The 119,361-nt window shown below is 59.9% G+C and overlaps 5 protein-coding genes across 9 annotated transcripts; 2 read left to right on the forward strand and 3 right to left on the reverse strand.

Moving 5' to 3' along the window:
* Positions 1-3,874: 3,874 nt before the first annotated feature.
* DHX16 (DEAH-box helicase 16) lies at positions 3,875-52,374 on the forward strand. The gene is made up of 20 exons (XM_054051977.1): positions 3,875-4,103; positions 6,163-6,389; positions 8,674-8,827; positions 9,860-9,916; positions 11,710-11,964; positions 17,024-17,251; positions 20,740-20,922; positions 23,806-23,916; positions 25,485-25,600; positions 28,535-28,745; positions 30,055-30,153; positions 32,827-32,979; positions 35,319-35,459; positions 37,025-37,187; positions 38,659-38,777; positions 39,822-39,889; positions 41,308-41,470; positions 46,793-46,954; positions 50,163-50,336; positions 52,120-52,374. The coding sequence occupies exons 1-20, from the start codon at positions 3,897-3,899 to the stop codon at positions 52,246-52,248; spliced, it is 3,120 nt and encodes a 1,039-aa protein (XP_053907952.1). The 5' UTR covers positions 3,875-3,896; the 3' UTR covers positions 52,249-52,374.
* C31H6orf136 (chromosome 31 C6orf136 homolog) lies at positions 52,347-60,344 on the reverse strand. Its single transcript, XM_054051972.1, has 6 exons — positions 60,084-60,344; positions 58,842-59,078; positions 57,328-57,416; positions 55,608-55,808; positions 52,666-52,735; positions 52,347-52,578 (listed from the first exon to the last, which is right to left on the reverse strand). The coding sequence occupies exons 1-6, from the start codon at positions 60,327-60,329 to the stop codon at positions 52,450-52,452; spliced, it is 972 nt and encodes a 323-aa protein (XP_053907947.1). The 5' UTR covers positions 60,330-60,344; the 3' UTR covers positions 52,347-52,449.
* Positions 60,345-63,178: 2,834 nt separating this feature from the next.
* On the reverse strand, positions 63,179-71,345 carry ATAT1 (alpha tubulin acetyltransferase 1). 2 transcript variants are annotated; one of them, XM_054051975.1, is made up of 10 exons: positions 71,068-71,340; positions 70,770-70,830; positions 69,093-69,181; positions 68,917-68,977; positions 67,358-67,471; positions 67,182-67,283; positions 65,036-65,081; positions 64,861-64,932; positions 63,474-63,636; positions 63,180-63,386 (listed from the first exon to the last, which is right to left on the reverse strand). In XM_054051975.1, the coding sequence occupies exons 1-10, from the start codon at positions 71,163-71,165 to the stop codon at positions 63,362-63,364; spliced, it is 831 nt and encodes a 276-aa protein (XP_053907950.1). In that variant the 5' UTR covers positions 71,166-71,340; the 3' UTR covers positions 63,180-63,361. The 2 variants fall into 2 exon arrangements, with proteins under 2 accessions (XP_053907949.1, XP_053907950.1); XM_054051974.1 differs by having other exon boundaries at positions 63,179-63,636; positions 71,068-71,345.
* A 344-nt stretch (positions 71,346-71,689) lies between these two features.
* MRPS18B (mitochondrial ribosomal protein S18B) lies at positions 71,690-80,838 on the reverse strand. The gene is made up of 7 exons (XM_054051976.1): positions 80,689-80,838; positions 80,358-80,457; positions 79,891-79,988; positions 79,752-79,820; positions 74,162-74,228; positions 73,989-74,048; positions 71,690-71,992 (listed from the first exon to the last, which is right to left on the reverse strand). The coding sequence occupies exons 1-7, from the start codon at positions 80,746-80,748 to the stop codon at positions 71,721-71,723; spliced, it is 726 nt and encodes a 241-aa protein (XP_053907951.1). The 5' UTR covers positions 80,749-80,838; the 3' UTR covers positions 71,690-71,720.
* A 248-nt stretch (positions 80,839-81,086) lies between these two features.
* Positions 81,087-95,726, forward strand: PPP1R10 (protein phosphatase 1 regulatory subunit 10). Of its 4 annotated transcripts, none has more exons than XM_054052046.1 (20): positions 81,087-81,188; positions 81,640-82,248; positions 86,049-86,170; positions 86,271-86,357; positions 86,455-86,590; positions 87,724-87,775; positions 87,868-87,945; positions 88,037-88,207; positions 88,335-88,437; positions 88,946-89,055; positions 89,706-89,782; positions 89,867-90,032; positions 90,117-90,272; positions 90,347-90,593; positions 91,644-91,719; positions 91,816-92,013; positions 92,777-92,891; positions 93,768-93,863; positions 94,273-94,642; positions 95,588-95,726. In XM_054052046.1, the coding sequence occupies exons 3-19, from the start codon at positions 86,064-86,066 to the stop codon at positions 94,581-94,583; spliced, it is 2,286 nt and encodes a 761-aa protein (XP_053908021.1). In that variant the 5' UTR covers positions 81,087-81,188; positions 81,640-82,248; positions 86,049-86,063; the 3' UTR covers positions 94,584-94,642; positions 95,588-95,726. The 4 variants fall into 4 exon arrangements, with proteins under 4 accessions (XP_053908021.1, XP_053908022.1, XP_053908019.1 ...); XM_054052047.1 differs by having other exon boundaries at positions 89,885-90,032; positions 95,588-95,725; XM_054052044.1 differs by having other exon boundaries at positions 89,706-89,806; positions 89,885-90,032; positions 95,588-95,724.
* Positions 95,727-119,361: the final 23,635 nt, after the last annotated feature.

Genomic DNA, 119,361 nt, shown 5'->3' on the forward strand with positions numbered 1-119,361 from the left:
AACGACGACGACGACGACGATGACGACGAAGAGCCCCCCACGACCCGCGGAGTGCCGGGGGGGCTGCGAGCACACACCCTGCTCGTGGGTGAGACTGGGGGGGACTGGGGGGGACTGGGAGGGACTGGGGGGGACTGGGGGGGACTGGGAGGGACTGGGGGGGACTGGGAATGGGGGGGACTGGGAGGGACTGGGGGGGAATGGGGGGACTGGGAATGGGGGGAATGGGGGGATGGGGGAATGGGGGGAATGGGGGGGACTGGGAGGCACTGGGAGGGACTGGGAGGGACTGGGAATGGGGGAATGGGGGGAATGGGGGGACTGGGAGGGACTGGGGGGGACTGGGAATGGGGGGGACTGGGAATGGGGGAATGGGGGGGACTGGGAGGGACTGGGAATGGGGGAGAATGGGGAGGAATGGGGGGACTGGGGAGAATGGGGGGGACTGGGAATGGGGGAATGGGGGGAATGGGGGGAATGGGGGGGACTGGGAATGGGGGAATGGGGGGGACTGGGGGGGACTGGGAGGGACTGGGAATGGGGGGAATGGGGGGAATGGGGGGGACTGGGAGGGACTGGGAATGGGGGGACTGGGAATGGGGGAATGGGGGGAATGGGGGGGAATGGGGGGAACTGGGGGGGACTGGGAATGGGGGGAATGGGGGAATGGGGGGAATGGGGGGGACTGGGAATGGGGGAATGGGGGGGAATGGGGGGACTGGGAGGGACTGGGAGGGACTGGGAATGGGGGGAATGGGAATGGGGGGACTGGGCGGAACTGGGAATGGGGGAGAATGGGGGGACTGGGGGGGACTGGGGGGGACTGGGAATGGGGGGAATGGGGGGGAAGGGGGGGACTGAGGGGCACTGGGAGGGACTGGGGGGCACTGGGGGGGACTGGGAGTCACTGGGAATGGGGGAATGGGGGGAATGGGGGGAATGGGGGGGAATGGGGGAATGGGGGGGACTGGGAGGGACTGGGAATGGGGGGAATGGGGGGAATGGGAATGGGGGAATGGGGGGGACTGGGAGGGACTGGGGGGGACTGGGAATGGGGGAGAATGGGGGGAATGGGGGGGACTGGGAGGGACTGGGAATGGGGGGAATGGGGGGAATGGGGGGGACTGGGGGGGACTGGGAATGGGGGGAATGGGGGGAATGGGAATGGGGGAATGGGGGGGACTGGGAGGGACTGGGGGGGACTGGGAATGGGGGGAATGGGGGAGAATGGGGGGACTGGGGAGGACTGGGAGGGACTGGGAATGGGGGGAATGGGGGGGACTGGGAGGGACTGGGAATGGGGGAATGGGGGGACTGGGGGGGACTGGGGGGGACTGGGAATGGGGGGAATGGGGGGGACTGGGAATGGGGGGAATGGGAATGTGGGGGACTGGGGGGACTGGGGGGGACTGGGAGGGACTGGGAATGGGGGACTGGGGGGAATGGGGGGGACTGGGAGGGACTGGGGGGGACTGGGAATGGGGGGAATGGGGGGGACTGGGAGGGACTGGGAATGGGGGGGACTGGGGGGCACTGGGAATGGGGGAATGGGGGGAATGGGAATGGGGGGACTGGGAGGGACTGGGAATGGGGGAATGGGGGGGACTGGGAGGGACTGGGAATGGGGGGAATGGGGGAGAATGGGGGGGACTGGGAGGGACTGGGAATGGGGGGAATGGGGGAGAATGGGGGGGACTGGGAATGGGGGAATGGGGGGGAATGGGGGGGACTGGGAGGGACTGGGAATGGGGGGAATGGGGGAGAATGGGGGGAATGGGAATGGGGGAATGGGGGGGACTGGGAATGGGGGGAATGGGGGAGAATGGGGGGAATGGGGGGAACTGGGGGGGACTGGGAATGGGGGGAATGGGGGGACTGCGAGGGACTGGGAATGGGGGAATGGGGGGAATGGGGGGGACTGGGAATGGGGGAATGGGGGGGACTGGGAGGGACTGGGAATGGGGGACTGGGGGGAATGGGGGGGACTGGGAGGGACTGGGGGGGACTGGGAATGGGGGAATGGGGGGGACTGGGAGGGACTGGGAATGGGGGGACTGGGGGGGACTGGGGGGAATGGGGGGAATGGGGGGGAATGGGCGGAATGGGGGGAATGGGGGGGACTGGGGGGCACTGGGAATGGGGGAATGGGGGGGACTGGGAGGGACTGGGGGGCACTGGGAATGGGGGGAATGGGGGGACTGGGGGGGACTGGGAGGGACTGGGAGGGACTGGGAATGGGGGGAACGGGGGGACTGGGGGGGACTGGGAGGGACTGGGGGGGACTGGGAATGGGGGACTGGGGGGAATGGGGGGGACTGGGAGGGAATGGGGGGAATGGGAGGGAATGGGGGGGACTGGGAATGGGGGGAATGGGGGAGAATGGGGGGGAATGGGGGGGAATGGGGGAATGGGGGGGCAAAAGGTGGGGGGTCTTGGTCTCCTTGAGGGGGGATTTGGGGGTCCTGGACTCCTTGGGTGGGGGGGGGGGGGCAAAAGGGTGTGGGGTTCCTGGAGTTCTCTGTAGTGGGGGGGGGTCCCCTCTCTATGTCTGTGCCCCCCCCTTTTCTCACCCCGTGCCCCCCCTTTCCCCCAACAGATGAATCCTGCCGCCGGTAGCCCCCCCCCCGGGGGGGGGGGGGGGCAGACCCACACCGGGACCCCCAACATCACCCCCCCCCATCCTCGGTGGACAGATAGACGGACAGACGGACAGACAGACGGACAGAGCCCCCCCCCATTCCCCCCATCCCCACCTGGAGGTGGAATTTTGGCGGGGTCCTAGTGCCCCCCCCCCCCCCCCATATCCCCACCTGGAGGTGGAATTTTGGCGGGGTCCTAGTGCCCCCCCCCCCCCCCATATCCCCACCTGGAGGTGGAATTTTGGCGGGGTCCTAGTGCCCCCCCCCCAATATCCCCACCTGGAGGTGGAATTTTGAGGGGGTCCTAGTGCCCCTCAGCCCCACCCGGAGGTGGAATTTTGGCGGGGTCCTAGTGCCCCCCCCTCCCACCCAGCCCCCCCCGGAGGTGGAGATTTTGAGGGGGTCCTAGTGCCCCCCCCCCCAATTTTGTAGCTTTTCTAGTGTGTGTGTGCGTGTGTGTGTGTAGGGTGGAGCTTAATGACCCTTAATGAGGTATTTTTAGCCTAATTAAGGGCTTTTTATAGCCACGGGAGGGGTGTGGGGGGGTCGGAATTGGGTCAAGCGGCGCTGTCCCAGTTAGGAACTGGGCGAGACCCAGTGAAACTGGGACAAGGGGGGGGCGGGGCTTGGGGAGGGGGGGGAAGGGAAGGGCGGTGCCACCGCTTGGTAGCGCTGTATCGCGATTGGGATCAATAAAAGGCGATGGCGGAGTCGTGAGAGCCAGGGGGGGCTTTGGCGGGGGGGGGGACGGGGCGGCATTTTCTACCGCGCAGCTCGACGCGACATTACGGTAATAGGGGGAGGGAGTGGGGCGGGGCTACTGAGAGCGAGAGGGTGTGGCTAGCTGGGAGGGGGCGTGGCTTAAGGCATGTGCTGGGCTATAGATGCGCAGCGCGGGTCGTGCAAGTGGGCGGGGGTGGATACGCGGGGGGGGGTGTCTAGAACGACACGCATGCGCAGGGAGCGAAGTGAATGGGCGGAGCTAAGAGGCGCGGGTGGGGCTATAGGGCACGGAAGGGGGAGGCGCATTCGCAAAGCACGCCATGGGCGGGGTTACGGTGGGTCCGCGGGCTGACGCGCATGCGCAGCGCGGGAAGTGAGTGGGCGGGGCTAAGAGGCGCGGGTGGGGCTATAGGGCCCGGAAGGGGGAGGCGCATGCGCAAAGCACGCCATGGGCGGGGTTACGGTGGGTCCGCGGGCTGACGCGCATGCGCAGAGCCTCTCGCGGGAGGCCGGGAAGGCCGCGGCGGCGGCGCAATGGCGGACCCGGTCCTGGAGCGTTGGGTGTCCGGGGAGCTGCAGGAGCTGCTGGGCATGAGCGGCCGCCACGTTCCCGCCTTCCTGGTGGCTTTGGCCCGGCGGAGCCGCAGCGCCGAGGAGCTGCTGGAGCGGCTGCGGGAGACCGAGGCGCTGCGGGTGGAGGAGCCGCGCGTCAAGGCCTTCGCCACAGAGCTCTGGGAGAAGGTGCGGGTGTCCCCCCCGGCTTCTTCGGGGCCCCTCCAGCATTGGGCCCCCCCCCCCCCCGAATCTCAGGGTCAACCCCGGGATCTTAGGGTCCTCCCCCATTATCGGGGTCCCCCTGGTTCTCGGGGTCCCCCCGTTATTGGGGTACCCACTGGTTCTCAGCCCTTCCTCCATTATTGGAGTCTCCCATCATTGGGGCCGCCCTGAAGCTCAGACTCCCCCCCCATTATTGGGGTCCCCCCGTTATTGGGGTACCCACTGGTTCTCAGCCCTTCTTCCATTATTGGAGTCTCCCATCATTGGGGCCGCCCTGAAGCTCAGGCTCCCCCCCCATTATTGGGGTCCCCCTGCTTCTTGGGGTCCCCCCGTTATTGGGGTACCCACTGGTTCTCAGCCCTTCCTCCGTTATTGGAGTCTCCCATCATTGGGGCCGCCCTGAAGCTCAGGCTCCCCCCCATTATTGGGGTCCCCCTGGTTCTCGGGGTCCCCCTGGTTCTGAGTCCTCCCTCTATTATTGGGGTCCCCCCCTGTTCCCCCGGTTGTCGGGGTCCCCCCTGGTTCTCAGTCCCCCCCTCTGTCATTGGGGTCCTGTCTGCATCTCAGGCTCCCCCCCCATTATTGGGGTCCCCCCGGTTCTTGGGGTCCCCCTGGTTCTGAGTCCTCCCTCTATTATTGGGGTGCCCCCCGGTTGTCGGGGTCCCCCCTGGTTCTCGGGGCCCCCCACTGTCCTCCTGCTGTTATTAGGTTCCCCCCGCGTTCTCGGGGTCTCCCTGGTTCTACGGATCAGCCCCCCATCATTGGGGTCCCCCCTGGATCATAGGCTCCCCCCTGGTTCTTGGGGTCCCCCCATCATCATTGAGGTTCCCCCCATTATCACTGGTTCTTGGGGTACCCACTGGTTCTCAGCCCTTCCTCCGTTATTGGAGTCTCCCATCATTGGGGCCGCCCTGAATCTCGGGCTCCCCCCCATTATTGGGGTCCCCCTGGTTCTCGGGGTCCCCCTGGTTCTCAGTCCTCCCTCTATTATTGGTGTCCCCCCCCAGGTTCTTGGGGTCCCCCCTGGTTCTCAGTCCTCCCTCTGTCATTGGGGTCCTGTCTGCATCTCAGGCTCCCCCCCCATTATTGGGGTCCCCCTGGTTCTTGGGGTCCCCCTGGTTCTGAGTCCTCCCTCTATTATTGGGGTCCCCCCAGGTTCTTGGGGTCCCCCCTGGTTCTCAGCCCTCTCCCATCAGGGTGTGGCCTGCCTCAAAGGGGTGTGGCCAATCACTGGGGGCGTGGTTTATCTCTAAGGGGGTGTGGCCAAAAGCACTGTGGGCGTGGTGTAGCTATAAAGGGGTGTGGTCTGGCTCAAAGGGGTGTGGCCAAAAAGCACTGGGGTGTGGTGTATCTCTAAGGAGGTGTGGCCTGGCTCAAAGGGGCGTGGCCAAAAAGCACCAGGGGAGTGGTGTAGCTGTAAGGGGGTGTGGCCTAGCTCAAAGGGGTGTGGCCAAAAAACACTGGGGGTGGTGTAGCTATAAGGGGGTGTGGCCTGGCTCAAAGGGGCGTGGTCAAGCACTGTGGGTGTGGTGTATATCTAAGGGGGTGTGGCCAAAAAGCACTCGGGGGTGGTGTAGCTATACGGGGGTGTGGCCAAAAAGCACTGGGGCCGTGGTTTATCTCTAAGGGGGTGTGGCCAAAAAGCACTGGGGGAGTGGTCTATCTATACGGGGGTGTGGCCAAAAAGCACTGGGGGCGTGGTGTATCTCTAAGGGGTGTGGTCTGCCTCAAAGGGGCGTGGCCAAAAAGCACTGGGGGAGTGGTGTATCTATACGGGGGTGTGGCCAAAAAGCACTGGGGGCGTGGTGTATCTCTAAGGGGGTGTGGCCTGGCTCAAAGGGGCGTGGCCAAAAAGCACTGGGGCATAGTGTAGCTATAAGGGGTGTGGCCTAGCTCAAAGGGGCGTGGCCAATCAGTGGGAGAGCTTGCTGCAGCCCTGAGGGGGCGTGTCCCTGAGGGGGCGTGTCCCTGAGGGGGCGTGTCCCTGAGGGGGCGTGTCCTGATGCTGCTCCCGCCCCCGCAGGTGCCCCGTGACGCCCCCCGGGAGCCCCCGGGCCGCGCGGCCGAGCGAGCGGCGCTGGAGCTGCAGCAGCGCAGCCGCCATTACCGCCTCGTCGACAGCGACGAGGAGGGCGCGGGGCCGGCCCCGAGCACCGAACCACCGCCACCGCCGCAACGGCGACGCCACCTGCGCCGACGCCGCTCCGAATCGCCCGAGGAGGACAGGAGCCCCTCACCCCCCGCGCCGCCGTGAGTAGCCACGGGGACCCTGGGTTTGGGGTACCCCTAACATTGGGGGTCCCCCTGGTCCTACTTTGCTTCTCAGCCATTGTTACTGTTTACTTCTATCCATTATTGGGGTGCCACGTGCTTCTTGGGGTCTCCCCACCTGGTGCTCCGTCTTCCCTACTTATTGGGGTACCCCTGGTTCTCGGGGTCCCCCTAACATTGGGGTTCCCCCTGGTTCTCAGGATCCACTCTGTTTCTCAGCCATTGTTACTATTTAGTTCTCGCCATTATTGGGGTGCCACCTGCTTCTTGGGGTGTCCCCATCATCGGGGTCCCACCTGGTTCTCCGTCTTCCCTACTTATTGGGGTACCCCTGGTTCTCGGGGTTCCTTCAGCATTGGGGTTCCCCCTGGTTCTCAGGATCCGCTTCGCTTCTCAGCCACTGTTACTATCTGATTCTCTCCATTATTGGGGTGCCACCTGCTTCTTGGGGTCTCCCCATCATCAGGATCCCACCTGGTTCTCTGTCTTCCCTACTTATTGGGGTACCCCTGGGTCCATCTAACATTGGGGTTCCCCCTTGTACTCAGGGTCCACTTTGCTTCTCAGCCATTATTACTATTTACTTCTCTCCATTATTGGGGTACCACCTGCTTTTTGGGGTGTCCCCACCTGGTTCTCCGTCTTCTCTACTTATTGGGGTACCCCTGGTTCTCGGGGTCCCTCTAGAATTGGGGTTCCCTCTTGTTCTCCAGATCCACTCTGCTCTTCAGCCATTGTTACTATTTAGTTCTCTCCATTTTTGGGGTGCCACCTGCTTCTTGGGGTCTCCCCACCTGGTGCTCCGTCTTCCCTACTTATTGGGGTACCCCTGGTTCTCGGGGTTCCTTCAGCATTGGGGTTCCCCCTGGTTCTTGGTCTTTCCTCTATTATCGGGGTCCCCACTCGTTCTTTGGGTCTCTGCCTATTATCAGAGTCGCTGTGGTTATTGGGGTCCCCCTATCATCAGGGCCCCTCTCCCCACCATTGGGGTCCCCCCCTGATTCTCAGACACCCCCATTATCGGGGTCTCCCCCATTATCGGGGTCTCCCCCATTATCAGTGTCCCCATGGTTATTGGGGTCCCCCTATCATCAGGACCCCTCTCTCCACCGTTGGGGTCCCCCCCTGCTTCTCAGACACCCCCATTATCGGGGTCTCCCCCATTATCAGTGTCCCTGTGGTTATTGGGGTCCCCCTATCATCAGGACCCCTCTCCCCACCATTGGGGTCCCCCCCTGGTTCTCAGGCTCCCCCATTATTGGGGTCTCCCCCATTATCAGCGTCCCCGTGGTTATTGGGGTCCCCCTATCATCAGGACCCCTCTTTCCACCATTGGGGTCCCCCCCTGGTTCTCAGACACCCCCATTATCGGGGTCTCCCCCATTATCGGGGTCTCCCCCATTATCAGGGTCCCCGTGGTTATTGGGGTCCCCCTATCATCAGGACCCCCTCTCCCCACCATTGGGGTCCCCCCCTGCTTCTCAGACACCCCCATTATTGGGGTTTCCCCCATTATCAGAGTCCCCATGGTTATTGGGGTCCCTCTATAATCAGGACCCCTCTCTTCACCGTTGGGGTCCCCCCCTGGTTCTCAGGCTCCCCGATTATCGGGGTCCCCGTGGTTATTGGGGTCCCCCTATCATCAGGACCCCTCTTTCCACCATTGGGGTCCCCCCCTGGTTCTCAGACACCCCCATTATCGGGGTCTCCCCCATTATCGGGGTCTCCCCCATTATCAGTGTCCCCGTGGTTATTGGGGTCCCCCTATCATCAGGGCCCCTCTCCCCACCATTGGGGTCCCCCCCTGCTTCTCAGACACCCCCATTATCGGGGTCTCCCCCCATTATCGGGGTCTCCCCTATTATCAGGCTCCCCATGATTATTGGGGTCCCCCTATCACCAGGTACCCCCCAATCACACACATCTCGGGGTTCCTTTTACTCCTCCGGAGATCCCTGACAGTATCCCCCTTCCCCCTTGGTTTTTGGGGTCCCCCCTTCACTCTGCTTTATCAGAGCTCTCCCAGACATAGAGGGGGGGTTCCCCTTTCCCTTTGGGGGTCCTCTGACTTTTGGGGTGCTTTTAGGGTCCCCCCAGGGGGGGTTCCCCTGAGCTTTCCGAGTCCCTTTGAGTGCCGAATCCACCTGGAATTTATTGGAGGGTTCCTACGTGAAACCCTTTCAGCTGTGTAAGAAGGGAGGATTTTGGGGGTGCCCCTGGGGTGGGGGTCCCCCCAATAACCTTCCCCCCCCCCCTCGGGAAGGGCTCCGACGTCGAGCGAGGAACCGGAAGCGGAATGGGAAGCGTCGGAGCGGGAACGGCTTCGGGATCTGGAGGAACGCGACGCCTTCGCCGAACGGCTGCGCCGCCGCGACCGCCAACGCACGCGCAACGTCCTCGAGCGCCCCGACGCCAAGGTGGGGGGCCCGGGGGGACCCCAAGATCGGGGGGTTTTTGGGGGGGGGACGGACACCCCCTTGCCAAGATCCGGAGGGTCCCTGCCTGGGATTTGGGATCTGTGAGGGGGAGTTGAGGGGGGATTGGGTGGGAATGGGGGTCTCTGGGTTTGATTTTGGGGTTCCCACTGGGATTTGGGGGTGCTGAGAGCAGAGCTGGGTGGGGTTGGGGGGTCTCTGAGTTTGATTTTGGGGTTTGGACTGGGATTTGGGGGTGCTGAGAGCAGAGCTGGGTTTGATTTTGGGGTTCGGACTGGGATTTGGGGGTGCTGGGATGGAACTGGGGGTCCCTGGATTTGATTTTGGGGTTCAGACAGGATTTGGGGGTGCTGAGGGCAGAGCTGGGTGGGACTGGAGGTTTCTGGGTTTGATTTTGGGGTTCAGACTGGGATTTCGGGGTGCTGAGAGCAGAGCTGGGTTTGATTTTGGGGTTCCCACTGGGATTTGGGGGTGCTGAGAGCAGAGTTGGGTTCGATTTTGGGGTTCGGACTGGGATTTGGGGGTGCTGAGGGCAGAACTGGGTGGGACTGGGGGTCCCTGGGTTCGATTTTGGGGTTCAGACTGGGATTTTGGGGGTGCTGGGACAGAAATGGGGGTCTCTGGATTTGATTTTGGGGTTCCGACTGGGATTTGGGGGTGCTGGGGGCAGAGCTGGGTGGGGTTGGGGCTCCAAGGGTTCGATTTTGGGGTTCCCACTGGGATTTGAGGGTGCTGGGATGGAACTGGGGGTCCCTGGGTTTGATTTTGGGGTTCGGACTGGGATTTGGGGGTGCTGGGATGGAACTGGGGGTCCCCGGGATTGATTTTGGGGTTCGGACTGGGATTTGGGGGTGCTGGGATGGGACTGGGGGTCCCTGGGTTTGATTTTGGGGTTCCCACTGGGATTTTGGGGTGCCGGGGGGGGTTGGATCTCGGGGGGCTTTCCCTGTCTTGACTTTTCCGGGTGGGAATGTGGGGGTCCCCCCCCTTCCCGCACCCCTTTTTCCTCCTCAGGCGTACGAAGAGGCCCAAAAGCGGCTCAGAATCGCCGAAGAAGACCAAAAATCCATGGTGAGCCCCGAGATCCGGAAAAAAAGAGATCCGGGAAAACCTGGATCCGGAGAAACCGAGATCCGGGAAAACCGGGATCCGGGAAAAAGAGATCCGGGAAAACCGGGATCCGGGAAAAAGAGATCCGGGAAAACTGAGATCCAAAATAACCGAGATCCGGAGAAACCGAGATCCAAAAAACCGAGATCCGGGGAAACTGAGATCTGGAAAACTGAGATCCGGGAAAACCGAGATCCGGAGAAACCAAGATCCGGGGAAACCGAGATCCGGGGAAACCGAGATCCGGAGAAACCGAGATCCATGAAAACCGAGATCCAGGGAAACCGAGATCCGGAAAAAAGAGATCCGGAAAACCGAGATCCAAAATAACCGAGATCCGGGAAAAAAGAGATCCGGAAAAACCGAGATCCGGAGAAACCGAGATCCGGAGAAACCGAGATCCGGAAAAAAAGAGATCCGGAAAAACCGAGATCCGGAAAAACCGAGATCTGGCAAAGCCGAGATCTGGCAAAATGGAGATCCAGTGAAACTGAGATCCGGAGAAACCGAGATCCGGAGAGACCGAGATCTGGCGAAACCGAGATCCGGTGAAGCCAAGATCCATGAAAACCGAGATCCGGCAAAGCCAAGATCCGGCAAAATTGGGATCCGGTGAAACTGAGATCCGGCAAAACCGAGATCTGGCAAAACTGAGATCCGGAAAAACTCAGATCTGGCAAAGCCGAGATCCGGCAAAACCGAGATCCGGTGAAACCGAGATCCGTGAAAATGGAGATCCATCAAAACCGAGATCCGGCAAAACTGAGATCCAGAAAAACTGAGATCTGGCAAAAACGAGATCCGGTGAGACTGAGATCCGGCAAAACTGAGATCTGTCAAAATGGAGATCCAGTGAAACCGAGATCCATGAAAACCGAGATCCGGTGAAACCGAGCTCCGGCAAAACCAAAATCTGGCAAAACCGAGATCCGGAGAAACCGATATCTGGCAAAACTGAGATCCATGAAAACTGAGATCTGGAAAAACCGAGATCCGGCAAAACTGAGATCCGGCAAAATTGAGATCCGGTGAAACCGAGATCCGTGAAAATGGAGATCCATTAAAATGGAGATCTGGCAAAACTGAGATCTGACAAAACTGAGATCCGGCGAAACCGAGATCCGGTGAGACTGAGATCCATGAAAACTGAGATCCGGGAAAACTGGGATCCAGCAAAGCCGAGATCTGGCAAAATGGAGATCCAGTGAAACTGAGATCCATGAAAACCAAGATCCGGCGAAACCGAGATCTGGCGAAACCGAGATCCGGTGAAACCAAGATCCATGAAAACCGAGATCCGGCAAAGCCAAGATCCGGCAAAATTGGGATCCGGGAAACTGAGATCCAGCAAAACCGAGATCTGGCAAAACTGAGATCCGGCAAAGCTGAGATCCGGCAAAGCCGAGATCCGGCAAAACCGAGATCCGGTGAAACCGAGATCCGTGAAAATGGAGATCCATTAAAATGGAGATCCGGCAAAACCGAGATCCAGAGAAACCAAGATCCGGTGAAGCCGAGATCCATCAAAACCGCGATCCGGCAAAACCGAGATCCGCTAAAACTGATATCCATCAAAACTGCGATCCGGCAAATCTGAGATCCGGCGAAACCGAGATCCGGAAAAACCGCGATCCGGCAAAGCTGATATCCATCAAAACCGCGATCCGGCGAAACCGCGATCCGGCGCAACCGAATTCCATCACAACGGAGCTCCTTGAAACCCTCTATCCGAGGCCGTTCCCATTTCTCCGCAGGTTCCGGAGCTGCGGAAGCGCTCGCGCCGGGAATACCTGGAAAAGCGGGAGCGGGAGAAGATGGAGGAGTTGGAGGCGGAGATCGCCGATGAGGAACTGCTCTTCGGCGAAGAGGCGCTGACGGGCGCCGAGCGCCGCGAGCTCCGCTACAAACGGCGCCTCCGGGATTTGGCGCGGGAATACAAACGCGCCGGAGAGAGGGAGAGGCTGGAAAAGAGCAACCGCTACCACATCCCCCAGGAGAGCCGGACGAAGGTGGGGGGACCCCAAAAACACCCCAAAAACGCCACAAAGAGACCCAAAAATGAACAACGGAGACCCAAAAATGCCCCAAAGAGACCCAAAAATGCCCCAAAGAGACCCAAAAATGAACAACGGAGACCCAAAAACGCCCCAAAGAGACCCAAAAACGCCCCACAGAGACACAAAAATGACCCAAAGAGACCCAAAAATGAACAACGGAGACCCAAAAATGCCCCAAAGAGACCCAAAAACGCCCCACGGAGAACCAAAAACGCCCCAAAGAGACCCAAAAATGCCCCAAAGAGACCCAAAAATGCCCCAAAGACACCCAAAAACGCCCAACAGAGACCCAAAAACACCCCAAAGAGACCCAAAAATGACCCAAAGAGACCCAAAAACGCCGCAAAGAGAACCAAAAATGAACAACGGAGACCCAAAAATGCCCCAAAGAGACCCAAAAATGCCCCAAAGAGACCCAAAAATGAACAACGGAGACCCAAAAATGCCCCAAAGAGACCCAAAAATGAACAACGGAGACCCAAAAATGCCCCAAAGAGACCCAAAAATGAACAACGGAGACCCAAAAACGCCCCAAAGAGACCCAAAAACGCCCCACGGAGACCCAAAAATGCCCCAAAGAGACCCAAAAACGCCCCAAAGAGACCCAAAAATGCCCCAAAGAGACCCAAAAATGAACAACGGAGACCCAAAAATGCCCCAAAGAGACCCAAAAACGCCCCAAAGAGACCCAAAAATGAACAACGGAGACCCAAAAATGCCCCAAAGAGACCCAAAAATGCCCCAAAGAGACCCAAAAATGCCCCAAAGAGACCCAAAAATGAACAACGGAGACCCAAAAACGCCCCAAAGAGACCCAAAAATGCCCCAAAGAGACCCAAAAATGCCCCAAAGAGACCCAAAACCGCCCAATGGAGACCCAAAAATGCCCCACGGAGAACCAAAAATGCCCCAAAGAGACCCAAAAACGCCCCAAAGAGACCCAAAAATGTCCCAAAGAGACCCAAAAATGCCCCACGGAGACCCAAAAACGCCCCAAAGAGACCCAAAAATGACCCAAAGAGACCCAAAAACGCCCAACAGAGACCCAAAAACGCCCCAAAGAGACCCAAAAATGCTCCAAAGAGACCCAAAAATGCCCCAAAGAGACCCAAAAATGCCCCACGGAGACCCAAAAATGCCCCAAAGAGACCCAAAAATGACCAACGGAGACCCAAAAATGCCCCAAAGAGACCCAAAAATGGCCCAAAGAGACCCAAAAATGGCCCACGGAGACCCAAAAATGCCCCAAAGAGACCCAAAAACGCCCCAAAGAGAACCAAAAATGCCCCAAAGAGACCCAAAAATGACCCAAAGAGACCCAAAAATGCCCCACAGAGACCCAAAAACGCCCCAAAGAGACCCAAAAACGCCCCAAAGAGACCCAAAAATGCCCCACGGAGACCCAAAAATGCCCCAAAGAGACCCAAAAATGCCCCAAAGAGAACCAAAAATGCCCCAAAGAGACCCAAAAATGCCCCAAAGAGAACCAAAAATGCGCCAAAGAGACCCAAAAATGAACAACGGAGACCCAAAAATGCCCCAAAGAGACCCAAAAATGCCCCAAAGAGACCCAAAAATGCCCCACAGAGAACCAAAAATGTCCAACTGAGAACCAAAAATGCCCCAAAGAGACCCAAAAGTGCCCCAAAGAGAACCAAAAATGCCCCAAAGAGACCCAAAAATGCCCCAAAGAGGCCCAAAAATGCCCCAAAGAGACCCAAAAATGCCCAACAGAGACCCAAAAATGCCCCAAAGAGACCCAAAAACGGCCCAAAGAGACACAAAAATGCCCCAAAGAGACCCAAAAATGCCCCAAAGAGAACCAAAAATGCCCCAAAGAGATCCAAAAATGAACAACGGAGACTCAAAAATGCCCCAAAGAGACCCAAAAATGCCCCAAAGAGACCCAAAAATGCCCCAAAGAGACCCAAAAACGCCCAATGGAGATCCAAAAATGCCCCAAAGAGACCCAAAAATGGCCCAAAGAGACCCAAAAATGCCCCAAAGAGAACCAAAAATGCCCCAAAGAGACCCAAAAACGCCCCAAAGAGACCCAAAAATGAACAACGGAGACCCAAAAACGCCCCAAAGAGACCCAAAAATGCCCCAAAGAGACCCAAAAACGCCCCAAAGAGACCCAAAAATGCCCCAAAGAGACCCAAAAATGCCCCAAAGAGACCCAAAAATGAACAACGGAGACCCAAAAATGCCCCAAAGAGACCCAAAAATGACCCAAAGAGACCCAAAAACGCCCAATGGAGACCCAAAAATGCCCCAAAGAGACCCAAAAATGCCCCAAAGAGACCCAAAAATGACCCAAAGAGACCCAAAAATGCCCCACGGAGAACCAAAAACGCCCCAAAGAGACCCAAAAACGCCCAACGGAGAACCAAAAACGCCCCAAAGAGACCCAAAAATGCCCCAAAGAGACCCAAAAATGAACAACGGAGACCCAAAAACGCCCCAAAGAGACCCAAAAATGCCCCAAAGAGACCCAAAAACGCCCCAAAGAGACCCAAAAATGCCCCAAAGAGACCCAAAAATGACCCAAAGAGACCCAAAAACGCCCCAAAGAGACCCAAAAATGCTCCAAAGAGACCCAAAAATGCCCCACGGAGACCCAAAAATGCGCCAAAGAGACCCAAAAATGAACAACGGAGACCCAAAAACGCCCCAAAGAGACCCAAAAACGCCCCACGGAGAACCAAAAATGCCCCAAAGAGACCCAAAAACGCCCCAAAGAGACCCAAAAATGCCCCAAAGAGACCCAAAAATGCCCCAAAGAGAACCAAAAACGCCCCAAAGAGACCCAAAAATGCCCCAAAGAGACCCAAAAATGCCCCAAAGAGACCCAAAAATGACCAACGGAGACCCAAAAATGCCCCAAAGAGACCCAAAAATGCCCCAAAGAGACCCAAAAATGCCCCACAGAGAACCAAAAATGTCCAACTGAGAACCAAAAATGCCCCAAAGAGACCCAAAAGTGCCCCAAAGAGAACCAAAAATGCCCCAAAGAGACCCAAAAACGCCCAACGGAGAACCAAAAATGCCCCAAAGAGACCCAAAAATGCCCCAAAGAGACCCAAAAATGAACAACGGAGACCCAAAAATGAACAACGGAGACCCAAAAATGCCCCAAAGAGACCCAAAAACGCCCCAAAGAGACCCAAAAATGCCCCAAAGAGACCCAAAAATGAACAACGGAGACCCAAAAATGCCCCACGGAGACCCAAAAATGCCCCAAAGAGAACCAAAAATGCCCCAAAGAGACCCAAAAATGTCCCAAAGAGACCCAAAAATGCCCCAAAGAGACCCAAAAATGCCCCACGGAGACCCAAAAATGCCCCAAAGAGACCCAAAAATGCCCCAAAGAGACCCAAAAACGCCACAAAGAGACCCAAAAACGCCCCAAAGAGACCCAAAAACGCCCCAAAGAGACCCAAAAATGCCCCACAGAGACCCAAAAATGCCCAACGGAGACCCAAAAATGCCCCAAAGGGACCCAAAAACGCCCAATGGAGACCCAAAAATGCCCCACGGAGACCCAAAAACGCCCCAAAGAGACCCAAAAATGAACAACGGAGACCCAAAAATGCCCCAAAGAGACCCAAAAATGCCCAAAGAGACCCAAAAATGCCCCAAAGAGACCCAAAAACGCCCCAAAGAGACCCAAAAATGCCCCAAAGAGACCCAAAAACGCCCCAAAGAGACCCAAAAACGCCCAATGGAGACCCAAAAATGCCCCACGGAGACCCAAAAACGCCCCAAAGAGACCCAAAAATGCCCCAAAGAGACCCAAAAATGCCCCAAAGAGACCCAAAACCGCCCAATGGAGACCCAAAAATGCCCCACGGAGACCCAAAAACGCCCCAAAGAGACCCAAAAATGCCCCAAAGAGACCCAAAAATGCCCCAAAGAGACCCAAAAATGCCCCACGGAGACCCAAAAATGCCCCAAAGAGAACCAAAAATGCCCCAAAGAGACCCAAAAACGCCCCAAAGAGACCCAAAAATGTCCCAAAGAGACCCAAAAATGCCCCAAAGAGACCCAAAAACGCCCCAAAGAGACCCAAAAATGCCCAACGGAGCCCCAAAAACGCCCAATGGAGCCCCAAATCTCCCCTCTATTCACCCCAAATCCCTCCCATCACCTCCAAGACCCCAACAATTCCCCCCCTTATCCCCCCAGGATCCCTCCTATCACCCTCAGGACTCCCCCAGCCTCCCCAAATCTCCCCTCTATACACCCCAAAATCCCTCTCATCACCTCCAAGACCCCCCTCTGGCCCCCCAAATCCCCCCTCTGTCCACCCCAAATCCCTCTCATCACCTCCAAGACCCCCCTCCAGCCCCCCAAATCCCCCCTCTAACCACCCCAAATCCCTCCCATCACCTCCAAGACCCCCTCCGGCCCCCCAAATCCCCCCTCTGTCCAGGCCAAATCCCTCTCATCACCTCCAAGACCCCCTCCAGCCCCCCAAATCCCCCCTCTGTCCACCCAAAATCCCTCTCATCACCTCCAAGACCCCCCTCCGGCCCCCCAAATCCCTCCCATCACCTCCAAGACCCCCCTCCAGCCCCCCCAAATCCCTCCCATCACCTCCAAGACCCCTTCCAGCCCCCCAAATCCCCCCTCTGTCCACCCCAAATCCCTCTCATCACCTCCAAGACCCCCCTCCAGCCCCCCCAAATCTCCCCTCTATCCACCCCAAATCCCTCCCATCACCTCCCAGCCCCCCCTCCGGCCCCCAAATCCCTCTCATCACCTCCAAGACCCCCCTCCGGCCCCCAAATCCCTCTCATCACCTCCAAGACCCCCCTCCAGCCCCCAAAATCCCCCCTCTGTCCACCCCAAATCCCTCTCATCACCTCCAAGACCCCCTTCCAGCCCCCCAAAACCCCCCTCTGTCCACCCAAAATCCCCAAGGTCCCCTCCCCACCACCTTTTGGGGGGGTTTCTGGGGGACCCCAGGGTGGTGTCACGGCTCTCGTCGCTCCCCTCTCTCCGTTAGAAGATCCCGGAGCGCGAGGAAGCGACGGGAGGGGAGGAAGAGCGCCTGGCGCCGCGGGACGAGCAGCGGCGATGGGAAGAGGAGCGCATCGGGGCGGCGGCGCTGCGTTTCGGGGCGCGCGACGCCGCCCGCCGGCAGCCCGCGAAGGATTACGACTTCGTGCTGGAGGAGGACGAGATGATCCAATTCGTCAGCGCCGTGCAGATGAAAGGCACCGAACCCGAGAAGGTCAGGGGGAGGGATTTTGGGGGGCTCCAGGGGGGTCCTGGGGGTGATGGGAGGGATTTTGGGGGACTGGAGAGTGTCTGAGGGGTGATGGAAGGGATCTTGGGGGGTTCCAGGGGGGTCCTGGGGGTGATGGGAGGGATTTTGGGGGGCTGGAGGGTGTCTGAGGGGTGATGGAAGGGATCTTGGGGGGCTCCAGGGGGGTCCTGGGGGTGATGGGAGGGGTCTTGGGGGGCTCAAGGGGAGTCCTGGGGGTGATGGGAGGGATACTGGGGGGCTGGAGGGTGTCTGAGGGGTGATGGAAGGGATCTTGGGGGGCTGGAGGGGGTTCCTGGGGGTGATGGGAGGGGTCTTGGGGGGCTCAAGGGGGGTCCTGGGGGTGATGGGAGGGATTTTGGGGGGGTGGAGAGTGTCTGAGGGGTGATGGAAGGGGTCTTGGGGGGCTGGAGGGGGTTCCTGGGGGTGATGGAAGGGATCTTGGGGGGTGGAGGGTGTCTGAGGGGTGATGGGAGGGATCTTGGGGGGTTCCAGGGGGGTCCTGGGGGTGATGGGAGGGATTTTGGGGGGCTGGAGGGTGTCTGAGGGGTGATGGAAGGGATCTTGGGGGGCTCAAGGGGGTCCTGGGGGTGATGGGAGGGATCTTGGGGGGCTCAAGGGGGGTCCTGGGGGTGATGGGAGGGATTTTGGGGGGGTGGAGAGTGTCTGAGGGGTGATGGAAGGGATCTTGGGGGGTTCAAGGGGAGTCCTGGGGGTGATGGAAGGGATCTTGGGGGACTGGAGAGTGTCTGAGGGGTGATGGAAGGGATCTTGGGGGGCTCCAGGGGGGTCCTGGGGGTGATGGAAGGGGTCTTGGGGGGTTCCAGGGGGGTCCTGGGGGTGATGGAAGGGATCTTGGGGGGTTGGAGGGTGTCTGAGGGGTGATGGAAGGGATCTTGGGGGGCTCCAGGGGGTTCCTGGGGGTGATAGGAGGGATCTTGGGGGGCTCCAGGGGAGTCCTGGGGGTGATAGAAGGGATCTTGGGGGGCTCCAGGGAGTCCTGGGGGTGATGGAAGGGATCTTCAGGGGCTGGAGGGTGTCTGAGGGGTGATGGAAGGGGTCTTGGGGGGCTCAAGGAGGGTCCTGGGGGTGATGGGAGGGATCTTGGGGGGCTCAAGGGGGGTCCTGGGGGTGATGGGAGGGATCTTGGGGGGTTCCAGGGTGGTCCTGGGGATGATGGGAGGGATTTTGGGGGGCTCCGGGGGGTCCTGGGGGTGATGGGAGGGATCTTGGGGGGCTCCAGGGGGGTCCTGGGGGTGATGGAAGGGATCTTGGGGGGCTCAAGGGGGTCCTGGGGGTGATGGGAGGGGTCTTGGGGGGCTCAAGGGGGTCCTGGGGGTGATGGGAGGGATCTTGGGGGGCTCCAGGGGGGTCCTGGGGGATGATGGGAGGGATCTTGGGGGGCTCAAGGGGGGACCTGGGAGGATGATGGGAGGGATTTTGGGGGGCTCCGGGGGGTCCTGGGGGTGATGGGAGGGATCTTGGGGGGCTCCAGGGGGTTCCTGAGGGTGATGGAAGGGATCTTGGGGGGCTCCAGGAGGGTCCTGGGGGTGATGGGAGGGATCTTGGGGGGCTCCAGGGGGGTCCTGGGGGTGATGGAAGGGATTTTGGGGGGCTCAAGGGGGTCCTGGGGGTGATGGGAGGGGTCTTGGGGGGCTCAAGGGGGTCCTGGGGGTGATGGGAGGGATCTTGGGGGGCTCCAGGGGGGTCCTGGGGGTGATGGAAGGGATCTTGGGGGCTCAAGGGGGGACCTGGGGGTGATGGGAGGGATCTTGGGGGGCTCAAGGGGGGACCTGGGAGGATGATGGGGGCTTTGGGGACACCAGAGGGGCTGGGGGGACACTGGGGGGATCCCAAGGGGTGATGGGGGGCTCTGGGGACACTGGGGGGGACCTGGAGGGGACACTGGGGGCTCTGGGGGGACCTGGAGGGGACACTGGGGACACTGGGGGGGGACTTGGGAGGATGGGGGGGGCTTTGGGGACACCAGAGGGGCTGTGGGGACACTGAGGTGACCTGGGAGGGGACAATGGGGACACTGGGGGGACCTGGAGGGGACATTGGGGGGGACCTGGAGGGGACAATGGGGACACTGGGGGGGACCTGGGAGGATGATGGGGACTCTGGGGACACTGGGGTGACATGGGAGGGGACACTGGGGGCTCTGGGGGGACCTGGGAGGGGACAGTGGGGACACTGGGGGGGACCTGGGAGGATGATGGGGGCTCTGGGGACACTGGGGGGACCTGGAGGGGACACTGGGGGGACCTGGAGGGGACATTGGGGGGACCTGGAGGGGACAATGGGGACACTGGGGGGACCTGGAGGGGACAGTGGGGACACTGGGGGGACCTGGAGGTGACAATGGGGGCTCTGGGGACACTGGGGGGACCTGGGAGGGGACAATGGGGGCACTGGGGGGACCTGGAGGGGACACTGGGGACACTGGGGGTACATGGAGGGGACAATGGGGACACTGGGGGTACCTGGAGGGGACTCTGGGGACACTGGGGGTACATGGAGGGGACAATGGGGGCTCTGGGGGGACCTGGGAGGATGATGAGGGCTCTGGGGGACACTGGGGGGGACGATGGGGGCTCTGGGGACACTGGGGGGATCCTGAGGGATAATGGGGGGCTCTGGGGACACTTGGGGGGACGATGGGGCCTCTGGGGACATTGGGGGACCTGGAGGGGACAGTGGGGACACTGGGGGGGAACTGGGAGGATGATGGGGTCTTTGGGGACACCAGAGGGGCTGTGGGGACACTGAGGTGACCTGGAGGGGACATTGGGGACACTGGGGTGACCTGGAGGGGACAGTGGGGACACTGGGGGGGACCTGGGAGGATTATTGGGCTCTGAGGACACTGAGGTGACCTGGGAGGGGACAATGGGGACACTGGGGGGATCCCAAGGGACACTGGGGACACTGGGGGGACCTGGAGGGGACAATGGGGACACTGGGGGGATCCCAAGGGACACTGGGGACACTGGGGTGACCTGGAGGGGACAGTGGGGACACTGGGGGGATCCCAAGGGACACTGGGGACAACGGGGGGGACCTGGAGGGGACAATGGGGACACTGGGGGGGACCTGGAGGGGACAGTGGGGACACTGGGGGGATCCCAAAGGACATTGGGGACACTGGGGGGGACCTGGGAGCATATTTGGGCTCTGGGGACACTGAGGTGACCTGGGAGGGGACAATGGGGACACTGGGGGGACCTGGGAGGGGACAATGGGGACACCGGGGGGACCTGGAGGGGACTCTGGGGACACTGGGGGGACCTGGGAGGGGACAATGGGGACACCGGGGGGACCTGGAGGGGACTCTGGGGACACTGGGGGGACCTGGAGGGGACAGTGGGGGGGACCTGGGGGGATGATGGGGACCTGGAGGTGACACTGGGGACACTGTGGGTGACAGGGGGTGTCTGTCCCCCCCCCCTCAGGAGGCGTCGTTGTCGTCGTCGGAGCGCGGCCGTCAGACGGCGCAGGAGGTGCGGCGCAGTCTCCCCATCTTCCCGTTCCGCGCCGAGCTGGTGGCCGCCATCGCCCACCACCAGGTGCTCATCATCGAGGGCGAGACCGGCTCCGGCAAAACCACCCAGATCCCCCAGTACCTGCACGAGGAGGTGCCGCCTGATAACGGGGCTGATAACGGGGCTGATAAGGGAGCCGGGGCTGATATGGGAGCCAGGGGGGCGGATAAAGGGGTCCAAGGGGCAGATAAGGGGTCCGAGGGGCGGATAAAGGGAGCTGAGGGGCACATAAAGGGGTTTGAGGGGCAAATAAAGGGGTGTGGGGGACAGATAAAGGGGCGAAGGGGGCTGATAAGGGGTCTGGGGGGCTGATAAGGGGGTCCAAGGGGCGGATAAAGGGGTCTGAGGGGCAAATAAAGGGGTGTGGGGGACAGATAAAGAGGCGAAGGGGGCTGATAAGGGGTGTGGGGGGCGGATAAAGGGGCAAAGGGGGCTGATAAGGGAGCCGAGGGGCTGATAAGGGAGCCGGGGGGCTGATAAGGGGTGTGGGGGGCAGATAAAGGGGTCTGGGGGGCAGATAAGGGGTCTGGGGGGCGGATAAAGGGGCGAAGGGGGCTGATAAGGGGTGTGGGGGGCTGATAAGGGAGCAGGAGGATGATAAGGGGTCTGGGGGGCTGATAAAGGGATCCAAGGGGCGGATAAGGGGTGTGGGGGTAGATAAAGGGGTGAAGGGGGCAGATAAGGGGCAAAGGGGGCTGATAAGGGAGCTGGGGGCTGATAAGGGAGCTGGGGGGCGGATAAGGGAGCCGGGGGGGCAGATAAGGGGTGTGGGGGGCACATAAAGGGGTCTGAGAGGCGGATAAAGGAGTCCAAGGGGTGGATAAAGGGAGCTGAGGGGCACATAAAGGGGTGTGGGGGACAGATAAAGGGGCGAAGGGGGCTGATAAGGGAGGGGGGGGCTGATAAGGGAGCCAAGGGGCTGATAAGGGAGAGGGGGACTGATAAAGGGGGTCCGGGGGGCGGATAAAGGGGTCCAAGGGGTGGATAAAGGGAGCTGAGGGGCAAATAAAGGGGTGTGGGGGGCAAATAAAGGGGTGTGGGGGACAGATAAAGAGGCGAAGGGGGCTGATAAGGGAGTCGGGGGGCTGATAAGGGAGCTGAGGGGCTGATAAGGGGTCTGGGGGGCTGATAAGGGAGCCAGGGAGGCGGATAAAGGGGTCCGAGGGGCGGATAAAGGGAGCTGAGGGGCAAATAAAGGGGTGTGAGGGGCAAATAAAGGGGTGTGGGGGACAGATAAAGGGGTGAAGGGGGCTGATAAGGGAAGGGGGGGCTGATAAGGGGTCTGGGGGGCACATAAGGGAGAGTGGGGCTGATAAAGGGGTCTGGGGGGCTGATAAGGGAGCTGGGGGGCGGATAAAGGGGCGAAGGGGGCAGATAAGGGGTCTGAGGGGCAAATAAGGGGTGTGGGGGGCGGATAAAGGGGTCTGAGGGGCAGATAAGGGGTGTGGGGGGCTGATAAGGGAGAGGGGGGCTGATAAAGGGGTCCAAGGGGCGGATAAGGGGTCTGGGGGGCTGATAAGGGAGCTGGGGGGGCTGATAAGGGAGCTGGGGGGGCTGATAAAGGGAGCGGGGGGGTGGATAAAGGGGCAAAGGGGGCAGATAAAGGGGTCTGAGGGGCAGATAAAGGGGTCTGAGGGGCAGATAAAGGGGTGTGGGGGGCAAATAAAGGAGCAGGGGGCTGATAAGGGAGCCAAGGGGCTGATAAGGGAGCTGGGGTCTGATAAGGGAGAGGGGGGCTGATAAAGGGGTCCAAGGGGGGGGATAAGGGGTCTGGGGGTCGGATAAAGGGGCGAAGGGGGCAGATAAGGGATCCAAGGGGCGGATAAGGGGTGTGGGGGGCAGATAAAGGGGTGAAGGGGGCTGATAAGGGAGAGGGGGGCAGATAAAGGGGCGAATGGGGCAGATAAGGGGTGTGGGGGACGGATAAGGGAGCTGGGGGGCGGATAAGGGGTCTGGGGGGCAGATAAGGGGTGTGGGGGGCTGATAAGGGAGCCGGGGGGCTGATAAGGGAGCCAGGGGGCTGATAAGGGAGCTGGGGGGCTGATAAGGGAGAGGGGGGCTGATAAAGGGGTCCAAGGGGCGGATAAGGGGTGTGGGGGGTGGATAAAGGGGCGAAGGGGCGGATAAGGGGTCTGGGGGGCTGATAAAGGGGGGGGGGGGGGCTGATAAGGGAGCCGAGGGGCTGATAAGGGAGCTGGGGGGCAGATAAGGGGTCTGGGGGGCTGATAAAGGGGCGAAGGGGGCAGATAAGGGGTCTGGGGGGCAGATAAAGGGGTCTGAGGGGCGGATAAGGGGTGTGGGGGGCAGATAAGGGGACTGTGGGGCTGATAAGGGGTCTGGGGGGCGGATAAGGGAGCTGGGGGGCTGATAAGGGGTGTGGGGGGCAGATAAAGGGGCGAAGGGGACAGATAAGGGGTGTGGGGGGCAGATAAAGGGGTGTGGGGGGCAGATAAGGGGTGTGGGGGGCAGATAAAGGGGTGTGGGGGGCAGATAAGGGGTGTGGGGGGCAGATAAAGGGGTGTGGGGGGCAGATAAGGGGTGTGGGGGGCAGATAAAGGGGTGTGAGGGGCACATAAAGGGGTCTGAGGGGCAGATAAGGGGTGTGGGGGGCAGATAAAGAGGCGAAGGGGGCTGATAAGGGGTCTGGGGGGCTGATAAGGGAGCTGCGGGGCTGATAAGGGGTCTGGGGGGCTGATAAGGGAGCTGCGGGGCAGATAAGGGATCCAAGGGGTGGATAAGGGGTGTGGGGGGCTGATAAGGGAGAGGGGGGCTGATAAAGGGGTCTGAGGGGCAGATAAGGGGTGTGAGGGGCAGATAAGGGGTGTGGGGGGTGGATAAGGGGTGTGGGGGGCGGATAAAGGAGTCTGAGGGGGAGATAAGGGGTCTGGGGGGCGGATAAGGGGTGTGGGGGGCAGATAAGGGGCCTGGGGGGCAGATAAGGGGGGTTCAGGTGGTCCCCCCTGATCGGCGCCGCAGGGGTACACGCGGGGAGGGCTGAAGATCGGCATCACCCAACCGCGCCGCGTGGCCGCCATGAGCGTCGCCGCCCGCGTGGCCGTGGAGATGGGAACCAAACTGGGCAACGAGGTGACACGGGGGACACCAGGGGACACGGGGGGACACGGGGGGTGTGGGGACACCGGGGGGGCATGGGGGGGACAGTGGGGGACACGGGGGGTGTGGGGACACGGGGGGGACACGGGGGGTGTGGGGACACCGGGGGGACAGGGGGACATGGGGGATGTGGGGACATGGGGAGGGGACAGTGGGGGACACGGGGGGACAGGGGGGGACGGGGGGGACACGGGGGGTGTGGGGACACGAGGGGGCGTGGGGACATGGGGAGGGGACAATGGGGGACATGGGGGGTGTGGGGACACGGGGTTGAGGGGACAGTGGGGGACACAAGGGTATGGGGACACAGGGACAGTGGGGGACACGGGGGGACAGTGGGGGACACAGGGGTATGGGGACATGGGGAGGGGACAGTGGGGGACATGGGGGTATGGGGACACGGGGACAGTGAGGGACACGGGGGTGTGGGGACACTGGGAGGGACAGTGGGGGACACGGGGGGGTGTGGGGACACAGGGACAGTGGGACATGGGGGATGTGGGGGCATGGGGAGGGACAGTGGGGGACACAGGGGGTATGGGGACACAGGGAGGGGACAATGGGGGACACGGGGGTGTGGGGACATGGGGAGGGACATGGGGGGCTGTGGGGACACAGGGACAATGGGACATGGGGGCGTGTGGGGACATGGGGAGGGGACAGTGGGACACGGGGGGTGTGAGGACACGGGGACAATGGGGGACACAGGGGGTGGGGGACACAGGGAGGGGACAGTGAGGGACACGAGGGGTGTGGGGACATGGGGGGGTGTGGGGACACAGGGACAATGGGGGAGACGGGGGGCTGTGGGGACATGAGGAGGGACATTGGGGACACGGGGGGGTGTGGGGACACGGGGAGGGGACAGTGGGGGACACGGGGGTATGGGGACACGGGGAGGGGACAGTGGGGGACACAGGGGGGTGTGGGGACACGGGGAGGGGACAGTGGGGGACACAGGGGGTGTGGGGACATGGGGAGGGACAGTGGGGGACATGGGGGGGTGTGGGGACACGGGGAGGGGGACAGTGGGGGACACAGGGGGTGTGGGGACACGGGGAGGGGACAGTGGGGGACATGGGGGGGTGTGGGGACACGGGGAGGGGACAGTGGGGGACACAGGGGGTGTGGGGACACGGGGAGGGGACAGTGGGGGACATGGGGGGGTGTGGGGACACGGGGAGGGACATTGGGGGACATGGGGGGGTGTGGGGACACGGGGAGGGACGGTGGGGGACACGGGGGGGACAGTGGGGGACATGGGGGGATGTGGGGACACAGGGACAGTGGGGGACAGTGGGGGTGTGTCTGTTCCCCCCTCTGTCCCCACCTCTGTCCCCCCCCCATCCCCCCCTCTGTCCCCCCCTCTGTCCCCCCCATGGGGGACCACATCCCCACATCCCCCCATCCCCTGGGAGGGGACACATGGGGACAATCAAAAGGGAATAATGGGGGGACGGGGATGGTTTTGGGGGGGTCGGAGGGTGACCGTGGTGCCGTGGGGTGACACAGGTGTCCCCCCCGTTGTCCCTTGTCCCCAGGTGGGGTACAGCATCCGCTTCGAGGACTGCACGTCGGAGCGGACGCTGCTCAAGTACATGACGGACGGGATGCTGCTGCGCGAGTTCCTCACCGAGCCCGACCTGGCGTCCTACAGGTGACACCGGGGACATTGGGGACATTGGGGACACCGCGGGGGGGGCATTGGGGGCATTGGGGACACAGGGGACAGCGGGGACCCGAGGGACGCCAGGGGCGGCTGAGCAGAGGCCGCGTGGTCATAGTGCCCACCTCGTCCTGAGCGTCTTTGGGGTCGTCTTGGTGGTCCTCCTGTTTGTCCCTGTGTCCCCATGTGTCCCCGTGTCCCCATGTGTCCCCCTGTCCGTCCCCATGTCCTCCTGTCTGTCCCCATGTCCCCATGTGTCCCCACGTCCCCCTGTCTGTCCCCCTGTCCTCCTGTCTGTCCCCACGTCCCCCTGTCTGTCCCCATGTCCTCCTGTCTGTCCCCATGTCCCCATGTGTCCCCATATCCCCCTGTCTATCCCCATGTCCTCCTGTCTGTCCCCACGTCCTCCTGTCTGTCCCCATGTCCTCATCTGTCCCCATGTCCCCCTGTTTGTCCCCATGTCCCTCCCTGTCCCCATGTCCCCCTGTCCGTCCCCATGTCCTCCTGTCTGTCCCCACGTCCCCCTTCCTGTCCCCATGTCCCCCTGCCTGTCCCCGTGTCCCCATCTGTCCCCATGTCCCCCATCTGTCCCCATGTCCCCCATCTGTCCCCACGTCCCCCGTCTGTCCCCGTGTCCTCCTGCCTGTCCCCGTGTCCCTCTGTCTGTCCTCATGTCCCCCATCTGTCCCCATGTCCCCCTGTCTGTCCCCGTGTCCCCCATTTGTCTCCATGTCCCCCGTCTGTCCCCATGTCCCCTTATCTGTCCCCATGTCCCTCCCTGTCCCCATGTCCCCCATCTGTCCCCGTGTCCCCCATCTGTCCCCATATCCCCCTGTCTGTCCCCATGTCCCCGTGTCCCTCTGTCTGTCCCCGTGTCCCCATGTGTCCCCACATCCTCCTGTTTGTCCCCGTGTCCCCATGTGTCCTCGTGTCCCCCTGTCTGTCCCCATGTCCCCCATCTGTCCCCGTGTCCCCCTGTCTGTCCCCATGTCCCCCTGTCCGTCCCCGTGTCCCCATCTGTCCCCATGTCCCCCTGTCTGTCCTCGTGTCCCCCTGTCTGTCCCCATGTCCCCCTGTCTGTCCCCATGTCCCTCTGTCTGTCCCCATGTCCCCAACCCATCCCTGTGTTGTCCCCCTGTCTGTCCCCACATCCCTCTGTCCCCCTTCCTGTCCCCCTTCCTGTCCCCGTGTCCCTGTGTCCCCCTCCCCATCCTTCTGTCCCCGTGTCCCCCTGACTGTCCCTGTGTCCCCCTTCCTGTCCCCCTGTCTGTCCCCATGTCCTCCTGTCTGTCCCCATGTCCCCATATCTATCCCCATGTCCCCCTCCCCATCCCCGTGTCCCCCTGTCTGTCCCCATGTCCCCCTCCCCATCCTTATGTCCCCATGTCCCCCTTCCTGTCCCCATGTCCCCGTGTCCCCCTCCCCATCCTTATGTCCCCGTGTCCTCCTGTCCGTCCCCACGTCCTCCTGTCCGTCCCCATGTCCCCCATCTGTCCCCGTGTCCCCCTTCCTGTCCCCCTCCCCATCCTTATGTCCCCCTGTCCCCCTGCTTGTCCCCATGTCCCCCTCCCCATCCTCATGTCCCCATGTCCCCCTGTCTGTCCCCGTGTCCCCCTCCCCATCCTTATGTCCCCGTCTGTCCCTGTGTCCCCTTGTCTGTTCCCATGTCCCCCTCCCTGTCCCCCTCCCTGTCCCCATGTCCCCCTCCCCATCCTTCTGTCCCCATGTCCCCATATCTATCCGCATGTCCCCCTGTCTGTCCCCATGTCCCCCTCCCCATCCCATTGTCCCCCTCCCCATCCTTATGTTCCCCTGTCCCCCTCCCTGTCCCCATGTCCCTGTGTCCCCCTTCCTGTCCCCCTCCCCCTCCTTATGTCCCCATGTCCCCGTGTCCCCCTCCCCATCCTTATGTCCCCGTGTCCCCGTCTGTCCCCCTCCCCATCCCTCTGTCCCCCTCCCCATCCTTATGTCCCCGTGTCCCCCTGTCTGTCCCTGTGTCCCCCTGTCCCCCTCCCCATCCTTATGTCCCCCTGGCTGTCCCCATGTCCCTGTGTCCCCCTCCCCATCCTTATGTCCCCGTGTCCCCCTCCCTGTCCCCCTCCCCATGCTTATGTCCCCATGTCCCTGTGTCCCCCTCCCCATCCTATGTCCCCATGTCCCCCTTCCTGTCCCCCTCCCCATGCTTATGTCCCCATGTCCCCCTGTCTGTCCCCCTGTCCCCCTCCCCATCCTTATGTCCCTGTGTCCCCGTCTGTCCCCCTCCCCATCCCTGTGTCCCCCTCCCTGTCCCCCTCCCTGTCCCCATGTCCCCCTCCCCATGCTTATGTCCCCCTGTCTGTCCCCGTGTCCCCCTCCCCATCCTTATGTCCCCATGTCCCCCTCCCCATCCTATGTCCCCATGTCCCCATGTCCCCCTCCCCATCCTTACGTCCCCCTGTCCCCCTGTCTGTCCCCGTGTCCCCCTCCCTGTCCCCCTCCCCATGCTTATGTCCCCATGTCCCCGTCTGTCCCCCTCCCCATCCCTGTGTCCCCCTCCCTGTCCCCATGTCCCTGTGTCCCCCTCCCCATCCTTATGTCCCCGTGTCCCCCTCCCCATCCTTATGTCCCCGTGTCCCCCTGTCCCCCTCCCCATCCTTATGTCCCCATGTCCCCCTGTCTGTCCCCATGTCCCCCTCCCCATCCTATGTCCCCGTGTCCCCCTCCCTGTCCCCCTCCCCATGCTTATGTCCCCATGTCCCCCTGTCCCCCTCCCCATCCTATGTCCCTGTGTCCCCCTCCCCATCCTTATGTCCCCATGTCCCCCTCCCTGTCCCCATGTCCCCCTGTCCCCCTCCCCATGCTTACGTCCCCGTGTCCCCCTGTCCCCCCGGTGTCCCCCTGTCCCCCCGTGTCCCCCCCGTGTCCCCCCGGTCCCCCCGGGCACAGCGTGGTGATGGTGGACGAGGCTCACGAGCGGACGCTGCACACGGATGTGCTCTTCGGGCTCATCAAGGACATCGCGCGCTTCCGCCCGGACCTCAAAGTGGTGGTGGCTTCGGCCACGTTGGACACTCAGCGCTTCTCCGCTTTCTTCGATAACGCTCCCGTCTTCCGCATCCCCGGGAGGCGCTTCCCCGTCGACATCTACTACACCAAAGTGGGGGCACGGGGGGGACACGGGGGACACGGGGGGACACGGGGGGACACGGGGGGACATGGGGGGACATGGGGGGACACGGGGGGACACGGGGGGTGGAGGGGACACCGGGGGGAGATGGGGACACGGGGGACATGGGGGGAGATGGGGGGAGATGGGGATGGAGGGGACACGGGGGGAGATGGGGACACGGGGGGAGATGGGGACACGGGGGGAGATGGGGACATGGGGGACACGGGGGGGACAGAGGGGACATGGGGGACATGGGGGGGACGGGGGGGAGATGGGGATGGAGGGGACACAGGGGGTGATGGGGACACGGGGGGAGATGGGGACACGGGGGGAGATGGGGATGGAGGGGACACGGGGGGACACGGGGGGAGATGGGGACACGGGGGGACACAGGGACACGGGGGGACATGGGGACACAGGGGGAGATGGGGATGGAGGGGACATGGGGGGAGATGGGGACACGGGGGGAGATGGGGACACGGGGGGTGGAGGGGACACAGGGGGAGATGGGGACATGGGGAGAGATGGGGACACGGGGGGTGATGGGGGTGGAGGGGACACGGGGGGAGATGGGGACACGGGGGGGACAGAGGGGACATGGGGGGGAGATGGGGACACGGGGGGAGGAGGGGACACGGGGGGACAGAGGGGACATGGGGGGAGATGGGGACATGGGGGGGACAGAGGGGACACGGGGGACAGAGGGGACACATGGGGACACGGGGAGAGGTGGGGACACGGGGGGACACGGGGGATGGAGGGGACACGGGGGCAGATGGGGACATGGGGGGAGATGGGGACACGGGGGGACAGAGGGGACATGGGGGGACATGGGGACACAGGGGGAGATGGGGATGGAGGGGACACGGGGGGAGGAGGGGACACGGGGGGAGATGGGGACCCTCAGGTGACCCCGAGGTGCCCCTGAGGTGCCCCCGAGGTGACCCTGAGGTGCCCCCGAGGTGACCCCGAGGTCATCCTGAGGTGCCCCTGAGGTGACCCCGAGGTGACCCCTGCGGTGACCCCGAGGTGACCCCGAGGTGCTCCTGAGGTGCCCCTGAGGTGATCCTGAGGTGCCCCTGAGATGACCCCGAGGTGACCCTGAGGTGCCCCTGAGGTGACCCCGAGGTGACCCCGAGGTGATCCTGAGGTGACCCTGAGGTGACCCCGAGGTGACCCCGAGGTGACCCTGAGGTGACCCCGAGGTGCCCCCGCGGTGCCCCCGAGGTGACCCCTGGGGTGACCCCGTGGTGACCCCGCGGTGACCCCGGTGTGACCCCGTTGCCGCTGCCCGCAGGCGCCCGAGGCCGATTACCTGGAGGCGTGTGTGGTGTCGGTGCTGCAGATCCACCTCACGCAGCCCCCGGGGGACATCCTCGTCTTCCTCACCGGACAGGTGACCGTCCCCAACGTCCCCCTGATGGCCCCAATGGCCCCCTGATGTCCCCCTGATGTCCCCAATGGCCCCAGTGTCCCCCTGATGGCCCCAATGTCCCCCTGATGGCCCCCTGGTGGCCCTGTGGCCCCCTCATGGCCCCCTGTCCCTCGATGGCCTCGTGTTCCTCATGTCCCCATGATGTCCCCATGGTGTCCCCATGTACCTTGATGTCCCCATGTCCCCATGATGTCCCCATGGTGTCCCCTGATGGCCCCAATGTCCCCCCGATGTCCCCATGTCCACCGATGTCCCCTTGATGTCCCCAATGTCCCTGTGTCCCCTTGATGCCCCGGTGTCCCCGTGATGTCCCACTGTCCCCTGATGGCCTCGTGTTCCTCATGTCCCCATGATGTCCCCATGATGTCCCCATGGTGTCCCCTGATGTCCCTGTGTCCCCTGATGTCCCCCTGATGTCCCCATGTCCCCATGATGTCCCTGTGTCCTCATGATGTCCCCATGTCCCCCAATGTCCCCATGTTCCTCATGTCCCCATGTTCCTTATGTCCCCCCAATGTCCCCATGTCCCCATGGTGTCCCCGTGTCCCTTGATGTCCCCATATCCCCCTGATGTCCCCATGTCCTCATGATGTCCCTATGTCCCCTGCTGTCCCCATGTCCCCCAATGTCCCCATGTCTCCTGATGTCCCCATGTTCCTTATGTCCCCCCAATGTCCCCATGTCCCCTGATGTCCCCATGCCCCCTTGATGTCCCTGTGTCCCCATGATGTCCCGCTGTCCCCAATGTCCCCGTGTCCCCCGATGTCCCTGTGTCCCTTGGTGTCCCCATGTCCTCGTGATGTCCCCACGTCTCCTGATGTCCCTGTGTCCTCATGATGTCCCCATGTCCCCATGATGTCCCCATGTCCCTTGATGTCCCCATATCCCCCGATGTCCCCTAATGTCCCCATATCTCCTGATATCCCCATGTTCCTCATGTCCCCCAATGTCTCCATGTCCCCTGATGTCCCCATATCTCCTGATGTCCCCATGTTCCTGATGTCCCCGTGTCCCCCTGATGTCCCCAGTGTTCCTTTGATGTCCCCATATCTCCTGATGTCCCCATGTTCCTTATGTCCCCCCAATGTCTCCATGTCCCCTGATGTCCCCATGTCCCCTGATGTCCCCGTGTCCCCTGCTGTCCCCATGTCCCCTGCTGTCCCCATGTCCTCATGATGTCCCCATGTCCCCTGATGTCCCCGTGTCCCCCTGATGTCCCCATGTCCTCATGATGTCCCCACGTCTCCTGATGTCCCTGTGTCCTCATGATGTTCCCATGTCCCCATGATGTCCCCATATCCCCCGATGTCCCCATATCTCCTGATATCCCCATGTTCCTTATGTCCCCCAATGTCCCCGTGTCCCCATGATGTCCCCCTGTCCCCAATGTCCCCATGTCCTCATGATGTCCCCCTGATGTCCCCATGTCCTCATGATGTCCCCGTGTCCCCCAATGTCCCCATATCTCCTGATGTCCCCATGTTCCTTATGTCTCCCCAATGTCCCCATGATGTCCCGATGTCCCCCTGATGTCCCCCGATGTCCCTGTGTCCCTTGATGTCCCCATGTCCCCCAATGTCCCCATGTCCCCCAATGTCCCCATGTCCCCATGATGTCCCGATGTCCCCCTGATGTCCCCATGATGTCCCTGTGTCCCTTGATGTCCCCATGTCCCCCAATGTCCCCATGTCCCCTGATGTCTCCATGTTCCTTATGTCCCCCCAATGTCCCCATGTCCCCATGATGTCCCGATGTCCCCATGTCCTCATGATGTCCCTGTGTCCCTTGATGTCCCCGTGTCCCCCTGATGTCCCCATGTCCTCATGATGTCCCCACGTCTCCTGATGTCCCTGTGTCCTCATGATGTCCCCATGTCCCCTGATGTCCCCATATCTCCTGATGTCCCCATGTTCCTTATGTCCCCCTGATGTCCCCAATGTCCCCCCCATGTCCCTGATGTCCCCAATGTCCCCGCTGTCCCCGCGGTGCCCCAGGAGGAGATCGAGGCGTGCGTGGAGCTGCTGCAGGAGCGCTGCCGCCGCCTGGGCTCCTCCCTGTCCCCCCGTGTCCCCCCATGTCCCCGTGTCCCCCCATGTCCCCTGATGTCCCCAATGTCCCCAATGTCCCCGCTGTCCCCGCGGTGCCCCAGGAGGAGATCGAGGCGTGCGTGGAGCTGCTGCAGGAGCGCTGCCGCCGCCTGGGCTCCTCCCTGTCCCCCCGTGTCCCCCCATGTCCCCTGATGTCCCCATGTCCCCCCATGTCCCCTGATGTCCCCAATGTCCCCAATGTCCCCGCTGTCCCCGCGGTGCCCCAGGAGGAGATCGAGGCATGCGTGGAGCTGCTGCAGGAGCGCTGCCGCCGCCTGGGCTCCTCCCTGTCCCCCCGTGTCCCCCCATGTCCCCTGATGTCCCCATGTCCCCCCATGTCCCCTGATGTCCCCAATGTCCCCAATGTCCCCGCTGTCCCCGCGGTGCCCCAGGAGGAGATCGAGGCATGCGTGGAGCTGCTGCAGGAGCGCTGCCGCCGCCTGGGCTCCTCCCTGTCCCCCCATGTCCCCCCATGTCCCCATGTCCCCCCATGTCCCCTGATGTCCCCAATGTCCCCAATGTCCCCAATGTCCCCGCGGTGCCCCAGGAGGAGATCGAGGCGTGCGTGGAGCTGCTGCAGGAGCGCTGCCGCCGCCTGGGCTCGCGGCTGCCGGAGCTGTTGGTGTTGCCCATTTACGCCAATCTGCCCTCGGATATGCAGGCGCGCATCTTCCAGCCCACCCCGCCCGGCGCCCGCAAGGTGGGCGGGGCTTAGGGGGGAAAGGGGCGGAGTCTGCATGTATGGGGCGGGGCCGGAGGGGGGGCTGTGGTGGGGAAGGGGCGTGGCCTGAGGGGGCAGAGTGTGTGTATATGGGGCTGTGGTGGAGGAGGGGCGTGGCCTGAGGGGAGGGGCGGAGTCTGTATGTATGGGGCGGAGCCTGAGGGGGCTGTGGTAGGAAGGGGCGTGGCCTGAGGGGGCAGAGTCTGTCTATATGGGGCTGTGGTGGGGAAGGGGCGTGGCCTGAGGGGAGGGGCAGAGTGTGTATGTATGGGGTGGGGGCTGAGGAGGGGCTGTAGTGGGGAAGGGGCGTGGCCTGAGGGGAGAGGTGGAGTCTGTATGTATGGGGCGGGGCTTGAGGGGGCTGCAGTGGGAAGGGGTGGGGTCTGAGGAAGGGCTGTGGTGTGGAAAGGGGCGTGGCCTGATGGGGTGGAGTCTGTCTATATGGGGCTGTGGTGGGGAAGGGGCGTGGCCTGAGGGGGCGGAGTCTGTATATATGGGGCTGTGGTGGGGAAGGGGCGTGGTCTGAGGGGAGGGGCGGAGTCTGCATGTATGGGGCGGGGCCAGAGGGGGGCTGTGGTGGGGAAGGGGCGTGGCCTGAGGGGAGGGGCAGAGTCTGTATGTATGGGGCGGAGCCTGAGGGGCTGTGGTAGGAAGGGGCGTGGCCTGAGGGGGCAGAGTCTGTCTATATGGGGCTGTGGTGGGGAAGGGGCGTGGCCTGAGGGGAGGGGCAGAGTGTGTATGTATGGGGTGGGGGCTGAGGAGGGGCTGTAGTGGGGAAGGGGCGTGGCCTGAGGGGGCGGAGTGTGTGTATATGGGGCTGTGGTGGAGGAGGGGCGTGGTCTGAGGGGAGGGGCGGAGTCTGTATGTATGGGGCGGAGCCTGAGGGGGCTGTGGTAGGAAGGGGCGTGGCCTGAGGGGGCAGAGTCTGTCTATATGGGGCTGTGGTGGGGAAGGGGCGTGGCCTGAGGGGAGGGGCGGAGTGTGTATGTATGGGGTGGGGGCTGAGGAGGGGCTGTGGTGGGGAAGGGGCGTGGCCTGAGGGGAGGGGCGGAGTCTGTATGTATGGGGCGGAGCCTGAGGGGCTGTGGTAGGAAGGGCCGTGGCCTGAGGGGAGGGGCGGAGTGTGTATGTATGGGGCGGGGCCGGAGGGGGGCTGTGGTGGGGAAGGGGCGTGGCCTGAGGGGGCAGAGTCTGTCTGTATGGGGCTGTGGTGGAGGAGGGGCGTGGCCTGAGGGGAGGGGTGGAGTCTGCATGTATGGGGCGGAGCCTGAGGGGCTGTGGTAGGAAGGGGCGTGGCCTGAGGGGGCAGAGTCTGTCTATATGGGGCTGTGGTGGGAAGGGGCGTGGCCTGAGGGGAGGGGCGGAGTCTGTATGTATGGGGCGGGGCTTGAGGGGGCTGTGGTGGGAAGGAGTGGGGTCTGAGGGGAGGGGCAGAGTCAATAAGTATGGGGCGGGGCTTGAGGAGGCTGTGGTGGGAAGGGGCGTGGCCTGAGGGGAGGGGCGGAGTGTGTATGTATGGGGCGGGGGCTGAGGGGGCTGTGGTGGGAAGGGGTGGGGCCTGAGGTGGGGCTGTGGTGTGGAAAGGGGCGTGGCCTGGTGGGGGCGGAGGCTGTGCTGGGGAAGGGGCGGGGCCTGAGGGGCAGAGTCTGTCTATATGGGGCTGTGGTGGAGGAGGGGCGTGGCCTGAGGGGAGGGGCGGAGTCAGCATTTATGGGGCGGGGGCTGAGGTGGGGCTGTGGTGGAGGAGGGGCGTGGCCTGAGGGGGAGGGGCGGGGTCTGTATGTATGGGGTGGGGTCTGAGGAAGGGCTGTGGTGTGGAAAGGGGCGTGGCCTGAGGGGGCGGAGTCTATGTATGGGGCGGGGGGCTGTGGTGGGGAAGGGCGGGGCCAGAGGGGAGGGGCTTTGGGGGGCTGTGGTAGGGGAAGGGGCAGGGGCTGAGGGGAGGGGCGGGGTCTGTGTGTATGGGGCGTGGCCTAAGGGGGCAGTGGTGAGGAAAGGGGCGGGGCCTGATGGGGAGGGGTGGGGCCTACGGGGCAGTGGTGAGGAAGGGGCGGGGCCTGAGGGGAGAGGGCGGAGTCGGCATCTACGGAGAGGAGGCTTGTGCGAAAGGGGCGGGGTCATCGCTGAGGGGGCGGGGCCAGACAGGAGTGGGCGTGTCTTTGAGGGGTGGGTGTGTCTTCAGGACGAGGACGTGGCCTCAACCTGGTGAGGTCAATGGGGTGAGGGCGGTGCCTGAGGGCTGAAAAGGGTGGGGCTTGATGGGGAGGCGTGGCTAAACAGGGGGCGTGGCCTGTGACCCCTCCCCCTTCATCCCCCAGGTGGTGGTGGCCACCAACATCGCGGAGACATCGGTGACGATCGATGGCATCGTTTACGTCCTCGACCCCGGGTTCTGCAAACAGAAGAGCTACAGCGCCCGCACCGGCATGGAGTCCCTCGTCGTCACCCCCTGCTCGCGGGTACCGCCGTCCCCCCCCATCCATGGGGGGTTCCCGGTGTCACGCCACCTCCATGGGGGCTCCCGGTGTCACCCCACCTCCATAGGGGCTCCCGGTGTCACCCCACGTCCATAGGGGCTCCCGGTGTCACCCCATCTCCATAGGGGCTCATGGTGTCACCCCACCTCCATGGGGGCTCCCGGTGTCACCCCACCTCCATAGGGGCTCCCGGTGTCACCCCACCTCCATAGGGGCTCATGGTGTCACCCCCCCTCCATAGGGGCTCCCGGTGTCACCCCACCTCCATAGGGGCTCATGGTGTCACCCCCATCTCCATAGGGGCTCCCGGTGTCACCCCACCTCCATAGGGCCTCATGGTGTCACCCCATCTCCATAGGGGCTCATGGTGTCACCCCACCTCCATAGGGGCTCCCGGTGTCACCCCATCTCCATAGGGGCTCCCGGTGTCACCCCACCTCCATAGGGGCTCATGGTGTCACCCCATCTCCATAGGGGCTCATGGTGTCACCCCCCATCCATAGGGGGCTCCCGGTGTCACCCCATCTCCATAGGGGCTCATGGTGTCACCCCACCTCCATGGGGGCTCCCGGTGTCACCCCACCTCCATAGGGGCTCCCGGTGTCACCCCATCTCCATAGGGGCTCATGGTGTCACCCCACCGCCATGGGGGCTCCCGGTGTCACCCCACCTCCATAGGGGCTCCCGGTGTCACCCCACCTCCATGGGGGCTCCCGGTGTCACCCCACCTCCATAGGGGCTCCCGGTGTCACCCCATCTCCATAGGGGCTCATGGTGTCACCCCACCTCCACAGGGGCTCATGGTGTCACCCCACCTCCATAGGGGCTCATGGTGTCACCCCACCTCCACAGGGGCTCATGGTGTCACCCCACCTCCATAGGGGCTCATGGTGTCACCCCACCTCCATAGGGGCTCACGGTGTCACCTCATCTCCATAGGGGCTCCCGGTGTCACCCCACCTCCATAGGGGCTCATGGTGTCACCCCACCTCCATAGGGGCTCATGGTGTCACCCCACCTCCATAGGGGCTCATGGTGTCACCCCACCTCCACAGGGGCTCATGGTGTCACCCCACCTCCATAGGGGCTCATGGTGTCACCCCACCTCCATAGGGGCTCCCGGTGTCACCTCATCTCCATAGGGGCTCCCGGTGTCACCCCACCTCCATAGGGGCTCATGGTGTCACCCCATCTCCATAGGGGCTCATGGTGTCACCCCACCTCCATAGGGGCTCCCGGTGTCACCCCATCTCCATAGGGGCTCCCGGTGTCACCTCATCTCCATAGGGGCTCCTGGTGTCACCCCACCTCCATAGGGGCTCCCGGTGTCACCCCATCTCCATAGGGGCTCCCGGTGTCACCCCACCTCCATAGGGGCTCCTGTCCCCTCCGTGTCCCCTCCAGGTGTCCCCTCCACGTTCTCCTCTCCCCTCCAGGTGTCCCCTCCAGGTGTCCCCTCCAGGTGTCCCCTCCAGGTGTCCCCTCCACGTCCCCCGGTGTCCCCCACGCTGTCACCCTTTGGGTGACGTGTGACAATGTCCCCGCAGGCCTCAGCGAACCAGCGGGCGGGCCGGGCGGGACGAGTGGCTCCGGGCAAGTGTTTCCGCCTCTACACGGCGTGGGCCTTCCAGCACGAACTGGAGGAGACGCCCGTGCCCGAGATCCAACGCTCCGACCTCGGCTCCCTCGTCCTCCTCCTCAAGAGCCTCGGTGAGCGTCGCGTGAGGGCATCTCGGGAGCTTTGGAGCATCTGGGAGGGCATTGGGACACCTCAGGAGGCACTTTGAGGACATCTCGGGGAGCTTTGGAGCATCTGGGAGGGCATTGGGACACCTCAGGAGGCACTTTGAGGGCATCTCGGGGAGCTTTGGAGCATCTGGGAGGGCATAGGGACACCTCAGGAGGCACTTTGAGGACATCTCGGGGAGCTTTGGAGCATCTGGGAGGGCATTGGGACACCTCAGGAGGCACTTTGAGGGCATCTCGGGGAGCTTTGGAGCATCTGGGAGGGCATTGGGACACCTCAGGAGGCACTTTGAGAGCCGTGAGGGCATCTCGGGAGCTTTGGAGCATCTGGGAGGGCATTGGGACACCTCAGGAGGCACTTTGAGGGCATCTCGAGGAGCTTTGGAGCATCTGGGAGGGCTTTGGGACACCTCAGGAGGCACTTTGAGGACATCTCGGGAGCTTTGGAGCATCTGGGAGGGCATTGGGACACCTCAGGAGGCACTTTGAGGGCATCTCGGGAGCTTTGGAGCATCTGGGAGGGCATTGGGACACCTCAGGAGCCACTTTGAGGGCATCTCGGGAGCTTTGGAGCATCTGGGAGGGCATTGGGACACCTCAGGAGGCACTTTGAGGGCCGTGAGGACATCTCGGAGAGCTTTGGAGCATCTGGGAGGGCATTGGGACACCTCAGGAGGCACTTTGAGGACATCTCGGGGAGCTTTGGAGCATCTGGGAGGGCATTGGGACACCTCAGGAGGCACTTTGAGGGCATCTCAGGGAGCTTTGGAGCATCTGGGAGGGCATTGGGACACCTCAGGAGGCACTTTGAGGGCATCTCGGAGAGCTTTGGAGCATCTGGGAGGGCATTGGGACACCTCAGGAGGCACTTTGAGGGCATCTCGGGGAGCTTTGGAGCATCTGGGAGGGCATTGGGACACCTCAGGAGGCACTTTGAGGGCATCTCGGGGAGCTTTGGAGCATCTGGGAGGGCATTGGGACACCTCAGGAGGCACTTTGAGGGCATCTCGGGGAGCTTTGGAGCTTCTGGGAGGGCATTGGGACACCTCAGGAGGCACTTTGAGGGCATCTCGGGGAGCTTTGGAGCATCTGGGAGGGCATTGGGACACCTCAGGAGGCACTTTGAGGGCCGTGAGGACATCTCGGGGAGCTTTGGAGCACCTGGGAGGGCATTGGGACACCTCAGGAGGCACTTTGAGGGCATCTCGGGGAGCTTTGGAGCATCTGGGAGGGCATTGGGACACCTCAGGAGGCACTTTGAGGGCATCTCGGGGAGCTTTGGAGCATCTGGGAGGGCATTGGGACACCTCAGGAGGCACTTTGAGGACATCTCGGGGAGCTTTGGAGCTTCTGGGAGGGCTTTGGTGGCCCTGAGGTGGCCCTGTGGTGGCCCTGAGGTGGCCCTGAGGTGGCCCTGAGGTGGCCCCGTCCGTAGGGATCAACGATCTCATCCACTTTGACTTCTTGGACCCTCCACCCCATGAGACGTTGGTGTTGGCGCTGGAGCAGCTCTACGCGCTGGGGGCCCTCAACCACCTGGGCGAGCTCACCACGGTACTGGGAGCACTGGGAGGCACTGGGAGGCACTGGGAGGGACTGGGAGGGACTGGGGAGGGGGTGGTGGACCTCATGGTTGACCTCACCACGGTACTGGGAGCACTGGGAGGGACTGGGAGGCACTGGGAGGGACTGGGAGGGACTGGGGAGATGGTGGTGGACCTCATCTTTGAGCTTATGGTGGGACTGGGGGGAACTGGGAGCACTGGGAGGGACTGGGAGACACTGGGAGGGACTGGGGAGGGGGTGGTGGACCTCATGGTTGACCTCAGCATGGGACTGGGGGGACTGGGAGGGACTGGGAGGCACTGGGAGGGACTGGGAGGGACTGAGAGGGTCTGGGGAGGGGGTGGTGGACCTCATGGTTGAGGTTATGGTGGGACTGGGAGGAACTGGGGTTACTGGGAGGGACTGGGAGGGACTGGGAGGGACTGGGGAGAGGGTGGTGGACCTCATCTTTGAGCTTATGGTGGGACTGGGAGGAACTGGGGTTACTGGGAGGGACTGGGGAGGTGGTGGGGGACCTCATGGTTGACCTCAGCATGGGACTGGGGGGACTGGGAGGGACTGGGAGGGACTGGGGAGGGGGTGGTGGACCTCATGGTTGAGGTTATGGTGGGACTGGGGGGAACTGGGGGGACTGGGAGGCACTGGGAGGGACTGGGGAGGTGGTGGTGGACCTCACGGTTGACCTCAGCATGGGACTGGGGTTACTGGGAGTACTGGGGGGGTTACTGGGAGCACTGGAGGGTTACTGGGGGGGTTACTGGGAGGTTACTGGGAGCACTGGGGGGGTTACTGGGGGTTACTGGGAGCACTGGGGGGTTACTGGGAGCACTGGGGGGGTTACTGGGGGGTTACTGGGAGCACTGGGGGGGGTTACTGGGAGCACTGGGGGGTTACTGGTGGGTTACTGGGAGCACTGGGAGGTTACTGGGAGCACTGGGCGGTTACTGGGGGGTTACTGGGAGCACTGGGCGGTTACTGGGAGGTTACTGGGCGGTTACTGGTTGGTTACTGGGAGCACTGGTTTCCCCCCAGTTGGGTCGGCGGATGGCGGAGCTGCCGGTGGAGCCCATGTTGGCCAAAATGATCCTCGCCTCCGAGCAGTCAGTGTCACCCAGTGTCACCTCAGTGTCCCCGAGTGTCCCCAAATGTCCCCGAGTGTCCCATTTCTGTCCCTATGTGTCCCCAGATGTCCCCTGGGTGTCCCCTCTGTGTCACTATGTGTCCTCAGGAGTCCCCTGGGTGTCCTTGGATGTCCCCTGGGTGTCCCCTGGGTGTCCCCTGGGTGTCCCCGGGTGTCCCGAGTGTCCTCGGATGCCCCTTTGGTGTCCCCTGTATGTCCCTATGTGTCCCCAGATGCCCCCTGGGTGTCCCCTATGTGTCACCAATGTGTCCCCTGGGTGTCACTATGTGTCCTCAGGTGTCCCCAGATGTCCCGAGTGTCCTTGGATGTCCCCTGGGTGTCCCCTGGATGTCCCCTCTGTGTCCTCAGATGTCCCCTATGTGTCCCCAGATGTCCCCCTCTGTGTCCCCTGGGTGTCCCCTGGGTGTCCCCTGGGTGTCACTATGTGTCCTCAGGTGTCCTCTGGGTGTCCCCTATATGTCCCTCTGTGTCCCCAGATGTCCCCTGGGTGTCCCCTATGTGTTCCTATGTGTCCCTTATGTGTCCCCTATGTGTCCCCTGGATGTCACTGTGTGTCCTCAGGTGTCCCCTGGGTGTCCCCAGATGTCCCCTATATGTCCCTATGTGTCCCCTTTCTGTCCCTATGTGTCCCCAGATGTCCCTTATGTGTCCCAGATGTCCTCTGGGTGTCCCCTATATGTCCCTATGTGTCCCCAGATGTCCCCTTTCTGTCCCTATGTGTCCCCAGATGTCCCCTGGGTGTCCCCTATGTGTCCCCAGATGTCCCCTATGTGTCCCTATGTGTCCTCAGATGTCCCCTGGGTGTCCCCAGATGTCCCCTATGTGTCCTCAGATGTCCCCTATGTGTCCCAGATGTCCTCTGGGTGTCCCCTATGTGTCCCCAGATGTCCCCTGGGTGTCCCCTATGTGTCCCTATGTGTCCCCAGATGTCCCCTATGTGTCCCCACATGTCCCCTATATGTCCCTATGTGTCCCTATGTGTCCCCCGATGTCCCCTATGTGCCCCCTATATGTCCCTATGTGTCCCCCGATGTCCCCTTTCTGTCCCTATGTGTCCCCCAGATGTCCCCTATGTGTCCCAGATGTCCCCTGGGTGTCCCCTATATGTCCCCTATGTGTCCCTATGTGTCCCCTTTCTGTCCCTATGTGTCCCCAGATGTCCCCTATGTGTCCCCAGATGTCCCCTATGTGTCCCAGATGTCCTCTGGGTGTCCCCTATATGTCCCTATGTGTCCCCACATGTCCCCTATGTGTCCCCAGATGTCCCCTATGTGTCCCAGATGTCCCCTGGGTGTCCCCTATGTGTCCCCTCTGCGCCCCCAGATGTCCCCCAGGTGTCCCCTCCCTGACTGTCCCCCCCCCTTTGCTGTCCCCAAGGTACGGTTGTACGGAGGAAGTGCTGACGGTGGCCGCGATGCTCTCCGTCAACAACGCCGTCTTCTACCGCCCCAAAGACAAAGTCCTCCACGCGGACAGCGCTCGCGTGGGCTTCCACCTGCCCGGAGGGGACCACCTCGTGCTCCTCAACGTCTACAACCAGGTGGGGGGACATTGGGGGACACCAGGGGACAATGGGGGACACGGGGACACGGAGGGGACCACCTCGTGCTCCTCAACGTCTACAACCAGGTGGGGGACAATGGGGACACCAGGGGACACATGGGGACATGGGGACATGGGGATGGGGACCACCTCATGCTCCTCAACGTCTACAACCAGGTGGGGGACACTGGGGGACACCAGGGGACAATGGGGGACACCAGGGGACAATGGGGGACATGGGGACATGGGGACATGGGGATGGGGACCACCTCATGCTCCTCAACGTCTACAACCAGGTGGGGGACACCAGGGGACAATGGGGGACATGGGGACATGGGGAAATGGAGGGGACCACCTCGTGCTCCTCAACGTCTACAACCAGGTGGGGGGACAATGGGGGACACCAGGGGACAATGGGGGACATGGGGGGACAGAAGGACATGGGGATGGGGACCACCTCGTGCTCCTCAACGTCTACAACCAGGTGGGGGACAATGGGGGACACCAGGGGACAATGGGGGACATGGGGACATGGGGACATGGGGGGGACCACCTCGTGCTCCTCAACGTCTACAACCAGGTGGGGACACCAGGGGACATTGGGGACACGGGGGGACATGGGGACATGGGGGGGACCACCTCGTGCTCCTCAACGTCTACAACCAGGTGGGGGACACCAGGGGACACCAAGGGGACAATGGGGGACACGGGGACATGGGGACATGGGGGCGACCACCTCGTGCTCCTCAACGTCTACAACCAGGTGGGGGACACCAGGGGACATTGGGGACACCAGGGGACAATGGGGGACATGGGGACATGGGGATGGGGACCACCTCGTGCTCCTCAACGTCTACAACCAGGTGGGGGACAATGGGGGACAATGGGGGACATGGGGACATGGGGGGGACCACCTCGTGCTCCTCAACGTCTACAACCAGGTGGGGGACACCAGGGGACAATGGGGGACACCAGGGGACAATGGGGACATGGGGATGGGGACCACCTCGTGCTCCTCAAGGTCTACAACCAGGTGGGGGACAATGGGGGACACCAGGGGACAATGGGGGACATGGGGACATGGGGGGGACCACCTCGTCCTCCTCAACGTCTACAACCAGGTGGGGGACAATGGGGGACACCAGGGGACAATGGGGGACACGGGGACATGGGGATGGGGACCACCTCGTGCTCCTCAACGTCTACAACCAGGTGGGGGACAATGGGGGACACCAGGGGACAATGGGGGACATGGGGACATGGGGACATGGGGGGGACCACCTTGTGCTCCTCAACGTCTACAACCAGGTGGGGACAATGGGGGACACCGGGGGACAATGGGGGACATGGGGACATGGGGGGGACCACCTCGTGCTCCTCAACGTCTACAACCAGGTGGGGGACACCAGGGGACATTGGGGACACGGGGGGACACCAGGGGACATGGGGACATGGGGGGGACCACCTTGTGCTCCTCAACGTCTACAACCAGGTGGGGACAATGGGGGACACCAGGGGACAATGGGGACATGGGGACACAGGGGGGACCACCTCGTGCTCCTCAACGTCTACAACCAGGTGGGGACAATGGGGGACACCAGGGGACAATGGGGGACATGGGGACATGGAGGGGACCACCTCGTGCTCCTCAACGTCTACAACCAGGTGGGGGACACCAGGGGACAATGGGGGACACCAGGGGACAGGGGGACATGGGGATGGGGACCACCTCGTCCTCCTCAACGTCTACAACCAGGTGGGGGACACCAGGGGACAATGGGGGACACGGGGACATGGGGACGGGACCACCTCGTGCTCCTCAACGTCTACAACCAGGTGGGGGGACAATGGGGGACACCAGGGGACAATGGGGGACATGGGGACATGGGGACATGGGGATGGGGACCACCTCGTGCTCCTCAACGTCTACAACCAGGTGGGGGACAATGGGGGACACCAGGGGACAATGGGGGACACGGGGGGACATGGGGACATGGGGGGGACCACCTCGTGCTCCTCAACGTCTACAACCAGGTGGGGGACAATGGGGGACAATGGGGGACATGGGGACATGGGGATGGGGACCACCTCGTGCTCCTCAACGTCTACAACCAGGTGGGGGACACCAGGGGACATTGGGGACACGGGGGGACATGGGGACATGGGGATGGGGACCACCTCGTGCTCCTCAACGTCTACAACCAGGTGGGGGACAATGGGGGACAATGGGGGACATGGGGACATGGGGATGGGGACCACCTCGTGCTCCTCAACGTCTACAACCAGGTGGGGACAATGGGGGACACCAGGGGACAATGGGGGACACCAAGGGACAATGGGGGACATGGGGACATGGGGGCGACCACCTCGTGCTCCTCAACGTCTACAACCAGGTGGGGGACACCAGGGGACACCGGGGGACAATGGGGGGACATGGGGACATGGGGGGGACCACCTCGTCCTCCTCAACGTCTACAACCAGGTGGGGGACAATGGGGGACACCAGGGGACAATGGGGGACACGGGGACACGGAGGGGACCACCTCGTGCTCCTCAACGTCTACAACCAGGTGGGGGACACCAGGGGACATTGGGGACACGGGGGGACATGGGGACATGGGGATGGGGACCACCTCGTGCTCCTCAACGTCCTACAACCAGGTGGGGGACACCAGGGGACAATGGGGACATGGGGGACATGGGGACATGGGGACATGGGGATGGGACCACCTCGTGCTCCTCAACGTCTACAACCAGGTGGGGGACAATGGGGGACATGGGGACATGGGGACGGGACCACCTCGTGCTCCTCAAGGTCTACAACCAGGTGGGGGGACACCAGGGGACAATGGGGGACATGGGGACACAGGGGGGACCACCTCGTGCTCCTCAACGTCTACAACCAGGTGGGGGACACCAGGGGACATTGGGGACACGGGGGGACAGAGGGGGACATGGGGATGGGGACCACCTTGTCCTCCTCAACGTCTACAAACCAGGTGGGGACACCAGGGGACAATGGGGGACACCAGGGGACAATGGGGGACACGGGGACATGGGGATGGGGACCACCTCGTGCTCCTCAACGTCTACAACCAGGTGGGGGGACAATGGGGGACACCAGGGGACAATGGGGGACACGGGGACATGGGGACATGGGGACACGGGGACATGGGGGCGACCACCTCGTACTCCTCAACGTCTACAACCAGGTGGGGGACACCAGGGGACATTGGGGACAATGGGGGACATGGGGACATGGGGGGGACCACCTCGTCCTCCTCAACATCTACGACCAGGTGGGGGACACCAGGGGACAATGGGGGACATGGGGACATGGGGGACAATGGGGGACACGGGGACATGGGGGGGACCACCTCGTCCTCCTCAACGTCTACAAGCAGGTGGGGGACAATGGGGGACACGGGGGGGACATGGGGGGGACATGGGGGGGACATGGGGGGGACATGGGGGCAGACACTGACCGTGTCCCTCTGTGTCCCCCTGTGTCCGTCGTCCCTTTGTGTCCCCATTTTCCCACATCCCCCAATGTCCCTCTGTGTCCCCTCAATGTCCCCCCAATATCCCTCTGTGTCCCCAATGTCCCCCTGTCCCCCCAATGTCCCTCTGTCCCCCCAATGTCCCTCTGTCCCCCAATATCCCTCTGTTCCCCCGCTGTCCCTCTGTCCCCTCAATGTCCCCTCTCCCCCCAATGTCCCTCTGTCCCCCCAATATCCCCGTCCCCCCAATGTCCCTCTATCCTCCCAATGTCCCCCTGTGCCCCAATGTCCCTCTGTGTCCCCAATGTCCCCCAATGTCCCTCTGTGTCCGATGTCCCCCTGTCCCCCTGATGTCCTATGTCCCCAATGTCCCCCTATTCCCCTTATGTCCCTCTGTCCCCCAATGTCCCCAATGTCCCCCTGTGTCCCCCATGTCCCTCTGTCCCCCCAATATCTCCAATGTCCCTCTGTGTCCCCAATGTCCCTCTGTCCCCCAATATCCCTCTGTCCCCCCATATCCCCTTGTTCCCCCAATATCCCCTTCTCCCCTGATGTCCCCCGCTGTCCCTCTGTCCCCCAATGTCCCTCTGTCCCCCCAATGTCCCTCTGTCCTCCAATGTCCCCTCTCCCCCCAATGTCCCTCTGTCCCCCTGATGTCCCTCTGTCCCAATGTCCCTCTGTGTCCCCAATGTCCCCCTGACTCCCCAATGTCCCCAATATCCCTCTGTCCCCCCAATGTCCCTCTGTCCCCCAATATCCCCTTCTCCCCTGATGTCCCCCCGTCACCCCAATGTCCCCCTGTCGCCCCAATGTCCCTCTGTCCCCCAATATCCCTCTGTCCCCCCAATGTCCCCCATGTCCCCCCTCATGTCCCTCTGTCCCCCAATGTCCCTCTGTCCCCCAATGTCCCTCTGTCCCCCCAATATCCCTCTGTCCCCAAATGTCCCTCTCCCCCCAATATCCCTCTGTCCCCCAATGTCCCTCTGTCCCCCCAATATCCCTCTGTCCCCAAATGTCCCTCTCCCCCCAATATCCCTCTGTCCCCCAATGTCCCTCTGTCCCCCCAATATCCCTCTGTCCCCAAATGTCCCTCTCCCCCCAATATCCCTCTGTCCCCCAATGTCCCTCTGTCCCCCCAATATCCCTCTGTTCCCCCAATGTCCCTCTGTGTCCCCAATGTCCCTCTATGTTCCCAATGTCCCTCTGTCCCCCAATGTCCCTCTGTGTCCCCAATGTCCCTCTGTCCCCCCAATGTCCCTCTTTCCCCCCAATGTCCCTCTGTGTTCCCAATGTCCCTCTGTCCCCCCAATATCCCTCTGTCCCCCAATGTCCCCAATATCCCTCTGTCCCCCCAATGTCCTCAATGTCCCCTGTCGCCCCAATGTCCCCTCTCCCCAATGTCCCTCTGTATCCCCAATGTCCTTCTGTCCCCCCAATGTCCCCCTGTACCCCCAACATCCCCTTGTGTCCCCAATGTCTCTCTGTCCCCTCAATGTCCCTCTGTGTCCCCAATGTTCCATGTCCCCCCAACATCCCCTTGTGTCCCCAATGTCCCTCTGTCCCCCCGCTGTCCCTCTGTCCCCCCGCTGTCCCTCTGTCCTCCAATGTCCCTCTGTGTCCCCAATGTCCCTCTGTCCCCCAATGTCCCTCTGTCCTCCATTGTCCCCAATGTCCTTCTGTCCCCCAATTTCCCTCTGTCCCCCCAATGTCCCCAATATCCCCAATGTCCCCAATATCTCCAATATCCCTCTGTCCCCCCTCTGTCCCTGTGTCCCCCTGTCCCCTCCTGTCCCCCCTCTGTCCCCCCCCCTGTCGATCAGTGGGTGCTGAGCGGTCACTCGGTGCAGTGGTGCTTTGAGCACTTTGTGCAGGCGCGGGCGCTGCGCCGAGCGCGGGACGTGCGGGAGCAGCTCGAGGGGCTCCGGGAGCGCGTGGAGCTCGCGCCCACCTCCTGCGCCCCCGACTACCGCCCCCTCCGCAAGGTCAGCACCCCAAAAACACCCCCCGCACCCCAAAAACCACCCACCCCCCACAGCACCCCAAAAACGCCCCCACAGCACCCCAAAACCTCCACTCCTGGAGCGCGTGGAGCTCACGGCCACCTCCTGCGCCCCCGACTATACCGCCCCCCTCCGCAAGGTCAGCGCCCCAAAAACCACCCCCCGCACCCCAAAAACAGAGTGACCCCCACAGCACCCCAAAAAACACCCCCACTGCACCCCAAAAACACCAACAGCCCCACAGCACCCCAAAAACACCGACCTCCCCGGCACCCCAAAAACACCCCCACCGCACCCCAAAACCACCGACCCCCCCGGCACCCCAAAAACCACCCACCCCCCGGCACCCCAAAACAACCAACCGCACCCCAAAAACAACCCCAGCACCCAAAAACACCAACCCCCCCCGGCACCCCAAAAACAACCCCAGCACCCCAAAAACACCCAACCGCACCCCAAAAACCACCGACCCCCCCACGGCACCCCAAAAAACACCCCCACCGCACCCCAAAACCCCAAACCGCCCCAAAAGGACCCCAAAATGCCCACACGGCACCCCCAAAAACACCCCCCCCACGGCACCCCAAAAAACCCCCAACTGCCCCAAAAGGACCCCAAAAACGACCCACGGGGACCCCAAAAAACCCCAAACCACCCCATGGCACCCCAAAAACCCCCCAACTACCCCACCGCACCATTAAAGCCCCCTATTACACCTCCAGGCCCCCATTTTTCCCCCCAACACCCCCTAAAATCCCCCCATTTCCCCCCCCCCAACACCTCCAGGCCCCCCCATTTCCCCCCCCAGGCCCCCCATTTCTCCCCCCAGCACCCCCTAAATCCCCTCATTTCCCCCTCCAACACCTCCAGGACCCCCATTTCTCCCCCCAGCACCCCCTAAATCCCCCCATTTTCCCCCCCCAACACCTCCAGGCCCCCCATTTCCCCCCCCAGGCCCCCCCATTTTTCCTCCCAGCACCTCTTAAAGTCCACCATTTCCCCCCCCAGGCCCCCATTTCTCCCCCAGCACTCCCTAAATCCCCCCATTTCCCCCCCAGGACCCCCATTTCTCCCCCCAGGACCCCCATTTCTCCCGCCAGCACCCCCTAAATCCCCCCATTTTCCCCCCAGGCCCCCCATTTCTCCCCCCCAGCACCCCCTAAATCCCCTCATTTCCCCCCAGCACCCCCTAAATCCCCCCATTTCCCCCCCAGGACCCCTATTTCTCCCCCTAAATCCCCCCATTTCCCCCCCCAACACCTCCAGGCCCCCCATTTCTCCCCCCAGCACCCCCTAAATCCCCCCATTTCCCCCCCCACACCTCCAGGACCCCCATTTCTCCCCCCAGGCCCCCCATTTCTTCCCCCAGCACCCCCTAAATCCCCCCATTTCCCCCCCAGGACCCCCATTTCTCCCCCCAGGCCCCCTATTTCTCCCTCCAGGCCCCCATTTCTCCCCCCAGCACCCCCTAAATTTCCCCCATTTCCCCCCCCCAACACCTCCAGGACCCCCATTTCTCCCCCCAGGACCCCCATTTCTCCCCCCAGCACCCCCAAAATGCCCCCATTTCCCCCCCCAGGACCCCCATTTCTCCCCCCAGGCCCCCCATTTCTCCCCCCAGCACCCCCTAAATCCCCCCATTTCCCCCCCAGGACCCCCATTTCTCCCCCCAGCACCCCCTAAATCCCCCCATTTCCCCCCCCAACACCTCCAGGCCCCCCATTTCCCCCCCAGGCCCCCCATTTCTCCCCCCAGCACCCCCTAAATCCCCTCATTTCCCCCCCCAACACCTCCAGGACCCCCATTTCTCCTCCCAGCACCCGCTAAATCCCCTCATTCCCCCTCCAAGCCCCCTATTTCTCCCCCCAGGCCCCCCATTTCTCCCCCCCGCACCCCCTAAATCCCCCCATTTCCCCCCCAGGCCCCCCATTTCTCCCCCCAGCACCCCCTAAATCCCCCCATTTCCCCCCCAACACCTCCAGGCCCCCCATTTCTCCCCCAGGCCCCCCATTTCTCCCCCCAGCACCCCCTAAATCCCCCCATTTCCCCCAGGACCCCATTTCTCCCCCCAGCACCCCCTAAATCCCCTCATTTCCCCCTCCAACACCTCCAGGACCCCCCATTTCTCCCCCAGGACCCCCATTTCTCCCCCAGCACCCCCTAAATCCCCCATTTCCCCCCCAGGACCCCCATTTCTCCCCCCAGCACCCCTTAAATCCCCTCATTTCCCCCTCCAACACCTCCAGGACCCCCATTTCTCCCCCCAGCACCCCCTAAATCCTCTCATTTCCCCCCCTACCACCTCCAGGCCCCCCATTTCTCCCCCCAGCACCCCCTAAATCCCCCCAGCACCCCCAGGACCCCCATTTCTCCCCCCAGCACCCCCTAAATCCCCCCATTTCCCCCCCAGGACCCCCATTTCTCCCCCAGGCCCCCCATTTCTCCCCCCAGCACCCCCTAAATCCCCCCATATCCCCCCCAGGCCCCCCATTTCTCCCCCCAGCACCCCCTAATCCCCCCCTTTCCCCCCCCAACACCTCCAGGACCCCCATTTCTCCCCCCAGGCCCCCATTTCTTCCCCCAGCACCCCCTAAATCCCCCCATTTCCCCCCAGGACCCCTATTTCTCCCCCCCAGGCCCCCCATTTCTCCCCCCAGGACCCCCATTTCTCCCCCCCAGCACCCCCTAAATCCCCTCATTTCCCCCCCCAACACCTCCAGGCCCCCCATTTCTCCCCCCTTATCCCCCACTAAATCCCCCCAGCACCCCCTAATATCCCCATTTCCCCCCCAGGCCCCCCATTTCTCCCCCCAGGACCCCTATTTCTCCCCCCAGCACCCCCTAAATCCCCTCATTTTCCCCCCCCAACACCTCCAGGACCCCCATTTCTCCCCCCAGGACCCCCATTTCTCCCCCCAGCACCCCCTAAATCTCCCCATTTCCCCCCCAGGCCCGCTATTTCTCCCTCCAGGCCCCCCATTTCTCCCCCCAGCACCCCCTAAATCCCCTCATTTCGCCCCCCCAACACCTCCAGGACCCCCATTTCTCCCCCCCAGGCCCCCCATTTCTCCCCCCAGCACCCCCTAAATCCCCCCATTTCCCCCCCAGGCCCCCCATTTCTCCCCCCAGCACCCCTTAAATCCCCCCAGCACCCCCTAAATCCCCCCCTTTCCCCGGTGCCCCCCCCCAGGCCATCACCGCCGGGTTCTTCTACCACGCGGCGCGGCTGACGCGGGGCGGGTACCGCACGGTGAAGCACCAGCAGACGGTGTTCATCCACCCCAACAGCTCTCTGTTCGAGGAGCAGCCGCGCTGGGTGCTCTACCACGAGCTCGTCTTCACCACCAAGGAGTTCATGCGCCAGGTTTGGGGGGGACAGGGGGGGACAATGGGGGGACACGGGGACAGTGGGGACACGGGGACAGTGGGGACACGGGGGACACAGGGAAACGGGGAGGTGGGGACGCGGGAAATGGGGAGAAGGAGGATGGGATGTGGGGGAGATGCAATGAGGGGACACGGGGAGAGGGATTTGGGGACACGGGGGGGGGACAAAGGACAGGGGGGGGCACAGGGATGAGGGGACAAGGGGGGGGACATCGGACATGTTGGGGATGGGGACAATGGGGACCCCCGTGGCTACGGCTCAGGGTGACGGGGTGACAGGGCCCCCCCCATGGTCACATCCTGAGGTGACAGAGCCTCCATGGCGGTGTCCCCAGGGGTGACAAAGACCCCTCAGCCCCATCTTGGGGTGACAGAGCCCCCATGGCGGTGTCCCCGGGGGTGACAAAGACCCCTCAGCCCCATCTTGGGGTGCCAGAGCCCCCCTGGCCGTGTCCCCAGGGTGACAGGGAGGTGCCAGAGCCCCCCTGGCCGTGTCCCCAGGGTGCCAGGAAGGTGACAGAGCCCCCCGGCCGTGTCCCCAGGGTGACAGGAAGGTGACAGAGCCCCCCTGGCCGTGTCCCCAGGGGTGACAAAGACCCCTCAGCCCCATCTTGGGGTGACAGAGCCCCCCTGGCCGTGTCCCCAGGGTGACAGGGAGGTGACAGAGCCCCCCTGGCCGTGTCCCCAGGGTGACAGAGACCCCTCAGCCCCATCTTGGGGTGACAGAGCCCCCCTGGCCGTGTCCCCAGGGGTGACAAGGACCCCTCAGCCCCATCTTGGGGTGACAGAGCCCCCCTGGCTGTGTCCCCAGGGTGACAGGGAGGTGACAGAGCCCCCCTGGCCGTGTCCCCAGGGTGACAGAGACCCCTCAGCCCCATCTTGGGGTGACAGAGCCCCCCTGGCTGTGTCCCCAGGGGGACAGGGAGGTGACAGAGCCCCCCTGGCCGTGTCCCCAGGGGTGAGAAGGACCCCTCAGCCCCATCTTGGGGTGACAGAGCCCCCCTGGCCGTGTCCCCGGGGTGCCAGGGAGGTGACAGAGCCCCCCTGGCCGTGTCCCCGGGGTGCCAGGGAGGTGCCAGAGCCCCCCTGGCCGTGTCCCCAAGGGTGACAAAGACCCCTCAGCCCCATCTTGGGGTGCCAGAGCCCCCCTGGCCGTGTCCCCGGGGTGCCAGGGAGGTGACAGAGCCCCCCTGGCCGTGTCCCCAGGGTGACAGGGAGGTGCCAGAGCCCCCCTGGCCGTGTCCCCAGGGGGACAGGGAGGTGACAGAGCCCCCCTGGCCGTGTCCCCAGGGGGACAGGGAGGTGACAGAGCCCCCCTGGCCGTGTCCCCAGGGGGACAGGGAGGTGACAGAGCCCCCCTGGCTGTGTCCCCAGGGGGACAGGGACCCCTCAGCCCCATCTTGGGGTGACGGAGCCCCCTGGCCGTGTCCCCGGGGTGCCAGGGAGGTGACAGAGCCCCCCTGGCCGTGTCCCCAGGGGTGACAAAGACCCCTCAGCCCCATCTTGGGGTGACAGAGCCCCCCTGGCCGTGTCCCCAGGGGTGCCAGGGAGGTGACAGAGCCCCCATGGCCGTGTCCCCAGGGTGCCAGGGAGGTGACAGAGCCCCCCTGGCCGTGTCCCCAAGGGTGACAAGGACCCTCAGCCCCATCTTGGGGTGCCAGAGCCCCCCTGGCCGTGTCCCCAGGGGGACAGGGAGGTGACAGAGCCCCCCTGGCCGTGTCCCCAGGGGGACAGGGAGGTGACAGAGCCCCCGTCCGCAGGTGATCGAGATCGAGAGCGCGTGGCTGCTGGAGGTGGCGCCCCATTACTATCAGGCCAAGGAGCTCGAGGACCCCAACGCCCGCAAGATGCCCAAGAAGGTCGGCAAGAGCCGGGAGGAGCTGAGCTGAGCGCCTTGGGGACACTTGGGGACACTTGGGGACACCCCTGCAATACAGTCACTATGGCGGACGAGCGGCTCGGGGCTCCCTCGGGGGTCCCCTCTCGGTCCCCGCAGCCACAGCTCCGTCTCTGGGTTTATTCTGTACATTAAGTTAAGAGGGGGGGGGGGGGGGGGATGTGGGGACACTTTGGGGACATTGTGGGGACGCTCAGGTGTCCCCTGAGGTGGCCGAGGGTTTCAGCGCCAGGCGCACACCCGGCTCGGCCAAAGCCACCGTCACCGCCGCGGCCACCAACAGCTTCTTGGGCTCGGGGAGCGCCGTGGGCGCCGGCATCACCTGGGGGGGGGGGGGGACACGGTGAGGGACGGGGACAGGAGGGGCCCCCGGTGTCCCCCGGTGTCCCCAAGTGTCCCCAGATCTTACCTTGTCCACGTAGTGGCAGCGGATGAGCCCCTGCGAGTTGAGGAAGAAGGTGGAGAAGGCGTCATAGGACCTGGGGGGGGACACACAGGGGACATTGGGGACATTGGGGACACTGAGGCACGGGGCTGGCATGGCGCCCTGGGGAGGGATGGGGACATTGGGGACATTGGGGACACAAGGCTGGGGAGGGATGAGGCCCAGGGGACATTGGGGACACTGAGGCACAGGGCTGGGGAGGGACGAGGCCCAGGGGACACTGGGGACATTGGGGACACTGAGGCACGGGGCTGGCATGGCACCCTGGGGAGGGATGGGGACATTGGGGACATTGGGGACACTGAGGCACGGGGCTGGCATGGCGCCATGGGGAGGGATGGGGACATTGGGGACACTGAGGCACGGGGCTGGCATGGCATCCTGGGGAGGGATGGGGACATTGGGGACATTGGGGACACGGGGCTGGGGAGGGACGAGGCCCAGGGGACATTGGGGACATTGGGGACACTGAGGCACAGGGCTGGCGTGGCACCCTGGGGAGGGATGGGGACATTGGGGACATTGGGGACATGGGGCTGGGGAGGGACGAGGCCCAGGGGACATTGGGGACACTGAGGCACGGGGCTGGCATCGCACTCTGGGGAGGGATGGGGACATTGGGGACATTGGGGACACGGGGCTGGGGAGGGACGAGGCCCAGGGGACATTGGGGACACTGAGGCACGGGGCTGGCATGGCACCCTGGGGAGGGATGGGGACATTGGGGACACTGAGGCACGGGGCTGGCATTGCACTCTGGGGAGGGATGGGGACATTGGGGACATTGGGGACACAGGGCTGGCATCGCACTCTGGGGAGGGATGGGGACATTGGGGACATTGGGGACACTGAGGCACGGGGCTGGCATGGCATCCTGGGGAGGGATGGGGACATTGGGGACATTGGGGACACTGAGGCACGGGGCTGGCATGGCATCCTGGGGAGGGATGGGGACATTGGGGACATTGGGGACACTGAGGCACGGGGCTGGCATCGCACTCTGGGGAGGGATGGGGACATTGGGGACATTGGGGACACTGAGGCACGGGGCTGGCATGGCACCCTGGGGAGGGATGGGGACATTGGGGACATTGGGGACACGGGGCTGGGGAGGGACGAGGCCCAGGGGACATTGGGGACATTGGGACAAGGGACACAGTGGTGACAAAAAGCGGCAGAAGGGGAGGACGATGAGGGGACTCTCTTTGTCACAGCGATGCCCGCGGGTGACAAAGGGTGACAGAGGTGACAAAGGGTGACGGTGGCGCAGTTGCCTCTTGTCGCAGCGATGCCCGCAGGTGACAAAGGGACAGCGCGGGGTGACACTGGGTGCGGGGGGGGGGGGTTGGGTGACAGTGGGTGACGGAGGTGGCAGAGGGTGACACAGAGGTGACAACAGTGGGTGACAGAGGTGTCAGTGGGTGGCATGGAGGTGACAGAGGGTGACACGGAGGTGCCAGTGGGTGACAGAGGTGGCAGTGGGTGACACAGAGGGTGGCACAGAGAGTGGCACAGAGGTGCCAGTGGGTGACAAAGAGTGTGGCACAGAGGTGGCAGCGGGTGACACAGAGGTGTGGGTGACACAGAGGTGCCAGTGGGTGACACGGAGGTGCCAGGGTGACACTGTGGTGACAGTGGGTGACACAGGGGTGCCAGTGGGTGACATGGGTGTGACAGAGGGTGACACAGAGGTGACAGTGGGTGGCACAGAGGTGACAGTGGGTGACACAATGGGTGACACAGCGGCACTGACCGCAGGAGGTGACAGTGGGTGACACAGAGGTGACGGTGACACAGAGGTGACACAGGGGTGACACAGGGGTGACTGGCCGGGCACTGACCGCAGGAGGTGACACAGAGGGTGACACAGAGGGTGACACAGGGGTGACAGCGGGGTGTCACAGCGGCACTGACCGCAGGAGGTGGCAGTGGGTGACACAGAGGTGACACGGGGGTGACACAGTGGCACTGACTGGAGGAGGTGGCAGTGGGTGACACAGGGGTGACACAGAGGTGACACAGAGGGTGACAGTGGGTGACACAGAGGGTGACAGCGGGGTGACAGCGTCACTGACCGGAGGAGGTGGCAGTGGGTGACACAGAGGTGTGGGTGACACAGGGGTGACAGCGGGGTGACATCGTCACTGACCGGAGGAGGTGGCAGTGGGTGACACAGAGGGTGACACGGGGGGTGACACAGAGGGTGACAGTGGGGTGACCGCTGGGCACTGACCGGAGGAGGTGGCAGCGGGTGACACAGAGGTGACAGTGGGTGACACAGAGGTGATAGTGGGTGACACAGAGGGTGACAGCGGGGTGTCACATTGTCACTGACCGGAGGAGGTGGCAGCGGGTGATACAGAGGGTGACAGTGGGTGACACAGAGGTGACAGCGGGGGTGTCACATGGTCACTGACCGGAGGAGGTGCCAGTGGGTGACATGGGGGTGACACAGAGGTGACACGGGGGGTGTCACATCGTCACTGACCGGAGGAGGTGGCAGCGGGTGACACAGAGGGTGACACAGAGGGTGACACAGAGGGTGTCACATCGTCACTGACCGGAGGAGGTGGCAGCGGGTGACACAGAGGGTGACACAGAGGGTGACAGTGGGGTGTCACATGGTCACTGACCGGAGGAGGTGGCAGCGGGTGACACAGAGGGTGACACAGGGGGTGACACAGAGGGTGACACAGGGGTGTCACAGCGGCACTGACCAGAGGAGGTGGCAGCGGGTGACACAGGGGTGACACAGGGGTGACAGCGGGTGGCATGGAGGTGCCAGTGGGTGGCACAGAGGTGACAGAGGGTGACACACAGGGTGGCACAGAGGTGGCAGCGGGTGATACAGAGGGTGACAGTGGGTGGCACAGAGGGTGACCCGGGGGTGTCACCTTGTCACTGACCGGAGGAGGTGGCTCTTGTCGCGGCGCAGGCCGCGCAGCAGCAGCAGCGGCAGCGGCACTCCCGTCAGGCGCCAGCGGGCGCGCACGGAGCCGTCCTCGCGGTGTCGCGTCAGCGCCAGAACCTCCAAACGCACTCCGGCAAAGTACCCCCAGAGCAGCGCCCGGCACAGCGCCAGCGCCACCGCGTACAGCGCGCGGCCCCTGCCAGGGGACAGCCGTGTCACCACCCCGGGACAGAGCTGTCACCTCAAAGCCAGGGACACCGCGTACAGCGCCCGGCCCCTGCCAGGGGACAGCCGTGTCACCACCCCGGGACAGAGCTGTCACCTCAAAGCCAGGGACACCGCGTACAGCGCGCGGCCCCTGCCAGGGGACAGCTGTGTCACCACCCCGGGACAGAGCTGTCACCTCAAAGCCAGGGACACCGCGTACAGCGCGCGGCCCCTGCCAGGGGACAGCCGTGTCACCACCCCGGGACAGAGGTGTCACCTCAAAGCCAGGGACACCCAGGGACAGCCGTGTCACCACCCCGGGGACAGAGCTGTCACCTCAAAGCCAGGGACACTGCGTACAGCGCGCGGCCCCTGCCAGGGGACAGCGGTGTCACCACCCCGGGACAGAGGTGTCACCTCAAAGCCAGGGACACCACGTACAGCGCGCGGCCCCTGCCAGGGGACAGCTGTGTCACCACCCTGGGACAGAGCTGTCACCTCAAAGCCAGGGACACCCGGGGACAGCTGTGTCACCACCCCGGGACAGAGGTGTCACCTCAAAGCCAGGGACACCCGGGGACAGTCGGGTCACCACCCCAGGGACAGAGCTGTCACCTCCAAGCCAGGGACACCCAGGGACAGTCGTGTCACCACCCGGGGACAGAGGTGTCACCTCAAAGCCAGGGACACCCGGGGACAGTCGGGTCACCCCCCCGGGGACACCGCCTACAGGGGACAGAGCTGTCACTGTGTACAGGGGGACAGAGGGGGACGGGGGAACAGAAGGGGACGGGGGGGATGGGGAGGGACGGGGGGGGACAGAAGGGACAGAGGGGAGGGGGGGACGGAGGGGGACAGAGTGGGGGGGGACAGAGGGGATGGAGGGGACGGAGGGGGACAGAGGGGACAGAGGGGGACAGAGGGGGACAGAGGGGACGGAGGGGGACGGAGGGGGACAGGGGGGACGGGGGGGGGCGGGGGGGGACGGAGGGGATGGGGGACAGAAGGGGACAGAGGGGACAGAGGGGACAGGGGGGACAGAGGGAAGGGGGGGACAGAGGGGATGGAGGGGACAGAGGGGATGGAGAGGGACAGAGGGGACAGAGGGGGACAGAGGGGACAGAGGGAAGGGGGGGACAGAGGGGATGGAGGGGACGGAGGGGATGGAGGGGGACAGAGGGGACGGAGGGGACGGAGGGGACAGAGGGGGACGGAGGGGGATGGAGGGGGACGGAGGGGGACAGAGGGGGACAGAGGGGACAGAGGTGACAAAGGGGGACAGAGGGGACAGAGGTGACAAAGGGGGACAGAGGGGACAGAGGGACAGAGGGACAGAGGGGGGACAGAGGGGACGGAGGGGGATGGAGGGGACGGAGGGGGATGGAGGGGGATGGAGGGGACGGAGGGGGACGGAGGGGATGGAGGGACAGTGGGGACAGAGGGGACAGGGGACAGAGGGGACACAGAGGGGACAGAGGGGACAGGGGGACAGGGGGACAGGCGCTGACCGTGTGCGCAGCCGCAGGGGGCGGTGGATGAACTCCACGTCGGGGGCGTAGAGGGAATAGTCGGGAACCTTCAGCAGGAAATTGGGGAGCTGCGAAACGGGGAGCACACAGCGCCGTCACCACCGACACCGCCGCCACCGCGGCCACCGCGGCCACCCCAGGGCCACCGCGGCCACCCCAGGGCCAAACGGGGAGCACACAGCGCCGTCACCACCGACACCGCCGACACCGCCACCACGGCCACCCCAGGGCCACCAGGGCCACCCCAGGGCCACCACGGCCACGAGGGCCACCACGGCCACCCCAGGGCCACCCCAGGGCAAAACAGGGACCCACACAGCACCGTCACTGCACTGCCCCCCACGGCCACCACGGCCACCCCAGGGCCACCAGTGTTCCCAGTTCCCCCCAGTTTCCCCCACTCCTCCCAGTTCCCCCCAGTCCTCCCAGTTCCTCCCAGTTCCCCTCAGTCCTCCCAGTCCCCCACTCCCCCCAGTTCCCCCAGTTCCCCCCAGTCCTCCCAGTTCCTCAGTCCTCCCAGTTCCCACAGCTCCCCCCAGTTCCCCACTCCTCACAGTCCCCCCAGTCCCCCCCATTCCCCCCAGTTCCCCCCAGTCCCCCCCACTCCTCCCAGTTCCCCCCAGTTCCCCCCACTCCTCCCAGTCCTCCCAGTTCCCCCCACTCCTCCCAGTTCCCCCCACTCCTCCCAGTTCCCCCCAGTTCCCCCCAGTTCCCCCCACTCCTCCCAGTTCCCCCCAGTTCCCCCCACTCCTCCCAGTCCTCCCAGTTCCCCCCAGTCCTCCCAGTTCCCCCCACTCCTCCCAGTTCCCCCAGTTCCCCCCAGTTCCCCCCACTCCTCCCAGTTCCCCTAGTTCCCCCCAGTTCCCCCCACTCCTCCCAGTGCCCCCCAGTTCCCCCCACTCCCCCCAGTCCCCCCAGCTCCCCCCACTCCTCCCAGTTCCCCCAGTTCCCCCCACTCCCCCCAGTCCCCCCAGCTCCCCCCACTCCTCCCAGTTCCCCCAGTTCCCCCAGTTCCCCCCACTCCTCCCAGTTCTCCCCAGTTCCTCCCACTCCCCCCAGTCCCCCCCAGTCCCCCCCACTCCTCCCACTCCCCCCAGTTCCCCCCAGCTCCCCCCAGTTCCTCCCAGTTCCCCCCACTCCTCCCAGTCCCCCCACCCACCCCAGTTCCCCCCACTCCTCCCAGTCCTCCCAGTTCCCCCCACTCCCCCCAGTCCCCCCCAGCTCCCCCCACTCCCCCCAGTCCCCCCAGTCCTCCCAGTCCCCCCAGTCCCCCCAGCTCCCCCTACTCCTCCCAGTCCCCCCAGTTCCCCCAGTTCCCCCCACTCCTCCCAGTTCCCCCCACTCCCCCCACTCCTCCCCACTCCCCCCAGTCCCCCCAGTTCCCCCCAGTCCCCCCAGCTCCCCCAGCTCCCCCCACTCCCCCCAGTCCCCCCACTCCCCCCAGTCCCCCCAGTCCCCCCCAGTTCCCCCCAGTTCCCCCCAGTCCCCCCCACCTCGTGCTGCAGTTTCTGGTGCATGAGGGCCAGGTGCTCGTCCATGCTGGGGGGCGGCGTGTGGGGCGCGGGGGCTTCGCCGTGGGGCGCCGCCGTGGGGCGCAGCAGCAGCACAGGGGGTCCCGGGGGGTCCCGCACCGCGATGTCGTCCTCACGCTCTCCGTCCACCATCGTCACCTCCAGCCCCGCCGGGGGGCACAGCGGCTGCCCCATAGCCGGGGGGCAGGGGGGCAGGGGCTGGGGGGCAGGGGGAGTGTGGGGCTGCCCCATAGTGGGGGGGCAGGGGGGCAGGGGCTGGGGGGCAGGGGGAGTGTGGGGCTGCCCCATAGCCGGGGGGCAGGGGGGCAGGGGCTGGGGGGCAGGGGGAGTGTGGGGCTGCCCCGTAGCGGGGGGGCAGGGGGAGAGAGTGTGGGGCTGCCCCATAGCAGGGGGTGCCTCGCGCCTCTGTATTTGCATGGCTCCGCCCCGTGACACACCCACCAGGCGTCTACTATTTGCATAGCCACGCCCCTTCCACTGTGCTGTTTGCGTAGCCCTGCCCAGCGTCATGCACCCCAGCGCTCCTAATAAGGAACGTCATTTGCATAGCCACGCCCCTTTCACTTCCCCTTAACGCCCCTTCATCTGCATAGCCCCGCCCCACACCGCTCCCTTAGTATATTTGCATAGCCCCGCCCCATAGCGCTCTCCTACACTCTATTTGCGTAGCCCCGCCCCACAGCGCTCCATTTACATCCCATTTGCATAGCCCCACCCCATAGCGTTCCCTTTACACCCCGCTATTTGCATAGCCCCGCCCCACAGCGCTCCCTTTACGCCCCGCTATTTGCGTAGCCCCGCCCCATAGCGCTCCCTTTACACCCTATTTGCATAGCCCCGCCCCATAGCGCTCTCCACACTCTATTTGCGTAGCCCCGCCCCACAGCGCTCCCTTTACGCCCCGCTATTTGCGTAGCCCCGCCCCATAGCGCTCCCTTTACGCCCCGCTATTTGCGTAGCTCAGCCCACAGCGCTCCCTTTACGCCCCGCTATTTGCGTAGCTCCGCCCATAGCTCTCCCTTTAAGCCCCGCTATTTGCGTAGCTCCGCCCATAGCGCTCCTTTTACGCCCCTTCATTTGCATAGCCCTGCCTCATAGCGCTCCCCACACTCCGCTATTTGCGTAGCCCCGCCCCATAGTGGTCCCTTCAAGATCTGCCATTTGCGTAGCCCGCCCCGCCCTCCGCGCGGCCCCGCCCCTCACCTGCGGCCGCGCTCGGTAGCGGCGGCGCGGCGGGTCGGGCGCGGCTCCATGGGCGCTGTGCGGGGCCCAGGCGCAGAGCGGGGTGGCGGGACGGAGTCGGGAGACGGCGGCGGCGGCGGCCCGGCCGTGCCGGTACATGGCGGTACCCCCCCCCACCTGCCCCCCCCGGCTTCGCCTCGCCTCGCCTCGGGCCGGCGCTTCCTCGGACTGCGCCTGCGCGGCCGCCGAAGCTCCGCCCACGCGCATGCGCCGAGCGACGCCGCGGGGCGCCGGGAAGGTGACCGGAACCTGCCGCAACGCTCATGCGCGGCGCTTTCCCGCCAGGACCATGGAAGGGGGCGGAGCCGAGCCGAGAGCAGCCAATAGGAGCGCGGCACGGGTGGACGGGACACCTCCTGCAGTGGGCGTGGCTTATGCTGACACGGCTTAGCCAATCGCCGCTGAGTGGGCGTGGCTTACACGGGCAGCACACAGCTATTAACTGGTGAGTGGGCGTGGCCTACGCCGGGGGCGTGGTTTGCGCGTACCGGCTTAGCCAATAGGCGCAGGGGGGCGTGATCCCGCTAAGCCCCGCCCCCGCCATGACGTCACTCAGCACCAGGAGCCAAAGCAGTGTCACCGGTTTTATTGAAATGTACGCAAAAACGGGGGGGGAGCGGCCCCCCCGGTGTGGGGCAGGAAGGGGGCAGCTGTGGGGCAGGGAACAATGCCCAGAGAGGCTGTGGGGCAGAAAGGGGGCACTTATAGGGCAGAGACAGGCACCTAAGGTGCCCCAAGGGTTATGGGGCAGGAATGGTCCCCCTGGGAGTTATGGGGCGGGAAGGGGGCACGTGTGGGGCAGAGACAAACACTCTCCAGGAGCTGTGGGGCAGGAAGGGGGCAAGTGTGGGGCAGGGACAGGCACCGTCCGGGAGCTGTGGGGTGAGGAGAAGCACCCACGGGAGTTATGGGGTGGGGATAGGTACCCTTGAAAGGGCTGTGGGGCAGAAAAGGGGCACTTGTGGGGAAGAGACAGGCACCTGTGGGGCAGGAATGGGTCCCCACCAGGATCTATGGGGCAAAACTGGCACCCATGGGGGCTATGGGGTACAGACAGGAACCCTCCAGGGTCTGTGGGGCAGGAAGGAGGCACCTATGGGGCAGGAACAGGCACCCATGGGGGCTGTGGGGCAGGAGGGGGCACCTATGGGGCAGGAACAGGCACCCACAGGAACTGTGGGGCAGGAGGGGGCACCTATGGGGCAGGAACAGGCACCCACAGGAGCTGTGGGGCAGAAGGGGGCACCTATGGGGCAGGAACAGGCACCCACAGGAGCTGTAGGGCAGAAAGGAGGCACCTATGGGGCAGGAACAGGCACCCATGAGGGCTGTGGGGCAGAAAGGGGGCACCTATGGGGCAGGAACAGGCACCCATGAGGGCTGTGGGGTAAAAAGGAGGCACCTATGGGGCAGGAACAGGCACCTATGAGGGCTGTGGGGCAGGAAGGGGGCACCTATGGGGCAGGAACAGGCACCCATGGGGGCTGTGGGGCAGGAAGGGGGCACCTATGGGGCAGGAACAGGCACCCACAGGAGCTGTGGGGCAGGAGGGGGCACCTATGGGGCAGGAACAGGCACCCACAGGAGCTGTGGGGCAGGAGGGGGCACCTATGGGGCAGGAACAGGCACCCACAGGAGCTGTGGGGCAGGAGGGGGCACCTATGGGGCAGGGACAGGCACCCATGGGGGCTGTGGGGTAAAAAGGAGGCACCTATGGGGCAGAGACAGGCACCTACAGGGCCTGTGGAGCAGAAAGGGGGCACCTGTGGGGCAGGAACAGACACCTACAGGGCCTGTGGGGCAGAAAGGGGGCACCTATGGGGCAGGAACAGACACCTATAGGGCCTGTGGAGCAGAAAGGGGGCACCTATGGGGCAGGAACAGGCACCCACAGGAGCTGTGGGGCAGGAGGGGGCAAGTGTGGGGCAGGAACAGGCACCTACAGGGCCTGTGGGGCAGAAGGGGGCACCTATGGGGCAGGAACAGGCACCATGGGGGCTGTGGGGCAGAAGGGGGGCACCTATGGGGCAGAGACAGGCACCCATGGGGGCTGTGGGGTAAAAAGGAGGCACCTATGGGCCAGGAACAGACACCCACAGGGGCTGTGGGGCAGAAGGGGGCACCTATGGGGCAGGAACAGGCGCCCACGGGGGCTGTGGGGCAGGAGGGGGCACCTATGGGGCAGGAACAGGCACCCATGGAGACTGTGGGGTAAAAAGGAGACACCTATGGGGCAGGGACAGGCACCCACAGGAGCTGTGGGGCAGGAGGGGGCACCTATGGGGCAGGAACAGGCGCCCACGGGGGCTGTGGGGCAGGAGGGGGCACCTATGGGGCAGGAACAGGCACCCATGGGGGCTGTGGGGCAGGAGGGGGCACCTATGGGGCAGGAACAGGCACCCATAGGGGTTGTAGGGCAGAAAGGAGGCACCTATGGGGCAGGGACAGGCGCCCATGGGGGCTGTGGGGTAAAAACAAGACACCTATGGGGCAGGAACAGGCACCCATGGGGGCTGTGGGGCAGAAGGGGGCACCTGTGGGGCAGGAACAGGCACCCACAGGGCCTGTGGGGCAGGAAGGGGGCACCTATGGGGCAGGAACAGGCACCCATGGGGGCTGTGGGGTAAAAAGGAGGCACCTGTGGGACAGGGACAAGCACCCAGAGGAGCTGTGGGGCAGAAGGGGGCACCTATGGGGCAGAGACAGGCACCCATGGGGGCTGTGGGGCAGGAAAGGGACACCTATGAGGCAGAGACAGGGCCTGTGGGGCAGAAAGGGGGCACCTATGGGGCAGGAACAGACACCTACAGGGCCTGTGGGGCAGAAAGGGGGCACCTGCGTGGCAGGGACAGGCACCCACAGGAGCTGTGGGGCAGAAGGGGGTACCTATGGGGCAGAGACAGGCACCCATGGGGGCTGTGGGGTAAAAAGGAGGCACCTATGGGGCAGGAACAGACACCTATAGGGCCTGTGGAGCAGAAAGGGAGCACCTGTGGGGCAGGAACAGGCACCCACAGGAGCTGTGGGGCAGAAGGGGGTACCTATGGGGCAGAGACAGGCACCCATGGGGGCTGTGGGGCAGAAAGGGGGCACCTGTGGGGCAGGAACAGGCCCCCCTGGGAGCTGTGGGGCAGGGACAGGCCCCCCTGGGAGCTGTGGGGCAGGAGGGGGCAGCCGTGGGGCAGGGCTGGGTGCCCCACATCCCCGCTGGGCGCCGTGGGGCGCAGCTGCCGTGGGGCTCAGTGCCCGGTGCGCCCGAGGGAGCTGTGGGGGTAAAGGCAGCAATGAGGCAAACCCCAACCCAAGAGGTTCAAATACCCCAAACCCGGAGGGGCCGAAGCGGGGCCGGACCTGGCGCGGCGTTGGGGGGGGGCGTCTGTCCGTCCTTCCGTCCGTCCGTCCGGCGGCTCCCGACGCAGCAGGAAGGGCCGGAGGCTGCCGCGCACCGGGGACCCCCCCGCGCGCCCCGGCGTCAGGTTGAAGGGCCAGGGGGGCTCCGGTTCCTCACGCAGGACTGGAGGGGCAGCGGGGCAGAGAGGGAGCCCCTGTGCCTCAGTTTCCCTCCCCATTTCCAGCTCCGTGCCTCAGTTTCCCCTCCCCATTTTCCCACCCCGTGCCTCAGTTTCCCCTCCCCATTTCCACCCTATGCCTCAGTTCCCCCCCCCGTGCCTCAGTTTCCCCTCCCCATTTCCACCCTGTGCCTCAGTTTCCCCCCAGTTGACCCCGTTCCCCTCCCCCATGCCTCAGTCCCCCCCCGTGCCTCAGTTTTCCTTCCCCATTTCTATCCCCGAGCCTTAGTTCCCTCCCGTGTCTCAGTTTCCCCTCCCCATTCCCCCCCCGGGCCTCAGTTCCCCCCCTCGTGCCTCAGTTTCCCCCCTAGTTGCCCCCATTCCACCCCCCCGTGCCTGAGTTCCACCCCCGTGCCTCAGTTCCCCCTTCCCCCCATGCCTCAGTTTCCCCTCCCAATTCCCCCCCGCCTCAGTTCCCCCCCTCGTGCCTCAGTTTCCCCCCTAGTTGCCCCCATTCCAGCCCCCGTGCGTCAGTTCCCCCCCCCCGTGCCTCAGTTTCCCCTCCCCATTCCCCCCCCGGGCCTCAGTTCCCCCCTAGTTGCCCCCATTCCGCCCCCCCGTGCCTCAGTTCCACCCCCCTGCCTCAGTTTCCCTCCCCTGCCTCAGTTTCCCCCCCCACCCCGTGCCTCAGTTTCCCCTCCCCATTCCCCCCGGGGCCTCAGTTCCCCCCCTCGTGCCTCAGTTTCCCCCCTAGTTGCCCCCATTCCGCCCCCTCGCCTCAGTTTCCCCCCCCACCCCGTGCCTCAGTTTCCCCTCCCCATTCCCCCCGGGACTCAGTTCCCCCCCTCGTGCCTCAGTTTCCCCCCTAGTTGCCCCCATTCCGCCCCCCCGTGCCTCAGTTCCGCCCCCCGTGCCTCAGTTCCCACTCCCTGTGCCTCAGTTTCCCCCCTAGTTGCCCCCATTCCTGCCCCGTGCCTCAGTTCCCACTCCCCGTGCCTCAGTTTCCCCTCTAGTTGCCCCCATTCCCCCCAGCTTTGCCTCAGTTCCCCCCCAGTTGCCCCCATTCCCCCCCGTGCCTCAGTTTCCCCTTCCTCTTCCTCATTTCCACCCTCGTGCCTCAGTTTCCCCCCAGTTGCCTCCACTCCTCCCACCCTCGTGCCTCAAGTTTCCCCTTCCTGTTCCCCATTCCCCCCCCCCCGCCGCCTCCCCGTGCCTCAGTTTCCCCTCACATTCCCGGTCAGACAGCGAATAGGGTTTGATCTCCTCCTCTTGCCGCTTGGCGGGCGGCCGGCGGGTGGGGGCTGCAATGAAGAGGGGTGGGGGGCAGGATTAGAAATGAGGGGGGGGGTCACCCCAAGCCCCTCCCACACCCCCCCCACCCCCCCGTGTCCCCCCCAAACTCACCCGGGCGATTAGAGAAGAACCCCTCGAAGATAACGAAGTTGTTTACCTGGTGGGGGGGGTGGGGAGGAAGAGTGAGGGGCTGTTCTGCCCCCGCCGGGGTAAATCCAGGGGGGATTTTGCCCCCCCCTTGGGGCAGATTCCCACCCCCCCGGGGCAATTCCTGAGGCTCCACCCACCCCCCTTGGGGCAAATATTGAAGGTAATTCCCCTCCGTCCTCGTGTGACTCTACCCCCCCATGGACCAATATTGGGGGTCATTTACCCCCCAGGGATAATTCTTAAGGAAATACCCCCCCCCTTGGGGCAAATATTTGGGGTGATTTACCCCCCCCGGGGCAAATTCTGAGGCTCAATCCCCTCCACAGCACAAATATTCAGGTGTATTTGCCCCCCCCCAAGCAGATTCCTTGGATTTTAAGGGCTTTGGGGGGGATTTTAAGGGATTGGGGGGATTTTAAAGGATTGGGGGGGATTTTAAGGGGTTTGGGGGGGATTTTAAGGGGTTTGGGGGGGATTTTAAGGGATGGGGGGGGATTTTAAGGGGTTGGGGGGGATTTTAAAGGATTGGGGGGATTTTAAGGGGTTGGGGGGATTTTAAGGGCTTTGGGGGGGATTTTAAGGGGTTCAGGGGGATTTTAAGAGGTTTGGGGGGATTTTAAGGGGATTGGGGGGGGATTTTAAGGGTTTGGAGGGGATTTTAAGGGCTTTGGGGGGATTTTAAGGGGTTTGGGGGGATTTTAAGAGGTTTGGGGGGATTTTAAGGGGATTGGGGGGGATTTTAAGGGGTTTGGGGGGGATTTTAAAGGATTGGAAGGGATTTTAAGGGCTTTGGGGGGGATTTTAAGGGGTTTGGGGGGATTTTAAGGGGTTTGGGGGGGATTTTAAAGGATTGGGGGGGATTTTAAGGGATTGGGGGGATTTTAAGGGATTGGGGGGATTTTAAGGGTTCGGGGGGGGATTTTAAGGGTTTGGGGGGGATTTTAAGGGTTTTGGGGGGGATTTTAAAGGATTGGAGGGGATTTTAAGGGCTTTGGGGGGGATTTTAAGGGGTTTGGGGGGATTTTAAGGTCTTTGGGGGGGATTTTAAGGTCTTTGGGGGGGATTTTAAGGGCTTTGGGGGGGTTTTAAGGGATTGGGGGATTTTAAAGGATTGGAGAGGATTTTAAGGGCTTTGGGGGGGATTTTAAGGGTTTTGGGGGGGATTTTAAGTGTTTGGGGGGGATTTTAAAGGATTGGGGGCGATTTTAAGGGGTTTGGGGGGGATTTTAAGGGATTGGGGGGGATTTTAAGGGGTTTTGGGGGGATTTTAAGGGATTGGGGGGATTTTAAGGGCATTGGGGGCGATTTTAAGGGATTGGAGGGGATTTTAAGGGGTTTGGGGGGATTTTAAAGGATTGGGGGGATTTTAAGGGCTTTGGGGGGGATTTTAAGGGCTTTGGGTGGATTTTAATGGGTTTGGGGAGGATTTTAAGGGGATTGGGGGGGATTTTAAAGGATTGGGGGGATTTTAAGGGATTGGGGGGGATTTTAAGGGGTTTGGGGGGGATTTTAAGGGATTGGGGGGGATTTTAAGGGGTTTGGGGGGGGTTTAAGGGGTTTGGGGGGGATTTTAAAGGATTGGGGGGATTTTAAGGGCTTTGGGGGGGATTTTAAGGGCTTTGGGGGGATTTTAATGGGTTTGGGGAGGATTTTAAGGGGATTGGGGGGGATTTTAAAGGATTGGGGGGATTTTAAGGGATTGGGGGGGATTTTAAGGGGTTTGGGGGGGATTTTAAGGGATTGGGGGGGATTTTAAGGGGTTTGGGGGGGGGTTTAAGGGGTTTGGGGGGGATTTTAAAGGATTGGGGGGGATTTTAAGGGTTTGGGGGGATTTTAAAGGATTGGGGGGATATTAAGGGCTTTGGGGGGGTTTTAAGGGGTTGGGGGGATTTTAAGGGTTTGGGGGGATTTTAAGGGGTTTGGGGGCATTTTAAGGGGTTTGGGGGGGGATTTTAAGGGGTTTGGGGGGATTTTAAGGGATTGGGGGGCATTTTAAGGGGCTGGGGGGGCATTTTAAGGGTTTGGGGGGATTTTAAGGGATTGGGGGGCATTTTAAGGGGCTGGGGGGGCATTTTAAGTGGGCGGGGGGCACCCCAGGACCCCCCACCTGCGGGATGGCGTCGGTGAGGCCGTAGTGTTTGCGGAGGAACGCCAGGAGCTTCTCGGAGGGGCGATCGACGGCCAAACGCCGCGGCTCGACCCTCTCACTCTGCGGGTGCGGAATTTGAGGCGAGGAGGGGGGGTTGGATGTGTCCCCCCTCTTTTGTGTCCGTTTTTTGTCACCTGCAGCATGTGCTGGAAGAGCTCCAAACCGTAACCGTGTCGCTGCAGGGATTCGTGGATGTAGAAATCCAAGACGCAAAGAGGCTCCGCTTCAACGTGGGCGCCGTTGCGGTCCTGGAGGGGGGGGAAAATGGGAATGAAAGGGGGGAAAGGGGGTGCGAAAGGTGGGAAAATGGGCATTAAAGGGGGGGGAATGGGCATTAAAGGGGGGAAATGGGCATTAAGGGGGGGAAATGAGCATTAAAGGGGGAAAATGGGCATTAAAGGGGAGTAAATGGGCATTAAAGGGGGGAAAATGGGCATTAAAGGGGGAGAAATGGGCATTAAAGGGGAGTAAATGGGCATTAAAGGGGGGGAAATGGGCATTAAAGGGGGGGAAATGGGCATTAAAGGGGGGGAATGGGCATTAAAGGGGAGAAATGGGCATTAAGGGGGGAAATGGGCATTAAAGGGGGGAATGGGCATTAAAGGGGGGAAAATGGGCATTAAAGGGGAGAAATGGGCATTAAAGGGGAGTAAATGGGCATTAAAGGGGGGGAAATGGGCATTAAAGGGGGGAAATGGGCATTAAAGGGGGGAATGGGCATTAAAGGGGAGGAAATGGGCATTAAAGTGGGGGGAATGGGCATTTAAAGGGGGGGAATGGGCATTAAAGGGGGGGAAATGGGCATTAAAGGGGGGAAAATGGGCATTAAAGGGGGAAAATGGGCATTAAAGTGGAGAAATGGGCATTAAACGGGGGAAATGGGCATTAAAGTGGGGAAATGGGCATTAAAGGGGGGGAAATGGGCATGAAAATGGGCATTAAAGGGGGGGAAATGGGCATTAAAGGGGGAGAAATGGGCATTAAAGTGGGGAAATGGGCATTAAAGGGGGGAAAATGGGCATTAAAGGGGAGTAAATGGGCATTAAGGGGAGTAAATGGGCATTAAAGGGGGGAAAATGGGCATTAAAGGGGAGGAAATGGGCATTAAAGGGGAGGAAATGGGCATTAAAAGGGGGGAAATGGGCATTAAAGTGGGGGAAATGGGCATTAAAGGGGGGGAATGGGCATTAAAGGGGGGAAAATGGACATTAAGGAGGGGAAATGGGCATTAAAGTGGGGAAATGGGCATTAAAGGGAGGAAATGGACATTAAAGGGGGGAAATGGACATTAAAGGGGAGTAAATGGGCATTAAAAGGGGGGAAAATGGGCATTAAAAGGGAGTAAATGGGCATTAAAGGGGAGTAAATGGGCATTAAAGGGGGGAAATGGGCATTAAAGGGGGGGAAATGGGCATTAAAGGGGAGTAAATGGGCATTAAAGGGGGGGAAATGGGCATTAAGGGGGGGAAACGGGCATTAAAGGGGAGAAAATAGCCATTAAACAAGTAAAATAGGCATTACAAGAGTAGAAAATGTGCATTAAAAGGAGAAACCGGGCACCAAAAAGGAGAAAACGGCCACTAAAGGGAAAAAAATGGCTACTAAAGGAGAGAAAATGGGCATTCGGTGGAGGAAATGGTTGGGGGGGGCAAAAAGGCTGTCGGGGACCCCCACCCCCCCTCCAGACACTTACCAGGAGGAACAGCTTCTTGTAGCCAACCTTGATGAAGCCGATGACGGCGCTTTTGGGGGTCCTGGAGGGCGGAGAAGGGAGTTTTGGGGGGGTCCTGGATGCCTGGGGCCCCCAGGGGGGTCAGGTTTGGGAGGGGTCAGGGTTTGGGGGGGTCAGCGTTTGGGGGTCCCGCTCACCCACGCCCCTCACTGCGCAGGATGTAGAGCACGTGCCGATTGGTTTCCATCCGTGCGGCGCTGGTGACCGGAGCCGGGAGCCCCTGCGCCTGCGGGACCCACCCCGTCACCCCCAGTGCCCCCCACTTGCCCCTCTTCCCCTCCCACTGCCCCCCATTACCCACCCCATCGCCTCCACTGCCACCCCAATTGCTCCTCATTCCCTTCCACTTGGCCAATTGCCCCTTATTACCCTCTCAATTGCCCCCCCATTTCCCCACTAATTGCCCCAATTGCCCCCCACTCCCCCATTACCTTCCCAATTATCCGCCGTTCTCCTCAATTGCCCCCATTCCCCTGAATTGCCCTCATTCCCCTTTAATTGCCCCCATTACCTCCCTCAATTGCCCCATTACGCAATTGCCCCCATTCCCCCACTCACCTTCAATTGCCCCCATAACCCCCACCAATCCCCCCCAACTGCCCCATTCCTCCCCTCTGCTCCCCAATTGCCTCCCATTACCCCCAATTACCCTCCATTTCCCCAACTGCCCCCATTCTGCTCAATTGCCCCCCACTCCCCTCAATTGCCCCCCAACTGCCCTCCATTCCGCCCCAATTGCCCCCATTACCCCAACTGACTCATTACCCCAAAATTGACCTCAATTACCCCCTCAACTGCCCCCATTCCCCTCAATTGCCCCCATTACCCCAACTGACCCCCTACCCCCAAAATTGACCCCAATTACCCCCTCAATTGCCCCCAATTACCCTCTCAATTGCTCCTTATTCCCCCCAATAGCCCTCATTCCTCCCCAATTGCCCCCATTACCCCAATTGACCCCTTACCCCCAAAAGTGACCCCAATTACCCCCTCAATTGCTCCCTATTCCCCCAATATCCCCAATTGCCCCATTCCTCCCCACCACTCCCCAATTGCCCCCATTACCTCCAATTACCCTCCATTTCCCAATTGCCCCCATTCCCAACTGCCCCCATTCCTCCCCAATTGCCCCCATTACCCCAACTGACCCATTACACTCAAAATTGACCCCAGTTACCCCCTCAATTGCCCCAATTACCCTCTCAATTGCTCCCTATTCCCCCCAATAGCCCTCATTCCTCCCCAATTGCCCCCATTACCCCAATTGACCCCTTACCCCCAAAAGTGACCCCAATTACCCCAATTGCTCCTTATTCCCCTCAATGCCCCCAATTGCCCCATTCCTCCCCACCACTCCTCAATTGCCTCCCATTACCTCTAATTACCCTCCATTTCCCCAATTGCCCCCATTACCCCAACTGTCCCATTACCCTCAAAATTGACCCCAATTACCCCCTCAATTGCCCCAATTACCCCCCTCAATTGCTCCCTATTCCCCCCAATACCCCCCAACTGCCCCATTCCACCCCAATTGCCCCCATTACCCCAACTGACCCATTACTCCCAAAATTGATCCCAATTACCCCCTCAATTGCCCCCAATTACCCCCTCAACTGCCCCCATTCCCCTCAATTGCCCCCCAGCTGCCCCCATTCCTCCCCAATTGACCCCATTACCCCAACTGACCCCTTACCCCCAAAATTGACCCAAATTACCCCCTCAATTGCCCCCAATTACCCTCTCAATTGCTCCCTATTCCCCCAATACCCCCCCAATACCCCCCCAATTGCCCCCCCTGCCCCCACCCCCCCCACCTTGGCCGAGGCCCGGCCCAGCTCATCGATCACACTCCTCAGCCGCTGCTCCAGGTCCCCTCTGGACACGGGGGGGGGGGGTGGGTGGGGGGGCATTGTCACCCCATGGCACCCCACGACCCCCCATTTCCCACAATGCCCCGGGCCACTCCCCCCCCCCCCCCCCCCGCCATTGACAGGCCCGGGCCCTCCAGTTTCCCATCATGCACCGCGCCCTCACACCATCACCTCCCCCCCCGCCTGTTTCCCGTCGTGCCCCGCGCGCGCGCGGGCCTCAGGCCTAGGCCCGCCCCGCTACCGGTAGGCGGCGCCGGGTCGGCCTGCGGGGCGGAGGTGTTGATCCACCACGCATACGCGATCGCCCAGCACCGGGCCGAGGTCGAAAGGGAATTCCATTGCCCCTCTAAGCCGGGCCCCGGCCCCGCCGACACCGCCGACACGGCCCGGCGGGCGCCAGACCCGCCCTCGGCAACCGCGCGGCCAATGGCGGCCGCGGCCCCTAGCAACAGGCCACGCCCCCCCGCGCAGGGCCGCAAGGCATGACGGGATATAGGCGCTCTCATGTCTGCTTTCCGCAAAGCACTCTAGGACACATTACACCCCCCCTTCAGTGCCGCAAAGCACTCTGGGATATAACCACTCTCAGTGCCGCAAAGCACTCTGGGATATATACCCCCTCATGCCTACTGCCGCAAGGCACTCTGGGATACATCCCCCCTCAAGTACACCTCCCCCCCTCCCCCAATCCGGTGGGACGCCATTTTCTGGGCGCGGCCGCCATCTTGACGCATCCCAGCGGCGGCCATTTTATGGTCGCGGCGGGCATTTTGCGCTCGCGGCAGCCATTTTGCGGTCACGGCCGCCATTTTGTCAACTCACCACTTCCCCGTGCCTCAGTTTCCCCATGTGAAAAAGAAGCCAAAACTCGAGTTTTAGGGCGTTTTAACCGCTTTATTCTGTGCTGCGCTGCGCAGGGGGGGTGGGGGGGGTGCCAGGGGAAGCCCCTGCTGCCGCTGGGTCCCTTTCTTCCTTGAGGAAGCCCTTGTAAAGGCGGCGCAGGCGCGCGAGGGCGGTGGGTGGCGGCGGCTGCCGCTCGTACCAGGGGTACCAGACCTGCCCCGGTGCCAGTGCGGGTGCGGCGGGCGTTCTGCTGACCGCAGCGTGGCGGTTGGAGAAGTCGTCTCGGGGAACGGGGACATAGGGTACCTGCAGCCACAGGAGACCTGGGGGGGAAGGGGGGGCAGGGGAGTGAGGGGGGGGCACCTATGGGGTGAGGGGGGCACCTGGGAGGCAGCTATGGGGGCTGGGGGGGCTCCCATGCAGCCAGAGGAGCTCCCCAGGGAACTCCCTTGGGTCTGGGGGGCTCCCATGGGGCTGGGGGGGGCTCTCATGGGGTGAGGGGGGGCTCCCATGGGGCTGGGGGGGGCTCCTATGGAGCTGGGAGGGCTCCCATGGGGTGAGGGGGGCTCTTATGGAGCTAGGGGGCCTCTCATGGGGTGAGGGGGGGCTCCTATGGGGCTGAGGGGGCTCCCATCGGGTGAGGGGGGGCTCTTATGGAGCTGGGGGGGCTCTCATGGGGTGAGAGGGGACTCCTATGGAGCTGGGGGGGCTCCCATGGGGTGAGGGGACACCCATGGGTGCCGCTGGGGTCTCCCTTGGGTTTAGGGGGCAGCTATGGGGGGTCCCCATGGTGTGAAGGGGGGCTCCTATAGGGTGTCGAGGGGCTCCATAGGATGAGGTGTGGCTCCTATAAGGTGAAGGGGGGCTCCCATGGAGCTGGGGGGGCTCCTATAGGGTGAGAGGGTCTCCCAGAGGGCTTGTGGGGCTCCTATAGGGTGAGGGGAAGCTTTATAGGGTAAGGGGGGGTTTCCCAGAGGGCTGGGGGGGCTCCTATAGGGTGAGGGGGGGCTCCCAGAGGGCTGGGGGGGCTCCTATAGGGTGAGGGGGAGCTCTATAGGGTGAGAGGGGGCTCCCAGAGGGCTGGGGGGGCTCCTATAGGGTGAGGGGGAGCTCTATAGGGTGAGGGGGTGCTCCCAGAGGGCTGGGGGGGCTCCTATAGTGTGAGGGGAAGCTTTATAGGGTGAAGGGGGGCTCCAATGGGGCTGGGGGGGCTCCTATAGGGTGAGGGGGTGATCTATAGGGTGAGGGGGGGTTCCCAGAGGGCTTGGGGGGCTCCTATAGGGTGAGGGGAAGCTTTATAGGGTAAGGGGGGGGTTCCCAGAGGGCTGGGGGGGCTCCTATAGGGTGAGGGGGGGCTCCCAGAGGGCTGGGGGGGCTCCTGTAGGGTGAGGGGGAGCTTTATAGGGTGAGGGGGGGCTCCAATGGGGCTGGGGGGACTCCTATAGGGTGAGGGGAAGCTTTATAGGGTGAGTGGTGGCTCCCAGAGGGCTGGGGGGGCTCCTATAGGGTGAGAGGGTCTCCCAAGAGGGCTTGGGGGGCTCCTATAGGGTGAGGGGGGGCTCCTATAGGGTGAGGGAGGGCTCCCAGAGGGCTCAGGGGGCTCCTATAGGGTGAGGGAGGGCTCTCAGAGGGCTGAGGGGGCTCCTATAGGGTGAGGGGAAGCTTTATAGGGTAAGGGGGGGGTTCCCAGAGGGCTGGGGGGGCTCCTATAGGGTGAGGGGAAGCTTTATAGGGTGAGTGGTGGCTCCCAGAGGGCTGGGGGGGCTCCTATAGGGTGAGAGGGTCTCCCAAGAGGGCTTGGGGGGCTCCTATAGGGTGAGGGGGGGCTCCTATAGGGTGAGGGAGGGCTCCCAGAGGGCTGGGGGGGCTCCTATAGGGTGAGGGGAAGCTTTATAGGGTAAGGGGGGGGTTCCCAGAGGGCTGGGGGGGCTCCTATAGGGTGAGGGGGGGCTCCAATGGGGCTGGGGGGACTCCTATAGGGTGAGGGGAAGCTTTATAGGGTAAGGGGGGGGTTCCCAGAGGGCTGGGGGGGCTCCTATAGGGTGAGGGAGAGCTCTATAGGGTGAGGGGGTGCTCCCAGAGGGCTGGGGGGGCTCCTATAGGGTGAGGGAGGGCTCTCAGAGGGCTGAGGGGGCTCCTATAGGGTGAGGGGGAGCTCTATAGGGTGAGGGGGTGCTCCCAGAGGGCTTGGGGGGGTCCTATAGGGTGAGGGGGAGCTTTATAGGGTGAGGGGGTCTCCCAGAGGGCTGGGGGGTCTCCTATAGGGTGAGGGGGAGATCTATAGGGTGAGGGGGGGTCTCTGGGGGCCACTCGACTCACCGTGATCCTGCGCCTGCGCGATGGCCTTGGTCAGGAGCTTGTGCTGCTTCATGCAGATCCCTGGGGTGGAGGGGGGCAGTGTTAACAGCTCTAGGGGGGCCCAGAGAGCCCCCCAAGTGCTCCCTCAGCCCCCCAAGTGCCCTCAGGCCCCCCCCCAGCTGCCCCCTCCTCACCCGTGTGCGTGGGGTGGAAGATGACGCCGGAGTGCGGACAAATGAACTGGTCCAGGAGCTTCACGTTCTGCGGGGGAAGAGGAAAAAGGGGTGGGAAGAGGAAAAAGGGGGGGTGGGAAGAGGAAAAGGGGAAGAGGAAAAGGAGGGAGCAAAGAGGAATAAGGGGGGGAGGGCAGGAAGATGAAAAGAAAAGGGGGAAGAAAGGTGAGAAAAAAGAAGAGGAAAAGAGGAGGAAAAGAGAAGAAATTTGGAGAGGAAAAGATGGGTGGAAACAGGAAAAAGGGAGGTGGGAAGAGGAAAAGGGGGAAGGAAGGTGAGAAAAGAGGAAAAGAAACGAGAAGTGGAGAGGAAAAGGTGGGTAGAAAGAGGAAAAAGGGAGGTGGGAAGAAGAAAAGAAAACGGGGAAGGAAGGTGAGAAAAGAAGAGGAAAAGGGGAGGAAAAGAGAAGAAAATTAGAGAGGAAAAGGTGGGTGGAAAGAGGAAAAAGGGAGGTGGGAAGAGAAAAAGAAAAGGGGGAAGGAAGAAGAGAAAAGAGTAAAGGAAAAGAAGATGAAAAAGTGGGAGGAAAAGGAAAAGAGAAGTGAAGAGGGAAAGGTGGGTGGGAAGAGGAAAAGGGGGCATGGGAAGAAGAGAAGGGGGAAGGAAGGAGAGGAAGAAAGAGGAAAAGGGGAGGAAAAGAGTGGGAGGAAAAGAAAAAAGGTGGGGTACAAAGAGGAAAAGTGGGGTGGAAAGAGGGAGATGGGAACAGGAAGATGGGGAGGGAGAGGGGGAGAAAGAAAAGGTAAAGGGGAGGAAGAAAAGGTAAAGGGGAGGAAGAAAGAAGAAATCATTCGTTAAAACTTGTAAGTTTGAGCTAATTAAAATATAGAATTGTGACATAGAGGTTTGATTTGGTTTGGTTTGGTTAAAAACTCAATTTCCGACGGCGTTTGGATGGGCTGTGGTATCGGACTCCACTCCTTGGAGTAATAATTCTGTGGTATTGGGACTCCTGGAGTTGTACTCCTTGGAGTAATAATGATTGTATGTGTGTAGTCTTACGCGTCGTACGGGTAGATTTTCCTGGGATTTTCCTGGGACCTTTGGAGTTAACGGTGTTATCGCCGCAAAGAGTTCTGTTGCTGTGTGTGTAAGGAGGTCTTGAGCAAGTGTGTGCCGGAGAGAAGGATCGAGGATTGGGCTGTGGAAGGGAAGGCGGAAGAAGAACGAAAGAAAAAGAAGGAAGAGAAGAGAAGAGAAGAGAAGAGAAGAGAAGAGAAGAGAAGAGAAGAGAAGAGAAGAGAAGAGAAGAGAAGAGAAGAGAAGAGAAGAGAAGAGAAGAGAAGAGAAGAGAAGAGAAGGAAGAAAAGGAAGAAAAGGAGGAAGGGAAGGGAAGGGAAGGGAAGGGAAGGGAAGGGAAGGGAAGGGAAGGGAAGGGAAGGGAAGGGAAGGGAAGGGAAGGGAAGGGAAGGGAAGGGAAGGGAAGGGAAGGGAAGGGAAGGGAAGGGAAGGGAAGGGAAGGGAAGGGAAGGGAAGGGAAGGGAAGGGAAGGGAAGGGAAGGGAAGGGAAGGGAAGGGAAGGGAAGGGAAGGGAAGGGAAGGGAAGGGAAGGGAAGGGAAGGGAAGGAAGGGAAGGGAAGGGAAGGGAAGGGAAGGGAAGGGAAGGGAAGGGAAGGGAAGGGAAGGGAAGGGAAGGGAAGGGAAGGGAAGGGAAGGGAAGGGAAGGGAAGGGAAGGGAAGGGAAGGGAAGGGAAGGGAAGGGAAGGGAAGGGAAGGGAAGGGAAGGGAAGGGAAGGGAAGGGAAGGGAAGGGAAGGGAAGGGAAGGGAAGGGAAGGGAAGGGAAGGGAAGGGAAGGGAAGGGAAGGGAAGGGAAGGAAGGGAAGGGAAGGGAAGAGAAGAGAAGAGAAGAGAAGAGAAGAGAAGAGAAGAGAAGAGAAGAGAAGAGAAGAGAAGAGAAGAGAAGAGAAGAGAAGAGAAGAGAAGAGAAGAGAAGAGAAGAGAAGAGAAGAGAAGAGAAGAGAAGAGAAGAGAGAAAAGGAAGAAGAGAAGAGAAGAGAAGAGAAGAGAAGAGAAGAGAAGAGAAGAGAAGAGAAGAGAAGAGAAGAGAAGAGAAGAGAAAGAAAGAAAGAAAGAAAGAAGAGAAAAGAAGAGAGAAGAGAAAAGAAGAGAAGGGAAAAGAAGAAAAGGAAGAAAAGAAAAGAAAAGAAAAGAAAAGAAAAGAAAAGAAAAGAAAAGAAAAGAAAAGAAAAGAAAAGAAAAGAAAAGAAAAGAAAAGAAAAGAAAAGAAAAGAAAAGAAGAAAAAGAAATATATAGGTTTGCATGGGAGCAGAGACAGGGAAAGAGTCAGCGTTGGCATTGGTGTGGATCAGTGGAAAAGGACAAATTTGAAGTGTAAAACCAAAAGGTTTGCGTGGGAGCGGAACTAAGAGAATGGGAGGAAGGCAGAGGAAAGAGATACCAAAGAAAACGCCCTTAAGCTGCGTTGTAGCACACTGGAAAGAAACAGTCGGACGTGGAAGAGTGAGAGAGAATAAGAAAACTCTTATAAAATATTGTAATCACTGATGGCCCCTTTATAAATTAGATGATGAAAAAAAGTGGCCCTTTAATGGAGCTTTGAGCTACAGTTCCCTTTTACAGTTAATGTTTTTAAGGAGAGAAAGACAATGGGATGAAACATCGCACGCAGAGATGTTTCTTTCTTTCCGTAATCATCAAGAGCATCAGAGGGTCTGCGGACTAAAACCTCCCCAGGACCCTACGGTGCTGGCACGGGAAAAAGCAAATAAAAAGGAAAGAAAAGGGAAAAGGAGATGTTGTTCCTGTAGTATTGGTCAAAGGTGTGATAAATCACAGGGACAAAGCCTGAAATGAGGGATCTCGCAGGGCATTATCAGCCCCCAAGTGAAGCTCAATGATATGAGAGGGACTCCGACAGCCCTTTACCCCTCGGATAATCCTTTTCTTGGATGTGAAGAAAAGAGAGACAGGGAGGTACTTAAGGAAAGCGGTGGGTCCTGATGGGACACCGGTTTAAAAGTCCTGTTTTGATTTAGAACCTTGGAAAAACACGGCTAAAAAAGTATTGGGACAACGCTATCGGGGTGACATTTCCCAGTTTATAAGAAGACAACACAGCCCCCGACTGGAATGATCTTCAGCTGCTATTAGAGCATAAGACCCAAACAGAAAAAACAGTGGATAATGAAGAACAGCTCCAAATTTGGCAAATGATCAAATAAAAGCTGCAGAAGAGGTCAAGGAACGTTTCCCTTTACATTATCCAGGGTGGGATCCTACCAGAAACGCACATAAAGCCTCGTTAACAGCATATCGGATAGTTAAAGGAATGGAAAGAGCCATCCCGGAATCAATAAACTGATCAGGGTTATACACAGTGAGATAAGGACCGAAAGAAACACACTCCCCTCGATCCCAGAGCTGAAGTAGGAATACAGCACTCAGTATCCCTGTTTTTAGGACAATCAGCGCCAGCCATGCGAAAGGAAGTTCCAAAAGTTAAGGCCGACGGAAAGTAGGGATGTAGAGAGGTTGGTAGACGACGCCTGGAGAATATAGAGTAACCGAGAAGAAAAGAGGAAGGATAGGAGGATGCTGGTCGCAGCGCTGCCGGAAGCACGAGGAGTGAAGAAACCAAGGCCTACGTGAGGGTTTGAGGGCGAAATCCAACACGCGCGGTGAAAACGGAGCGTTGTTGGAAAAGCGAGTGTCCTGATAGAAGAAAAGGAAACAGGATGCAGGCTCACGTCAAGGAGGACTGACGGCGACCTGGGGAATCTGAGCTAGCGGATCCACAACAAAAACTTAAGAGCTTTTGGTTGATACGGGAGCAACATTTTCAGTTTTAAACCAAGCTTTGACACCTATTGATGATGGTTTTGTAACGGTAAGGGGAGCCAGAAGGAAAAAAGAATACTTTTTGAAACCCCTTGGGTTTAAACCGGGAAAGCAATGCGGGGTACAGAAGTTTTTGCATACGCCAAATTCATCAAAAATCTCTGTTAGGGAGGGATTTGTTGGAACAACTGGAAGCAGAAATAAAAATTGGAAAAGAATTTCCAAGGAAAAGGGGGTACAGGTATTTATTGGTTTGAACGGATGCCGTTTCAGGATGGCAATTAAGTGGGCAATTGTAAAATGGAGGCAAGAAGCTGGATTGCCCCGACCTCAGTCGTTACCTTTGGCCCTACTGAGAGTTAGAACGAAGCCAAGGAAGGATCGAGTATTTGAAATATTGCATGGAAGACCTCATGATATACAAATGGGTCCAACACCGCAAATTGGAAATGAGGTATTGTCTGAAGATGTGATAAGTTTACAAAAACAGCTCCAAAAGGCTGAACGACAGATCTTGGGACGTCGAGCGCGAGGTCTTGACGGATCAATTCAAAACACTGTGCCAGGCGATCATATATATGTCAGATCTATTTCAGACTCATCTTTGGAGCCAAAGTGGGAAGGGCCCTTCCAAGTTCTACTAACATCTCGTACCGCAGTCGGGATTGAGGAACACGCATCGTGGATACATCGTACCAGAATCAAGAAGGCTCCTTCGCCACGATGGGAATCAACACTGACTGGACCCCTAAAGCTCCGAATCCAGCGAAAGGATGGAAAAAAACTGTGTTTATCATACTGGAATGATCGGTAGAAATAGATGAAATTTGGAAACAGCCACAGTCTTGCATGGTGTAACCTTAGATGAAACCTCGTAAGGGTTTTCAGAACTGTGGGAGAAATTAACTTCTTGGTTACCTGATTTTACCTGGCTAAAACAATTATTTATTGCTACGATAGTTACGATCATCTTCTCAATTCTAATCTGTTTTACGCCGCAATGCTTTAAGTACTTTGTTTGACTGCTCGAGGAAATGGTGTTCCGTAGGCAGAAGAATTTGCTTAAGATAAAGGAAAGGGGAGAAATGAGAAAACAAATCATTCATTGCAAACTTGAATTAATTAAAATATAGAACTCTGTCATAGAGGATTTTTTAGCGAGGCGCTGACTGTATGTGGTTGAAGCCAGATAATGAGGACGGCTCCAACGGACATCGGAAGGACCACCAGCTGGGACAGATAAGGCCCGAAGATGGCCTGGGCTCTCTAAGAGCACGTGCAAGGAGGGAAGGTGAAACGTTCAGCGCGAGGAAGACCACCTATCTTCATCTCCAAAGACCCCATCGACCATTACCATGAGAAAACGCGCAAGTGCTCAGAGGAGAAGACCTACGATAATGAGTTCTTGGAATTAATCTTACTATGATAACGAGCTCCAGTGACTAATCATACAACCCTACCAATTTCTTGGAAAACACATGACTATATACGTTATTTTAGTGTATACGTATGAGACAGCACAATAAAGATGTAGCGGTTCTGACACACGGTGCGCGAGCTTGGAGGAAAGATGCCGCTCACACCCTGTGCACAGCCGCGTACCTGCGCCTAACGCTGCGTCTGGTGTCGTCCCTCCGCGAGTCAAGGGAGTGGAAAAAGAGAGGAAAATAGGAAAACAGGAAAAGTGGGGGATAGGAAAAAAGGGAAGGAGAAGAGAATGCAGGGCTAAAACACCCCCCCCCCAGTCTTACCTGGAAATGCACGTGGAGGTTGCGATCGCGGCAGATGGGGCAGGGGTTTCCCACTGGCTTCCCCTTGCGCTGGGGGGACAGGGGGCGGTCAGGGGGTGCCCCGTGTCCCCCAGTTCCCCCCCAGTTCCCCTCCCCTCACCACACAGGTCTTGCGGGTGTGCTGAGGTGGGATGGAGCCCTTGTAGTTGCGGCGGTAGCCCTGCCAGACTGGTTTGTCACCGTACGCCATGCGATACTCTGGCAGAAAAAGGAGTATATTTTGAGGGGGGGGGATCCCCCTCGCCCCTCCTGACCCCTCCAAATCCTCCCCAGCCCCTCCTGAACCCCCCCCCAAATCCTGCCCAGACCCTCCTGACCCTCCAAAATCACCCCATGCCCCTCCTGACCCCCCCAAATCCCCCCTCGCCCCTCTTGACCCCCCAACCCCTCTTGGTCCCTCCCAAATACTCCCCCAGCCCCTCCTGACCCCCACAAATCCCCCTCTCGCCCCTGCTGACCACCCTCAAATCCCCCCCAAGCCCCTCCTGACCCCCCCAAACACCCGCCATCCCCTCCCGATCCCCCTAAATCCCCCCCATAGCCCCTCCTGATCCCCCCCCTCAGCACCTTCGCTCTCCAGGTACTCCCAGGGTCGCTCCTGGTAGGGGGACGGAGGCGCTGAGAGGGGTTTGGGTGCTGTTTCGGTGCTGCAGAGCCGCGGGGTTTCCTAATAGAGACAGATAAGGAGGTGTAGTGTCACAGAAGCCGCTGTAACATCGTTAACACCAAAGCACCCCCCCCCCCCCATCATGGCGGTGTCCCCTTCCCCTCCCGAACCCCATCTCTATCGCCCTCCTGATGACGTCACGCCATCCCCAAGGACATATCGCGACCGATCCCCCCCCGCCTCAGCTCCCAACCCCCCTGTCGTCCCCCCCATACCCCTTTCCCGCCTCACCCTGGCCCACAGCCGCCGCCCCACGCCCCGCAGCAACGCCTCCCCCCAGCGCAGCGCCATCTTTGCCGCCCCACGCGCCCTCGCACGCGGAGGGGCGGAGCGCCGCCATCTTGCCGCACGGGCTCCATCCCGTACCGCGCGTGCGCAGGCTCCCCCCCTTCCCTAACTACGCATGCGCAGCCTGCTCTTACAAGCGCAGACACCCCCGTCCCAAATGCGCGGGCTCCCCTCGCGCATGCGCAAACGCCGCCGTTTTTCCCACCCCCACCCCCTCAATAAAAACTGCGCCACGCGGGCTCCCCATAGACAATAGCGGGCGCGCACGCGCAGGGCCGCGCGAGGCGGTGCGAGCGGGGGCAGTTGCGCACGCGCAGAGCGGCCTGAGGCCCTGAAGGGCGGGGGGGGGGCAGTCACGCTCCGTGACGCGCGCGTGCAGGGCGGGGCACCCTATAAAAGGCCGCGTCCCCTTGCCCCTGGTGCCACTCTCTAGGCTGACGTAGGTGAGTAAGGAGCGCTCGCTGCGGCGCGGGGCGGGCGGGGGGGGAAAACGCCCTTCAACCCCAATTTTTTCCTCTTTTAAAGGCTCTAAGGAGGCCTTTAATAACACTAAGGCCCACCTTTTCCCTTCCCTGTTGCCGGGGGGCCGCGCCCTTCGCCTTTTTCCTCCGCGGTGCGGTGAGGAGAAACCGACACCCCCCCCCGACCCCCCCCCGCAAGGGCGATTTATTGGCTTTTTATTCTTTCCCCACTTCCCTTTCAAGACTTAAATTCTTCCCGGGGATCACGGCTGTTAATCATTTCGTGTCTTTTCTTCTTTGCTTCTAATTTTTCGTTCCCATTATTTTAATTTATTTTTTGTGACCCCCCCCCTCCCGTTTCTCTTTTGTTGATTTTATTTTATTTATTTTTTTTTCCGTTTTTGTTCCTTTTTTTTTTTTTCCCCCGCTCCAGGTTTGTGGTCGCTCTTTTCGAGAGAGACGCCGTCGCCTTTGCAACGAGAAAATAACAAAGCAGACAAAACCATATCATACAAAACAATACAAAAACCCATACAGAAATATACCAAAAAAAAAAACCAACAAACAAAAAAAACCAACAAAGACAAAAGGGGGGGAAGGACACGTTTTCTTCCCCCCCTTTCCCGGTGCTGTGGAAGAGCCGTCAGCGCAGCCTCCGTCCTTTGGACTGTCCTTGGAAGCCGTTCCAAACTCGAAGGAAACTGCCACTCTCAAAACATATTCTCCCTCTTCTTTGTCCCCAGAAAACAAAGGCAGAAATCCCTTTTTTTTTTTAAACAAAAAAAAAAGCAGCTTTTTAAATCCTTTTTTTTTTTCCATCATTTAGCTCGAAAAAAACTCACCCTTTTAGGGCAAAAAAAAAAAAAAACCAACAAAACAAACCACTTAGAAAACCCCATCAAGCTGCAAACAAAAAACCCAAAAAAAAGTGCTGCGTTTTTTTAAACCCATGACCAAAACCAATTGTTTTTTCGCTCTGACACCACCACCAATACCAAAATCCAAACCTTGAAGTGCTGTCGGCGAGAAAAATTGTTGGATAGTAAGTGTTGAATTTTCAACCAGCTGAATTCCCCTCAAAAAAACAAACCCAATCCCCACTCCCTTTACCGAAAACTCCTTTATTTGTACTCAAAAGAGCAAAAAATGGGAGGAAGAGCCCCGAGTGTGCTTGAGGAGGACGTAGGCTTTGCTGCAAGGTGGTTAAAACGTGGAATTTGGGGGTATTTTGTTCAGAAACAAGGTGTGGGAGCCGGTGGGTCGGTGAGCTCTCACGCAAAACCCAAAAGGGACCCACAAAAAAATCAACAAAATACCCAAAATCGCTTGGTTTTGGCGGGGAGGGGGGAGATGGAAAATTTGGGGGGGGGGGGGGGAGTTGAGGGCTGATGGTGGTGGTGGGGAGGGGGGGGAGAAACCCGAGCGAGCAATCTGTACATAAAGATTGCGGGGCGGCTCTGGAAACGCAGCGGATCTGGGGCGGTTCGGGGCGATTCGATGTTCAAACAATGATTTATTTTATATTTTTATTTTTTAGGTGCCATTTTAGGACTGTTTTGTGCAGAGGAAATGCTGGGGAGGGGGGGGTTTAGCAATAAAGCTTGCGAGGCAGGCTTGGCTTTACCCAAAAAACAAAAAATGCTTTTTTTTTCAAGCAAAAAGTCAGGCTTTAAAAAAAAATACAACCAAATTCCCCCCCTCTGTCACCCCCAAAAAATAATGCGGCCGCGGAGCTCCAGGGCCAAGATGGCGCAGCCGCTCGCTCGCGCTTTGTCTTCTAGTTTTTCACCTTTAAAAGTCATTTTTCTTCTTCCCCCTCCCTTTTTTTCCCCCCCCTTCAATATTTTGATGTTATTTATTTCATTGCAGGTTTTAGGGGGGGCAGCTCTGCAGCCCCTTTTTTTGTGTTCGGTGAAAGGGGGGTGGGTGGTGGTGATGGTGGTGGTGGGTGTCGCGAATCGTGAATCCCGTCGGATTTAATCGCTGTTAATTGGCGTCGAGGTCGCGCGGTGGCAGAGGTTGAGGGGGGGGTCGTTTGATTTCGCTTTGATATCTGTGTCGTGTGTATGTGGCCCCCCCCACCCCCCCCAAAGTATAAAAAAAAAACCAAAAAACAATTTTTGGTTGATTTTTGTCGGCTTCTAAGATGGCGCCTGGCCTCGCCAACGGCTGATGCAACCGGCAAACCCCTCCCACCGCGCTCCGCTGGGGTCCCCTGAATCCCCCCAAATCCCAATGAAACCCCCCCCGAACCCCACTTTAACCAACCCCCCCCCCTCGGCTTTCGTCCGCAGGCTCCCGTTGCCGTAGAGCGATCCCGCTGCTTCCTTTGGTTCTGCCAAAAATCCCCTTTTTTCCTCCTCCTCAAAACCAAACCAGGATTCGGTTGAATTTTTATAATTTTTTTACCCTTTTTCCCCTTTTCTCTATTTTTTAGGGTTCGTAGGGAAAAAATCATTCAACATCCGCGAGGAATTTAATCTTGAATTTATCGTGACAGGGCAATGCTATCACTGGGCTTTCCTCCCCCCCCCCCAAAAAAAAACCCCTCTGCTTTTTGGAGGGGGCGCACCCCCAAAAACCTCGCTCGTTAATTTTTTTTTTTACCGATTTACCCTGAATTTGCCCCGTTTTGGCAGTGCAGAGGTGCAGGCTTAGGAAGCGAAGGGAACTTGGTTTTACCTCAGCAAAAGGGAGGGGAACAACTGCAATCCGCCCGGTAAGCAACAAAACCTTTCTGGTCTTAATTACATTTCACAACCTTCATTTCAATCGGATTTTTTAATTACCAAAAAAACCCAAAAATCTCCCTTTTTTTTGGTTTATTTTTGGGGTTTTTTTTTTGGTTTTTTTTTTTCCCTCTTCCCATCCATCTTCCCGGTGCATGCGGACGCTGCGCTGGGTTGGGAGCTTGGGTTATTTTTATCCCCCCTCCTCTCCTCGCTCCGGCCAACCGCTCGACACCCAAATCTGAAGGATTTGGGTGAAAAGCGGAAGGATTTAATCAAAATAATGAATTTTAGCAACAAATTGATTAATTTTTTAGTTCATTTCCTCCCAAATTAAGCCTTTTGCTTCCCAGTGCTGTGCCCAGTGGTAGCATTTCCCATTTTTGGGGGGGACACAAGTTGTAGCCCCCCCTTCACCTGTGGTTTCAGGGTCTGTGACCCCCCCCCCGTTTGCCAAAAATGGGCTTTTGTCCCCCAAAAAGCTGTTTTATGGGGGAAAAATGAGCAAAACCGGTGTCCAAATGTGTGTCGGGGGGTCAGGCCTTGCTTGGCCATTGCTGGCAGGGCCAGGCAAAGCTGGGGTACCCCCTCCCCTAAAATGGGGGATGCCCTCCACCCTCCCCAGGTGATTTGCTTTTACCCCTCGGGGAGGGGGGGGAATGTTGGGGGGCTTTGGGCTTTTTGGGGTCCCCCCCAAACCCCTTTAACCACCCCCTCGTGGTATTTGAGCGCCATCACCCCCACTATGGGGCTGTTGGGTCACTTTGCTTCTCTGTGAACCCCCCCAAAAAAGGGAAGGGCGACCACAAAATGAAGGGGAACCTCCCCAAATTCATGGGGGGGTTCGTGTACCCCCCCTTTGTGTCCCCCATTAACCACAAGGCTCATCCCACGGGGGGGGTCAAAGGTTGCAGAGGACTTTGTGCTTCCAAAAAGGCCAATTTGGGGTAAAATCTATTGCCCTCATGGCTTTTAATTGTGGTTTTTGTGGGGTTTTTTTTGAGGGAGGGGGATATTTTGGGGGGGTTTGTGCTGGAATTAATTTGCTTTTGTGTCGTTTCAGAGGGGCGGCTGCTGCCTGGCTCGCTGACCCCCCCAAAAAATACCCCCCAGAAAATGGGAAAGGGGGGGCTCTGCCGCCTGTATCCTTTAATCAACCTTAAAGGGGGAACTTAACGAAGTTTTGGCTTCTTAAATCTTCACCGTGAGGAGAAAATGGGGGCTGAGTGCTGCCCCCCCCCCCAAAAAAAAAAAAAATTGGTATTTTGGGGGCTTTTTTCACCCTTCTTCTCCAAAATGGGGTCATTTGGGGGATGTTTTCACCCCCCCAAAGAAAAAGCAGCCCAGATCCTCGCAGCTGCCGCCTTTGTTAGCAAAACTGGGGCGTAATTAAGCCGCAGAAGCTTCTAATTAGTAGTAATTAAGAAGCTGATTGACGTCAGGAGGCTGAAATCCTCCTTGGCCGGTCAGGCTGGATCAGGGTCAAGGACCTGATGGGCGTCGGGTTATTATTGGGGTGCTGGCTTTAATTATTAGTTACCTAATTAATAGGCAATGGTGATTAATTCATGGATTTAATTGCAGCCTGTATTGTGGGGGTGACACCCCTAAATCTTGCGCCGTCATCCCTGTCCCCCTCACCCTTGAGCCGCCGTCCAATGCGTTTGTCACCTCTGCGCCTCGTTAAGCACCGACTCGTTAATTAATCCTGGAGGTAGAACTGTGTGTGGTGAAATATGGGGCTGCTGTGCACCCGTCGACCCTCGTGCTGCGTCCGATGTCACCCCGAATCCTTGTCCTTGTCCCCCTGGGAAACACGAACAAGGGTCCACTTTGTCACCTCGGCGGGGGGGTGGTGAGACCCCCCCCCCCTTAGTGTCCCTTGGGGGTCCCCCTGGACCCCCCCTCCTCACAATAGCTGCATTTTGGGGGCGATTCCTCCCATTTTGGGGTTGAAAAATGTTTGTTTGGCATCGTCAGCCTTTGGAAAGGGATGGGAATTGGGGAGTGGGGAGGGGACAAGGGGCTGGTGGGGATGTAGGGGGTTTTGGGGGGGCACAGGGTGTTGTCACCACTGTCCTAACCCCCCTTCTCCTCCTTTTCCCAATCCTAGAAGGGTATTTCTGCCATGGGCTCCGGCCCGATTGACCCCAAAGAGCTCCTGAAGGGCTTGGATTGCTTCCTTGGCCACGATGGCGAGGTCAAGAACATGGACAGCATCTCCAAAATCTTCAAGTGAGTCCCCCCAAAAAAGTCCCCTGTCTCATGTCCCGTCCCCCCTAATGTCACCGCGGTGTTTTGGGGGGGCTCTAACGCCTCATTTCTCGTTAACCAGCTTGATGAAGGATGCGCAGAAGCTTGTGAGTCGCTGCATCTACCTGAACATCCTGATGCAAACACGGTCGCAGGACATCCTGGCCAAGTACGAGCGGCGCGGGACGGGATCTGGGGGAGTTTTTTGGGGGGTAAATCGCCCCGGCCTGGCCGGATCCTGATGGATTTCCCTCTCTCCCACCCAGGTTTATCCGGATAGGAGGCTACAAGCTGCTCAACACCTGGCTGACGGCTGCCAAAGCCTCCAACAACGTCGCCTTCCTGCAGCAGATCCTCCTTACCCTGCAGCACTTGCCACTCACCGTGGATCACCTCAAACAGGTTGGGGTTAACCTCCCTGTCTGCCCCCCAGTGCGGCTTTTGGGTCCCCATGAGTGGGTTTTTTTGTTCTCTTGGATGGGTTTTTGGGTCCCCAGGCTGATTTTCGAGTCCCTTTGGTTGATGTTTGGGTCCTCCCAAGTGGCTTTTGTCTCTTTGAGGTGGCTTTTGTGTCCCTCTAGTGGCTTTTAGGTCTCCCTGAGGTGGCATTTATGTCCCCAGAAGGGACTTTGATCCCCTTAGGGAGCTGTTTGGGTCTCCCTGGGTGATTTTTATGTCCTCGCGGGTAGCTTTTGTGTCCTCACTGTAGCTTTTGTGTCACTTGGCAGGTTTTTGTCTCCCCCCAAGGTGGCTTTTGGGTCCCCTTGAGTGATTTCTTATGTCTTTCTGCGTGGTTTTTGTGTCCCACAAGATGGCTTTTGGGTCATGTGGGAGCTTTCTGTCTGCATAAGTGGCTTTTGTGTCCTGAAAGGGGCTTTTGGGTCACTTTGAGTTGCTTTTGATCCCCTTGCTGATTTTTATGTCCTCCCAGGGTGGCTTTTGTCTCCCTTGAGTGGCTTTTGGGTTTCCAGCAGGGCTGTTATGTCCCTGAAGGTGGCTTTTGAGTCCCTGGGCTGGCTCGAGTCCCTTTTGAGTAGCTTTTGGGTCCCTTCAGGTGTTTCTCGTGTCCTCCTGTGTGGTTTTTGGGTTGTGTGGGGGCCTTTTGTCTCCATGAGGTGGTTTTCGGGTCCCCTTGAGTGGCTTTGGATCGCTTTGGGTGATCTTTGTGTCCTCCTGCTGTGGCTTTTCTCTCTCTGGGATGGCTTTTGAGTCACCTGGGGGGGCTTTTGGGTCACCTTGGGGACTTTTAGGGTCCCCTAAGGTGACTCTTAGGTCCCCTTGGGTGCTTTTGTCTCCTGGGGGGCTGCTATGTCCTCCGGGGTAGCTTTTCAGTCCCTCATGGGTGGCTTGTGTCCCCACCGAGATGGCTTTTGCATCTTCTTCGGGTGTTTTTTGTGTCGCCAGAGTGACTTTTGAGCCTTCTTCGATGACACTTGGGTTCCCTGAGGTGACTTTTGGGTCACCCAGGTGGAGTTTGGGTTCCCTTAAATGCCTTTTGCCCCCCTCACCTCTCACCCCCATCTCCCCTTTTCCAGAACAACACAGCCAAGCTGGTGAAACAGCTCAGCAAATCGCGTGACAATGAAGGTGAGCACCCCTAAAACAAACACCCTTCAGATCCCCCAAAAGAACCCCCCAACTTCCCCCAGCCCCCTATTTTAACCCCTTCTCTCCTGCAGAGCTGCGCCAACTTGCTGCCATCCTCGTCAGTGACTGGATGGGTGTCATCCGTTCCCAGAGCAGCGTCCAGCCCGCTGGTGAGCCCCCCCTCTACGCCCCTCTTCTCCCCCCACCTCTGTCCTCCACCACCGTCTCACCCTTTTTCCCCCCTCTCTTTCATCCCTCCAGAACGTGACAGAAAGAGACGAAAAGAGGAAACCAAAAGCAAAACGGTTGTCCAAGAGAAACCCCAAGAAACCAAAGCTGAGGCTAAAGCCGAGGAGGTGCCAGAGAAGAAGCGGGAGAAACCCAAATCTCTGCGCACCACGGCGCCCAGCCATGCCAAGTTCCGCTCCACTGGTAATTCCTCCTCCGGCTGCGCAGTGTTTTGGGGCTGTTTTGGGGATTTGGGGGAACTTGAAGGGTGCGGTCGCTCCTGGGATGCTGCAAGGGGACAGACTGACAGCGATTCCCCCCTCCAAAACAGGTCTGGAGATGGAGACACCTTCGTCAGCGCCTGCAAAGAAAATGAGCTCTGCTTCGGGCGCTGATAAATACGGCCTGAAACCAATGCCCGTCAAGAGGCAAAAGTGAGTTGGGGATGGAGATGAGGAGTCTTGAGCTGCTGTTGAGGGTCTGGGGGCAGCTTTTGCAGGTCTTGGAGCTGCTTTTGGGGGCCTTGGAGCCAATTTGGGGGGCTTGAACACACTCCTGCGTTCTTGAAGCCACTTTTGGGGGTCTTGGGGCAGCTTTAAGAGGTCTTGGAGCCTATTTTAGAGAGCTTGAACCCGCTCTTGGATCCTTGGAGCCTATTTTGGAGGGCCTGGAGCCACTCTTGGGTCCTTGGAGCCACTTTTGTGAGGCTGGAGGCAGCTTTGGTGGGCTCAGAGCAGCTCTTAGGGATCTGGAGGTGACTTTTGGGGGGGCCTTAGAGCTGTTTTGGGAGATTTGAGGCTGCTTTGGGGGATCTGGGGATGGCTTTGCGGCATCTTAGAGCCATTTTGGGTGTCTTGGGGCTCCTTTTAGGGAACTCTGATCCGATTTGGGGGGGTCTGGGGTCTGGTTTTGGGGTCTTTCTGACGTGTTACTGCTCCACAGCGTCTCGGTGTTGTCTGGAGAGGCTGCTCCAGCCGAGAAGAAATATAAACCGCTCAACACGGCGCCCAATGCCGCCAAGGAGATCAAAGTGAAGATCATTCCCCCTCAGCGTGAGTGGAGCCTTTGGGGGGCCCTTGGGGGGCATTTTGAGGAGCCTTGGGGACAATTTGGGTTCTTTCAGGGAGTGATTTGGGCCCTTCTTGGGGGGCACTTTTGAGTGGCACCTGGGTGCCATTTTGGAACATGCTTTGGGTGCCATTTTAGGTCCTTTTGGGGTTCAATTTGAGTGGGTTTGGGTGCCACCTGGGTGCTGGTTTTGGGGATCATCTGGGGGGGTTGGGTGGCACCTCCCCCCTCCCACAGCCAAGGGGACATTCCTGAACGCCCTCGCTTGAGGGCCATTTGGGTCCTTTTCAGGCAATTTAGGTCCTTTCTGGGCGACTTAGGTCCCTTTTTGGGGCCGATCCGAGTCCCTTTTTGGGGCTGATCCGAGTCCCTTTTTGGGCTGATTTGTGTCCCTTTTTGGAGTTGATTCGTGTCCCACATTCAGGGCCAATCTGTATCCCTTTTCGGGGCCGATCCGTGTCCCTTTTGGGTGATGGATGTCCTTTTCAGGCAATTTGTGTCCTTTTTTGGGGCGACTCGTGTCTTTTTGGGGGACACACTTTGGGTACCTTAGTTGGGGACAATCTGGGTGGTTTTGGGCTCTGTTTTGGGATCAGTCTGGGGGGTTTTGGTGACGCTTCCCCCCTTACCGCAGCCATGGAAGGCCTCGGCTTCCTGGACGCCCTCAACTCTGCTCCCGTCCCCGGCATCAAAATCAAGAAGAAGAAGAAGGTACTGTCCCCAACAGCCACCAAGGTGAGGGGGGCGCCTCTCGGGACAGTGGGGTCCCCCCCGATCCCGAACGCCCCCCAACAGCCTCTCTTTGCCCCTCAGCCCAGTCCCTTCGAGGGGAAGCCGCCCACCGAAGCCACTTCGGCCAAACCCTCCTCCCCGGAGCCCAGCGCTGCGGTGGAGGTGATGGAGACGGAGCGTCCTGGCACGCCGGTGCCAGCCGTGGAGGTGCCAGAGCCGATGGAGTTTTGTGAGTCAAGGAGGATAAGTTGGAAGGGGAAACAGCGGCGGCAGGGGTTACAGTGGGAGCTGAGCCCCCTGGTTCCTCCCACAGGCTTGGCCGAGAACAGCATGGACGTCAGATCCATGGAAAACCCATTGGAGAGCGGGCCGATGGCCAAGAAAGCCCGGAAGAAGAAGACAGTGAGCTGGCCCGAGGAAGGGAAGCTCCGCGAATACTTCTACTTCGAACTGGATGAGACAGAACGAGGTGAGCCCCGTGCCTTCCCCCCTCCCTGCCACCTTCCCGGGATCTGGGGGTGACGCCGCTGTTTTCCCCGGCAGTGAACGTCAACAAGATCAAGGATTTTGGCGAAGCGGCCAAGCGGGAGATGCTGAAGGACCGGGAGGCGTTTGAGACAGCGCGGCGCCTCAGCCACGACGCCATGGAGGAGAAGGTGCCGTGGGTTTATCCCCGGCTCCTCGATCTCCCCGCACCCCTCGTCGTGCCGGGCAGCGGCAGCCGTGAGCGCTTCACGCAGGCCGAGCGTGAGAAGGGGATCCTACAGGAGATCTTCCTGTCCAAGGAAAGGTGAGCGGATTCCCACGGGATCCCTGGGGAAGAGCACGCTCTTGACGCCGGATTTGGAGCCGTGGAGTCCCTCTTGCCTTGCAAGGAGAGGCGAATCCCTCAAGGGATCCCCTGCATCAGGGTGGGGGTCCCCAGAGATCCCTTGGATCAGGGTGGGGAGTCCCTAGAGTTCCCTTGGATCCCTTGGATCAGGGTGGTGCCCTGATCCCCTTCCCAAGGCTTAACAGGGTGAATCCTTCCCGGTGCGAGGATCCGCAGGGGTGTCCTGGGTGGAGCTGGTGCACGGCAGCTGGGATCCCTGAGGACCCAGAGCCTCTGGATCCACTCACCGGGGTCTGGGGATTCCCTGGGATCAGGCACATGCAATCCTTGTGCTGAAGGATGAGCCTGGAGCTGAGATCCCTGCGATCCCTTGGGATCTGCCACTTGGGGGGATCCCTGTGGATCTGCCGCGGGAAGTTGGGATTGGTGGGGTTGGAGGGTCCTCCTTGTGGGAGGATCCACAGGGATCCAGGGCTGGGCAGACGCAGTGTTGGAGTCTGGATCCCTTGGGATTGGGCTCTCTGTGGATCCGGAGGGAATTTGGAGCCCAGATCCCCAAAGATTGAGAGCTGGGGGGTGAATTTTGGGTCCTAGATCCCTGGTCTGGAGCCCAGATCCTCTGGGATCTTCGGGGGTTGGAAGGGGGAGAGCTCATCCCTGAGGATTTGGATGGGGGGGTCAGGGGTCCCCTGAGATCCCTAAGGATCCAGAAATGGGGAGGGACGTTTCTGAAGCCCAGATCCACTGAAATCCCTAAGGATCTAGAAATAGGGAGGGAGGTTTTAGAAGCACAGATCCGCTGAGATCCCTGAGGATCCAGAAATAGGGAGGGAGGTTTCTGAAACTTGGGATCCGGAGTCTTTGGGGAACAAACGCTCAGGTTTTGAGGCTCTGGAGTCGAAATTCGCTATTGGGGCTCCAAATCCCTGAGGATCCCCTGGGAGGTAGAAGGTGACACTGGATTCCCTGGATCCACTGAGCCCCTCCTTTTCCTCTGCCCCCCAACAGCGTTCCTGACAGCCCGCACGAGCCCGATCTAGAATCGTGCGAGCCGCTGCCCCCCAAGTTGATCCCCCTGGATGAGGTAAGTGCCGTTTCGGGGCCGATTGGGGGCCGTTTTGGTCTTCTGTGTCTTCGTGGCCCCCAAAAACCACCCCAACGTGTCCCTTGTGCCCCCCAGGACTGCTCAGCTGAGGAGGCGGTGTATCCCAACACCATGGATACCAGCGCCGCCTCCCCCGCTGCCGACGCCAGCGCTGGGGCCAAGCTGCCACCCATTCTGGCCAACCTCATGGGCAGCGTCGGGGCCGGGAAGAGCCCCCAGGGCCCCGCGCCCGCCGCCAACATCAACGTCCAGGAGATCCTCACCTCCATCATGGTAAGGGAGACCCCGAAACGGGGACCCCTGCCTCCCCCAGGGACCCTGGAATGGAGAAAACCCCCTTGCCTCACCCAGGGACCCCAAAACGGGGATCCCTTGCCTGACCCAGAGACCCCAAAACAGGGATCCCCACCTCCCCCAGGGACCCCGGAATGGAGGAAACCCCCTTGCCTCACCCAGAGACCCCGAAATGGGGATCCCCGCTTACCCCAGGGACCCTGGAACTGGGGGACCTCGTGCCCAGAGACCCTAGAATGGGGAAATCCCCCATGCCTCGTGCAGAGACCCTGGAACTGGGGAATCCCCCATCTCTCCCAGAGACCCCCGAACTGGGGGAACCCCCAATCCAGAGACCACAGAACAGAGGAAACCCCTCTCCTCCCAATCCAGAGACCTCAAAGTGGGGGAACCTCCTCCTTGCCTGCCCCAGAGACCCCAGAATGGGGGAACCCCCAGAGACCCCAGAACTCGGGAACCCTCTGCCCAAAGACCCCTGAATGGGGGAACCCCCCCGCCCGCCTCACCCAGAGACCCCAGAATGGGGAAATCCCCTCCCCGCCTCCCCCAGAGACCCCGGAACAGGGGAACCTCCCAGCTCAGAGACCCCAGAACTGGGGAACCCCCTTCCCACCACCTCCCCCAGAGACCTCAGAATGGGGGCACCCCCTCCCCAACTCTCCCAGAGCCCCCAGAAAGGGGGAACCCCCTCCCCACGTTACCCAGGGACAGGGAACCCCCTGACCGCTGTCCCTGTCCCCAGGGTGGGCCGAGCCCCCACAGTGCCGAGGACCTCCTGAAACAGGAGTATTCCGACAAAATCAAGCACCTGCTGGGGAACCTGCAGGCACAGCCGCAGCCCACAGGACCCGGTGGAGGTGAGGGGACACGGGGACACCGCTGGGGACACGGGGTGGGGTGGGGGGGGCTGCCAGGAGCTTGGGTGGTGCCAATCTCAGCTTTTGGGGACATTTGGGGACACTGCCCAGCACCCCGGTAGGGAGATTGGAGTGCTCTCGGTTTGGGGACACCAACAGGACTCCGGCAGGGATACAGAAATGGGGACACGAGGAGGGCTCTGTCCCCTGCCCTGTGGGGACATCGGGGTGCTCTGGGCTTGGGGACATAGTGGTGACAGTGTCCTCTACGCGAGCGTCTGCTTTTGGCTCGGGGACAGTTCAGGGGACACTTGGGGGCACTGCAGTGCCGTGACAGGGAATTCCGGGCACTCACAGATTGGAGACACCCTGGGGACACCGTCCCCTGCCCTGGCAGTGACACGGGGGTGCCCCTGGATTGGCGACACCCTGGGACACTGTCCCCTGCCCTGGCAGTGACACGGGGGTGCCCCTGGATTGGGGACACCCTGGGGACACCGTCCTCTGCCCCACAGGGACTTGGGGACACTGGTGACGCTGTCCTTTGCCCCATAGGGACATGGAGGGGTGGCTCTGAGCACCCCCATCCCCAACCCTGTGGGTCCCTTTGAAATGGGGACACTGGGGATGTCCCCTCAGCCTGGGGACACCATCGGGGGGATCAGTGGGGTTTGGGGACACTTGGGGGACCCCCTGTTGTCCTTTGAGGGAGGGGAGAACCTGGGGGCTGTGTGTCCCTTTGAGCTGGGGACATGGGGGGAGGGGGGTGTCACCACGCCTTGTCCCTGCCGGGGTGGGAGAGGGGGAATTGGGGGGGGGCCCTGGGGGACTTGAGGGGTGGGGGTCCCCCTGTCCTGACCCCCCCTCTCCCCACAGTGCCCCACGGCTTGCTGGGCCCCGGCCCCATGGCCAACGGCTTCCCGCCCGGCCCAAAGGGCATGCAGCACTTCCCGCCGGGGGGACCCCTGCCCGGTGAGTGACACGGGGGGACATGGGGGGACGCCAGAGAAAGAAAGGGGACATGAGGGGACATGGGAGGACAGCAGAGAAAGAGAGGGGTGATGGGGATAACATGGGGGGACACACTGGACATGGGGACAAAGATGGGGAACACGAATTGGGGGACCACTAGGACAAAGAGAGGGGACGAAGAGGGGGATGTGGGGACAGTGAGGGACACGGGAATGGGAGGGGACATCAGGACAAGGTGGGGGGACATGAAAACGGGGGATCGCAGGGAGAAAGAGCAGAACAGTGGGGGGACAGGAGGATGGGGGGACACTCATGCAGGAATGGGAGGAGATGGGAGGACAGGGACGAAGAAGGGGGGGGAGCGCAGGGGTGCCAGGCGCTCACGCTCTCTCTGTTCCCCCCCCCCCAGGACCCCATGGCAGCGGCGGCGGTGGGGGGCCCAGTCTCCCACCAGGCCCGGGGATGCCGGGTGGTCCCCGTCTTTTGGGGCCACCCCCCCCGCAACGTGGAGGCAACGAGTTTTGGGACGCGCCAGACGGGGGGGGGTCGCTTCGAGGTGGCCCCCACGGCAGTGGGATGCGCGGGGGGGGCCCCTTTCACCGCCCCCGCGGCCGTAGCAGTGCCGAACCCCCATACCGGTGCCGTGGCGGAGGGGGGGGGGCGCAACGGGGGCCCCCCAAATGGCGGCGCAAGGGGAGGGCCCCCCATAAGCCACAGTGATCGTGGCAGAGGCCACCCCGGCGAGCACCCCCGCGGCCACGGCGGGGGCCACGGAGGAGGTAAATGCGGGGGGGGGGGCGGCGGCTGTGGGGCCTGGGCTTGGGGGGGGCCCGGGCCCGGCTGGGAGGGGCCCGTGGGCGCCCCGTCCCCGCGCCCCCAGCCCTTCCTGCCCCGCTGGCGGGGGGGGGAGCCCCCTCCTCACCCCCTCCCACCCCTCGAGCCCCCCGGGCCGTGGGGACGGGGACCCGACTGGCGACGGCCCCCCATGGGGCTGTGAGGGAAGGGGGGGGGGACACAAAGGGGAGACCCTCTCCCCTCGCTCCCTCCCTCCTCCCCAGGGGGTGGCTGGAGTGCAGGGACCCCCCTTTACACCCCAAAACCGCGGGACGGCTCAGGGCAGGGGCTGGACCCGGGCTGCCAGGGGTTAAACCCGGCTGCGAGGGGTTAAACCCGGCTGCCAGGCGAGGAACAGCTCAGCATCTATGGGGCTGCCCCACAGCTTCATCGAGGGGACCAGCCCAGCCCCACATGGGGGCTATAGGGCAGGGATTGGGGTGCTGTGGGGCTCAGCCCCGCGGCCAGAGCCAGACCCATAGCAGCAGCTGCCCCACACGGGGCTATAGGGCAGGGATTGGGGTGCTATGGGGCTCAGCCCACCCCAGGCTATGGGGCAGGGATAAGAACGCCGTGGGGCTCATCCCTTTAGGCACAGCCGCCCCATAGAGACAGCTGCCCCACATGGGGCTCTGGGGCAGGGATCGGGGGCGCCGTGTCTCAGCTGCCCCAGAGATGATCAGCCCTTCAAGGGCCACAGCCGCCCCCCCCCGGCTATGGGGCAGGGCCTGGGTTGTGCCCCTCGCCAGCCCCACTGCCGAGGCTCTGCCGCTGCCCCCCACCCCCGGCTCCAGCCCCACAGCAGCCACTCCCTCCCAGGGCCGCCGTGGGGCCGCCGTGGGGCCGGGGCGCCCCTGACGCGCGCTCCCCCCCCGTTTTCTCTCACGCAGAGCTGCCGAGCCGCCCCGTCTGTCGGCACTTCATGATGAAGGGCAGGTGCCGGTATGGAAGCAGCTGCAGGTTTCTCCATCCTGGTTTCCGCGGGCACCAGCAGATGTAGCCCCCCCCCAGCTGGCACTGACGGTTCCCCCCCCCCCCGGCACTGCTGAACACCCCCTCCTCCCCACCCCTGGCATTGCCAGAGTCCCCCCCCCGGCACTGCTGGATTCCCCCCTGGAAGTGTCGGAGCCCCCTGGCACTGCCAACCCCCCCCCTTGGCAGTGCTGGAGCCCCCCCGGCACTGCTAAAATCCCTCCCCTGGTGCTGCCAGAGCCTCCGGCACTGCCAACACCCCCCTGGCATTGCCAGAGCCTTTGGCATCACCAAACACCCCCTGGCACTGCCACGACCCCTTGGGCTTTGCCATCCAGCCCCGGCAGTGCCGGAGCCCCCTGGCACTGCCATGGCCCCCCCCGCGTTGCCAGAGGCCCCCGGCATTGCCCAAACGCCCCCCCCCCCCGGAGCTGCCAGAGCCTCTGGAACTGCCAAACTCCCCCCCCTGGCACTACCAGAGCCTTTGGCATCACTAACACCCTCCTGGCACTGCCACCACCCCATGGCTTTGCCAAACCCCCCCGGCACTGTCGGACGCCCTGGCACTACCAAACCCCCACCTGGCACTGCCAGAGCCCCCCTGCCACTGTTGGGCCCCCCCAGCACTGTCGGAGCCCCCCGGCACTGCCAGAGTCCTCCCGTGGTGCTGCCAAGAGCCTCTGGCACTGCCAACACCCCCCTGGCATTGCCAGAGCCTTTGGCACCACCAAACACCCCCCCCCGGCACTGCCACGACCCCATGGCTTTGCCAAAACCCCTCCGGCACTGCCGGAACCATTTATTATGGCTTCTGTGAGGCTGCTGAGACGGAACCCCTCCCCGGGCGCAAATCCATCCCAGACCCATCCATATCCTCCTTTCATGGGAAGGACCTCCCCCAGGCTGAAAATTCCCACCCTCGGGGCGTGAAAGACCCCCAAACACATTCAAATTGCCCCCTCGGGGCAAAATTGGCCCCAAACACTTGAAAAATTGCCCCCTCGGGGCACAATTGGCCCCCCCACAGCTGCCCCCACACTTCTCCCCCTCCACTTGACTCCCCCCGCACCAATTCCCCCCCCAGACTAATTGCGCCCCACTTCATGGGGGGGCAGTTTCTCCCCCCCCCGTTGTACCGCTGCCGGGGGGGAGGGTATGGGGGGGACTCAGCAGGGGGAGTATTTGGGGGCAGAATGATCTGCCCCCCTCAATTGATTGACTCCCCCCGCATTAATTCCCCCCCCTAGACTAATTGCCCCCCATCTCATGTGGGGGCAGTTTCTCCCCCCCCATTGCGCCATTGCTGGGGGGGACTCGGCGGGGGGAGTATTCCCATCCTCCCACCCCCAATTCATTGACTCCACCTGCACTAATTCCCCCCCCTGGACTAATTGCCCCCCATCTCATGGGGGGGGCAGTTTCTCCCCCCTATTGCGCCACTGCCAGAGGGGGAAGGGTTTGGGAGGGGGACACGGGCTGCGCCGGACGCTGTTTTCTGTGAAAACTCAGTGGGGGGAGGGGCCTGTGCCCGCCCCTCCCCTCCTTTTGTATATTTTGTACATCAATAATAAATTGTGCAAAAACCAACCGCGTTCACTCTGGAACCTACTGACAGTCATTGGGCTGAAACTCACTGTGGGGACTCATGGTGGAACCTAGTGCGGGCTGAAAACTGGTCGTGTTCACTCTGGAACCTACTGACGGTCATTGGGCTGAAGCCCACTGTGAGCGGAGACCGGTCGTGTTCACTCTGGAACCTACTGACGGTCATTGGGCTGAAGCCCACTGTGAGCGGAGACTGGTTGTGTTCGCTCTGGAACCTACTGACGGTCATTGGGCTGAAGCCCACTGTGAGCGGAGACTGGTCGTGTTCACTCTGGAACCTACTGGTGGTGGTTGTGCTGAAGCCCACACTGGACCCTACTGCTGGGGCTCACTGGTTCCTACTGGTGGCAGTCATGCAAGGTGGGGTTCACCCTGGAACCTACTGACGGCGTCCACTCTGGGCTCTACGGGAGACACTCATTGAAGGGTACCAGTGGTGTTCAGCTTGGTCCCCACTGATGATGGTCAAATGGGTCCTGTTCACTCTGGTCCCTACCAATGGTGGGGACCCAGAGACCCCAGAACTGGGGGAGCCCCCTCCCCATCCAGAGGCCCCATCTGCCCCAGAGACCCTGGAACCGGGGAGACACCCCCCCCATCTGTCCCAGAGCCCCCAGAATGGGGGAACCCCCTCCCCACGTCACCCAGGGACTCTGGAGTCGGGGAAAGCCCCACGTGCCTCCCCAAGAGAAGACCCCAAAGTGGGTGTCCCCTGAACCCCCTGACCCAGCGGAGTTGAGGGGACACGGGGACTCCGCCGGGGACATGGGGTGGGGTGGGGGGGGCTGCCAGGAGCTTGGGTGGTGCCACAGAGGGACATCTCAGCTTTTGGGGACACTTGGGGACACTGCCCAGTGCCTCTGTGGGGAGGTTGGGGTGCTCTCGGCTTGGGGACACTGCACCCCCAGACATGGGGGTGTCCTCAGCTTGGGGACACCACGAGGGCCCTGTCCCCTGCCCCGGAGGGACAGCGAGGTGCTCTCGGCTTGAGGACAGCTCGGGGGACACCTGAGGACACTGCAACCCCCTGACAGGGATATGGGAGCGTCCCCTGTGTTTCGGGGCCAATTCTGCCCCAAAGGGTGAATTTACAGCTGTTTCGGGGCCAATTCTGCCCCAAGGGGTGAGTTTGCAGCTGTTTTGAGGCCAATTCTGCCCCAAAGGGTGAATTTGCAGCTGTTTTGAGGCCAATTCTGCCCCAAAGGGTGAATTTGCAGCTGTTTTGGGGCCAATTCTGCCCCAAAGGGGGAATTTGCAGCTGTTTTGAGGCCAATTCTGCCCCAAAGGGTGAATTTGCAGCTGTTTTGAGGCCAATTCTGCCCCAAAGGGTGAATTTGCAGCTGTTTTGAGGCCAATTCTGCCCCAAAGGGTGAATTTGCAGCTGTTTTGGGGCCAATTCTGCCCCAAAGGGGGAATTTGCAGCTGATTTGGAGCCAATTCTGCCCCAAAAGTTGAATTTGCAGCTGTTTTAAGGCCAATTCTGTCCCAAAGAGTGAATTTTCAGCTGTATCAGTGCAAATTCTTCCCAAAAGGGTGAATTTGCAGCTGATTTGGAGCCAATTTTGCCCTAAAAGTTGAATTTGCAGCTGTTTTGGGGCCGATTCTACCCCAAAGGGTGAATTTGCAGCTGTTTTGGGGCCAATTCTGCCCCAAAGGGTGAATTTGCAGCTCTTTTGGGGCCAATTCTGCCCCAAAGAGTGAATTTGCAGCTGTTTTGGGGCCAATTCTGCCCCAAAGGGTGAATTTGCAGCTGTTTTGGGGCCAATTCTGCCCCAAAGGGTGAATTTGCAGCTGTTTTGGGGCCAATTCTGCCCCAAAGGGTGAATTTGCAGCTGTTTCGGGGCCAATTCTGCCCCAAAGGGTGAATTTGCAGCTGTTTTGGGGCCAATTCTGCCCCAAAGGGTGAATTTGCAGCTGTTTCGGGGCCAATTCTGCCCCAAAGGGTGAATTTGCAGCTGTTTCGGGGCCAATTCTGCCCCAAAGGGTGAATTTGCAGCTGTTTCGGGACCAATTCTGCCCCAAAAGTTGAATTTGCAGCTGTTTCAGGGCCAATTATGTCCCAAAGAGTGAATTTGCTACTGTTTTGGGGCCAATTCTGCCCCAAAGGGTGAATTTTCAGCTGTTTGAGGGCCAATTCTGTCCCAAAGAGTGAATTTGCAGCTGTTTCGGGGCCAATTCTGCCCCAAAGGGTGAATTTGCAGCTGTTTTGGGGCCAATTCTGCCCCTAAGGGTGAATTTTCAGCTGTTTGAGGGCCAATTCTGTCCCAAAGAGTGAATTTGCAGCTGTTTCAGAGCAATTTCTTCCCCAAAGGGTGAATTTGCAGCTGTTTTAGGGCCAATTCTGCCCCAAAGGGTGAATTCGCAGCTGTTTTGGGGCCAATTCTGCCCTAAAGGGTGAATTTGCAGCTGTTTCGGGGCCAATTCTGCCCCAAAAGTTGAATTTGCAGCTGTTTTGCGGCCAATTCTGCCCCAAATGGTGAATTTGCAGCTGTTTCAGGGCCAATTCTGCTCCAAAGGGTGAATTCGCAGCTGTTTTGGGGCCAATTCTGCCCCAAAGGGTGAATTTGCAGCTGTTTAAAGGCCAATTCTGCCCCAAAGACTGAATTTTCAGATGTTTTGAGGCCAATTCTGCCCCAAAGGGTGAATTTGCAGCTGTTTCGGGGCCAATTCTGCCCCAAAGGGTGAATTTGCAGCTGTTTCGGGGCCAATTCTGCCCCAAAGGGTGAATTTGCAGCTGTTTCGGGACCAATTCTGCCCCAAAAGTTGAATTTGCAGCTGTTTCAGGGCCAATTCTGTCCCAAAGAGTGAATTTGCTACTGTTTTGGGGCCAATTCTGCCCCAAAGGGTGAATTTTCAGCTGTTTGAGGGCCAATTCTGTCCCAAAGAGTGAATTTGCAGCTGTTTCGGGGCCAATTCTGCCCCAAAGGGTGAATTTGCAGCTGTTTTGGGGCCAATTCTGCCCCTAAGGGTGAATTTTCAGCTGTTTGAGGGCCAATTCTGTCCCAAAGAGTGAATTTGCAGCTGTTTCAGAGCAATTTCTTCCCCAAAGGGTGAATTTGCAGCTGTTTTAGGGCCAATTCTGCCCCAAAGGGTGAATTCGCAGCTGTTTTGGGGCCAATTCTGCCCCAAAGGGTGAATTTGCAGCTGTTTCGGGGCCAATTCTGCCCCAAAAGTTGAATTTGCAGCTGTTTTGCGGCCAATTCTGCCCCAAATGGTGAATTTGCAGCTGTTTCAGGGCCAATTCTGCCCCAAAGGGTGAATTCGCAGCTGTTTTGGGGCCAATTCTGCCCCAAAGGGTGAATTTGCAGCTGTTTAAAGGCCAATTCTGCCCCAAAGACTGAATTTTCAGATGTTTTGAGGCCAATTCTGCCCCAAAGGGTGAATTTGCAGCTGTTTAAAGGCCAATTCTGCCCCAAAGGGTGAATTTGCAGCTGTTTTGGGGCCAATTCTGCCCCAAAGGGTGAATTTGCAGCTGTTTAAAGGCCAATTCTGTCCCAAAGAGTGAATTTGCAGCTGTTTCGGGGCCAATTCTGCCCGAAAGGGTGAATTTGCAGCTGTTTTGGGGCCAATTCTGCCCCAAAGGCTGAATTTGCAGCTGTTTCAGGGCCAATTCTGCCCCAAAGGGTGAATTTGTAGCTGTTTTGGGGCCAATTCTGCCCCAAAGGGTGAATTTGCAGCTGTTTTGAGTCCAATTCTGCCTCAAAGGGTGAATTTGCAGCTCTTTCAGGGCCAATTCTGCCCCAAAGGGTGAATTTGTAGCTGTTTTGAGGCCAATTCTGCCCCAAAGGGTGAATTTGCAGCTGTTTTGGGGCCAATTCTGCCCCAAAGGGTGAATTTGCAGCTGTTTCGGGGCCAATTCTGCCCCAAAGGGTGAATTTGCAGCTGTTTTGAGGCCAATTCTGCCCCAAAGGGTGAATTTGCAGCTGTTTTGGGGCCAATTGTGCCCCAAAGGGTGAATTTGCTGCAATTTCGGAGCGAATTCTGCCCCAAAGAGTAAATTTGCAGCTGTTTTGAGGCCAATTCTTCCCCAAAGGGTGAATTTGCAGCTGTTTTGGGGCCAATTCTGCCCCAAAGAGTAAATTTTCAGCTGTTTCGGGGCCAATTCTGCCCCAAAGGGTGAATTTGCAGCTGTTTCGGGGCCAATTCTGCCCCAAAGGGTGAATTTGCAGCTGTTTTGGAGCCAATTCTGCCCCAAAGGTTGAATTTGCAGCTGTTTCAGGGCCAATTCTGCCCCAAAGGGTGAATTTGCAGCTGTTTGAGGGCCAATTCTGACCCAAAGGGTGAATTTGCAGCTGTTTTGGGGCCAATTGTGCCCCAAAGGGTGAATTTGCAGCTGTTTCGGAGCGAATTCTGCCCCAAAGAGTAAATTTGCAGCTGTTTTGAGGCCAATTCTTCCCCAAAGGGTGAATTTGCAGCTGTTTTGGGGCCACTTCTGACCCAAAGGGTGAATTTGCAGCTGTTTCGGGGCCAATTCTGCCCCAAATAGTGAATCTGCAGCTGTTTCAGAGCAAATTCTTCCCAAAAGGGTGAATTTGCACCTGTTTTGGGGCCAATTCTGCCCCAAAGGGTGAATTTGCAGCTGTTTGGGGGCCAATTCTGCCCCAAAAGTTGAATTTGCAGCTGTTTTAGGGTCAATTCTGCCCCAAAGGGTGAATTTGCAGCTGTTTTGGTGCCAATTCTGCCCCAAAGGGTGAATTTGCAGCTGTTTTGGGGCCAATTCTGCCCCAAATGGGGAATTTGCTGCTATTTTGGGGCCAATTCTGCCCCAAAGGGTGAATTTGCAGCTCTTTTGGGGCCAATTCTGACCCAAAGGGTGAATTTGCAGCTGTTTCGGGGCCAATTCTGCCCCAAATGGGGAATTTGCTGCTATTTTGGGGCCAATTCTGCCCCAAAGGGTGAATTTGCAGCTGTTTTGGGGCCAATTCTGCCCCAAAGGGTGAATTTGCAGCTGTTTTGGGGCCAATTCTGCCCCAAAGGGTGAATTTGCAGCTGTTTCGGGGCCAATTCTGCCCCAAATGGGGAATTTGCTGCTATTTTGGGGCCAATTCTGCCCCAAAGGGTGAATTTGCAGCTGTTTTGGGGCCAATTCTGCCTAAAAGGGTGAATTTGCAGCTGTTTTGGTGCCAATTCTGTCCCAAAGAGTGAATTTGCAGCTGTTTTGGTGCCAATTCTGCCCCAAAGGGTGAATTTGCAGCTGTTTCAGGGCCAATTCTGCCCCAAAGGGTGAATTTGCAGCTGTTTTGGGGCCAATTCTGCCCCAAAGGGTGAATTCGCAGCTGTTTAAAGGCCAATTCTGCCCCAAAGGGTGAATTTGCAGCTGTTTCGGGGCCAATTCTGTCCCAAAGGGTGAATTTGCAGCTGTTTCGGGGCCAATTCTGTCCCAAAGAGTGAATTTGCAGCTGTTTTGAGGCCAATTCTGCCCCAAAGGGTGAATTTGCAGCTGTTTCAGGGCCAATTCTGCCCCAAAGGGTGAATTTGCAGCTGTTTCGGGGCCAATTCTGTCCCAAAGAGTGAGTTTTCAGCTGTTTTGGGGCCAATTCTGCCCCAAAGAGTGAATTTGCAGCTGTTTTGGGGCCAATTCTGCCCCAAATGGTGAATTTGCAGCTGTTTTGGGGCCAATTCTGCCCCAAAGGGTGAATTTGCAGCTGTTTTGGGGCCAATTCTGCCCCAAAGGGTGAATTTGCAGCTCTTTCAGGGCCAATTCTGCCCCAAAGGGTGAATTTGCAGCTGTTTTGGGGCCAATTCTGCCCCAAAGGGTGAATTTGCAGCTGTTTTGGGGCCAATTCTGCCCCAAAGAGTGAATTTGCAGCTGTTTTGGGGCCAATTCTGCCCCAAAGGGTGAATTTGCAGCTGTTTTGGGGCCAATTCTGCCCCAAAGAGTGAATTTGCAGCTGTTTTGGGGCCAATTCTGCCCCAAAGGGTGAATTTGCAGCTGTTTTGAGGCCAATTCTGCCCCAAAGAGGGAATTTGCAGCTGTTTTGGGGCCAATTCTGTCCCAAAGAGTGAATTTGCAGCTGTTTCAGGGCCAATTCTGCCTCAAAGGGTGAATTTGCAGCTGTTTTGGCTCCAATTCTGCCCCGAAGTGTGATTTTGCAGCTGTTTTGAGGTCAAATCTGAACCAAAAAATGAATTTGCAGCTGTTTTGGGGCCAATTCTGCCCCAAATGGTGAATTTGCAGCTGTTTTGGGGCCAATTCTGCCCCAAAGGGTGAATTTGCAGCTGTTTTGGTGCCAATTCTGCCCCAAAGAGTGAATTTGCAGCTGTTTTGGGGCCAATTCTGCCCCAAAGGGTGAATTTGCAGCTGTTTTGGGGCCAATTCTGCCCCAAAGAGTGAATTTGCAGCTGTTTTGGGGCCAATTCTGCCCCAAATGGGGAATTTGCTGCTATTTTGGGGCCAATTCTGCCCCAAAAGGTGAATTTGCAGCTGTTTTGGGGCCACTTCTGACCCAAAGGGTGAATTTGCAGCTGTTTCGGGGCCAATTCTGCCCCAAATGGGGAATTTGCAGCTGTTTTGGGGCCAATTCTGTCCCAAAGAGTGAATTTGCAGCTGTTTCAGGGCCAATTCTGCCCCAAAGGGTGAATTTGCAGCTGTTTTGGCTCCAATTCTGCCCCGAAGTGTGATTTTGCAGCTGTTTTGAGGTCAAATCTGAACCAAAAAATGAATTTGCAGCTGTTTTGGGGCCAATTCTGCCCCAAATGGTGAATTTGCAGCTGTTTTGGGGCCAATTCTGCCCCAAAGGGTGAATTTGCAGCTGTTTTGGTGCCAATTCTGCCCCAAAGGGTGAATTTGTAGCTGTTTTGAGGCCAATTCTGCCCCAAAGGGTGAATTTGCAGCTGTTTCGGGGCCAATTCTGTCCCAAAGGGTGAATTTGCAGCTGTTTCGGGGCCAATTCTGTCCCAAAGAGTGAATTTGCAGCTGTTTTGAGGCCAATTCTGCCCCAAAGGGTGAATTTGCAGCTGTTTCAGGGCCAATTCTGCCCCAAAGGGTGAATTTGCAGCTGTTTCGGGGCCAATTCTGTCCCAAAGAGTGAGTTTTCAGCTGTTTTGGGGCCAATTCTGCCCCAAAGAGTGAATTTGCAGCTGTTTTGGGGCCAATTCTGCCCCAAATGGTGAATTTGCAGCTGTTTTGGGGCCAATTCTGCCCCAAAGGGTGAATTTGCAGCTGTTTTGGGGCCAATTCTGCCCCAAAGGGTGAATTTGCAGCTCTTTCAGGGCCAATTCTGCCCCAAAGGGTGAATTTGCAGCTGTTTTGGGGCCAATTCTGCCCCAAAGGGTGAATTTGCAGCTGTTTTGGGGCCAATTCTGCCCCAAAGAGTGAATTTGCAGCTGTTTTGAGGCCAATTCTGCCCCAAAGGGTGAATTTGCAGCTGTTTTGGGGCCAATTCTGCCCCAAAGAGTGAATTTGCAGCTGTTTTGGGGCCAATTCTGCCCCAAAGGGTGAATTTGCAGCTGTTTCGGGGCCAATTCTGCCCCAAATGGGGAATTTGCAGCTGTTTTGGGGCCAATTCTGTCCCAAAGAGTGAATTTGCAGCTGTTTCAGGGCCAATTCTGCCTCAAAGGGTGAATTTGCAGCTGTTTTGGCTCCAATTCTGCCCCGAAGTGTGATTTTGCAGCTGTTTTGAGGTCAAATCTGAACCAAAAAATGAATTTGCAGCTGTTTTGGGGCCAATTCTGCCCCAAAGGGTGAATTTGCAGCTGTTTTGGGGCCAATTCTGCCCCAAAGGGTGAATTTGCAGCTGTTTTGGTGCCAATTCTGCCCCAAAGAGTGAATTTGCAGCTGTTTTGGGGCCAATTCTGCCCCAAAGGGTGAATTTGCAGCTGTTTTGGGGCCAATTCTGCCCCAAAGAGTGAATTTGCAGCTGTTTTGGGGCCAATTCTGCCCCAAATGGGGAATTTGCTGCTATTTTGGGGCCAATTCTGCCCCAAAGGGTGAATTTGCAGCTGTTTTGGGGCCAATTCTGACCCAAAGGGTGAATTTGCAGCTGTTTCGGGGCCAATTCTGCCCCAAATGGGGAATTTGCAGCTGTTTTGGGGCCAATTCTGTCCCAAAGAGTGAATTTGCAGCTGTTTCAGGGCCAATTCTGCCCCAAAGGGTGAATTTGCAGCTGTTTTGGCTCCAATTCTGCCCCGAAGTGTGATTTTGCAGCTGTTTTGAGGTCAAATCTGAACCAAAAAATGAATTTGCAGCTGTTTTGGGGCCAATTCTGCCCCAAATGGTGAATTTGCAGCTGTTTTGGGGCCAATTCTGCCCCAAAGGGTGAATTTGCAGCTGTTTTGGTGCCAATTCTGCCCCAAAGGGTGAATTTGTAGCTGTTTTGAGGCCAATTCTGCCCCAAAGGGTGAATTTGCAGCTGTTTTGGGGCCAATTCTGCCCCAAAGGGTGAATTTGCAGCTGTTTCGGGACCAATTCTGCCCCAAAAGTTGAATTTGCAGCTGTTTCGGGGCCAATTCTGTCCCAAAGAGTGAATTTGCTGCTGTTTTGGGGCCAATTCTTCCCCAAAGGGTGAATTTGCAGCTGTTTTGGGGCCAATTCTGCCCCAAAGAGTAAATTTTCAGCTGTTTCGGGGCCAATTCTGCCCCAAAGGGTGAATTTGCAGCTGTTTCGGGGCCAATTCTGCCCCAAAGGGTGAATTTGCAGCTGTTTTGGAGCCAATTCTGCCCCAAAGGGTGAATTTGTAGCTGTTTTGGGGCCAATTCTGCCCCAAAGGGTGAATTTGCAGCTGTTTGAGGGCCAATTCTGACCCAAAGGGTGAATTTGCAGCTGTTTTGGGGCCAATTGTGCCCCAAAGGGTGAATTTGCAGCTGTTTCGGAGCGAATTCTGCCCCAAAGAGTAAATTTGCAGCTGTTTTGAGGCCAATTCTTCCCCAAAGGGTGAATTTGCAGCTGTTTTGGGGCCAATTCTGCCCCAAAGAGTAAATTTGCAGCTGTTTTGGGGCCAATTCTGCCCCAAAGGGTGAATTTGCAGCTGTTTCGGGGCCAATTCTGCCCCAAAGGGTGAATTTGCAGCTGTTTTGGAGCCAATTCTGCCCCAAAGGTTGAATTTGCAGCTGTTTCGGGGCCAATTCTGCCCCAAAGGGTGAATTTGCAGCTGTTTTGGGGCCACTTCTGACCCAAAGGGTGAATTTGCAGCTGTTTCGGGGCCAATTCTGCCCCAAAGGGTGAATTTGCAGCTGTTTTGGGGCCACTTCTGACCCAAAGGGTGAATTTGCAGCTGTTTCGGGGCCAATTCTGCCCCAAATAGTGAATCTGCAGCTGTTTCTGAGCAAATTCTTCCCAAAAGGGTGAATTTGCACCTGTTTTGGGGCCAATTCTGCCCCAAAGGGTGAATTTGCAGCTGTTTGGGGGCCAATTCTGCCCCAAAAGTTGAATTTACAGCTGTTTTAGGGTCAATTCTGCCCCAAAGGGTGAATTTGCAGCTGTTTTGGTGCCAATTCTGCCCCAAAGGGTGAATTTGCAGCTGTTTTGGGGCCAATTCTGCCCCAAATGGGGAATTTGCTGCTATTTTGGGGCCAATTCTGCCCCAAAGGGTGAATTTGCAGCTCTTTTGGGGCCAATTCTGACCCAAAGGGTGAATTTGCAGCTGTTTCGAGGCCAATTCTGCCCCAAAGGGTGAATTTGCAGCTGTTTTGGTGCCAATTCTGCTCCAAAGGGTGAATTTGCAGCTGTTTTGAGGCCAATTCTGCCCCAAAGGGTGAATTTGCAGCTGTTTTGGGGCCAATTCTGCCTCAAAGGGTGAATTTGCAGCTGTTTCGAGGCCAATTCTGCCCCAAAGGGTGAATTTGCAGCTGTTTTGGGGCCAATTCTGCCCCAAAGGGTGAATTTGCAGCTGTTTTGGGGCCAATTCTGCCCTAAAGAGTGAATTTGCAGCTGTTTTGGGGCCAATTCTGCCCCAAAGGGTGAATTTGCAGCTGTTTCAGGGCCAATTCTGCCCCAAAGGGTGAATTTGCAGTTGTTTTGAGGCCAATTCTGCCCCAAAGGATGAATTTGCTGCTGTTTCGGGGCCAATTCGCAGCCCAGGAATTTCCTGAGCATTTGGGTTATTTTGGTTTTAGTTGCACTGAATACACCGAGAGAGAACACTTTCTGGATGCGAATGAGTTCCCACCTTCGCCGGACCATCGGGACGCAATGTTTGATGCTGAGGTTTCATCAACGGTTTTCACAGCTTTATTTTTGGGGACAAATGGGTCCTTTAATATAAGATCTTATCTCCTTTCTTCTATCCAGAAGTGAAACGGAGCCAATGAGTGGAACACCGAAAGCGAAAACACAGCCTCGCGCTCCTCTCTGCGCTTATTTCTACATAACGAAGCCGCGTAGGAGTTTTCCCAGCATGAATTGAATATATTGATTTCCATTAAAACACAGAATATGTTGTAAATACAATAATTTTGATTCAGCGCCATAAAAACTGTTGACGCAGGCTCTGCCCACCCCGCGGGGAGCTGAGCTGGGCTGGCGACGGCCACCGAGAGGATGGGGAGATGGAGCATCACTCCAGGTTTGGAGGCGCCTGGGGGTGAAACCACCTTGATTTGCATCAGCCCCAGCAGGATGGGGACCTCCACCACTGCCCCAGCACCAGCATCACTACCGGCGAGCTGGATCTGACCCTGGGAAGGAACCGCGGCCACCCCGGGAGGTGAAGTTGGGGCTGAGGGTCTCAAGCTCCCACCATGCTTCGAGGGAGGGATCCAGCTCCCACCGTACCTTGGGGTGAGGGTCTCAAGCTCCCACCATGCTTCAAGAGAGGGATCCAGCTCCCACCGTGCTTTGGGGTGAGGGTCTCAAGCTCCCACCATGCTTCAAGGGAGGGATCCAGCTCCCACCGTGCTTTGGGGTGAGGGTCTCAAGCTGTCTGTGTCTGCAGGTGCTGGAGTCCAAGCTCCCAGCGTGCCATAGGGTGAGATACTCCTTATCCCAGCTTTTATTGGGTGACCATGTCCAGCTCCAAGAACGTCGAGGGGTGAAGGACACCAGTTCCCAGCGTGCCATGGAGTGAACACCACCAGTTCCCGGCGTGCTCTGGGCGGAGGACTCCAAACTCCTGCATACAAGCCTGTTTTCCCTAGAAAATAAACCTGGAGAACGGCCTTTCTACATCGCAATGCCCTGCGACTTTGGCGAGAATCGTGAATTCCAAATGTTATCCGTTTTAGAGACAGTCGGAAAAGCTGGCTCATGTTCCATCACCTGTCAACCACCACCACCCCTGGGTCCTTCTCCACCAGGCAGCTTCCCAGCCGCTCTTCCCAAGCCTTTAGCGCTGCCTGGGGTTGTTGTGTCCCAAGTGCCGGACTCGGCCCTGTTGACCCTCATCCCATGGATGCAGCCTGTCCGGATCCCTCAGCAAAGCCTCCTTCGAGGGGCACAGCAGGGACCCATCTGCGGGGCTTGAGGGCTCTGTGCTTCCCAGGGCACCCTGCAAGGATTGGGGGGCACAAAGGTGCTCGCCCCACGCCCCGCCAGGAAGGAGAAAAACAACTCTACAGTTTCCCCTGGATGTAGAGCGAATCCGAGCCCTCGTTCCCTGCCTGCTGTGTGCCTGGGATGGAGCAGCCCTTGGCACCAGGCCGTGAGTCCGGCTGGGAAGGTGGCTACGTGGGAGAAGAGCCCTCACCTGACTGTGGGAGAACGCACAGGGACGGTAATGGGGTGTGAGGGCAGCCCTGCAGTTGGGAGGCATTTGGGACGGTGCCGGTTGGGGTCGGTGTCGGTGCCGTAAAGCGTTGGCTCTTTAGAATCTGTCTCTGTAGGAACCTTGAAGAAATGCTGAAATGATCTTGGAAAGAAGCGAGTGGACCTTGAGTGAAGGCATCCAGCTTGTTCCTATTGTTGGGAGTCTTCTACGCTGCTCCTGTTCTCGTCAGTCACCGTTCTTTCTCCCAGAGTTTGGAACTGCTTTGTAGTCCAGAGGCAGCTGCCGTGCAGTTCCTGCGGGGAAAGAGCAGGAATTGATTGCTAATTGCATTGGATTCCGGCCGGTGTCAGTTTGGGTTGGTGTCGATCAGGGCCGGTTTCGGTTGGGGTCAGTGTCGTTCGGGGTTGGTGTCGGTTTGGATTGGTGTCGGTTTGGGTTGGTGTCGGTTTGGGTTGGTGTCGGTTTGGATTGGTGTCGGTTGGGGCTGTAGATGGTGGCCGTGTGAGGGCTGAGGGTGCAACAGGCTGGTGGAGCGGTGGAGCGAGGCAGGATTGGGGTGAAGGAGCAGGCTGGGGGGCGAAGGGGCAAATGAGCGGGCAGTGACAGAGCCGAGGATGGGGCGATGACAGGGCCACTAACTTAGAGACACTCAGAAACACAGCGACAAGGCCAGCACAGAGCCCAGCTCCCTGCAGCAAGTGTCTAAACCAGAGGGCTCGTCACTAAAACCAGAGGGAAGATGTTCTCATGCCTCCTGCGCTGGGAACCACGGAGGTGGAACCAGCCATCCTTGTGCCGCTTGGCCTAGACACTTGTGGCCTTTCTCTGTAACCTCTCTGAGCTCAATCAAAGTGCAGCGAAAGGAGCAGGGAAACCCTTCAGGGATATTGTCTTGGTGATTTACCCTTGGAAGGCTTACAGACCTCTTTTTCCTCTCGTGTTGAACTTGTCGTATGTTGTTATTAAGCCGAGTTTTCTCCTCTTCAGTGATGGAGTCATATTCTTCCTCAATCACCTCCCAGAGACGTTTCTCCTCCCTCCTGACAGCTTCTTCCCACTCCCGTTCTTCAGCACAGACCAGAGGAGAAAGCGTTAGTGACTACAAAGCTGTGAGGATTCACAGCTCTGCCCTGACCCAGCGCATCGTCCTACCAGGAGATACTGGGGAGCCCTGCTCCAAATTCAAATCATTCCACCCAAACTTCCACCAGTCAGCGAGCTCCTGTCCTTGCCTGGTGGATGATGATGGGATGTCATCCAGAGGGACCTGGACAAGATGGAGAAGTGGGGCTGTGAGAACCTCAGGAGGTTCAACAAGGCTAAGGGCAAGGGAGGTGATTCTGCCCCTCTGTTCCCCTCTTGTGAGGCCTCATCTGGAGTGCTGTGTCCACTTCTGGAATCCTCAACATAAAAAGGATATGGAACTGTTGGAACGGGTCCAGAGGAGGGCTACAAAGATGATGAGAGGGCTGGAGAACCTCCCATACGAGGACAGGCTGAGGGAGTTGGCCTTGTTAAGCCTCGAGAGGAGAAGGTTCCGAGGAGACCTTATAGCGACCTTCCAGTACCTGCAAGGGGTTCCAATAAAGCCGGAGACGGACTGTTCACAAAGCTTTGTGGTGATAGGACGAGGGGGAATGGGTATAAACTGGAGAGGGGCAGATTTAGACTGGGCATAAGGAAGAATTTCTTCACCATGAGGGTGGTGAGGCCCTGCCACAGGTTGCCAAGGGAAGCTGTGGCTGCCCCATCCCTGGAGATGTTCACGGCCAGGTTGGATGGGCCTTGGGCAGCCTGAGCCAGTGGGATGTCCACGGCAGGCGGTGGAACTGGATGATCTTTAAGGTCTCTTCCAACCGTAACTATTCTATGATTCTGTGATTCTACACTCCCAACACGGCTTCACCCAAGGATCCCTGCATGCAGCCCAGGACTTTTCCAACAGTAGATGTAGCTCTTTTCCTCTCCAAACTGCACCGTGCTGCCTGTCACGCTTTAGCAGGAATGTATTATTGGCCCCTACCCCACGTACCTTTAGCCTTTCAGAGAGGATGGCCACCAGCAAGCCCTCAAGCAGCTCGCAGCTCATAAAGCCCGTCTCTCCCGCTGCGCTGCCGCCGCCACTCAGCCGTCGCGGCGCAGGAATGCAGAGAAGGAGAAAGATGGGCTGAGAACCGCATGACTCCTACAATATTGAACACCACGAAAGAAAGAAAATACTTTGGAAACCCCTCAACAATTCTAATTGCTGGGTTTGGAGCTGGGATCGCTCGAAAGTGGGAGATCGGACCGGAACTGGAGGCCAGCAGCATCAGCGGAGAGCCCTGAGGGGGGACAACAAACTGCAAGACTCCGTAGAGTTCTGCTGGAGCAAGTGGTTGGGTTCCCACCTCACCCCATCCCATCCCTGGCTCTCTGCACGACACAGCCCAGCACCGGGAGCGGGGTGACATGGAGTCTGCACTGTAAGCAGCCCCTTCACTTTTTATAAGGGCTGTAGAAACAGCACAAGGGCTGAATCTCCTCAAGGAGAGGAGATTCAGACCAGAAAAGACACTTTTTTTAGGCTGAGGGTGGTGAAATACTGGAACGGGTTGCCCAGAGAGGTGGTAGATGCCCCATCCCTGCAATCATTCAAGGTCACGTTGTATGGGGCTCTGAGCAACCGGATCAAGTTGAGATGTCCCTGCTCACCGCAGCGGGTGTGGATCCGATGACCTTTAACTGTCCCTTCCAACCCAAATCATTCTGTGGTTCTCAAAGGCAACAGAAAGGTCTTGTGCATTAACCATTAATTGCGCTTCCCCTGGGAGCCTGCTGTAGCTATTTTACGCTGTTTCTGAGAGCGGGATGTGTGGCCATCTCTCTTCCTCTTGCCCGCTGCAGTGCTCACCTGGGCCGCAGGCTCTCTTTCCATTCGGAGCTGCGCCGGCTCGCGCGCAGGCTGCGCTTGCTCCCTACACTGGGCTTGCGGCGGGACGAGACATCTGCACTTTGACCTGCGGAGAGGACAGATGGCTCAGCTGGGCTGCGGATGGTCCTGTGCTTTGGGGAGCAAGCAGGCACCTTCCACCCCATCGGGCACAACCCTGTGCCCGCAGCACGCATCCCCCAGCTGCTGGGCACAGGCAGCGCTGCCTTCCAGAAGCAGCTCCTTCCTTGCTTCTCTTAGCGGCACAGTAAAACACACCATCAGCTGCTGTTTTAAAGCCAGAGAGCTTTCAATGCACAGCCCCGTGTCCCTCTCAACAAACGCGCGTGCCGGTGACACCATTTGCACAGTGGCTCTCTTGTGGATCAAGCTAGGGATTTGTCCTCCAGGACCATCAGTTTCCATACCTTGCACCCATCCTGCGTTCTCACACCCAGACCGTAACAGGCAGCCCTGTCCCAGCTCTATCAGCCATCTCCGCTGGTGCCAAATCCTCCATGCGGCTTCAAAGCTGAGCGATGCAAAACTTCTGCCACCAGAGCCAAGGTCCGGCCTCACCCTGAGTAGCTCAGGACACCACCTACCAGTGAAGCTTCCTAGAAGCCTCTGGTCTGACGTGGAGAACCACAAAACACGCACGAGTTGCGTGACCTGATAGCACGTACAGGAAAAATCACTGGAGAAAAGAGCTCATCTGCAGTGCCTCTCTCTGAAAGTCCCCAGAGAGTTCACTCTTCCCTTCACCTCAGGTTTGTGAAGCCACACTCAAGGTCAGCCACCTGGTGCTCAATGAGCTACTTCAGAGGGTTTTTATCCATCAAAACGGGCAGCAGTTCTGCTGGATAACCACGAGGAGCAAAGTGGATTCAGCTTTGAGGAACTATTAAAACCTCTGAATAGATATAGGTGTGTTTCATCCCTCCTAGAAAAAGGAACATGAACATGCAGGGGCAGGATGACTACTTGGTGACACTTCCACACGAGACCTTTTCCGAACAGGCCCTGAAAAGCTTCCACAGGGATTTCGAATTCTCAAGGAGAGTGGAAAGGCAAGTGCCCCCCTAGGGAAACAGCTTGAGCATGGCTACAAGGGTTGAACTCTAGTGCCAAGTGGGTTGTCTCCACCTCGTGTTCAGCTGAGGACTTTGTCCCTTGTGGTGACCTCAACTCTGGGCCATGGTTTTGAGCCTTGTCCCATCACTACTCGGACCATTCTCCAGCCCGTGTTGGTCAGTGCTGTCCAAGGCAACATCTGGGCATGGTTTGGGGGTCAGAAACTGTTCCCATGAGGCAACATAGAATCATCAAGTTGGAAAAGACCTCTTGGATCATTGAATCCAACCATTCCTATCTGCAACTAAACCATGTCCCTGAGCATCTTGTCTACCCATCTTTTAAATACCTCCCGGGACGTGGACTCAACCACCTCCCTGGGACCGTAGGCAGCGTGGTCCCACAAGACGACAGGTACACGGCCACCCTGTTTTGGGGAACGAGAGCCTAGATGCATGCGCCATGCCACTCGCACCAGCTAGGTGAAGGCCTAAGGCAGCGTCACGTACCAGCAGAGTTGTGGTCTACCTCACTTGGACTCATCAAGTGGTTTAGGGAGTGTTAGGAATGGTTGGACTCGATGATCCAATGGGTCCTTTCCAACCTTGTGATTCTGTGATCAACAAAGTGCCGTGGTCCACCTCACTTGGACTCATCAACAAAGTGCCGTGGTCCACCTCACTTGGACTCATCAACAAAGTGCCGTGGTCCACCTCACTTGGACTCATCAACAAAGTGCCGTGGTCCACCCAATCCCCCTCTCCCCTTGCAGCCAAGGGCTGTAGCTCACGTACCCGTGAGGGGTGTGCCATGGAGGATGACCACAATTCCTCTGCGTTTTTGGGCTGCACATCCTTCTGCAGAGATATCGATGCCAAGGTGGCGGGCGACGGCTCTGTCAACAGGGCTGTCATCCTGTTCTCCTGCAGCCTCCTCGCTGCTCGGCAGTGCTTTGCCAACGCTCCGCTGCGTAGAAACGGGTAGAAAAGTCAGCGTCCTGCCTACCTGTGATCCTGATCATCCTCCCCATCCTCTCCGACCCTGCGAGAGGAGGCTCTGCTGAAACTAACATCACACCCAACTTCTCACCGCGCCCTTCCTTTAGGCTCGTGCAGATCAGGGTCTGCCTTAGATATTGGTGAAGGTGTCTGGTCAGAGCAGATGGGTGGCAGGAGGAAAGAACAAGCATTTGGCAATACCTAAAAGGACTGGGCCAAACGTCTTTCCACCATGGTCCTCATGAGAGCTTTGTCCCAAGAACTCTTGGATAAGGGGCCGGACAGGCAGGACCGGGCATTTTACACATTCCCAAGGGAGAGGCTCCATTTGGGGACCAAGCGATTATCCAAAGGCTCGGTGCTTTAGGAATATAGAGGTGGCCGGGCTCTGAATCCACCAGAACAGCGTTTTCAGAGAGCTCCAAGCTCTGCCCTTAAGGGGTCCCCGAAAGCCATCTCAGTTTGCAGCGCCACAGAGGGCACTGCCTTGGAAAGGGAACGGCATCACCCTGATCCCACCAACTCCTGGCATAAAAAAGTGCTTCTTTGGCAAAGCTGGGGAAAAACCTCCCTCGCCTCTCACTTGTCCCTGGCCCAGACTCTTCTCAGGATTCCACAGACCATGGAATCATAGAATCACCAGGTTGGAAAAGACCTCTTGGATCATCGAGTCCAACCATTCCTGTCTGCCACTAAACCACGTCCCTGAGCACCTCATCTCCCCGTCTTCTAAACCCCTCCAGGGATGGGGACTCAACCACCTCCCTGGGCAGCCTCTGCCAGGGCCCGAAAATGACATAGAGAAGAGTGGATTCAGAGCCTGTAGGAATAAAAGTGACACTGGGCTGCAGTGAAGTGATGGAGGTGACATCGAAGTCCTTCACTAAAGCCCTTTTGCCACAATGGACATAAAAAGCTTAGGGTTATGGTCCCTCCTGTGTCTTTTCTCAACACCTTTCTCCTCCTTTTCCCCACGTTCAGGTTTACAGTCCACCTTGTTGGACTGGTTTTCACCACAAACGAGGGAAGGAGGGATTGAGTTATGGACTGAGACGGTGTGAACAATCCCAGCACAGGGCTTTCTTCCTTCATCTGACAAAAAACTGGGTGCCTTCAAAGTTTCCTGAGGAGGAAGGACACGGGGAGAGAAGAAGCGGGTGAACACAACCAGGCAATCTGCTCTTTGCCACTTCGCATGGCGACATACAAAAGACAGAAAAATTCCCAAGCAGGGAGACTCCCAAGGCCTGTCCAGACTATCTCTGCCCTCCCAGGAATTCCGAGCTCGTGCTTTTGTTGCTGCGAAGGAGCAAACATAAAATAGCTACTGATATTGGACCTGATCCTACTGGCTGAAGAACTCATCCTACCCTACTCCTTGTGCTTGAGGGACACAAGGGGACACTCCGATTATTTCCCCAGCCAGGTATGAGCTTTGGCTGTGCTTAGGGCTGGCAGAGGATGTGTGTTTCACCTGGGAATTCCTTCACCACGCTGGGGAATGGGTGGCTGCTACAAGCACGGGCCTCCATGGAGACCAAGGTCAAGGTCAGGGTGTAGGGGCTGAACCTCCTGCTGTGTCCACACTCGGGATAACCCAAACAACAAAGCCTCACCGTTGGCCTGACCTGCTGGTTCCCCAGTCCTGGACTTTGCCTGCTCATCTTGCAGCCTCTTCTGGTCCTCATATTACTCCAGCATCTCTACAGGCAGCTTCTCACCCGGGGCGCATGGAGGTAGCAACAAGGTGGTTTGGGAATCGTAGTCCTTCAGCATCCGCAGGATCTGCGCGCGTAGGGATTAGAAACCATATACAGGATGTGTTTCGTGACCTTCATCGCATTAACAGACTCCCCAGCCAACCTATCCGTTCCTGCATTCCTTCATCCCAACAACACGGACTATTCAAGGATCTCCACAGCCTGCCAGCAGAGCTTGGCTGACCTTGAAACGTCACCAGGCTTTGTCCGGGAGATGCCTCCATCTCCCTGGCATTAGCCTGGGAACACTGGAGCGCTGCGAAGCTACGGCAGCATGGCCATGGGACCAGAGCTTCCCTCTCACCTGCTCCTCGGCAAGGTACTCCTGTCAAACTCCAGTGAGAAAAACTCAACGGGGAACCGCACGGGTTCTTCACCACCACTGTCCCCTCCACCCCATGGCTGTCCGGCAGCAACGGTCGCAGGTCAGGCACTGTGGGGCAGAACTCCAGCTGTGGCTCCAGCCCATACCCTGAGTTAATCTTCAGAATGCTTTTGTAGGACTTCTGAAAAAAGAGAAGTGTAGAAAGCTCCTTCAGGAAGTTCCACATGAAAGGATCTCAAAAATCAACGGTTGCCTCAAGGTCAGGACAGTTAGTAGGACCACTAAAGGAGTACCGCTAGAGGAGGAGGAGAGGGGTGACCTTATTACTCTCCACAACTACCTGAAAGGAGGTTGTGGAGAGGAGGGAGCTGGGCTCTTCTCCCAAGTGACTGAGGACAGGACAAGGGGGAACGGCCTGAAGCTCCGCCAGGGGAGGTTCAGGTTGGATATCAGAAGAAGATTCTTCACGAAAAGAGTCATCGGGCACTGGAACAGCTGCCCAGGGAGGGGGTCGAGTCGCCTTCCCTGGAGGTGTTTAAGGAACGGGTGGATGAAGTGCTGAGGGACATGGTTTAAGGGAGTGATAGGAACGGTTGGACTCAATGATGCAGTGGGTCCTTTCCAACCTGGTGATTCTATGATTAAAGCGGATGGAAAACAGATATTTACTTACAGCAGGGGCTACAGCATCTGCATACTGGCTCCAAGTAACTGAGTCGAGTCCTAGTGCGAAGCGTAACTGGATATTTGGGTATTGGATGATCTAAAGTTGTCTATCAGATGTTTCCACCTAGTTATGACGGAGTGCAATGCTCTGGGGAAAGGTCCTCAGGGTTACGTTGTCCAGACTCGGTTCTGGCACTGCTGCATCCGGCAAACATCAGCTACATGGAAGAGGTAGATGAGGTCTACCTCCATCTACCTATCATCCATGAGATGATGGATAGACGTAAGGCTCTTCCTCTCCGCTCAGTCCTTGCCTCTGGTCAAAGCCAGAGACAAGATGCTTACGTCTCTACTAGCAGTTAAAACACCCCTGGGACAGTCCCCAACCTCCCGAAGACGGGAGGAAACAGGCAGTCTTCCCACCACAGAATCACAGAACCACCAGGTTGGAAAGGACCTACTGGATCATTGTGTCCAACCATTCCTATCAATCCCTAACCCATGCTCCTCAGCACCTCATCCACCCATCCTTTAAAGACCTCCAGGGAAGGCGACTCAACCACTGCCCTGGGCAGCTGTTCCAGTGCCCAGTGACCCTTTGTGAGAAAATTTATTTCCTGATGTCCAGTCTGAATCTCTCCTGGTACAGCTTGAGGCCATTCCCCCTTGTCCCGTTCCCTGTCACTTGGGAGAAGAGCCCAGCTTCCTTCTCTCTCCAACCTCCTTTCAGAGAGCAATACGGTCTCCCTCAGGCTCCTCTTCTCCAGGCTAAACACCCCCAGGTCCCTCAGCCTCGTTCTCCACCTCCCTCACCAGCTTCCATACTCTTCTCCGGACGCGCTCCAGCCCCTCAACATCCTTCTTGGAGTGAGGGGCCCAGAACTGAACCCAGGATTCAAGGTGCGGCCTCAGCAGGGGCAGGAGAACCTCCCTGGCCCTGCTGGCCACGCTGTTTCTGATCCAAGCCAAGACACCACGGGCCTTCTTGGCCACCGGGGCCACCACTGGCTCATGGTCAATCACATCAACCAACGCTTCCAGGTCCTTCTTCTCCGGGCAGCTTTCCAGCCGCTCTTCCCCTAGTCTGGAGCTGCACAGGGTCCCACAGGAACCCTCTAGAGCTTCCTGGGACCCCTTTAGGGCCTTCCAGGACCCCTCTAGGACCCCCTGGGACCCCTTTAGGACCTTCCAGGACTCTTCTTAGACTGCAAGACGCTTCTACAGTGCTCCAAGACCCCTCTAAGACCCCCTAGCGCCCCTCTAGAGCCACCCAGGACCCCTTTAGAGCCACTTGGAACCCCTTCAGGGCCTTCCAGGACCCCTCTTAGATCTCCAGAACATCTTTAGAGACCCACAGAATCCCTCCAGGACCTTTTGGACCCCTCGAAAGCCACCAAGGACCCCTTGAGAGCCCCCTCGGACCCCTTTAAGGCCTTCTGGAACCCCTCTAGGACCCCCAGGACCCCTGTAGAGCCCTTCGAGGGGGGCGGGGCTGGAGCCTCGGCAGGTGCCAGTTTCTCCTCTGCCAGCTCCTCGAAGAACTGGGGGCGCAAAGAGAAGAGGTTGAGGGGGGTCAGAGCAGGGGGTGGGGGTCAGAGCAGAGCAGGGGGTTTAGGATGGGGGGGGTCCTCACCGATTTCTTGCCTCGCCGATCCTTCCGGCCCTTCTTCACCGGTTGCTCTGAGCAAGTGTGGGGGGGCAGCGTCAGGACCAGATGCCGAGCATGTTTGCCCCCATCCCCACAGTCCCTGGTGCCCCCCAGGGACCCTCTCTGGGGGTCCAGCTCCCCCTCTTCCCCATAGAACCCCTTCTTTTCCCACTGCAAGGCCCCAGGTGTCCCTCCCCTTCCATAGCTCCCCCCCCCTTCCCCTCATGGACTCCCTTCCCCAGGGACCTGCTCCCCCCCCCTTCTCCCCACAGACTCCTCTGACCCCTCCTTGGGCATCTGCCCCCCTCTTCTCCACACAGCCTCCTCCAAACCCCCCTCCCCAGGGATCCGGCCCCAAACTTTCCATCCTCACAACCCCTTCCCTCACATCAACCTCTCCAACGCAGGGCTCCAGCCCCCCCAAACCCCTACCCTCTCCCCCCCAGACCCTACCTAGGGGTCCAACATCCCCTTTCCCCTCACCTCAACCCCTCTCTCTGCCCCCCAGCCACCCCATCCCTGGTCTCCAGCCCCACCAGATCCCTCCCTTCCCCTCCTAGACCCCTCCCCAGGGGTCCAACACCCCCTTACCCCCACAAACCCCTCCTCCCCCACAAAACCTCCCCCTCCCCTCGCCCCACAGGCCCCTCCCTCCCCATAGCCGCCCCTCCCTGGGTCTCCAGTCCCCCCCCAAACCCCTCCTCAAGGGTCCAACAGCCCGTTTTCCCCCCCCTCCCCCCAAAAGGCCTCTCCCATCCCACGGCCGCTCCCTCCCTGGTCTCCAGCCCCTCCCACCCTCCATATTCCTCCCCTCCACTCCAGTCCAGTCCAGTCCCCTCCCCACCCATAATCCTCCCGTCTCCAGCCCCCTCACCTCGCTGCTCCTCTTCGTCCCCCCGCCATTCCTCCTGCCGCCCCGCGGGCCGCGCTCCTCTCAGTAGGGCCTGCTACCACAGAGACGCGGCCCAGAGCGTCCTCCTCCACCCCCACCGCCGCTTCCGGTCCTCCCGGTTCCAGCCTCCCCTCCCATTGGCCGCCGCGGCTTGGCCACGCCCCCTCCCAG

Source organism: Cuculus canorus, chromosome 31, assembly GCF_017976375.1.
Source record: "Cuculus canorus isolate bCucCan1 chromosome 31, bCucCan1.pri, whole genome shotgun sequence".
Taxonomy (NCBI): domain Eukaryota; kingdom Metazoa; phylum Chordata; class Aves; order Cuculiformes; family Cuculidae; genus Cuculus; species Cuculus canorus.

Excerpts from the sequence above, each read along its gene's own strand:
- C31H6orf136 (XM_054051972.1), bottom strand. The coding sequence starts at position 60,329 with ATGCGCGTGGGCGGAGCTTCGGCGGCCGCGCAGGCGCAGTCCGAGGAA. Across the intron at positions 52,736-55,607 it reads GACAAGAGCCACCTCCTCCG|GTCCTATGACGCCTTCTCCA; the intron begins GTCAGTGACAAG and ends GTCCCCCCCCAG. Across the intron at positions 52,579-52,665 it reads GCTGCCACTACGTGGACAAG|GTGATGCCGGCGCCCACGGC; the intron begins GTAAGATCTGGG and ends CCCCCCCCCCAG.
- ATAT1 (XM_054051974.1), bottom strand. The coding sequence starts at position 71,165 with ATGGAATTCCCTTTCGACCTCGGCCCGGTGCTGGGCGATCGCGTATGC. Across the intron at positions 68,978-69,092 it reads CTGCGCAGTGAGGGGCGTGG|GACCCCCAAAAGCGCCGTCA; the intron begins GTGAGCGGGACC and ends TCCGCCCTCCAG. Across the intron at positions 63,637-64,860 it reads TTCGCTGTCTGACCGGGAAT|TCCTGCGTGAGGAACCGGAG; the intron begins GTGAGGGGAAAC and ends CTGCCCCTCCAG.
- DHX16 (XM_054051977.1), top strand. The coding sequence starts at position 3,897 with ATGGCGGACCCGGTCCTGGAGCGTTGGGTGTCCGGGGAGCTGCAGGAG. Across the intron at positions 11,965-17,023 it reads CCCAGGAGAGCCGGACGAAG|AAGATCCCGGAGCGCGAGGA; the intron begins GTGGGGGGACCC and ends TCTCTCCGTTAG. Across the intron at positions 39,890-41,307 it reads ATGATCCTCGCCTCCGAGCA|GTACGGTTGTACGGAGGAAG; the intron begins GTCAGTGTCACC and ends GCTGTCCCCAAG.
- PPP1R10 (XM_054052044.1), top strand. The coding sequence starts at position 86,064 with ATGGGCTCCGGCCCGATTGACCCCAAAGAGCTCCTGAAGGGCTTGGAT. Across the intron at positions 86,171-86,270 it reads AGCATCTCCAAAATCTTCAA|CTTGATGAAGGATGCGCAGA; the intron begins GTGAGTCCCCCC and ends CTCGTTAACCAG. Across the intron at positions 90,273-90,346 it reads ACTGGATGAGACAGAACGAG|TGAACGTCAACAAGATCAAG; the intron begins GTGAGCCCCGTG and ends TTTCCCCGGCAG.
- MRPS18B (XM_054051976.1), bottom strand. The coding sequence starts at position 80,748 with ATGGCGCTGCGCTGGGGGGAGGCGTTGCTGCGGGGCGTGGGGCGGCGG. Across the intron at positions 74,229-79,751 it reads ACCTCCACGTGCATTTCCAG|AACGTGAAGCTCCTGGACCA; the intron begins GTAAGACTGGGG and ends CTTCCCCCGCAG. Across the intron at positions 74,049-74,161 it reads CTTCCACCCCACGCACACGG|GGATCTGCATGAAGCAGCAC; the intron begins GTGAGGAGGGGG and ends CCTCCACCCCAG.